Source organism: Sarcophilus harrisii, chromosome 3 (assembly GCF_902635505.1).
Source record: "Sarcophilus harrisii chromosome 3, mSarHar1.11, whole genome shotgun sequence".
Lineage (NCBI taxonomy): Eukaryota > Metazoa > Chordata > Mammalia > Dasyuromorphia > Dasyuridae > Sarcophilus > Sarcophilus harrisii.
The window spans coordinates 82,757,928-82,885,829 of record NC_045428.1 but is presented as its reverse complement, the minus strand read 5'-3'; the positions used below and the strand labels follow the sequence as shown (position 1 = coordinate 82,885,829).

The following is a 127,902-nucleotide window of genomic DNA, read 5'->3' as shown; positions in this document are numbered from 1 at the left end:
GCCATAACTGCCACACTCTTTCAATGGTGAGCACAATCAGCAACAGCACCACCCGATATTTCTTGGGTCTTCTTTGTTTCAAAGGTCTGCTCCGTCTCTCTGCGATGGACAAGGCGAATATGGCTCGTTGGCACCCATCTGATTCCTTCTCCACCTGTAGAGATACAAGCAAACCCTCTCCCCAAAGCGGTTAGCCTATCTGGTCCTTTCCATTCACCACTTTCTGGGTCTCTCCACATCACCTGGCGATTATCTAAAGATAGTGGAGCTGCTCGCACTGGACACTGACCTTCCGGTGGGTTATAAAACCTGTCAGCGGAGCCAGTGCATCTTTGTCAAAATCAAGAAGTTAATAGTATAAAGAGCTAGATTTAGAAGTTCTCTAGGGTTACCTGTGGCTCCCCCTTTCTTTTGTTTTTGGAGTAGTGTCTTAATATCTCTGTTTCTCCTCTCCACTATTGCCTGTCCTTGAGGATTAAAAGGTATGCCCGTGGTGTGTAAAATCTTATACTGTGCACAAAAGTGTGCAAAATGTTTCGAAGTATAAGCAGGACCATTGTCTGTTTTTATTGTTTGTGGCACACCCATAATGGCAAATGCTTGTATGAGGAATTCAGTGACCACTTGGGCTGTCTCTTTTGCTGCTGGCATTGCAAAAGTGAATCCTGAAAAGGTGTCTACCACAACATGGATGAAAGACAGACGACCAAAAGATTTATAATGGGTCACATCCATTTGCCAGATTTCACTGGGTCTCAAACCACGGGTTCTTCCCTGGAGGCAGTGTAGGAGCGTGGAAAGGAAGGCAAGCCGTACAGGCTTTTACTATGCTCCTAGCTTCCTCTCTTGTTATTCAAATTGTAAGCGTAAAGCTCCAGCAGCCTGATGATATTTAGAATGAGATGCCTGAGCTTCTTGGAACAAAGGGGTATTGACCAACATAGTTAGAAGGCTATCTGCCTTTGAATTGCCATCAAATATGGGACCTGGAAGTCCACTATGAGAATGGACATGTAATATATAGATCTTAGCTGGATGCTTTCTCACTTGCTCTTGAAGTTTCTTAAAGAGCTGATATATATTAGAGGCTGCAAATTTTATTTGGGCTGTGGCCATTCTTTGTACCACACCTACTGAATAGGCCGAATCAGATATTATATTTATGTCTCCTGGATAATAAGTAAGAGCTAGAATGATCGCGTACAATTCATTCTGCTGAGTGGACTGAAAAGGAGTTCTGACTACTCTCTTTATAGTTAGATCATGAGAGTACACAGCACAAATATTATGTTTGGATGCATCCGTGAAGATAGTTGGTCCTTTAAGAGGAACTTTAGAAACTTTTTCTTCAAGAATCCATCGCCAATTATGTAATAGTCTAGTTATCTTTAATGGAGACCCATGTAAAAAATTTGGAGCCATGGCTAATAAAATTTGCCACTCTGGGATGGTCTCACAACACACATTAATTTGTGTATTGGTATAAAGGTGTATATCTTATCAGGTCTTGTCCCAGATAATTGTACTGCTTGCTTAGTGGCCTTTAATAAAATTCTAGCCACAAGCACTGGGTAGGGTGTAAGGCTTTGATCTGGTTGTGCCGGGAGGTTCACCCACTCTATCACACTGTGTCCTTGATGAAGGACTGCTGTGGGTGCCTCTTGTGTGGCAAAAACTGATATCTGCAAGGGTTTTTGAGTGACTCTTTCAACCACATTGGATAAAGCCAGTTCAACTTCTCTCAAAGCCTCTTGAGCTTCTTTTGTAAGCTGGCGTGGTGAATTTAAAGCACTGTCCCCCTTAAAATGTCATATAACGGTTGTAACTGATAGGTAGTCAAACCTAACACTGGTCGCATCCATTGGATATCTCCTATCAATTTCTGAAAATCATTCAATGTGTTTAGCTTTTCTGTTCTTAAGGAGAGTTTTTGAACTGTAAGCACCTTAGGGTATACTTCATATCCTAAATATTGAAAAGGAGCATGTCTTTGAATTTTTCTGGTGCTATGTATAATTTGAATTCCTTAGTGTTTCTATGGTCTTTTGTAGACATGCCTCTAACATTTGTTCCTCAGGTGCACATCCCAAAATGTCATCCATGTAATGTAATAGCATAACTTTTGGGAATGCTTTTCTTACTGGAGCAAGAGCAGCAGCAACATACATTTGACACATAGTAGGGCTGTTTTCATTCCCTGTGGTAAAACTGTCCATTCATATCTTTTATAAGGCTCAGCTAAGTTAACGCTGGGCACTGAAAAGGCAAATCTTTTCATATCCTCCTTATCCAGAGGGATAGAATAGAAACAATCCTTAATATCTATGACCCAAAGAGGCCATTCTCTAGGCAACTGAGTAGGAGATGGAAGTCCAGGCTGAAGAGTTCCCATAGTTTCCATCTGTTCATTCACTTTTCTTAAATCCGTTAACATCCTCCATTTTCCAGATTTCTTTTTCACAACAAACACTGGGGAATTCCAAGGACTTAGAAGGTTTTAAGTGTCCTTGGTCAAGCTGTTCCTGTACTATATCTAATAAGGCCTGAATTTTATCTTTACTTAAGGGCCACTGCTCTATCCACACTGGTGTATCAGTTTTCCATTGGATAGGAACAGGTGAAAGTGTTGGCAGGCCTTCAACAGCAGCCCTGCTTAAAAAACCGAAGTACTCATTTTTAACCCTAATTGCTGTAAAACATCTCTTCCCCACAGATTGATGGGGATTTTTTCAGTTATAAAAGGAGTAAAAACTCCTGTTTTGCCTTCAAAAGTCCATCTCATAGGGGCAGCACTAACTTCAGCTGCTATTGATCCTCCTATACCAGACACGTAGGTGTCTGCTTTAATCTTTGGCCAGTGACTGGGCCAGCTGGCACCTCTAATGACCGTCCGATCTGCACCAGTGTCTACCAATCCTTCCAATGGAAGGCCATTTATATAGATTGTGAGCATAGGTCGGTCAGTTGTTACAGCTGCTGTCCAGTAAATTGCTGGATTTTGTGATCTGGAATCAGAATCTGGGTGACTATCACCAGGCTGCTTATTAGATTCTGTATGAGTAAACCTGATGCTACTATTTCTCCTGGGTGATAAGTCACATTGTCTGCCTGTATTGGTGACTGGGATATTATCTACACATTCCCAGTTTCCACATCAGTATGTGGATGGACACTGTTTTGTGCGACTTCTCAGGAGGTAAAATGGTCAAGCCTACTGTGCCTGAGGCAAGGGATCCATAGGCTGGAGAGGAACAGATTTCACCTCTCCAGGGGGTATCTCAGTTGTCTCAGCTGCATACAACTCTATTCTCCCTAATTGTAATCCCTTTCTTCCATCAGGTTGCTTCCTGGCTGATTGATTGTGTAATCCCTTTCTGCCATCATATGGCTTCCTGGCTGATTGGTCATATTGGGGTATTGGCCGTCTAGGCACTCTCTGGGTGCACCATTGGCTGCCATCATGCCCCAAGTGTTTTTTGCCTGGGGCCCTGGGGCTGATCCCCTCATCCCGTTTCCCTGAACCTGTCTACATTCTAGGCCCAATGGAAGCCTCTGTTGCATTTTGGACATGGGATACTGGGTCTTGTTCTCCCACTCTGTTTTCTCATTCTGCCTCTATACCAACATTGAGCTTTCAGATGCCCTACTTTACCACACTGAAAGCATTGACGTGTCTCTCTAGAAGTCCCTTGCTGGAAGGGACCCTGTCTACCCATGTTGGGATCTTGGGAAGTCTGCATCATAGTCTGGCTATAAAAGGCATTTGTGCCCACTGTGGCTAGGCGTCTTATGAACTCCTCTAAAGGAGCATCCTTAGGCAGTCCTAGAATAATCCTTCTGCACACCTCATTAGCATTTTCCTTAGCAAGTTGCCTTATTAAAACATCTGTTGTTGGATTTTCCCATTAGTTCTTGTGATAGCAGTCTGCAAACGTCCCATAAAGTCAGCAAAGGCTCATCTGGCCCTTGCATTATTTTATGAAGGCCTCACCTTTATCATTTTATTGTGAATCGAAGCCCACGCTTTGATAGCATTAGCAGCAATTTGCTCATATGCTGCTACTGAATAATTAACCTGTGCTGTGACGTCTGCATATGGACCTATACCTTGTAGTAGATCATAGGTGATCGCAGCATGAACAGCATTTTGACTATTTTGTTGGGCTTGTATCCTACAGAGCTCACTATATTCAGAAAGCCACATGTAATTTTGTCCAGGTTCTAGGCATACCTTGCTATAGATTTCCAGTCATCAGAGTCAAGACTTGAAAGCCAAATTCTGTAACAGCATCTTAACATAAGCTGATGTAGCCCCATAATTAGTGCAGGCCTTTTTAAGATCTTTAATGATTTCTACGTTAAAAGGAGCGTATCTTCGACTTTGTTGACCTGAGGCATTAGACTGGGAAATTACAGGAAACATAACGTTGGGCGCCAAATGTGAAGATCGTGTATTTTTAAATCAACAGGAGTCAGGAATTCAGGTTAGGGGAAAATCGTCAGTCTTTATTCTCAGTGAAGAAGGATCGGAGGTGGAAGAGAATCGGCGATAGCAATGTGTGCAGCTGAGTCAAGAAGCTAGCTCGACCAGCAGCCACACAACCAGCAGCTTGGAGTCTCGAACCCAGCCCAATCTCTCCCAGCTTGTCTTCTTCCCTCTCTTTCTGCCTCCACCCACCAAAATCATCATTTCCTATACAACACATCAGGACTTGCAGGGAGAGTGGGCAGGGACCATTCTTTATCCAATCATGTATATTAATAGAGTATAGCCCAATTACTATTTAGCCTCACGTACTTGGGACCTCAGTGCATCAGCTCAAACCTCAGCCCATTACAACTTTAAAAAAAATCTTTTTTTTTTATTTTCCTGAGGCAATTGGGATTAAGTGACTTGCCCAGGATCACACAGCTAAGAAATGTTAAGAATCAGATGAGATTTGAACTCGGATCCTCCTGACTTCAGGAATAGTGTTCTATCCACTGCACCATCTAGCTGCCCCTGAAGTGCTTATTTTAGAAATAACACCATGTTTGTTTTCATGTTGGGAAACAACTATTATGATTCCAACTTCCGGCAAATAAAAGTATCACAAAATCTGTTTCTTCCAAGTACAAATATGATTGAGTAAACAATCTATGAAGCAGCAACACTTTTACACCATTTTCTTAAGACCCCAATTTGAATTTCGGTTTTTATATCAGCATTGACCTTTGATTTTGAATTCATTAGATTTTCCTTTCCCTTATTGATCTCTGACTTTTCAAGTAATTTTTAATATTCTCTATTGTGTCATCTAAAGAACAAGAATATATCACTATTTTAATTGGCATCTTTGAAAAGAATTTAAATCACTGTAAGTTTCTTTACTATGCAATACTAAAAGAAAAAAAAAATACATATGCTGGGCCCAGAATTTTACAGAAAATATTTTTAACATTAAAAATGCCAAAAATAATGGTGCAATGGAACAATAAGTTTAGTTGATTGTTTCCTGAACTCATTCATTTCCTCCAGTTCAAAGTGGTCTGCGGTCTTATTACTAGTTTCTACCTCTGTTGAATTCGCCTTGCTTTTTATATACACTTAGTGCTTAATTAAAAAACATGTTGGAGCCATGTTTTTTTAATTGCTGATCTCTTGAACTTTCCCCCTATTTCTGAGCTCCAAATGAAAATTCACTCTGCTTCACTCTTCCAGTAAGAAAAACTTTCACTCTGTCCCCAAATACAAATTTCACCTCTATACCTGATTTTCTTTGTTCAGACTACTTAATCACAACCTAAAACAAATGAAGTTATCACCTCCCAGCTAAAAAGATTAGATAATTTGGCTAGATTACAAGATGTAGGAGGGAAATTTATGTACAGGAAGACTGAAAAGATAGATCCAAGTCAGTTTGTGAAGGCTTTAAAATCTAAACAGAACAATTTATAGTTGATACTACAGACAATAAGGAGATTTGGTTAAATAGAGGAGTAACCTGGTCAGATGTTCCCTTAAAGAAAATTGATAATAATGTGTGAGATGGACAGAAGTAGGGAGAGTCTTAAAGGCAGGATTAATAATTAAGACACTGAAGTAATCAGAATGAGGGGTGATGAAGATTTTCTCCACAATGTCTTAAATGAAACTTTTCTCCCCGACCCTACCCTTATTTCTGTTGAAAATGCCAGTTTTTTGCAGTGTCTTGGGTTATTAACCTCGAGGTTAGCTTCAATTCCTCACTCTTCATATGTATAGCCAGTGGCCAAATCTTGCCATTCCTATCTCCACATGTCTCAAATCTGATTTATCTCCACCCACTCAAATACCACCTTGCTCAGGTTTTCATCACCTCTCATTCTGATTACTTCAATGTCTTAATTATTATTAGCACATAACTTTTCAATCAGGGTTATGTGCTAAAAATCCCAACATTATTTAGAGAATGCCCAATTTTGGTTGTCATTTCAGTCATGTCTGACTCTTGATAATGCTGGTTATAATTTTCTTGACTAATTTTCTCCAGCTCATTTTATGAGGAAACTGAGGCAAACAAGATAAGGTTGCTTGCCCAAGGTCACACAGCTCGTAAGTACCTGAGACAGGATTTGAACTGAGTTTTCCTGACTCTGAGTCTGGAACTTGATCCACTGCAACATCTAGTTGCCCTAAAATACCAAATAGAAATCTTAAACAATACAATATCGGAGTAGAAAATGGAACTAGCTTTAAAGGAGCTGCCAAAATAAACAAACAAACCTCTGTCCCAGATAGATTTATAATATTAACTCAAGTTTAAAAAAAAAAAAAAAAATATTATTCTCAAAAATTGAGGCAGAAAACACTTCGCCATATATGCGAATCTATGATATTCTAAATATCTAAAACAGTTTTAACATAAAGCAAAGATAGAATATTATTAACTAATATTTATCTAGCGCTTTAAGGTTTGCAGAACACTTTACGTATGTAACCAGCAGATAGTGCTGTGGGGAAGAATTTGGATGAAAAAATACCGTCAGTCACTCCCACCACCATCACCATCACCTCTTTGGAATTTTCGAGATTGCTGCAACATATGTCTGCTCTTCTCAGACCACACTCTCCTCCTCTCACTAGACTCTCCCAGGGAAGACTTTCAAGTTTGTTTTTTTTTTGATATGTTTCTCTATTCTGTCGCTAAAGAGGCCAAAAGTTTCACTAAAATACTACCACTCTAAAACACAGGAATCTTGTGATTGGTTTAAACATGATCTCATAGGAGCAGCTAGGTGGCACAGTAGATAGAACGCCAGGAGGACCTGAATTCAAATATGATTTCAGACACTTAACACTTCCTAGCTCTGTGACCCTGAATAAGTCACTTAACCCCAATTGCTTCAGCAAAAAAACAAAATAAAAAAAAAAAAAAACCAACCATGATCTCATAGCCAAAGGATAAGGCAAAATTTTATTGTCTCATGTGTAAGGAGATAAAAGAATAACCAGTCAATGATAATTTTTTTGACCTTTAGTTTTTTGATTCTTTTATCTGTATCACAATCCATTTCCTGGTTTCCTCCATTACAGTTCTCCTTTTATACAATTAATATATAGGCATACACATTGTTGGTGGAGTTGTGAACGAATCCAACCATTTTGGAGAGTAGTTTGGAACTAAAAGTTATCAAACTGTGCACATACCCTTTGATCCAGCAGTGTTACTACTGGGATTATATCCCAAAGAGATTATAAAGAAGGGAAAGGGACCTCTATGTGCACGAATGTTTGTGGCAACCCTTTTTGTAGTGGCTAGAAACTGGAAACTGAATGGATGTCCATCAGTTGGAGAATGGCTGAATAAATTATGGTATATGAATGTATGGAATATTATTGTTCTGTAAGAAATGACCAACAAGATGATTTCAGAAAGGCCTGGAGAGACTTACACGAACTGATGCTGAGTGAAATGAGCAGGACCAGGAGATCATTATATACTTCAGCAACAATACTATATGATGACCAGTTCTGATGGACCTGGCCATCCTCAGCAACGAGAGCAACCAAATCATTTCCAATGGAGCAGTAATGAACTGAAGCAGCTATGCCCAGAGAAAGAACTCTGAGAGATGACTAAAAACCATTACATTGAATTCCCAATCCCTATATTTATGCCCACCTGCATTTTTGATTTCCTTCACAAGCTAATTGTACAATATTTCAGAGTCTGATTCTTTTTGTACAGCAAAACAACGGTTTGGTCATGTATACTTATTGTGTATCTAATTTATATTTTAATTTATTTAACATCCTGCCATCTAGGGGAGAGGGTGGGGGGTAAGAGGTGAAAAATTGGAACAAGAGGTTTGGCAATTGTTAATGCTGTAAAGTTACCCATACATATAACCTGTAAATAAAAGGCTATTAAATAAAAAATTAAAAATATATATATATATAGGCATACATCACAGAAAAGTTATGTTTTATATGAAACAAACTCAGGTTTTTCCTTCTCCAAATCTAGTACTCTGTCCACTATAGATATTAACCAATATTAATATTGATTTTAAAATTTAAATTAAAATTCTGACAAAAAAGACAATAGCAATTTATGCAAAAAAGTAATTCACTATGATTAAGTTGGATGAAATGCAAGAATGGTTCAATATTAAGAAAATAATTCATTTTATCATATTAAAATACCCCAAATCACACAATTATATCAATACAACGAGAAAAAGTCTTACTGAAATCCCTACAAAGCATAGACATAAGACCTTTTTCTTTAATATGTTAAAAACTCTCATCCTATGGAATGGAGAACTCTAGAAACTTTCCCAGTACATACAGGAGTAAACCAAGAGTGCCCTTTTCTCCAATGTTAATTTATAAATAGTCTTAGAAATATAAGCAATAGCAATAAGATAAGAAAAAGCAAGAATTTAAAGCATAAAATAGACAAAGAGAAAACAAAGTGATCTTTATTTGCTAATGACATGATAGCTTACTTAGAAAAATCCAGGGGAATATCAAAGGAAGGAATTGAAATAATAGCTTCAGTAAAGTAGCAGGATACCAAAAACTTCAAAAGAAGGCTAAAAGGGAAAAATGCCATGTGTGTTCTCCTGACATCTGTATTAGTCCTGTAGAGTCTTCAGGGGAAGCAAGGAGCTGGGAAAAAATTGTCCAGGAAAAAATCTTTTGACATAGAGAAATGACCTTATGTCTGGGATTAGCAGATAGATGATAAAAGAGTGCTATACTACATTGGAGATTATAGATGCCATTCTGATGGGTTAATCATTAACTTCCTGATCCTCTGCATCCCTACAGATAATTGTCTAAAGTGTTGTTCAATCAGGGAGCCACAAATCTGGACTTTGCCACTTACTATATAATCTTGAGCAAGTCAACGAAAACTTCTTGGAGTCTGTTTCCTCATCTATAAAATGAGGAGATTGGACTAGCTGAAATCTAATATTTCTTCTAGCTCCAAATCTATGATGTATCTGCAACTAGAAATAAATTAGCCTTTTCTTTTTGGAATGCATAGTCCCTAATTTATTTTTCTTGTCTAACTGAATTCCTACTGCTCTATCAGATAATAATGGTGGGCAGGTATCTCCTTGCTTCAGTCTATATAATGTTAGTGTTCTAAAGTGAACAATTTTGATCATATTAAGGAGATGTTTTTCCCATTCCTATAGGATTGGTTTTTGGTGGGGGGTTTTTCTGAAAGCTTTTTCTGTACCTATTAACAATCATGATTTTGTTGTTTTTGTTTCTAATGTAACTTATTACATTATTTGTTTTCCTAATATTGAATTGTTCTTGTACTCCTAATATAAATCCAGCTTGATCATAATTCATACTTTGGGGACATATTGATATATAGTCTCTTTCCTGGTACTTTATTATTTTTGTATCAATGTTCAGTAGTAATAGGGATTTGTAGTTTTCTTTCTCTATTTTATCCGCCCCCCCAGTCTTATTTTATAGAAGATGTTTGAGTGCTTTTGTTTCCAGTTTTTCAAAATGGCTAATCAGTCAATAAATATTTATTAAGTTCCCATTATGTACCAGGCACTGTGTCACTGGATCAAAGAACATGTGGTGGAAAGAGAAAGGTATCAGAAGAATAGTAAGGTAAGAAAGTGATGGAGTATGAAGAGCTTTGAATGCCAAATAAAGCATTTTGTATTTGATCCTAGAAGTAATAGGGAACGATTGGAATTTATTGAATGGGGAATGGGGAAGACAGATGGACAGATCTGTGCTTTAAGAAAAAAACATTTTGGTGGCTGAATGGAAGATGGATTAGAGGAAGGGAGGCCTGAAGCAAAATCCAGGCATAAGGTAATGAGAGCCTGGGCCAGAATGTTGGCAATATCAGAGAAGGGAACATATTTAGGAGATGCTGCAAAGGCAAAATCAATAGGCTTTGTCAATATATTGGATATGGAGGATGAGAGATAATAAGGAATCCATGATGACTCCTAGAGTGTAAGCCTGAGGGATTGGGAGGGTGATGTTTCCTTCAACAGTAATCGCAAAGGTTGGAGAAGAGGAGAGAGTAAGGGGAAAGATAAGAATTTTGGACATCTTAAGTTTAAGATGTCGATTGGATATACAGCTTGAAATATCTGAAAGATAGAGATAAGAGGTTAGATGCCAGCAGAAAGATTGGAGCAGGATAGATAGAAAACAGTATTGGATTTGTTTAATATTTTATATCTTCTATGATCACATCTAAGAGTCTTTTTTCTCTGTGGAAGTTCATTTTGTACTCCCTCATTTTCTCTTTCTAAAATCACATTATTTAGATTATCTAATTCTTGTTTTGTTAATTTGGGAATTTTTTATTTTTGTAGCTATGCATCCATTTAATTTAAATTTTCATTCTTGTTGCCATGTAACTTCACTTGGTAATAAATGCTTGTTCACTGATTATAGTAATTTCTTACAATTTTCTTTATTTCTTCTCTATTTATATCATTCCTCCATTCACTTTTTTTTTTTGATAATAAGATTTTACTTTACTTTTTTAATCAACTGTTTCCAATAGAAGAAATAACAAGCATACATAAGTAAATTCAGAAGTTTTGTAAGCACATAAGAACTAAGGGGTAAGATTGTGAAGACCCAAAATATATATAAGAGACAGAAATGAAAATGCATACCAACTGATTACACATGTGGGTTGAAGGAGCTTGAGAGTGAAGTCAGAGATTTTTTTAAAAGTAAGATTTTTTTTTTTATTGAAACCATGGAGACAGCTAAAACTCTGCTTACTGAGGACATGTTAGTTTACTTAGAAAATCCTAAGGAATCAGTAAAAACACTACATAAGACAATCAATAGCTTCAGCAAAGTTACAGACTACAAAAATTAACCCACATAAATCAATTATATAACATATTAATATAAATATATATTACAATATATAATAATCGAATAAATTTTATTTATTTATGAATATATAATATAATAAATATATAATAAAATTTAATATAATAGATATTTATATTTATATGATAAATTATATATATAATATAATAAAATTTAAGACAGTAATATAAAGAAAATTTTAATCAAAATAACTACAAAATCCATGAGATAACTGGGAATAAATCTAACAAAATACATACAATACTTGCATAACTTCAGTTACTTTACTAGATTCATATCTTTAATGAAATAAAGAACTACACAAGTAACTGGAAGAAATCAGACAGCTAGGTGGCATCATTGTGCTTACAGCATTGGATCTGGGAGACCTGAGTTCAAAATAGATCTTAGAACACTTATTAATAACTGTGTTAACTTGGGCAAATCACAACCTTTATGTACTTTAGTTGCCTCAGGTGTAAAATGGGATATAATAATACATTCCAGAGCTATTATGAAGATCAAAAGAGATATTATTTGTAAAGTACTTATCACAGTGCCTTATACTTGTTGATGTTTAACAAATGCTTATTTCCTTCCTTCAGGACTGGACTGTTCCAATATAATAAAAATGACAATACCATCAAAGCTACCCAGTCCTAATGCTACCCCAATCAGATTTTCAAAGGGAGACTTTGCATAACATGATGAAATAATCATAGAATTGATTTGGAAAAACAGAAGATCTAGAACATCAAGAGAAATAATGAAGAAAAAAAAAATACTGGTGAAAGGAAAATGAACAATTGAAGACCTCAGACTATATTATAAAACAGTAGTCATCAAAACCATCTGGTTTAAAAATAAAGTACACCAATGGAATAGAATACACAAGGGAGAATCAGGAAAAATAGAACTCAATACCCAAGGGTTCAATAAGTCAGAAAAACATAAATAACTTATGAAAGAACTCCCTATTGGATTTAAAACAAAACAAAACTGGAAAGCAGTCTTAAAGAGATTAGGTTTAATATAACACTCAACATTATGTTTACAACAAATTCAAAGTAGCAGATGGCCTTAATATTTAAAAATCATACCATAAAAAATTAGTGACTTTAATATTAAAGATCATACCATTAAAAAGTAGAATAATAGTGATCATATTCTTCTCAGAGTTATGGATAGGAGATGTATTCTTTTTTAAAATTTATTAGAGCTTTTTATTGACAGAACATATGCATGGGTAATTTTTCAACATTGACCCTTGAGAAACCTTCTGTTCCAAATTATCTCCTCCTTCCCTTCACCCTTTTCCCTAGATGGCAGACAGTTTCATACATGTTAAACATGTTAAGGTATATATTAAATACAATATATGTGTACATATTTCTGCAGTTCTCTTGTTGCATAAGGAAAATCGGATTTGGAAAGGTAAAAATAACTTGGGAAGAAAAACAAAAATGCAAGCAGTCCACACTTGTTTCCTAGTGCTCTTTCACTGGGTGTAACTGGTTCTGTTCATCACTGATCAAATGGAACTGAATTGGATCCTCTTGTTGCCGAGGAGAGCCACTTCTATCAGGACTGATCCTCATATACTATTGTTATTGAAGTGTACAATGATCTCCTGGTTCTGCTCATTTCACTTAGCATCAGTTCATATAAGTCTCTCCAAGCCTCTCTGTATTCATCCTGCTGGTCATCTCTTACAGAACAATAATATTCTATAACATACATCTACCATAATTTATCCAACCATTTTCCAATTGATGGGCATCCATTCAATTTAGGAGATGTATTGTTTGTTTGTTTGTTTGTTTTTTAATTTATAGCTTTTTATTTACGAGATAATATGCATGGGTAATTTTTCAGCATTGACAGTTGCAAAACCTTTTGTTCCAATTTTTCCCCTCCTTCCAATACATGTTAAATATGTTAAATACAATATATGTATACAGGTCCAGTTGTTTTGCTGTACAAGAAGAATGAGACTTTGAAATAATGTACAATTAGCCTGTGAAGGAAATCAAAAATGCAGGTGGACAAAAACAGAGGGATTGGAAATGCTATGTAGTGGTTCATACTCATCTCCCAGAGTTCTTTCGCTGGGTGTAGCTAATTCTATTTATTACTGCACTATTGGAACTGATTTGGTTCATCTCATTGTTGAAGAGAGCCATGTCCATCAGAATTGATCATCACATAGTATTGTTGTTGAAGTATATAATGATCTCTTGGTCCTGCTCATTTCACTCAGCATCAGTTTGTGTAAGTCTCTCAGGCCTTTCTGAAATCATCCTGCTGGTCATTTCTTATAGAACGATAATATTCCGTACTATTCATATACCACAATTTATTCAGTCATTCTCCAATTGATGGGCATCTACTCAGTTTCCAGTTTCTGTTCACTACAAAGAGGGCTGTCACAAACATTTGTGCACATACAGGTCCCTTTCCCTTCTTTAAGATTTCTTTGGGATAATAAGCCCAGAAGTAACACTGCTGGATCAAAGGGTATGCACAGTTTGATAACTTTTTGAACATAGTTCCAAATTGCTCTAGAAGATGTATTCTTAAGGATACAAGGGATAGAGACAATTACAGAAGATAAAATAGATTATTTAGATTACATGAGACTGAAAAACTTCTGCACAAACAAAATTGGAAAAATAAGAATGTGAATAAATTGAAGGAAATCATGTATCAAAATTATCAGATAACTTTTTAATGCTACAATCTTTAATATTAATCTAAACAGTTTGAATTTATTTATTTATAAATAACCCCTGAAAACCATTCCCTAATAAATAAGGGTCAAAGAACATAAATATATGCTCAAAAGAATTTCAAACTATCAATAATTGTATGAAAAATGTTCGTAATTACTAAAACTTAGAGGAATGAAAATTAAAATAACTCTATTTCACCTCACACCCAACAAATTAGCAAAGCTGACAAAAGATAAAGATAGTCAACATTGGAAAGACTGGAGGAAGATAGGTAGACTAGTACATTGTTGGTGGAGCTGTGAATTTTGGAAAGCAATTTGGAGTTATAGAAATAAAGTGTCTAAAATATCCCTTCTCTTTGATCCAAATATTCTGCTATTAGGCATATGTTTCCAAGAGGTCACTGATAAGGGGAAAGACTTTGTATATACCAAAATCTTTATAGCAGCACATTTTTATGATAGTGAAGAATTGAAAACATAGTAAATACCTACTGATTAGCAAATGGCTAAGCAAATTGTCGGATGCTTTGAATATAAGGAAAATTACTATGTTATAAGAAATGATAAAAATTATAACTATAGAGAAGCACAAGAAGACTTAGAGAAATTGATAAAGAGTGAAGAAAGAAGAACCAAGAAAATAATATATGCAATGACTATAGTAATGAAATGAAACACACACACAGAAATCAAAAGCTAATGTTTCAAAATTCCAGAAAACAAATGTAGCTCTAAAGAAGATACATGAGAAGATATCTTCCTCCCACTTCTTTGCTGATGTTTAAGGTATGGAATAATGTAAAAAAAAAAAAAAAAAAAAAAAAGGATAAAAAACTTTATCTTTAAAAAAACATGGAAAACTAGAAGAATGGAGTTGCCTTTGACAAAAATATAAGAATTTCACAGGGAGAGATTTAGAGAGAAATATAATTAATTCTATTTTGAACATGTTAAGTTACAGATAGCTCTGACATTTGAAATGTGCAATAGGTAATTAGATGATGTGGGATTGAAGCTCAGGGGAAAAAGAGACTGAGGCTAATAAAGAGATCTGAGTCATGTACCTAAAGAATCATTGAAATTCATGGGAACTGATGAGCTCACCAAAGAAGTGTGAAAAGAAGAGTAGGTAAATGTCCTAGAACCAAGCCTTGGGGAACATCCATGCTGAGGGAGCATGATCTGAATGATGAATCAACAAAGGAGACTGAGGAGAATTTCAATAGGTAGGAGAATTAGGATAGAACAGTGTTACAAAATTCAATAGAGGAGTAAATATCTAGAAGAAGGTTGTTAATTATGTCAAATATAGCAGATAGGTCAAGAATGATAAGGACTTTAAAAATGACCATGAGATTTGCAAATGAGATCATTGATAACTTTGGAAAGAACAGTTTCAAAAGTCATATATTGAAGGGCTGAGGATTGAAGGAAAAGAAATGGAATGATTGAATATAGATTATTTCTCTTGGGAATTTGCCAGACAAAGAGAGAAAAGGTTTTTTTGAGAAAACTGGTGAAAAAAAATTTTTTTTAAAGAATTGGAGATACTTAGCTCATTGGAAGGAAGTAGAGAAGAATCCATTAGGTCAACCAGAATGGTAAAGATAAATCATATGAAGAGTGACTGGAGGAATTAGAGATGTTTAACACAGAGAAGGAAAGAAAAGACTTAATGAGGAAATTTTGGATGCATATGTAATAGTGAGATGAAGAGGACTGGCTAAGCTGAGCTATACAGGGCCTTTACTTTTAAGAGAGCATCATCAGGCCAAAAATACAAAACTTGTTTTTCCTAATCATGATGTCATTTAAGGAAAATGCCTTTGGAAAAACTTTGGAACATGTTTAGACATTTTCTGTTTCTACTCTGCTAATCTGATATGATGAATGGCAGCTTTTTGACTAGCTGAAGTTGCAGTTTAGGAACTAGAAGTAGCCTTCAAAGGGATTTTTTGGCTTTATCAACTCTTTTAGTTGGAAAATATTGTAAAGGCCTTGAGCTCTTTCCCTCTGAAGCTGACCTTGATTCTTTGTTTATCTTGTTGTTTGTTCATTTATTTAGGTCAAGAAGTTAAATCTGGAGATGCTGGCCAGGTAACTTTCAAAAGGTCAGGCGTATAATAAGCCTCTGGGTATGGTTTCTGGGAGTCTACAAGTTTAGAAAGTGAGACCATGCTGAGTTTTGCAGCTAGCTTAACATCCATGTCTCCAGAAGAAAGAAGCAATCTGGAATGTAGCGGCCCATTCCACCTCATGGCTTTAGGGATACCCCTAAACGGTTGGAGTCTCTTGTGTGTCCCTATCAGCTTAAGTCATTTCCATATTTGGTGTTTCTTTTATATGTAACTTCCTGTTTTATACCTTGATTAATATTAATAACCTAAGGGAATCAATGAATAATATTAATGTATACATACAGTTCCTTAAGTCTGAAAAGTGCTCTTACATGTATTATCTTTACTTAAAAATATTTAATATTTTTATTTCCCAAAAATAATGTGTATTAATGAGGTGATCAGACCAATTCCAATGGACTTGTGATGGAGAGAGCCATCTCCATCCAGAGATGGAGGAGGAGCCATTTCCATCCAGAAAAAGGACCATGGGGAATGAGTGTGGATTACAACATAGTATTTGCACTTTTTTGGTTATTTTTTGCTTGCTTTCCCCCCCTCCCCCCCCCTGCCCTTTCTCATTTTTCCCTTATTGATCTGATTTTTCATGTGTAGCATGATAAATGTGGAAATATGCATGGAAAAATTGCACATATTTAATATATATTGGATTGCTTGTTGTCTAGGAGAGGGGGTAGGGGAAAAGGAGGGAGAAAAACTTAGAACATAGGGCTTTGCAAGGGTGAATGATGAAAACTAGCTTTGCATGTATTTTAAAAATTAAAAGCTATTATTAAAAACAAAAAATGTAAAAAAGAAAGTTGTATTTAAAAAGTTAATATATGGGTATAACCAGAAAAAAATTAAAACAATAAACAAAAAAATTCCTTTAGGGTAATTGGAAAAAATTTTAAAAAATTTTCCCTAGTTATATGTAAAACAATTTTTTACATTTGTTTTTAAAACTTTGAGGTCCCAATTCTTTTCCTTCCCATCTCTAACCCCATTAAGAAGGCACATGTGAAGTTATGCAAAACATTTCCATAAAAGTCATTGCATGTATAATCTCATAACACTATGAAGTGCCTCATTTTATCAATAGATAAATCACATTTTAGAGAGGTTAAGTATAGGATCACAAAGCTAGTACTTATCTGAGGTAGACTTCAGACCTAAGTCTTCTTTATTTTAAATCTTTACACTGTAGATGTTATATTATGTTATGTTATGTTGCCTCATTGAACAAAGTAACATCTGTAGTCTTATCTGTCATAATCTTGTATATTTCTCACATACACATAAAAGAAATGTTTCTGAGGAAAGCACTTAAAACTGTATTTCTTTCCCATTGTATCATATGCTTTCTTAAAATGAAAATAATAAACCGAGAGGGATCTTATATGTTAATTTTTTAAACCAGATATTACCCACTAAACATATCCAGTTAACTTTTTTAAATAAAATATTTCATTTTGAAGTTGACAATCATCTTTTTTATTTTTAAAATTAAATTAAATTATAAAGATATTTTTTCCAATTGCATATATAGTTTTCAACATTCATTTTTATAAGATTTTGAGTTCCAATTTTTCTTCCTCCCCACCTCCATTACTTTTCCTCCCCTCCTCTTCAAGACAACAAGCTATCTGAAGTTATACATATATAGTCATTTTTTAAGACATTTCCATATAAGTCATGTTGGGAAAGAAAAATCAGACCAAAAAAGGGGGAAAAATGAGAAAGAAAAAACAAAAACAAAACAAAAAGGTGAAAATATTATTTGCATTCAAACTCCATAATTCTTCCTCTGGATATGGATTGTATTTTCTATTCCAAATCTATTGGAATTATCTTGGATCACTTATTGCTAAGAAGAGCTAAGCCTATCATAATTGATTATCATACAATCTTTTTGTTACTGTGTACATTGCTTTTCTGGTTCTCACTTCATTCGGCATCATTTCATGTAAGTCTTTCCAGGCTTTTCTGAAATCAGCCTCTTCGTCATTTCTTATAGAATAATAATATTCCATTACATTCATTTATCATAACTTAGTCATTTCCCAGCTTATGAGCATCCACTCAATTTCCATTCCTTGCCATTACAAAAAGAGCTGCTACAAACATTTTTGCACATATGGATCCTTTTCCTTCTTTTAAGATATCTCTGGAATACAGATCCAGTAGTGAGATTGTGGGATTAAAGGATATGCAACTTTTATAGCCCTTTGGGCAAAATTTTGGGCAAAATTCCAAATTGCACTCCAGAATGACCATTTCACAACTCCACCAATAATGCATTAGTGTCCTAGGTTTCCCACATCCCCTTCAACAGTTATTATCTTTTCCTGTCATCTTAGCCAATCTGAGAGGTGTGAGGTGGTTGTTTTTATAACCTCAGAGTTGTTTTAATTTGCATTTCTCTAATTAATAATGATTTAGAGCATTTTTTTATATGAATATAAATGGCTTTACCTTCTTCATCTGAAAATTGTCTCTTCATAGAGTTTCACTCTTTATCAGTTGGGAATTGATTTATATTCTTATAATTTGACTCTATTAAATTTGCCAAATACAGTACTAAGTGCTTTACAAATATGTTATTTGATCCTCATAGCAACCCTGGGAGGTGGGTCCTATTACTATCTCCATTTGTAGAGAAAACTAAAGCAAAGAGAGGTTGTGAGTTGCCCCAAATCTCACATCCAATAAGCTAAATAAGAATCCTCTCTTCCACTGGTACCTGTTCCCAATATATAACATTTCATATTTTGAAAAATGACTATTTTGTGAGAATAAAAATCAAAAATAGAATTCATCAAGCACAATTTCATATTGAATTATCCAAGGTAAGACAAATAAATCAATAAGCAAAATTGTTATGGCTGTTTTGATTGTGGTCCAAGCCCACCTATTCTGCATTGCCCAATTAACAAGAATAAATTAAAATTAAATGGATGATGTCTAAGCAGATCATGGTATATAATTGTAATGAAATAGTATTGTACTATATATAATAAGTGCCAAAAAGGAGGGTTTTAGGGAAACCTAAGAAGACTTGTATAAACTGATTCAGAATGAAGTGATCAGAATCGGGGAAAAAAATTAAACAGCAACTTAAAATAAATCTTTGAAAGATTAAGGAACTCTGATGCACTGACCAATCATAATTTCAGAAGACTAATGATGATGAATATGTTTCCCACCAGTGACAGAGAGGTGATGAACAATAGGTATTTTTAGACATGACTTATAACACAAATTTGTTAGTTTGTTTTTTTATTTTTATTTATTGAAGTTTTTTATTTTGTTTGTTTTTTAAATCAATTATCTTTTTTTTTATTATCCTTTAATCAGGGGAAGAGGGACTTTTATGGGAGTGTGAGGAAGATGCAAAAAAAAACATAAGACTAGCAATCAAATGGCTTAATATTTGTAAAGCATTCAGCACAGTACTTGCATATTATAGTAGGCACTAAAATTTTTTTTTTCTGGTTTAAAATAAAGAAAAGACAATAGAAATTTCAAGTATTGTTCTACCTTCAGTTATTTGTTTACTTAACTTTTCACTTTTGAAAGCTGATTAAGAGGAAGGAACTTTGATATTTTCCACTGACGTCTTTCTGACCTAGTGCTGTAAAAGAACGTTGTGTTCTCTCAAAGTGAAAGTAAAAAGATTATGTATCATTTGGAAAAGTTTTATCTTTTGATTTTCAAGATTGGAGTGAAAGGGATATTTAATACTGCACAAAATCATTGAGGGTTTTAGAGCAAGTAATGGTTAAGAAAGAATAATTTTCCTTTGGATTATGCCCGTGACAATTTTCTAAAAACTATTTTTAACTAAAATCACAAGATGAGTAAGCATTTCAGTACCTCTGCCTACTTCCTCTATAATTATTCAGCTCACAAACAGGAATTTGGAGAGGAAGAAAAGCAGAATATAATTTTCCATTTCTTTATCATTTTGATTGTGAGTGGAACAGTTTGCTTCCATTTATTTTGATGTAATTAACTGAAGGCAAAAATGGCCCATTAGTGTTATGGGGTACTAAATATTACAAGTTTACTGAGCACCAATTCATCTTCAAAAATAGATGTTTTGTTTTCCATCCTTTCTTTGAAATAGTTGGGATATTGTTTCATATTTCATCTGCTACTAATTTTACATGAGAAATACTCCCTGTTTAGGGACACAATACCAAAGGGCAATTCTGCAGTTCATAGTAACCATAGCAATGACTGTTGTAAAATATAGAAAGAGAGCCTCTGCCAGCACAGATGGTATCATTTTACTGAGTAAGAATCAGGTTCATAGGCAGTGATATCACTTGGCCCCCAGAATCAGACGTGATAGTAAAGTAAGACAATAACATGAGAACTTGTTACAAAAGCAAGTGCTTAAAAATAGACTTGATATTTAGACTAACTTCCTACTGGCACATACTAAAGAACCTAATCTGTGCAGATATGGAACCCTTCTCCTTATGAAAGACTCATAATTCACTTATTTGATAATATTTGGACTTCACTAAAAATATTCCCTAAAGTCTATTGATGTTTGTTTCTGCATTGCATAATCCAGCTAATTGGACTGTAATTCCAATATATCAATAACTATTTATTTCTTTATATGTTATTTTCACTGGGCCAGAAAGGTAGCACAACTCAGTGGTGCTGCAATGGCCTTATCATTGCAGTTGCATATTTAAAAAAAACATTTTAATTCTCCTGAAAATATTCAGAAATAATATTTTCTCTGGCTGAAAAATCCTTTCCAGACTTTTCCCTTTAGGAAAGTGAGCAGAACAAAAAGGCTTTTTTAGAGAGTCAAGTTGGATCAACTCAACAAATACTCATTAAGGACTTAACTTGTGCCAGGCATTGTGTGAAGTCAAGAAAGTTAAAAACAATTCCTGACAATGAATAAGAGTGGAAACAAAATCATGAACAAAAAGTGCCTTAAAAAAAAAGTTCACAAAAGGTGCCTTTGTTCCTGTAACTCCTCCCCAAAAGACACTGGGTTGTGTTGTTATTTAGTTGTTTCAGTTTTGGCTTTTCATGACCTCATTTAGGGTTTTCTTGGCAAAGATACTAAAGTGCTTTGCCATTGACTTCTCCAGCTCATTTTACAGATGAGAAAACTGAGGCAAGCAGGATGAAGGGACTTGTTCAGGGTCACACAACTAGTCAGTGTGGAAGGCCTCATTTGAACTCAGGTCTTCTTGACCCCAGGCCCAGCTTCTAGCTGCTCCTTATTGGGATATGAGGAGATACTTAAAGGAAGTGCCCTCTTTTCATTAAAAAAGGAAATATTCTCTGATATTATTCAGAAAAGACTGAAGTATTGATGATGTTGACCTAAGGTGGAGGACAAAGAAAGAATTGAGTAGATACGAAGTGCCTTGTTCTATTTGTGGAGTAAAATATTAATCCTAATCTGCATTTTAACATACTATAACATTTTCCTCGTACAAAATTCCTATAAATACAATGTTAACACATGTAATTATACATATGCTCATTAACTTAATTATAATTACAGAATGTTTTGAACATATTTTTACTTTATTCTTTTCAATGTTTATTTTTTTCTGTGTTCATGCCATGTTTATAATTTTAATACTTTTGTCTGTTTTGTTGCATATGAAGTTTTATTTGCATTTATGCTGATTTTCTTTTTTCATTAAAGCTTTTTATTTTCCATACATATGCCTAGATAATTTTCAACATTCACCCTTGCAAAACCTAGTGTTCCAAATTTTTCTCCCTCCCTTCTCCCCATCCCCTCCCCTAGACAGCAAGTATGTAATTTCTTCTATATATACTTCCACAATTTTCATGCTTCATGAGAAAAATCAGGTCAAAAAGGAAAAAAAAGGAGAAAGAAAACAAAATGTAAGCAAACAACAATAACAGTGAACATACTATGTTGGGATCCACACTCAGGCCTTACAGTCCTCTCGCTGGGTGCAAATGGCTCTCTCCATTACAAGACCATTGGAATTGTATGCTGACTTTTTTATCTGTAGACCTACTGATGTTGTTATTGATTTGCTATCATTCAATCAATCAATCAGTAAACATTTAACACATTATATAGTAGGCATGGGGGAATACAAAAAGAAGCAAAAAGTCCAAATCTTTAAGGAGTTTGTGTTCTATCAGGGGCTTAAATAGAAGGGTTGGTCTTGATAAAGTCCCCTTATCCTCGGAGAATGGAGCAAAGGAAGAGAAGACAGACAAAGGTTTAAAGGGTATTTTGGGGAGCTCACACAAGTTGGCCTCCATTTTTTCAGGATAATAAGAGGAAAGGTCATTTACTACAAGAATGGGCATAGAACAGAATAGGGAGTCTGGGGAGAGAAGGGAAAATCTGCAGAATTGTAGTAAAGAGGAGAGACCTGTTAGTCTATTAAGGAATATTAAAAGAATTGCAGTGCAATTGGGAAGGCCCACTTTGCATTAGATAGCATAATTTGTAGTTGACTCAAATGAAAGATGGTGAGAATAATTTAGAGGCTAGGGTTGCTTGGCAAAGCATGAATAGAGGTAAGACAAGAGGATAATGAATTCAAGGAGGAAGGACAGTGCATAGTTTGGTCACATAACTGCTAAAATTTATGTGTTTTTACTATGTCAGTGCTTTTACAATAATTATCTCATTTAATCCTCACAACAACCCTGGAAGATAGATAGGTATTATTATTATCCTCATTTTACAGATGAGGAAATTGAGGTAGACAAAATTAATTGACTTGCTTAGGGTCATTCATCAAGCAGGATTGGAATTCACCTGACTTTAGACTCACCATTCTGTTCACGAAAGTAAAGACTGAGAGTCTCTCTATCCCCTTATTCTCACCATAGATTAGGAGAACAGAAAAGGATGGAGGAATTAGTGATCAAGGTTAGAATGAAAAATGGGAGGGAGAAGAGGAAAAAAAAAGAAGGGAGGATAGGAGATGATGATGATCAGAAAGGATCACAGAGTTCAAGGTCATAGAAATGAAATATTAGGTATGATCACTCATTCCTGTGATTAATGAGGTAGAAAAAAAAATCTAAGTCATAAGTGTTGAGGTATTAATAGAGAAGTCATGACAGTGGCAAAGTCCCATTCTTCCTTATTTATTCAAACTCTTTATCCCTGTCCCTTGCATAACATAGATGAGGATATTTTCCACATGATAGTCACAAGCATGATTGCATGCAACTATGGAGGTTGCTTCTCTAGCAAAACCAAGTTTGAGAGTTCCAGGACCTCCAGAGAGGAATTCCAGAGCAGCATCATACTCTTGCCAAAAAAAAAAAAAAAAAAAAAAAGAGGATTATACATAAGGAATCCTTTTCAGCAAGGGAGTAAAGCAATAATATTAATGTTGAATTGTTGTCTGAGGCTTCATGATCCCCTTTTGGGATTTTCTTGACAGAGGTGATTTTTACCATTTCCTTCTCTAGTTTATTTTTAACAGATGAGGAAACTGAGGCAAACAGGATTAAATGATTTGCCCAGGTTCACACAGCTAGGAAGCATGAGGTCAAATTTGAACTCAGCAAGATGAATCTTCCTGATTCCAAACACTGTACTCCAAACAAATAGCTGAAGAAAGCTATTATAATGGGGGATTAAAAGACTTGGACTTGTTGCTATTATGGATCTGGAAGACCCGAATCAATATCTGGCCTCATAATGAAATATGTGATTGTGGAGAAGCCACTTAACCTCTTTGAAACATAATGTCTTCATTTGTAAAATGGAGATAATAGCATCTACCTCTTAATGTCTGTATGAGGATAAAGTGATGTTATATTTCTAAAGCACTTTTGCAAACCTTAAAGCATTATCTAAATGCTAGCTATACATCCATTATGAAGACAGTGTAGATTCAATGGGAAGGATGAAGCTTATCCTTTTCAGGGAAGTCTAATTCCTTAGAGACTTGAGCCTTTAGCAATAGAGACTTGAGCCTTTAGCAACTGCCTCCAGGAGGTAGTCCAAATCAGTACCTAGGCCCTGAGGGTGATGGTGGGGGTGGAACTCACTGGAAGAAAAAAAAACAGAAAATAAATCAACTGTTTATAGCTATTATAAATTCTTTATTTTTTTTTCCTTTTTGCTTATTTTGTTAGGTGAAATAAAGGCTATGCTTCTAAGGGATCTGGAAATCTTTTTACTCATATCTGTGTAAACTTGAAAATAAGTTATTTGATCTATATGACTTATTATAATTATTATAACTTATAATAATAAGTTAACATTTATATAAGTGTTTGCTTCCTATGCCCATTTTATAACCAAGGAATAGGTCAAATTGTACTGGTTAAATGAAATAATATCCTATTTTGACAGCCTTTCTTACCACTACACTCATGAGCACATTTCCCCAAAATGCCTTTCTTTGATTTTATTGCACCTCTATTTTAATAATTACGTTTGGGAAGGGGTGTATGTGCACACTAAATTTTGGCAAACATTTTGGTAAATGTAAGAAAAATCAATATGGAATTTTGAATTACTCAAACTAGTGATTTCAGGATCATAATATTTATAATATAATATAATAATAATAATGCTCATTATAATAGCATACATTTATTTAGTGTTTTATGTATGTTCCTCATTGGAACTGATGAGATCCTTAGGCAGATAGGTGTTGGCAGGTAAGGGAAGAGTATGGTATAGGAAGAGTACTCAGAATTGTTGAGGTTATGGGGTGCAGTCAGACTCACCGCATACCAGACCACCAGAATACTGAGGTTTAGCCATCAAAATGATGTGGTGTGGGTGAGACCCTAAAAGTGTATGGGGTTACAGGCTGCTTTTGGTAATCCCAAAAGAATTTATAGGCATAGATTGATGTAATAGAACTGTGTCCTCTTGATCTTTGGTGGACCTGGATTAGAAAAACCCTGAATCTCAACTCCTCCAGGCCTCTGGGAGCATCCCCACCCTCCTAGTTGATTCTCAGGAGAAACTCCCACAATAATCCTCACCTACAATTCATTTGGAGATCTTGGCCTGGAGCATAATCATCACCCATTATTGACCTGGAAATTAGTCCCTCAATTCATCTAGGGATCATCTCTATTCCCCAGCCATAGAAACCTAAATATAATCAAGACTCTTATCCCTCAACCTTTGCTATCTTCCTAATCAGGAACTAGCCCACTCAGCTGCTCAGTGAAAATAAGCCCATTTTGGTCAAAAACCTGCCTTGGAGATTGGGACTGTGAATTCTTTCGCAAAACCGGGGACACCAGTCTGGGGACCCCCTCACTGTTAGGGTCCTCACCCCACAAGATCTCAAAATCAATGGCCGAAGAAGAAAGATGTCATTAAGAATTATATCATTGACTGGCAGGTTAAATTCCAAGAGAAGTTAAGGAGCTAATGAGGTACAATTAAGTCTTTTAATAGGGGAAATTGTAATGCTGGAGAAACTGAGCAAGACAGAGGTTAGAGATCAATTTAATAGTTTATTAACTGGAGAGATATACTGGGACCAAAAAGGATCTTGGTATCAGACAGCAAGCTTTTTTATAGGATAACAAGAACAATGACATAATGGGGGAGGTACCTGCATGGGGATAACCTAATGGGAGGAGGCATCTATAATGACACAATGGAGGGAGGTACTGGAGAGGTTACTGATATTCTAATGATGTCTAAAATGGATAAACCTTTATCCTGTCAAACATTAAGAAGGAATGATTATAACCTAAAGATATGAAACCTTTATCTCATCAATCATTTAAGAGAGAATGATTATTGCCTGGGGTTTTGGGGCAGAGCAATTGAGCTAGACCTTTATCTCATCAAACATTAAGAGGGAAAGGTTATAACCTGAGGCAGATTGGACAATGGGAAAACTAGGTCAGGACATCAAAAGGGAACTGTGGCACAACAAAATAAAACCTTGGGAGTTTGACATTATAACTTGGCTTTCTGATTGGATACAAAAATCATGAAGTTATGATGGCTTTGTCAAAGCAAATAATTCAGCTAAGAATTTTACCAGAGACCTCCACCTGTTGTGGGACTTTAATAGTCCACTTAAAGAACAAAAGCCTTCCACTTAAGATCCTATCAGTATGCTCTTCCTTGTTTGCCTCAGGGAGTAAACTAGGCTTCTAGATTGTATTCAGTAATTCTGGCTCTCTCTGTCACCATCCATCTAGTTACCTAGGACCTCACAGAACCTCTTCATAACTTCTGTGAAGGAGATTTATCCTCATTTTTCAGGTGAGCATATTAAGGCTCAAAGCTGTTAACTGACTTGTTTAGGATTACACAGTTAGTAAGGCTCCGAGTTAGGAAAAAGTCAAACCTGCGTGTTACTGGAAGTCCTAACTCAAAATGACTATTCAGAGATTTCTCAAAGTGAAGAACTTTATTAGAATCTTCTGATAAGAAAGGCCTGGAGAGACTTACACGAACTGATGCTGAGTGAAATGAGCAGGACCAGGAGATCATTATATACTTCAACAACAATACTAGATGATGACCAATTCTGATGGATCAGGCCATCCTCAGCAACGAGATCAACCAAATCATTTCTAATGGAGCAGTAATGAACTGAACTAGCTATACCCAGAAAAAGAACTCTGGGAGATGACTAAAAACCATTACATTGAACTCCCAATCCCTATATTTATGCACACATGCATTTTTGATTTCCCTCACAAGCTAATTGTACAATAATTCAGAGTCTGATTCTTTTTGTACAGCAAAATAATGTTTTGGTCATGTATACTTATTGTGTATCTAAGTTATATTTTAATATATTTAACATCTACTGGTCATCCTGCCATCTAGGGGAGGGGGGGGGGGGGTTACAGGTGAAAAATTGGAACAAGAGGTTTGGCAATTGTTAATGCTGTAAAGTTACCCATGTATATATCCTGTAAATAAAAGGCTATTAAATAAAAAAAAAAAAAAAAAAAAAAAAAAAAGAATCTTCTGATAAGCAGGTAATCCACTCACTGAGTTCTCCAGAGAGAGGAGGCTGATTTCACAAAGTTAAGGGCAATTGTATAGTCATAAACCACAAGAATCCATGACCCCCTCTTCTTATCCAGTTAATTTTCACTACCTTGCTCAATGCTTGCTCAAGTGGAAATAGCTTGGGTTTCCTAAATTCTAGTCAGGCAGATATAGTTGACTTATAGCAGATATGTTTACCTAAGTTTATGGTTTACAACTTTGAACTAGCTACTGTATTAAAACCTAATCACGAGAGACCTTTTACAAGGTTTACAAATGCTTACTTGAGCTAGTATGAACATTCTATTATAAGGTTTGTACAAAGAATTTAATTTTCCCAAACCCATCAGACCTTCATAAACTAAATTTAGGTTATAGGTTCAATGTACCTTAGTTAATAATTTTATAAGAAAAAACATAATCCTTCACAATTAGGAGATTTATTTAGAGGTAAGTAATCCATTAAACTAGAGGAGTTAGAAGGTTTCTAGAATAATCAAGGAGACTTAGTTTACCTCAGCTTCCTCAATCAACAAATAGAGATAGTTTGGAGATTTTTTGATATCTCCAGGCCATTAAATAATTAGTCATGATTTTCTCTAAGCAGTTAAATAAAGGTCCAGGAGGTTATTTTAGGTATTCCTGCTAGAAGAGCAAGTTTTATGCTCTTCTTCCCAGGACCCCACCAGCTCCCAGGACTGTTTAAATGGAAACTGCAAAGTTTTAGATATCTACGCACTAGTCATAAATTTCACTGTTAAACAAAAGAAAGGCTTAAACTTTAGAGTACTAGCCCATATTTCAGTGGGGCTAAAAGGAAAGCAAAGACCAGGGCCAGAAATAAACTTCCTCTTTCTATCAGGACAAGAAATCATTGGGATCTCACGAGCATAGGATGTCTCAATTCTGTTCTTGTCTTTTCTCCCTTCCAGGTCCAGCCAGAAGCTGGGTCCAGGACCCTCTCAGAAAAAGGCCCAACAAAATAAAGATTTGATTAATAGATCCTTGGTGCTGAGTTTTGAATTTCCTACAGTTATTCTGATAAGTCATCAGTTTCCCATTTCACTCAAACCTAACTCTTAGATCATGGATTGGAAAGGATCTCAAGAACCATCTAATCCAGCCCTGACATTTTATAAATGAGGAAAGGAAAGTCCAGAGGAGTGACTTACCCAAAGTCAAACAAACAAGAAAAACAGTAATGGAAATCAATTCATCTGAGACTTCAAATAAAGATAAATCCACATTTCCATAATATATGCATTGTTGTGGCTCAACACAAAATGGCTTTAACACTACCAAAAAGAAAAAAAAAAAGAAAAGAAAAATTCTATTTTGATGAATCTGAGGAAAAAAATTTTTTAAATGGGGGAAATTTTTGACCTTTCATAGTAAAATGTTCCCCAGCTTTTCATTAGAAAACCGTATTGAAGCTAGACCTGGGAGGGAGAAGAACCGGAACGGGGTTGAGTGGGTGGGGTATTACAGTGATGTATGAATAATGAAACAGCTCCACAGGCTTTGTTCCTGCAAGAATCTTAAGAGTGAGAACAGGAAGGGACTGCAGATTGCTTCATTTTATAGAAGAGAAGCAGTTAAGTGAGTCACTTATTACTCAGAAGTCAGAAGGGAGTTGGAGCAAAAGTCTTGTGATTCTACTTTTCCAAGCCACCTTCCATTACTGCACACATCTAGTCCCAACTGTCCCCTCTGCCCCAAAGTCCACTCTTGTCTCTTTAACTGGAATAAAGATAGCTAGTAATATTTATAACACGTAGGGCTTTGTGTTATTCCTTTGTAAAAGGATCGAAAATTTATAAGATGGCATGTTCAGAGGACCCCAGATTTAGAACTGGAAGGAACCTTAAAGATCAGCGAGTTCAATCTCTTCTTTTTTCAGATGAGGAAACTGAGACCCGTGACTTACCTACGGTCACACAGGGAGTAAGCAACACAGAACCTTTAGGGACTTTTCCAGCTCGAAATCCCCATGGCTTTTTTTTTTTTTATTAATAACTTTTATTGATTTCTTTTGTGTTAACATCAATACTTACAACTTTGAACTAGCTACTGTATTAAAGCCTTCTAATCACAAGAGACCTCCAAGTTGACACCAACAACGGGAACACTAGTTCTGGGCCTGAACAAAATCTCTGATCGGCGACTGAATCTGCAAGTTTTGGATTGGTCCTGCTCAGCAATTGCAGCTCTGGGATAGACGTTTTTACCACCAGGATCCGGGAAGGCACTTTGGGAGGCAAATTGTGTAAAATTCTAGTAAAATGTCGCTGTCCAAGTTCCGAGGAGTGGGCGCAGGAGGCACCCTCTTGGACTCAGCGTGGATCAAATAGCCCACTGATCGGAACCTTGATTCTCCTTTAGGACTCTGGAGCCTCAGCTTTGAGGGTGAGTTACTTACTTCTACATTCTTCCCCCTTTTTCTTTAAGTTCTCTTTCCCTAATGTTGTAAACACGCCCCGTTCTCGTGTGTCCTTGAGAGACAGGAGGGCGAACTCCTCAGATGGATCTCAATTGACTCATAGGTGAGTTGTTATATGTTTAAATCTTTATTTTTTGTTGGGCCTTTTTCTGACAGGGGCTGTCAGAATCTGACAGAGTCCCGGACCCTGCTTCTGGCTGGACCTGGAAGGGAGAAGAGACAGGAACAGGATTGAGACATCGTACGCTTGGAAAGTCCCAATGACTTTTTGTCTTCATAGAAAGAGGAAGTTTATTTCCGGCCCTGGTCTTTGTTTTCCTTTTAGCCCCACTAGTACTCTAGTTTAGTACTCTAAAGTTTAAGCTAGTATTCTAAAGTTTAAGCCTTTCTTTTGTTTAACAATGAAATTCATGACTAATGCGCAGATATCTAAAACTTTGCATTTTCCATTTAAATAGTCCTAGGAGCTGGTGTGTTTATGTGGTTTCATTTTCAAAGGATTGGTTGTTGAAGAAAAATAATTCTGTGCAGAGAGAGGAGAGAGACCAAAGATTATTCTTTATTATTTTATAACTGGGTTTCTGATGATGGGCTTTTTATCAAGAGTGAGTTGGGTCACATTCATGTTTCTTGAGCTTTCTAAGTTGATCAGTTTTCTCTTCAGAGAAAAATATCTCAAAGTTGCTACTTCCAAATAGTTTTTATAGGGCTGATAGCTGGAAGGGACCTTAAAAATCCTTCTAGCTTATTCAACACTCCTTAATTCGTCTTTTTTACAGATGAAATTGAGTCATAGTCACCTTGGGCCTCTTTTTTTTTTTCTTCTGTAAAGTGGGGACAATACCAACATTAACATCTATCTTGAAGAATTGTGAGGAATATGCATTTTGTTTGTTTTTTAAAATTAAAAAATATTTATATCATTTTTTTTTTTTTGCACTACCTACTTTTACAACCCGATCTTTGTATACCTTTGTCCCCACACATTCACCTCTCAGAAAACCATCCCATATAATAAGGAGGATGGGCAGAAGTTAAACAAAACTAAATGACATGGAAAAAATCTGATGTTATTATAAAGCGTACAGTAGTAACAAGGGTCTTCCTCCTCTGCTAAGAAGGGAGGAAAGTGCATCTTTTAGTCTCTTCTACAGCTAAGCTTGGTTATTGTAATTACAAGTTTTATTTCAGGAGAAAATATATATTTTTAATTAAAGCTTTTTATTTTCAAAATGTATGTATGGATAATTTTCAACATTTACTCCTGCAAAAACTTGTGTTCCAACTTTTTTCCTTCCCTTCCTCCCATCCCAAAAATTATTTTAATAAAAAAAATGAATTTTTTTCTATTTCTCATATCTTGATAATCTTTCCCTGAGAGCCATCCCATGAGACAATAACATTTTTAATAGAGGAAAAAAAATCAGCAAAACTGTTGTTCATTCATATCTGACTCTTCGTGACCTCATTTGGAATTTCTTTGTCAGATATTGCAGTTCATTTTACAGAAGAAAAAACTGAGGCAAATCTGTCCAACGCTAAGTGTCTGGGGCTAGATGTGAATCCAGCAAGATGCAATTTTCTAATTTCAGGCCTGGCAATGTGACACCTAGCTGCTCTAGCAAAACTGATAGATACATTTAAAAAGTCTGAAGAAAAGATGTGCAATGTATACATTTCCCATCTCCTCAAAAGGATAAATTGGAGGTGTCATATCTCTTCATTTGAGTCCTATTTGTTTATTTTTGGTAAGGCAATCTAGGTTAAGTGACTTGGCAGGGGTCACACAGATAGGGAGTGTCAAGAGTTTGAGGTCAAATTTGAACTCATGTTCTCCTGATTCCAGGATCAATGCTCTATTTGATCTTTTTAAGTTTGTTATACATACGTTGATTTTCAGGTATGTCATCGTTCTTTCAGTTTGTGTGTTGTAGCTATTGTGTGTATTGTTTCCTTAGTTCTGTCTTCTTCACTCTACATCCTTTCATATAGATCTTTCCATGCTGCTATATATTAATAATTCATATAATTTCTTATGGAACATTAATCTTACATTATATTCGTATACCATAAATTGACTACTTTACAATTGATAGGGATCCACTTTGATTTTAATTCTTAGTTATCCTAAAAAATATTGCTATAAATATATAGAACACAGATTCTCTCTCTTTCGGTAAATGACAGTTTTTACATAATATAAAATTTCCCCCTCTTCACATGGGGAAGTGAGTGAAACAGGAAGTGGGGCTAGCACAAGGGTTTGTGAGAAGTCAGCATGTCTCTATTGGGTCTGTATCCCAAAAATTGATAATTAAAGGGAAAAAGACTTACATGTACAAAAATGTTTGTAGCAGCCCTTTTTGTAGTGACAAGGAACTGGAAACTGAGTGGATGCCCATCAGCTGGAGAATTGTTGAATAAGTTATGGTATATGAATATAATGGAATATTATTGTTATATATAAGAAATGATCAACAGGAGGATTTCAGAAAGGCCTGGAGAGACTTACATGAATTGATGCTAAGTGAAGTGAATAGAACCAAAAGAACATTTATATACAGCAACAAGATTATGTGATGATCAATTCTGAGGTGATTCAGGCCAATTCCAATAGATTTGTGATGGAGAGATCCATCTGCATCCAGAAAAAGGACTATAGGGACTGAATGTGGATCACAACATAATATTTTCAGCTTTTTTGTTTGCTTGTTTTTTTTTTTTTTTCATTTTTTCCTTTTTGACTTTTCTTGTACAATATGATAAATGTGGAAATATGTTTAGAAGAATTGTACATGTTTAATCTATATTAGTTTACTCACTCTCTAGGGAAAGGGGTCAGGGAAAGGGAGGGAGAAAACTTTAAAACACAAAGTTTTGCAAGGGTGAATGCTGAAAACTATCTTTGCATGTGTTTTGAAAATAAAAAGCTATTATTGAAAATTTAAAAAAAGAAGTGAGAGCAAGAGGAAAAGCAGGTAGAAAAAGCTACTGGGGACTATACATGTTTTACAGACAGGAGAGTGCATAGGGACAGAGCCACACAGGTTGGGACAGATGGGGCACTCCAGCCAGACTGATGGAAAATAGAAAAATAGCAGGGCAAAGGTTTCCTTTCTGGCCATCTGCTAATGGTTGTGTTCTCCATGTGCGTGTGTTCCTCTATTCTCACTTGGAGGTTTTGGAGTTTTTTTCTATTGGGGAAGGAACTGCAAAATGCAGAATTGAGAGGCAAATGAGGAGAGCACAGTATTTACTGTACAATAAAGTACAGGTATTTTTGAAAAATGTGGATTTCTTTCAGAATTCTTTACCTAAGCAAGAATGCTTGTATATGAGACTTTTTTCTTATTGACTTCCTTGGGATATGAACCCAATATTAGAGTCTCTGGTTCAAAGAGTATAAACATTTTAGGAACTTCATTTACATAATTCCAAGCTACTTTCCAAAAGGGATATACTTTTCATAGTTCTATCAACAATGTATTTGTGTTGCCAATCTTTTCACTATTTCTTTTAATATTGGTCATTGACATTTTTGGTCATTTTTAAAGGTGTGACCTCAGGGTTATTTTGACATGCATTTTTTCATTATTAGTGATTTACAGCTTTTTTTTTTTTTAATGTGTCTGTGAATATTTTGCAATTCTTTTGAGAACTATCCATATTCTTTAGTCATTTATCTGTTGGGAAATGGCTAATAGTCTTGTATATATTTACTAATTACTTATATATCTTGGATACCAAATCCTTATCAGAGAAATTGATGCAAATAATTTTTTTCTTAATTGACTACTCCCCTTCTTATCACACCTCATTACTATTGTTTGTACAGAATTTAATTTGATTTTATTGATATATTTTATTTTATATTTTCATTCCTGGATCTACCTCAGTCATGACCACTGTCCATGACTCCTCTTTTCTTTTCTTTTTTAAAAATAGTATTTAAATTTTCCAAATACTTTAAAGATAGGTTTTTTTTCCTTCAGCAAACTTTTACTTGAGGAGGGAGATACTCAATGTACAAAATTACAATATTATGTTTAATCTTTCTCTGTAAACATAATAGTTTTATCTATCTTATTTCTATCTTTTTTTTTAGCTTTTTACCATAAAGATAGTTTTTAACATTCATTTTTGTAAAATTTTGTGTTCCAAATTTTTCTCCCTATTTTATTTACTTCACTTCTCCCCAAGATAGCAAGCACTTTGATATAGATTAAATATGTGCAATCCTTTTAAACATATTTCCATATTTGTCATGTTGTGTAAGAAAAATAAGACCAAAAAGGGAAAAAAATGAGAAAGAAAAAAACCCCAAAAGGTGAAAATATTATTCTTCAATCTATATTCAGTTTCCATAGTTCTCTTTCTGATTGGGATTGGCATTTGCCATCCCATGTCTACTGGAATTGCCTTGAATTACCACATTGTTGAAAAGATCCAAATCCACGGCTGATCATCACAATCATCATACAATCTTGTTGTTACTGGGTACAATATTTTCCTGGTTCTGCTCACTTTAGTCAGCATCAGTTCATGTATGTCTTGCCAGCCTTCTCTGAAATCAGCCTGTTCATCACTTTTTTTAGAACAATAGTATTCCATTACATTCATATAGCATAATTTATTTAGCCATTCCCCACTGATGGGCAGCCTCTCAGTCTCCAGTTCCTTGTTACTACAAAGAGAGCTGCCACAAAATTTTTGCACATATAAGTCCTTTTCCCTCTTCTATGATCTTTTTGGAATATAGACCCAGTAGTGACAGTGCTGGAGCAAAGGATATGCACAGTCTTATAGCCTTTTGGGCATAATTTCAAATTGCTGTACAGAATAGTTAAATGATTTCACAATTTTGCCAACAATGCATGTAGAACTTTTCAGTTTCAAGTAATCAATTTATTTTATCTTTTGTAATTAATTGTCTCTATCTCTTGTTTGGCTAGGGATCCATTCCTATTTATACTTGTGAGAAACCTATGATCTGTTTCTCTTCTAATTTTTTAAAATAGTTTGATCTTTAATATTAAGATTGCATATCTATTTAGAATATATTGTAGAATTTGGTGTGAGAGAAAAATATTCTTTTTAAAATTCAATTTTATTTTATTCATAATATATTTGAAAAAAGCATTCTTTTTAATGAAATTTTATTTGGAACCTGTTCTTTGGATTGTTTTCTGGCTCTAGGACAAAAGGGCAGAAAGATTTCCTAGGTTATGTGCCTGGAACAAGATAAGACTGTATAAAAAATTTTGTTGAAGGATAGAGTTAGGATGGCAAAATGCAAGGTCAGCAACATTGCCTCAGCTTCCCTTAAACCTTTTCCATAATTACCTAGAAAATGTACCAAATTGAATTCTGTACAGAAAAGCCAGGAAAAAAGTCACAGTAAGTCATTTTTTTGTTCCAGAATAGCTTTGGAAGATCTTCTGTCTGCAGACATTGAGAGTGTGGGACAGCCAGAATGGACAGAAGCCCAGCAGAACACAGCAATAGTGGGTGGCTACTTAGTGTTCAGGGACAATGAGACAATATCTGGGCAGAAAGAAATTCTGAGGGACCCCTGTACTGCTTTTGGAAGCAGGAATGGGTACTATCTGGCATCTCTGTTGCCCAGCTCTGTTGTCTAGTTTCAGGTTGTAGTTCCAGGTAAGAGAGGAATACTTGTAATTAAAAGGGAGCAGGGATCAGAGTAGGCAGAGAGCAAAGTGCAGATGAAGAGGGCAATGAACAAACCTTTTTTCCAGATTACACTAAATTGGAAGCATAGAGAATTTAGTCTCTTAGACTGAGTTGTGAAAGCAAAGATAAGTCATCCCTCCCAGAAATGAGTAGAGCCCAACTCTAACATAAAGTTCAAACTCAAAAAGTAGGCTTGAATAATGAGCAAACAAACAAAAAGAACCTGATCATAAAAAGCTACTATGGTAATGGCCAAACTCAAGAGACAAACTCAGAAGACAATGACATGAAAACATCTATAAGCAAAGCCTCAGAGTAAATTGAAGATTGGATACCCAAAAAGCAACAACAGAAAAACCAACAAGAATTATTTATAAGAGTTGAAAAGGTTTTTAAAAGTAAAAAAATATATATTTTTAAGGTCAAATACGCGGCAGCTAGGTAGTACAATTGATAGATTACCAGCTCTGAAGTCAAGAGGACCTGAGTTCAAATTTGACCTCAGGCACTTAACACTTCCTAGCTGTGTGATCCTGGGCACTCACCTGACCATAATTGCCTCAGGGGGAAAAAAGCCAAATAAGAGTAGTAGAAGAAAAATTAGGAAAAGAAATGAGAGAGAGGAAATAGTGAGAGTATATAAGTTTAGGATATCAATTTATCCCTTTTAGATCTAGATAAAAGTTAATCAAAACATAAACAAGAAAGAACTTAACAAGATGAATAAAATTTCAGAAAAGTTAGATAGACCTTTAGAGAATATTGAATGGGAATAGAATGGAATATACCTTTTTTTTTTCAGCTGGCACTTTTATAAAAATTGGCCATGTTTTAAGGTGTTAAAAATCTCACAAACAAATGCAGAAAAGCAGAAATATTAAATACATCTTCTTCTGACCCTAATGCAATACAAATTACATTCAACAAAAATTTTTGAAGCATAGAAATTGTCATTGTGGCTGTTTGTCCTTCATTCTCAAAAAGGAGCACAACACGGGGGAGATGATGCTATGACATGCAAATAATTGGATTTAAATGAGGAAGAGCTTTGCAAAGTCACCAGCCCCACTTTCTCTTCTTATGCCATTTGGGTCCAGTGGCCAGATATAGATCAGGATGACAGGAGATGACCTTGCAAGCAGTGGGATATCTTGGCCTTTCTAAGAAAGAAAGACAAAGGAAGAGAGGGAGGAAAGAGGGGAAGAGGAAGGTGGGAAAAGAAGGCAAGGAAGGAAGGAAAAAAGAAAGAAACAAAGAAAAGAAGAAAGAAAAAAGAAAGATAAATACATAACTAGCTAGCTGTGTGTCCCAACTGGCCACTTCCACTTAGGTCTCCAACTTCTCCTCCTACTCATAAAGGTTGAGGTCAAATTTCCTTTGTTTTTAAAGAGGACTATGATATTATGGACCATAATTGAGTATCTGATTGGATTGCCACACTCAAAGTTCAATGTTAATCTGGCCTGAATTTGTCATTGATATATTCTCAAAGTACAAAGATAATATTACTAAGGACTATATATATATATATATAAAAGATGAATATTCATCCAATTTGCAGGTGATACAAAGCTGGAATGGATACATAATATACTGAGTGACATTTGGGATGTAAAAGAATTTTGACAGGCTAAAGGATTGGACTGAATTAATAAAATGAAGTTATAGTAAGGATAAAGTTAAAGTCTTATATTTGGATAAATAAAAAAATCCACTCACACCTACAAAATGGAGGAGTTATGTATAGATAAATGTTCTTAAAGATTTAAATGGAACAAAAGCTCAATGACTTAATTGAGCAGGATGATAGGATAGCCAAAAATACTAATTTGATGCACTGAGAGTCATGATTTTTAAGAATAAGGAGTTGATATTCCCCCTGTATCTGACCTTATGGAAACTAAATAATCTACCTATTCCTAAAGAATGAATGGTTCCAAGAACAAATAATAGAAACAGTCATTTTAATTTCAAGTAATGACAACAATGAGACCAGACAAAATTTGTGGAATATAGCCAAAGTAGTACTTAAGAGAAAATTTATATCTCTAAAAGCTTCATCAATAAAAGAGGAGTGACATATCAATGAATAAGACATACAACTTTAGAAAAATGAAAAAGAACTAGAAAAACGAGTTTAAATCTACCAATTAAACACCAAGAGAGAAATCCTGAAAATAAAAGATGAGATTAATAAAACCAAAAGAAAAAATTAATGAGCTAATAAGTAAAATTAGGAGCTAGTTTTAAAGAAAACAATAATAACAATGAAGGAGATAATTAGATTTTTAAAAAGAATGAAAAAAACAAACCAGGATAAAAAATGTAAAGGGAAATATAAAGTCAATAAACATGAAATAAGAGCAATATTAGTATCACTATGTCTATAAAATGGATAATTTAAAAGAAAAGGATGAATAACTTAAAAAATATAAATTGCTCAGATTAACAGAAGGTGAAATAGAATAATTTAAAAAACCCTATCTTAGAAAATGTAAGGGAGGGCAGAGCCAAGATAGTAGGGAGTAGACACATCTCTAAGTGACCTCCTCCAAATTTCCCTTAAATCAACAGCAGATTAAGCCTCTGAACTGTTTTTGGAGTAACAACCCACAAATATTTGGAGTACAACAAATTTTCAGAGATGATATTTTGGAAAAACTTTCAAAAAAATCTGTTTCAATCAGGTAGGGGGAGAGGCTGCTGAGCCCAGATCACAGAGCAGGAAGTCCAGGACAAGGAGCTGGGACAGGAAGCCAGAACTTAGCATCAGTGCACTGGGGACTCTATTGTGAGGCTCTTTGGCTATTCTGTTCTAGTTGCAAGTTGGTGGTTCAGCAAATTTGCTGTAAGACACCCAAAATAAGCAAATGCAAAAGGCAAACTGTGAGCCACTGAACCCCAAAGAATTCAGGACCTGACCATGTCCACTCAGCATCAGAAGTCAGTCAGCAGCATCATCCCACGGCAAACTAAAGCAGCAGTCACCTCTTTGCTTTAAGAGCAGATCTCAACCTTTATTTAAAAATGAGCAAAAAGAACTCTTGACAGCTTTTATGGAGAAAAAGAATAGACCTCAAATCCTAAAGGCAAATCAGCTCCAAATAAAACCCGAAAGGGATATGAATTGGCCCTCTTTCATAAGGCTGTCTTGGGAGAATTCAAAAAAAGATCTTTAAAGAGAATTAGAAGAAAAATGGGGAAAGGAAATGAGATCTTTGCAGGAGGGTATAGAAAAGGAAAACCAGAAATTATCTGAAGAAAATGCCTTAAAAAATAGACTTGATGAAATGGAAAAATCATATAACTCCTTACAAAATAGATATTAAAAAAGAAAATGCAAGTAAACAAGTCATAAAGGATCTCTTTAAGAAAAAAAATCCTAGGGGCAGTTAGATGGTATGGTAGATAAGAGCACTGGCCAGAAGAACCTGAATTCAAATTCAGGCCTCAGACTTAACATTTCCTAACTGTGTGATCCTGGGCAACTCACTTTACTCCAATTGTCTCAAACACACAAAAATCCTAGGACCAGGTGGATTTACAGGTGAATTCTAAAACATTCATTGAACAAATAATTCTAATAGCATATAAACTGGACAAAATAGGTAAAGAAGGAGTCTTATATTTCCTTTTATGATTAAAAATATGGTTTTGATGCCTAAAACAGGAAGAGTCAGAACAGAGAAAGAAAGCTTTCTATAATGAATAGTGATACAAAAAATAATAATTAAATATTAATAGGGAAATTAGAGCAAGATATCATAAATATATATATATATATATATATATATATATATATATACTATGACCAGACTGTATATTTATGCCAGAAATGAAGGACTGGTTCAATATTAGAAAAATGTAATATTAATTTACTATATCAACAACAAAAACAAAAAAATTGTGATTATTTCAATAAATTCAGAAAAAAAGATATTGAAAAAAATACAACACTTATTCTTATTAAATACATACTGGAAAGTAAATGGAACTTTTCTTAAAATTATAAGTAGTATTTACCTAAAACCAAGAGCAAGTATTATCTGTAAGGGGGGGATAAACAAGAATGTTTCCAGTAAGTTCAAGGATGTCACAAGAGTGTTCTTTATTACTATTACTCTTTAATATTGTACTAGAAGTGTTATCTATAACAATAAGTGAAGAAGAAAAATTGAAAGAATAAGCATAGACAATGAGGAAACAAAACTATCACTTTGCAGAAGTTATGTTTACTTAACCAACTAAAAAACTAGTTGAAACACCAACATCAGCAAAGTTGCAGGATATAAAATACACCCACAAAAATGATTAGCATTTTTATATATGTTCAACAAAAACAAACAGGAAGAGAAAGAAATTCCATTTAAAAGGCTCAAAAGCAGACTATATAAAATACTTGGAAGTCTACGTGCCAAAATACACACAGGAATCATGTGTGAACACCATTACAAAACAACCTGTATGCAAATAAAGACAGATTTAAGTAAGTGGAGAAACATTAATTACTCAGGGGTAGGAAAAGCCAATATAATACTACCCAAATTAATTTGTATTTTTGGGTAATATCACTCAAACTGCCAAAGAATTATTTTATAGAGCTAGAAAAACATAACAAAATTGATCTGGAGGAACAAAAAGTTCTAATACAATATTAAATAGTAACGGTGATAGTGGGCAACCTTGTTTCACTCCTGATCTTATTGGGAATGATTGCAGTTTGTCCCCATTACATATGATGCTTACTGCTGGTTTTAAATAGATGCTACTGATTATTTTAAGGAAAAGTCCATTTATTCCTATACTCTCGAGTGTTTTTAACAGGAATGGATGTTGGATTTTATCAAATGCTTTTTCTGCATCTATTGAGATGATCATATGGTTTTTGTTAATTTGGTTATTAATATGGCCAATTATGCTGATAGTTTTCCTAATATTGAACCAGCCCTGCATTCCTGGTATAAATCCTACTTGATCATGGTGAATTATCCTGGGGATGATTTTCTGTAGTCTTTTTGCTAATATTTTATTTAAGATTTTAGCATCAATATTCATTAGGGAGATTGGTCTATAATTTTCTTTCTCTGTTTTCAACCTACCTGGTTTAGGTATCAGTACCATGTCTGTGTCATAAAAGGAATTTGGTAGGACTCCTTCATTCCCTATTTTTTCAAATAGTTTATAAAGCATTGGGACTAATTGTTCTTTGAATGTTTGGTAGAATTCACATGTAAATCCATCTGGTCCTGGGGATTTTTTTTAGGGAGTTGATTAATAGCTTGTTCTATTTCTTTTTCTGAAATGGGAGTATTTAAGCAATTTACTTCCTCCTCTGATAATCTGGGAAGCCTATATTTTTGGAGGTAGTCATCCATTTCACTTAGGTTATCAAATTTATTGGCATAAAGTTGGGCAAAGTAACCCCTTATTATTTCTTTAATTTCCTCTTCATTGGTGGAAAGTTCTCCCTTTTCATTTTTAAGACTACTAATTTGATTTTCCTCTCTCCTTTTTCTAATCAGATTTACCAAAGGTTTATCAATTTTATTGGTTTTTTCATAAAACCAACTCTTAGTTTTATTTATTAGTTCAATAGTTTTTTTACTTTCAATATTATTAATTTCTCCTTTTAATTTTAGAATTTCAAGTTTAGTAATTGATTGGGGGTTTTTAATTTGGTCTTTTTCTAGCTTTTTAAGTTGCAAGCCTAATTCATTGACCTTCTCTTTCTCTATTTTGTTCAAGTAAGCCTCTAAGGATATAAAATTTCCCCTTATTACCGCTTTGGCTGCATCCCACAAATTTTGGTATGATGTCTCACCTTTGTCATTATCTTGAGTGAAGTTACTAATTGTGTCTATAATTTGCTGTTTCACCCAATCATTCTTTGAGATGAGATTATTTAGTTTCCAATTACTTTTTGATTTATTTACACCAAAATTTGATTTATTTACATCTAAGTTTTTTTTGAATGTAGTTTTTATTGCATTGTGATCTGAAAAGAAAGCATTTACTATTTCTGCCTTCCTGCATTTAATTTTGAGGTCTTTATGTCCTAATATATGGTCAATTTTTGTGTAGGTTCCATGAGCTGCTGAGAAGAAAGTATACTTCTTTCTGTCACCATTCAGTTTTCTCCAGAGATCTATCATCCCTAATTTTTCTAATATTCTATTTACCTCTTTAATTTCTTTCTTATTTGTTTTGTGATTTGATTTATCTAAATCTGAGAGTGCAAGATTGAGATCTCCCGCTATTATAGTTTTACTGTCTATTTCTTCTCGTAACTCTCTTAATTTCTCCTTTAGGAAGTTAGATGCTATACCACTTGGTGCATATATGTTTAATACTGATATTGCTTCATTGTCTATAGTACCTTTTAGCAAGATATAGTTTCCTTCCTTATCTCTTTTAATTAGATCAATTTTTGCTTTTGCTTGATCTGAGATCAGGATGGCTACCCCTGCTTTTTTGACTTTACCTGAAGCATAATAGATTCTGCTCCAGCCTTTTATCTTTACTCTGTATGTATCTCCCTGTTTTAAATGTGTTTCCTGTAAACAACATATTGTAGGGTTCTGACTTTTCATCCAGTCTGCTATCCACCTCCTCTTTATGGGGGAGTTCATCCCATTCACATTTACAGTTAAATTCTGTATTTCCTGCCATCCTAATATCCCCAGATTATGCTTTTCTTTTTCTTGCCCTCCTTCCCCCCTTTCTTAGTATTAAACTTATTGGTCCCACTTGTGTCACCCAGCTCTCCCTCTTTAGTATCCCTTCCTCCTCCCTTTGAATCCCTTCCCCTTTCTTGTACCCTAACCCTTATTACTCTTTTTCCTTTTCCCTTTTCTTCTCCCACTTTTTAATGAGGTGAGAGAAGATTCTCTGTAAAACAAATGTGTCAATTATTTCCTCTTTGAGCCAACTCTGATGAGAGTAAGATTTGCATAATGTGAGGAACAAAAAGTTAAAAGGGAATCAATGAAATAAAAATGTGAAGGGGGCCTAGCAGTACTATATTTATATTATACTACAAAGCTGTAATCAAAGCAGTCTGATAATGGTTAAAAAAGAGTGGTTGATCAGTGGAAAAAATTAGATACACAATATCCAGAAGTAAATAAGTATGGTAGTCCATGTTTGATAAACAAAAGGATGCCAGCTATTGGGGCAAGAACTCACTCTTTAACAAAAATTCCTAGGAAGTGGAAAGTAACCTGGAAGAAACTAGACATAAATAAACTTCTTACATTGTATAACAAGATAAGATGTGTAAAAAATTTAGAAATAAAAAGTGGTATAAATGGGATAGTGGATTATGTAAGAAATTACCTGTCAAATCTATAGTTGGGGGAGAGATCATGACCAAACAAAACATAAAATGCTTTTATTTACATAAAATTTAAAAAAGGTTTTACAAAACAAAACCAGTGCAGCCAAAATTGGAAGAACAGCAGGAAACTAGGAGAAAAAGAAACTTTGCAACAAGTTGCTCTGATAAAGATCTCATGTCTAAAATATATAGGAAACAGAGCTAAGTATGCATAGAATGAAAGCTATTTCTCAAATGACAAAAAGTCAAGGGATATGAGTAGGAAGTTTTCAGAGGAAGAATTCCAATTTATCAAGTCATATGAAAAAATTCTCTAAATCACCAATAATTAGAAAGATTTAAATTAAAACTGTTGTGCCAAAGTTCCATTTTGATGTCCTGACCTAATTTCCCCATTGTCCTATTCATTTATTCTGCCTCAGGTTATAACCTTTCCCTCTTAATGTTTTATGAGATAAAGGTTTTATATTTTTAGGTTATAGATATTCCTTCTTAATGTTTGACAAGATAAATGTTTATCCATTTTAGATGTCATTAAAATATCAGCAACCTCCCTCCATTGTGTCATCCTAGGGGTCTCCCCCACCATTAGGTTATCCCCACCTAGGTACCTCCCCCACTATGTCATTGTTCTTGTTATCCTATAAAAAAGTTGCTACCCTGATACTCGGGACTGGACTCTTTGAGATGATAGTCTCATCCAGCCCTGGGATCAAACATGGATCCATTGGTCCCAATATTTCTCTCTATTTAATAAACTATTGAATTGGTCTCTAATCTCTGTCTTGTTCAGTTCCTTTGGCATTACAAAACAAATTCTGAAGTATTACGTTATGCCTATCAGATTGGCTAAGATGACAGAAAAGGAAAATACAAATGCTAGAGGGGGTGTGGGAAAATAGGTATAATATATACTGTGAACTGGTACAACTAATTCTGGTAAAATGTGAGACTGGGCCCAAAGAGTATAAAATTAGGCATACTCTTTGACCCATAAATAGCGCTTCTAGGTATTTAAAGACAAAAAAAAACAGGAAAAGGGACTATATGTACAAAAATATTAATAATAGATTTTTTGCAGTGGCAAAGTATTGGAAATGGGATGCTCAGATTAGGGAATGGCTTGACAATTTGTGAATATGATGGACTATTATTGTACTGTAGGAAATGACAGGGATGATTTTAGAAAAAATATAGTAAAACTTATATGAACTAATCTAAAGTAAAATTAGCAGAATTAGAGGAACAATGTATATAGTAGCAGCAATATGGTAAAGATAATCTTTTATGAAAGACTTAGTAACTGTGAAGGGCAAAATGGTATCTACCTTCAGACAGAGAACTGATGAAATGAGAGTGCAGACTTAAGCATTTTTTTTTCTCTTTTTTTATTTCTTGCCTTTTTTGGGGGAGGGAAAGCAGAGCTAATATGAATTCATATGTAACGTATTTCTTCCCTTTTTAATGGATGAGGAGGGTAAATAGAAAAAAATCTATTAACTATGAAATGTAATAGAAAAAATTTTAATTTAGTTAAACAGGTTAAAAGCTAAGAAGTTCAAGAAAGCTGAAACCTTGAGGAAAAAATATATAAAATACATGTTTCCTTCCTCAAGTCTTTCCCCACTACAAGCCATTCTCTACTCAGCTGTTTAGCTGATCTTGTTAAAATTCATGTTTTACCATGCTTCTCTATTCCCAATCAATAACCTCCAGGGGCTTCCTATTGATTCAAGGATCAAATAAAATTCTCTAATTGGCTTTTTAAAGTTCTTTATTACCTGACCTTCTACCTTTCTAGTTTTATATTTTACTCCACTTCTCTCATAACCACCACATATCCTGTAATCCAGTGACAATAGTTTCCTTTCTGTTACTTAAACAACACACCTATTTCCTGACTATGAATTTTCACTGACTGTCCCTCATACCTGGAATTCTCTTCCTCTTTGTCACTATTTCCTGGCTTTTTTCAAGTTTCAACTAAAACTTCCACCTTTTGTAAAACAAAACAAAAGAAGACAAAAACTGAAAACCAAAAAAAAGTCCACATTTTCCTGCTCTCCCTAAATGCTATTGCTTCCCTTCTGAGATTACCTTCAAATTGTCTTTTAGATATCTTGTTTGCATATAGCTATTTGTATGTTGTCTCCTCCATTAGATTGTGAGTTCATTGGAGGCAAACTTTTTTGTCTTTCTTTATATGTTCAGCTAGCCTTTAGCCAGTGCCTTACAGATAGTAGATGCTTAATCAGTGTTTATTAATAATAGCTTTTTATTTTCAAAATACATGTAAATCTAGTTTTCAGCATTCACCCTTGCAAAACTTTGCTTCCAAATTTTTCTCCCTCCCTTTTCCTCTCTCCCTCTCCTACAGTAAGTAATCCATTATATGTTAAACTTGTGCAATTTTTTAATATGTATTTCCACAATTATCATGCTGCACAAGAAAAATCAAATCAAAAAGAAAAAAAATGAAAAAAAAAAAGCAAGAGAACAACAAAAAAAGGTGAAAATCTATGTTGTGATTCACATTCAATTCCCAGATCCTCTTTTTGAATGCAGATAGTTCTCTCCATCACAAGTCTATTGGAATTGGTCCGAATCACCTCACTGCTGAAAAAGGCCAAATCCATCAGAATTAATCATCGCATAAACTTGTTGCTATGTACAATGCTCTCCTGGTTCTACCCACTTCACTTAGCATCAGTTCATGCACGTTTCTCCAGGACTTTCTGGAATCATTCTGCTGATCATTTCTTATAGAAAAATAATATTTCTTAACATTCATATACTATAATTTATTTAGCCATTCCCCAACTAATAGGCATCCATTCAGTTTCCAGTTTCTTGCCACTACAAAAAGGGCTGCTCCAAACATTTCTGCACATGTGGTTCTTTTCCCTTTTTTATTATCTTTGGGATGTAGATCCAGTAGAGAAACTGCTGTATTAAAGGGTATGTACAGTTTGATAGTCCTTGCAGGGGTCCTCGAACTTTTTAAATAGGGGGCCAGTTCACAAAAACTTTGTTTTGTGGGCCTTTAAATAAAGAAACTTCATAGCCCTGGGATAGGGGGATAATCGTCCTCAGGTGCTGCATCTGACCCGCAGGCCATAATTTGAGGACTCCTGCTTGGGCATAGTTCTAAATTGCTTTCCAGAATGGTTGTATCCTAATTCCATCAACAAGGTATTAGTGTCCCAGTTTTCCCACATCTCCACCAACATTTATCATGAACGTTTCCTGTCATCTTAGCCAATCTGAGAGATGTGTAGAAATACCTCAGAGTTGTCTTAATTTGCATTTCTCTAAGCAATACTATTAATCAGTATTTATTGAAATCAACTTAATTGATTCCAGGTCTCCTTTAAAGTCCTCTACAGTTTCATTTTAGTGTGTAGGCACCAAGGCACGTAGGCTTTCACAAGATACAATTTCTGGTAGAGATGACCAAAACTGAAAGTCAGATGATGAAGATGAGATTAGATATGTTCTCTGCATCCAGAGAACAGAAAAAGCATGTAACAAAGAGACACATTTAAGCTTGGCATCAGGAAACATTTTTTAACAATTAAAGCTGTTCATCATTACTCCTGGGTTTATATCCCAAAGAGATCAAAAATTTGCATTTCTCTGATCAATAGTGATTTGGAACAGTCTTTCATATGAGTGGTAATAGTTTCAATTTCATCATCTGAAAATTGTCTGTTCATATCCTTTGACCATTTATCAATTGGAGAATGGCTTAATTTCTTATAAATTAGAGTCAATTCTCTATATATTTTGGAAGTGAGTCCTTTATCAGAACCTTTGACTGTAAAAATGTTTTCCCCGTTTATTGTTTCTCTTCTAATCTTGCCTGCATTAGTTTTGTTTGTACAAAAACTTTTCAATTTGATATAATCAAAATTTTCTATTTTGTAGTCAATAGTGATCTCTAGTTCTTCTTTGGTCATAAATTCCTTCCTCTTCTACAGATCTGAGAGGTAAACTTCCTATGCTCCAAAGAGATCATAAAAAAGGGAAAAGCACCCACATGTGCAAAAAAATGCTTGTAGCAAGCAATTCTTTTTGTAGTGGCAATGAATTGGAAATTGAGTGAATACCCATCAGTTGGAGAATGGTTGAAGAAATTGTGGTATTTGAATGTAATGGACTATAAGAAATGATGAGCAGGCTGATTTCAGAAAAGCCTGGAAGAATTTACATGAACTGATGATGACTGAAGTGAGTAAACCAAAAGAACTTTGTACATGAAACAAGATTATATGATGATCAACTCTGATGGACTTGGCTCTTCAACAATGAGATGATTCAGGCCATTTCCAATAGATTTGTGATGGAGAGAGCCATCTGCATCCACTGTATTTCAGGATTATGGGGACTGAATATGGATCACAACATAGTATTTTCATCTTTTTTAATTATTATTTGCTTGTTTTTTTTTTTCCTTTCTCATTGTTTTTTCCTTTTTTGATCTGATTTTTCTTGTGCAGCATGATAAATGTGGAAATATGTTTAAAAGAATTGCACATATTTAACCTATATTGGATCACTTGCTGTCTAAGGGAGGGAAATGAGGAGAAGGGAGAGAGAAAAATTTGAAACACAAGGTTTTGCAAGAATTAATTTTGAAAACTATCTTTGCATGTATTTTGAAAAGAAAAAGTTTTATTAATAAATAAATAAGGCAGGAAAAAAAATTTGCACATGTTTAACCTACATCAGATTGCTCCCTTCCTGTCTTGGGGAGGGGGAGGTAAGAGAGACAGGAAAAAAATTTTTGAACACAAGGTCTTACAAAAATGAATGTTGAAAACCATGTATTTGGAAAAATAAGAAACCATTGAAAATTTAAAAATACAATACAATAAAATCACATGCTACTACTGATAAAAAAAAGAATAATTAAAAAAAAAACAACAGTTAAAACTGTCCAAAAGTGAAATGGACTGCCTTGAGAGATGGCTCTTTCTCGGGAGGTTTCAAGTAAAAATTGGACAATCACTATTTCAGGATTTCATTTCATGTATGGAATGATCCTAGATGGCTCCTAGGGTCCCTTTCAAGTGTCACACTTTATGATTTTGTGACAAATACAGACAGACCTATAAAAGATATATTATTAGGCCTCCAGTCTAGGTGTTAAGGAGACTCCTTAATTCAACAAATATTCAACAAACAGTGAATTCTATTCACTGAGGATACAAAGACAAACTGATGTAGGTCTTGTGAATTTACATTTTACTGGAGAGAATGCAACATACTTTTTGATAGATAAATGTAATATAAATTAGGTTTTTTTAAGTATTTGTTTTTCCAAATATATGTAAAGATAGTTTTCAACATTCACCTGCAAAACCTTGTGTTCCAAATTTTTTTTTTTTTTTTTTTTTTTTTAATTTAATAGCCTTTAATTTACAGGATATATACATGGGTAACTTTACAGCATTAACAATTGCCAAACCTCTTGTTCCAATTTTTCACCTCTTACCCCCACCCCCACCCCCTCCCCTAAATGGCAGGATGACCAGTAGATGTTAAATATATTAAAATATAACTTAGATACACAATAAGTATACATGACCAAAACATTATTTTGCTGTACAAAAAGAATCAGACTCTGAATTATTGTACAATTAGCTTGTGAAGGAAATCAAAGATGCAGGTGTGCATAAATATAGGGACTGGGAATTCAATGTAATGGTTTTTAGTCATCTCCCAGAGTTCTTTTTCTGGGTATAGCTAGTTCAGTTCATTACTGCTCCATTAGAAATGATTTGGTTGATCTCGTTGCTGAGGATGGCCTGATCCATCAGGACTGGTCATCATCTAGTATTGTTGTTGAAGTATATAATGATCTCCTGGTCCTGCTCATTTCACTTAGCATCAGTTGGTGTAAGTCTCTCCAGGCCTTTCTGAAATCATCCTGTTGGTCATTTCTTACAGAACAGTAATATTCCATAATTTTCATATACCACAATTTATTCAGCCATTCTCCAACTGATGGACATCCATTCAGTTTCCAGTTTCTAGCCACTACAAAAAGGGCTGCCACAAACATTCGTGCACATACAGGTCCCTTTCCCTTCTTTATAATCTCTTTGGGATATAATCCCAGTAGTAACACTGCTGGATCAAAGGGTATGCACAGTTTGATAACTTTTTGAGCATAGTTCCAGTGTTCCAAATTTTTCTTCCTCTTCCCCCTCCCCCCAAGGTCCCCTTCTCTTCAAGACAATACACAATCTGAAATAGGTTAAACATGTGCAATTCTTCTAAACATGTTTCTATATTTGTCATATGTACAAGAAAAATAAGATCAAAAGGGAAAATCATGAGAAAGAAAAAAAAAAGCAAACCAATAAAATGGTGAAAATATTATGCTTTGATCCACATTCAGTCTCCATAGTTACCTCTCTAGATGCAGATGGCACTTTCTAAAACTTGTCTTTTGCCTTAAGTTACTATGGTTGAAATGAACCAAGTCCAACACAGTTGATTATCACATAATCTTGTTACTGTGCACAATGTTCTTTTGGTTCTACTCACTTCACTTAGCAGCAGTTCAGATAAATCTTTCCAGGCTTTTCTGAAATTAATCTGCTCATCATTTCTTATGGAACAATGATATTCCATTATATTAATATATCATAACTTATTCAACTATTTCCCAACAGATGGGCATTCATTCAATTTCCAGTTCCTTGCCACTATAAAAAGGGCTGCTACAAACATTTGCACAATAAAAATTGATTTGAAAAGGGAAAGGCACTAATAACTTGGGGTACAAGGGGAGATTTCTTTTTTTTTTTTATTTTTATTTTTTTATTTAATAGCCTTTTATTTACAGGATATATACATGGGTAACTTTACAGCATTAACAATTGCCAAACCTCTTGTTCCAATTTTTCACCTCTTACCCCCACCCCTCCCTAGATGGCAGGATGACCAGTAGATGTTAAATATATTAAAATATAAATTAGATACACAATAAGTATACCTGACCAAAACGTTATTTTGCTGTAGAAAAAGAATCAGACTCTGAAATACTGTAGAATTAGCTTGTGAAGGAAATCAAAAATGCAGGTGTGCATAAATATAGGGATTGGGAATTCAATGTAATGGTTTTTAGTCATCTCCCAGAGTTCTTTTTCTGGGCATAGCTAGTTCAGTTCATTACTGCTCCATTAGAAATGATTTGGTTGATCTCGTTGCTGAGGATGGCCTGATCCATCAGAACTGGGCATCATATAGTATTGTTGTTGAAGTATATAATGATCTCCTGGTCCTGCTCATTTCACTCAGCATCAGTTCATGTAAGTCTCTCCAGGCCTTTCTGAAATTATCCTGTTGGTCATTTCTTACAGAACAGTAATATTCCATAATTTTCATATACCACAATTTATTCAACCATTCTCCAACTGATGGACATCCATTCAGTTTCCAGTTTTTAGCCACTACAAAAAGGATTTTGTTAGTGATATATAAGAATGCTGATGACTTATGTGGGTTTATTTTATAACCAGCAACTTTGCTAAAGTTGTGGATTATTTCTAATAACTTTTTAGCAGAATCTCTGGGGTTCTCTAAGTATACCATCATGTCATCGGCAAAGAGTGATAATTTGGCTACCTCATTGCCTATTCTTATTCCTTTAATCTCTTTCTCAGCTCTTATTGCTATAGCTAGCGTTTCTAATACAATATTAAATAGTAACGGTGATAGTGGGCAACCTTGTTTCACTCCAGATTTTATTGGGAATGGTTGCAGTTTGTCTCCATTACATATGATGCTTATTGATGGTTTTAAATAGATGCTACTGATTATTTTAAGGAAAAGTCCATTTATTCCTATACTCTCAAGTGTTTTTAATAGGAATGGATGTTGGATTTTGTCAAATGCTTTTTCTGCATCTATTGAGATGATCATATGGTTTTTGTTAATTTGGTTATTAACATGGCCAATTATATTGATAGTTTTTCCTAATATTGAACCAGCCCTGCATTCCTGGTATAAATCCTACTTGATCATAGTGTATTATCTTGGAGATGATTTTCTGTAGTCTTTTTGCTAATATCTTATTTAAGATTTTAGCATCAATATTCATTAGGGAGATTGGTCTATAATTTTCTTTCTCTGTTTTCAGCCTACCTGGTTTAGGTATCAGTACCATGTCTGTGTCATAGAAGGAATTTGGTAGGACTCCTTCATTCCCTATTTTATCAAATAATTTATATAGCATTGGGGCCAATTGTTCTTTAAATGTTTGGTAAAATTACATGTAAATCCATCTGGTCCTGGGGATTTTTTTCTTAGGGAGTTGTTTAATTGCCTGTTCAATTTCTTTTTCTGAAATGGGACTATTCAAGCAATTTACTTCCTCCTCTGTTAGTCTGGGAAGTCTGTATTTTTGGAGGTAGTCATCCATTTCACTTAGGTTATCAAATTTATTGGCATAAAGTTGAGCAAAATAACTCCTTATTATTTCTCTAATTTCCTCTTCATTGGTGGAAAGTTCTCCCTTTTCATTTTTAAGACTACTAATTTCATTTTCCTCCCTCCTTTTTCTAATCAGATTTACAAAAGGCTTATCTATTTTATTGGCTTTTTCATAGAACCAACTCTTAGTTTTATTAATTAGTTCAATAGTTTTTTACTTTCAATATTTTTAATTTCTCCTTTTAATTTTAGAATTTCCAATTTAGTATTTGATTGGGGGTTTTTAATTTGGTCTTTTTTTAGTTTTTTTAGTTGCAAGCCCAATTCATTAATCTTTTCTTTCTCTGTTTTATTCAAGTAAGCCTCTAAGGATATAAAATTCCCTCTTATTACCGCTTTGGCTGCATCCCACAAATTTTGGTATGATGTCTCATCATTGTCATTATCTTGAGTGAAATTATTAATTGTATCTATAATTTGCTGCTTCACCCAATCATTCTTTAAGATGAGATTGTTTAGTTTCCAATTACTTTTTGGTCTATTTCCCCACAAGGGGAGATTTCTTAAAGGAGGGAACACCTGAGCTGAAACTTGAAAGATTCTGATTGGCCAGAAGATTAGTTTCTATACCAGTCTTTTTTATGATACCAATTGTCAAAGAAAAATATTAATATTGTACTCTGGGCTTTAGGTATAAATTTAAACACTTTTTGTTAATTTAACTTTTTTGAGGCAGCTAGGTGATGTAGTGGATAAAATACTAGGCCTAGATTTAGGAAGAATTGAATTTAAATCAGAAGTTAGGCAAACTGCTTGATTTCAGGCAAATCTCTTAACCTCTACCTGCCTCAGTTTCCTCAACTGTAAATTTGGGGTTTATACAAGTACCTGTCTCCCAGGAGTTGTTTTGTAGAAATGAAATAGGGTTGTGTAGTTATTAACCTCACTTTTCCTTCCAGAACCATGTGGGTCCAGTGGCCAGTTACAAATCAGGAAGGCCCCAGATATAGTGGAGACATTGGTCTTTTTAAGCTAGGTCTTTTTCAAGCCTCAGTTTGTCTGAGGCAACTCCCATTCAATAATTAAGTCTAGGTAAGAAATGAGGCAAAGAATGACTTATTTTACTTTGTTAAAAAAACAACAATTTGGGAGGGCGAGACTCCAAGGGTTTCTGGTCAAAACAGAAACTGTTATTTACATTCACTCTGAGGTTTGAGCTGAGACCTATTGTTGACTAATTATTGAGAGAACCAGATATAAGTGACTTGTGCAGGTGTCTGAGATCTGAGGTCAGATTTTCCGGATTCCAGGCCCAACACTCTATCTACTATACCACCTAGCTGCCTCAATAATATTAAATTAATAAAAATGTTTAGATTTGTGCCTGAAAGACGGTCACAGAGCTAATAACTATCTGAGGCCAGATTTGAATTCAGGAAAGTGAGTCTTCCTGATTCTTTGCTATCTAGCTGTCTGTCTGGTAGTATAAGAGAAATTCTAAGCCCATTGTCCTTCATTTATATACTGAAATGTTTTTATTAACTCTATTGTAGTTTTTTTTAAAATTTATTTCGAAACTGTATGGCCCACTGAAATAGGTAGAAAGTTTACCTTTCCCTGGGATGGAAAGAAAAGTTAAGGCTTTTTAATCTTGGGTTCAGGTAATTAACTTCACAAGTGCAGTATTACAGAGGTAGGAAGACAAAGATTTTGTGTGTTCAAAAGTTTTAGTGGACTTTAAATTAAGGTCAAGATGAATTAACAGTGACACAATAGCCAAAAAAGAAAAAAAGGTAATTCTATTCTAAGCTTCATTAAGAGTGGCTTATTGCCCAGAACAACAAAAAAAGTATTTTGTTCATTTCTGAGTTCCACATTACTGAGCAGGTCTAGAGGAGAGGTATAGTGCAGCAGATCTTGGAAACATTTTACATCTCTCTCTGTCCTCCTGCAGGACAGCAATGTGAAACAACCAAGCCCAAATAACCATCTTCAAATATTTGGAAGGCTAGCATGTGGAAAAGGAGTTGGATTTGTCTTGTTTGGCTTGGTGGAATGATTCAGAGAAAAGAAAATCTTTCTAACAAGTGGAGCTGTCCAAAAGAGGAATGAATGTCTTGCTTTGGAGGAAACTAGGGCTCCTCCTCAATGGAAGGTGTCAATCTGGAATCAGATAATGGATTCATCAAATGATTGTGGAAAAACTAAGTATATCATCATATCATCTGCAAAGAATGATAATTTGATTTCCTCATTACCCACTCTAATTCCTTTAATCTCTTTTTCATCACTTATTGCCAAGGCTAGCATTTCTAATATAATATTGAATAGTAATGGTGATAGTGAGCAACATTCTTTGTCTCTTGATTTTACTGGGGAGAGTTCCAGTTTATCCCCATTACATATGATGCTTAAACCATTGCATTTAAAGGGAAAAAATCTAGGTTCTGATTCAGGGTCTGTTAAATAGTTTTGTGTCTTGAGTTGATTTCACATTCTCTGGATCTGTTTCATTATCTCTAAAACGAAAAGATTGGAATAGATGATCCTGAACATCCTTTCTTTCTTTTAAAATTTTTTAAATTTTCCCCCAATTACATTTGACATTAGTTATTTTTTTTGAATTCCAAATTCTTTCTCTGTCCCTCTCTTTCCCTCCCCTTCATAAAGGATAAAAAAAGCAATTTGATGTATATTATACATATGCAGCTGGACATCCTTTCTAGCACTGAATTTATCATTGCTTGTCAGAAATGTTTTAGAAGGGATTCTCACTGTTTTGATTTAGACTTCAGAGATCCTTTCTGATTCTATGATTTTTGGGAGAATCTGGTCAGGAAATAGAAATAGCAACACCTCTCTTTCCAATGAAGAATTTGAACTTCTCTTCCAGCTCAGCAAGGTGCTAAATATGTGAAAACACACGCCCATATTAAGTGGTTTCTGCCCACATGGAGATATACACAGAGTCACACAAATAATTACAATACAATATATTATGTAATAAGTTAATGCTATTTTTGTTCAAGGCTGGAAAGAAAGCAGTTTGGATGAATGTGAAGCAGATAGAGAAGAGAAGAGAAGTTTTCCTTCTGGAGGCTTTCCTTGAAAATGATCACAGCTCCTCAAATTTTCTTGAAGAATTTTGCCTGGATCTTTTCTTTTAATCTACTCAATTTTATATTAATTTGTATCTCTCTCCTCTACCTTCCCCCCCCCCTCCCCCCCGGCCCAGGAGATCATAATCTTATTCCTTTAATCTCTTTCTCAGCTCTTATTGCCAAAGCTAGCATTTCTTATACAATATTAAATAATAATGGTGGGCAACCTTGTTTCACTCCTGATCTTATTGGGAATGGTTGCAATTTGTCCCCATTACATATGATGCTTACTGCTGGTTTTAAATAAATGCTACTGATTATTTTAAGGAAAAATCCATTTATTCCTATACTCTCAAGTGTTTTTAAGAGGAATGAATGTTGGATTTTATCAAATGCTTTTTCTGCATCTATTGAGATGGTCATATGGTTTTTGTTAATTGGTTATTAATATGGCCAATTGTGCTGATAGTTTTCCTAATATTGAACCAGCCCTGCATTCCTGGTATAAATCCTACTTGATCATGGTGAATTATCATGGGGATGATTTTCTGTAGTCTTTTTGCTAATATTTTATTTAAGATTTTAGCATCAATATTCATTAGGGAGATTGATCTATAATTTTCTTTCTCTGTTTTCAACCTACCTGGTTTAGGTATCAGTACCATGTCTGTGTCATAAAAGGAATTTGGTAGGACTCCTTCATTCCCTATTTTTTCAAATAGTTTATAAAGCATTGGGACTAATTGTTCTTTGAATGTTTGGTAGAATTCACATGTAAATCCATCTGGTCCTGGGGATTTTTTTTTAGGGAGTTGATTAATAGCTTGTTCTATTTCTTTTTCTGAAATGGGAGTATTTAAGCAATTTACTTCCTCCTCTGATAATCTGGGAAGCCTATATTTTTGGAGGTAGTCATCCATTTCACTTAGGTTATCAAATTTATTGGCATAAAGTTGGGCAAAGTAACCCCTTATTATTTCTTTAATTTCCTCTTCATTGGTGGAAAGTTCTCCCTTTTCATTTTTAAGACTACTAATTTGATTTTCCTCTCTCCTTTTTCTAATCAGATTTACCAAAGGTTTATCAATTTTATTGGTTTTTTTCATAAAACCAACTCTTAGTTTTATTTATTAGTTGAATAGTTTTTTTTTTAACTTTCAATATTATTAATTTCTCCTTTTAATTTTAGAATTTCAAGTTTAGTAATTGATTGAGGGTTTTTAATTTGGTCTTTTTCTAGCTTTTTAAGTTGCAAGCCCAATTCATTGATCTTCTCTTTCTCTATTTTATTCAAGTAAGCCTCTAAGGATATAAAATTTCCCCTTATTACCGCTTTGGCTGCATCCCACAAATTTTGGTATGATGTCTCATCATTGTCATTATCTTGAGTGAAATTATTAATTGTATCTATAATTTGCTGTTTCACCCAATCATTCTTTAAGATGAGATTATTTAGTTTCCAATTACTTTTTGATTTATTTCCCCCTAAGTTTTTGTTGAATATAGTTTTTATTGCACTGTGATCTGAAAAGAAAGCATTTACTATTTCTGCCTTCCTGCATTTAATTTTGAGGTCTTTATGTCCTAATATATGGTCAATTTTTGATTTTGAATAGGTTCCATGAACTGCTGAAAAGAAAGTATATTCCCTTCTATCTCCATTCAATTTTCTCCAGAGATCCAACATACCTAATTTTTCTAATATTCTATTTACCTCTTTAATTTCTTTCTCATTTGTTTTGTGATTTGATTTATCTAAATCTGAGAGTGCAAGATTGACCTCTCCCACTATTATAGTTTTGCTGTCTATTCCTTCTTGTAACTCTCTTAACTTCTCCTTTAGGAAGTTAGATGCTATACCAGTTGGTGCATATATGTTTAATACTGATATTGCTTCATTGTCTATAATACCTTTTAGCAAGATATAGTTTCCTTCCTTATCTCTTTTAATTAGATCAATTTTTGCTTTTACTTGATCTGAGATAAGGAAGAGAGATCATAATCTTAAGAAAAAAAGGGGTTTGTATACCTAGGCTTAGATTATGACTGTCCTTGTTGGATACTTGATATACATTGGTTAAATTAAAGGAAGGAAGTGACTTTTGAATTGAGTAAGAGTGCATTGAAAAACAAAGGGCAGGATTGTTAGTCTGAGCACTCAGTTTCTGAAGGAACTATTGGGAGATAAGGCTGAGAAAATACAAATTTGAAGTAAAATAAGAAGACCTAGAACTCCATGCAAAAAGTTTGGACTTTGCCACTCCTTATTCCGTTCCCCCTAACTACTGTCCCAGAATATGTGTGTGTGTGTGTATAATTGTATCTCTGTGTATTTAAAAAAGGGGGCGGGGGAATGGATAGGAGGGTGACCAGATAGGGATCTTTTTGAAATTCCAAATCAAAATTATTCCGGGATCTACTCTCTTTTCCTGGGTCCCCACGGGAAAAAGTTTTGGGCTTGCTTCATTCCCACCCACCTAATTCTCTTAATGAGGGTGTATTTTGTGACTGAGTCATTTTCAAGGCGTGGGAGTCAGAAACTGGGCACGGAGGGGCTTTTACGATAAACTGTAGGGGCGCGGGGGAGAGGGGGTTCTGGAGGGGAAATTTCCATTTCTCCGCTTCAGTCTCGAGAATTAAGGCTTTACGTTAGAAATTCGAACCGGACACTTTGCTCTGGAGAGCAAGCAGTCAGCCCCAGGATACTGAGTTGGCTTCTGGGTGCGTTTATATTGTGGTTTCTCCCACCCTTTTATATCCTCCCCAAAACCGGAATGATGAGGAATAAGCTGTCACAACCAATTCCAGTACGGAATCAAATTCTAGAAACTAAAACAAACCACTCGGGTTGTGCCTCGCAAACTTTTGGATCCACCTAAAATTTCCTGCTTCCTGTTTTGTCCGCTTAGCTTGTAGCACAAGCTGTCTCCAGGGCGTAGCTGTAGCAACTGTTGCTTCAGAAAGTTACAAACTGGTGTTTCTACGTCTCCCCTGTGGTTCTGCTCCGCGACCGATATCAGAGCGCTTGATGTCCGAGCCTCATGCTCCGTGAGTACGAGGGAGCATTCGTCCCTTCTCCCTGTCTCAGTGCAGTTAAACTTAGCTGGTGGGCAGTGAGCCATTTACCTGCGTACCAGCGGGCCTAGACTTCCGCCATTGTACTAGTCCGAATTGAAGTTGAGAACTATTTACTTTAGTCTTGGAGCTTGCGGATTAAACAAAGCCTTTTTTTGTTTTGTGAGAAAACTGTTAATGGAATGAAATTCTTGTCAGAGTTTAATAAATGCTTTTCGTTCATTTGTTAGACATTACTGATTATATTTTAGATCAACAAAAAAGGGAAAGAATGAGAATAATTCACATTTGTATAAATTTGTGTAGATTGATAGCAGGGATTCTTAATTTGTTTTATTTGTCATGGACGACCCTCACCCTCCCCCCCTTTTATTTTTTATTTTGCAATGTGGAGCCCTTCTTAGAGTGGTTTTATTTTTTTTTTATTTATTTTTTTTATTTAATAGCCTTTTATTTACAGGATATATACATGGGTAACTTTACAGCATTAACATTTGCCAAACCTCTTGTTCCAATTTTTCAACTCTTACCCCCCCACCCCACCCCTCCCCTAGATGGCAGGATGACCAGTAGATGTTAAATATATTAAAATATAAATTAGATACACAATAAGTATACCTGACCAAAACGTTATTTTGCTGTAGAAAAAGAATCAGACTCTGAAATATTGTACAATTAGCTTGTGAAGGAAATCAAAAATGCAGGTGGGCATAAATATAGGGATTGGGAATTCAATGTAATGGTTTTTAGTCATCTCCCAGAGTTCTTTTTCTGGGCATAGCTAGTTCAGTTCATTACTGCTCCATTAGAAATGATTTGGTTGATCTCATTGCTGAGGATGGCCTGATCCATCAGAACTGGTCATCATATAGTACTGTTGTTGAAGTATATAATGATCTCCTGGTCCTGCTCATTTCACTCAGCATCAGTTCATGTAAGTCTCTCCAGGCCTTTCTGAAATCATCCTGTTGGTCATTTCTTACAGAACAGTAATATTCCATAATTTTCATATACCACAATTTATTCAACCATTCTCCAACTGATGGACATCCATTCAGTTTCCAGTTTTTAGCCACTACAAAAAGGGCTGCCACAAACATTTATGCACATACAGGTCCCTTTCCCTTCTTTATAATCTCTATGGGATATAATCCCAGTAGTAACACTGCTGGATCAAAGGGTATGCACAGCTTGATAACTTTTTGAGCATAGTTCCAAACTACTCTCCAAAATGGTTGGATTCATTCACAACTCCACCAACAATGCATCAGTGTCCCAGTTTTCCCGCATCCCCTCCAACAATCATCATTATTTTTTCCTGTCATCTTAGCCAATCTGACAGGTGTGTAGTGGTATCTTAGAGTTGTCTTAATTTGCATTTCTCTGATTAATAATGACTTGGAGCACTTAGAGTGGTTTTAAATGCACAGAGTAAAATACATAGGATTACAAAGAAAAACAATGATATTGAAATACAGATATGAAAACCGGGGTCATGGCCCCCATTCCTATGGATAGATTTAGTATATATTTCCCAGGGTGCTCCTGGAATGTTCTCAGTTACCTAAATGCCCTAAAAAAGAGTCAAGCAAAGGAAATCTTTCGTTTATACTTGTATTTGTGTTCATCCTAGGCCAAGTGTCTGGTCCTTTTCTTTAAGCATTAGTCATTTTTAAGAGGAAAAAAAGTATCCCTAAGGAAACATTCTAGACTAATTACAAATCACTGAAAAACATGAGCTAATACAGACTTATTTTGGTCATGATATTAGACATAAGAAAAATTATCAATATAAGGCTTTAGTAAAAATAAAAAAGGATGATTTGGATTTTCTTCCTCTGGATAGGAAAAAATGTTTCTGTTTTATTTTTTATCATTTTATCACCTGTGTCTGACAAATTTCCTAAAACTTAGGAGACACTTAATAATTATTTCTTGGCTGTTTGCTTCCTTTCCTCCAAAAAAAATTCTTTTGAAAAAGGAAATCATTGTGTAATATAAGTAATATAAGATAATGATACTTGTGCTGCCTTCTTCACAGGGTTATTTGACAAACTTTAAAGTTCTCTATAAATGTGAGCCCAAGGCTTCAAGTCAATAAGACCTGAGTTCAAATCCTGCCTCAGATACTTACTAGTTCTGTGATCTTGGGCAAGTCACTTTCTGAGCCTCAAATGGGATAAAAATATATATCCCCATAAATATAAATATATAAATGGGAATAATAATAGCTCTTAATATCCAGGTTGTTGAAAATCAAATGAGGTAACATGTGTAAAGCCCATTGCAAAAAACTTCATGCTAGTTGTTGTTAGCAGCTGTTTTTTTTTAATTTGTCACAATAAATGAATAAATGAAAAAGCATTTTAACTCTTATTATGCAATATTCAGCACTGGGTTACTACCAGGGTAAAAACATTCCTAGTCCTAGAGGAGAAGCCACTGGGAGCTGGAATGGATTGTCTTAGAGTTTGGAAGACCTGAGGGTGGATTCTGCCTCATTTCCTTACTATCTGTTTGATGTTAGATAAGTCACTTAATCTCTCTCTGATTCATGTTCTTGAGAGATAAAAATTACAACTAACTTTCCAGGAATGGGTAAGTCATTTCAATCTCTGTTGTAAAATAGTGCAGTTCTATTGCATTCACATTGAGAGCTGTCCAAAAATGGAATAGATTTCTCCTTAAGGTAATGAAGTGAAGATTTTTAAAGCAACCACAGGAATGTCATGGGGTGTTGTAGAGGTCATACTTGCTTCAGGTAGGCTAAATGACTTCTAAGTTCCATTCTCACTCTGAGATCTTCTGATTCTTTGAGGGGAGAACTCTAATTTACTCTTAGTTTTTCAGAGAGGGAATGGAAGAGGAAGGGAAAGGAAAGAATGGGTATTTACTATATGTGCTTTAAAACTATTATTCATCACTAGAGTTTTTTTTTCCTTTCCATTAGTCAACAAATGACTACTTACACATACTAGCAATCTTAAGACATACTAAGTATAATAAGATAGTATTTTGTATGTAGTTACAAAATGTCTGTGTTTGTGTGTCCCAAAGAGGTGGGAAAGGTCAGATCATTATTTATTAAAGGAATGAAGCATTTCTTCTGTCAATGACATTATTTCCTTCATGGGAGAGTGAATTCCAAATTCTTATATTCCATAAGCTACATTCAGGGAATAGGCTTTTAAATAGTATGTATCTGTTTCATAGATAAAAGACTCAAATTGTGTTAGTTTATGATTGATTGAACTCTTGTGCATCTGGTGCTACTTGGTTGGCTGTGAGGTAAAACTAGAGAGTTTTATAATTTGAATTTTTCTTCTTTGATATGACTATTAATAGAATGAAATTCTTTTTTTGAGAACTGTGTGTTTTCATGTTTCTGATTATTTATCATTTGGGAAATGGCTTTTAGTCTTTTTTTTTTTTATTAAGTTCCTAAAAAGCTTGGATATCAAGACCCTTGTCAGAAAAATTTGATGCAAAGATTTTTTTTTCAAATACCTTCTTATTCTTTTTATATCAAAAGTTTCTCAATCTTGTTTCTAATAAAAGTTACTTATCTTATCTTTTGTGATTTCCTCTTTGGTTAAGAGTTGCCTCCTTAGCAATAGCTGTGAAAAATATCTGATATAGTTCTTTTCAGTTTGTTCTTTTTTGGAGTATGGCCTTTAGTATTTAGGCCACATATTTGTTTTTAGTTTATTTTGCTCTATAGAGGTACAATGTATTCTGAATCTAATTTCTTCTAAGTTTTTCTTGTCAAATAGGAAGTTTTTCCCTTATTAATTTATGTTCTCAAGTTTATTAAATTCTGGGTTATTAAGGTCAATTTCTTAGGAAATGATTCTACGTTTTTATGTTTTTGCAGCTGCTATGATTGAGGTTGAAAAAGGGGGACCCAAAAGTTTGGGGTCACAGATCAATGTCATGAGGTATCTCAAAAGAATTTGCAGGTTTGAACCCATATCCAAGTCAATGGGACAAAGTTTATTGTAATTATAACAACTGGAGCGGGCTAAGTTCCAGAAGACATTAACAGAGAGCCAGGAGCAACAAGATAAATTTATAGAAAAAAGAGAGACCAAGATATTCATGTTACTAATTTGCTAATTTTCTGGTTTACAAGTGGTTTTGAGGAGTGGTCTTATTCACTGTTGTCTCAGGAACTTGGTTATTACTCACCAACAGATTATCTAGCTGACAGGCAATAATGTTTGCAGGACTATTCTAAGGCCAGAAGACTTTGAAATCAGTAGTGGAAAGAGTTATCAAAAAATCTAGATTTTGGTCTTTGCTTTGACATTTATTCTATGACTACAGAACAAGACATTTCAGTTTGGAGGAATTAGTTTTCTTATCTCTAACATGAGGATAAAACATACATTAAAAATTAAAAATATTAGGCACTTAGTACATGCTACATGCCCTGCTTGATACTGGGAAAAAAATACAAATAAACAAGATAGGATCTAGTCTCAAGGAGTATCCATTCTTTTTTTTTTTTTTAATTTAATAGCCTTTTATTTACAGGATATATACATGGGTAACTTTACAGCATTAACAATTGCCAAACCTCTTGTTCCAATTTTTCACCTCTTACCCCCACCCCCTCCCCTAGATGGCAGGATGACCAGTAGATGTTAAATATATTAAGATATAAATTAGATACACAATAAGTATACCTGACCAAAACGTTATTTTGCTGTAGAAAAAGAATCAGACTCTGAAATACTGTAGAATTAGCTTGTGAAGGAAATCAAAGATGCAGGTGTGCATAAATATAGGGATTGGGAATTCAATGTAATGGTTTTTAGTCATCTCCCAGAGTTCTTTTTCTGGGCATAGCTAGTTCAGTTCATTACTGCTCCATTGGAAATGATTTGGTTGATCTCGTTGCTGAGGATGGCCTGATCCATCAGAACTGGTCATCATATAGTATTGTTGTTGAAGTATATAATGATCTCCTGGTCCTGCTCATTTCACTCAGCATCAGTTCATGTAAGTCTCTCCAGGCCTTTCTGAAATTATCCTGTTGGTCATTTCTTACAGAACAGTAATATTCCATAATTTTCATATACCACAATTTATTCAACCATTCTCCAACTGATGGACATCCATTCAGTTTCCAGTTTTTAGCCACTACAAAAAGGGCTGCCACAAACATTCGTGCACATACAGGTCCCTTTCCCTACTTTATAATCTCTTTGGGATATAATCCCAGTAGTAACACTGCTGGATCAAAGGGTATGCACAGTTTGATAACTTTTTGAGCATAGTTCCAAACTACTCTCCAAAATGGTTGGATTCGTTCACAACTCCACCAACAATGCATCAATGTCCCAGTTTTCCGCATCCCCTCCAACAATCATCATTATTTTTTCCTGTCATCTTAGCCAATCTGACAGGTGTGTAGTGGTATCTTAGAGTTGTCTTAATTTGCATTTCTCTGATTAATAATGACTTGGAGCATCTTTTCATATGACTAGAAATAGTTTCAATTTCTTCATCTGAGAATTGTCTGTTCATATCCTTTGACCATTTTTCAATTGAGAATGGCTTGATTTTTTATAAATTAGAGTTAATTCTCTATATATTTTGGAAATGAGGCCTTTATCAGAACCTTTGACTGTAAAAATATTTTCCCAGTTTATTGCTTCCTTCTAATCTTGTCTGCATTAGTTTTGTTTGTACAAAAACTTTTCAGTTTGGTATAATCGAAATTTTCTATTTTGTGATCAGTAATGATCTCTAGTTCTGCTTTGGTCATAAAGACCTTCCCCTTCCACAGGTCTGAGAGGTAAACTATCCTATGTTCCTCTAATTTATTAATAATTTCATTCTTTATGCCTAGGTCATGAACCCATTTTGACCTTATCTTGGTGTACGGCGTTAAGTATGGATCAATGCCTAGTTTCTGCCATATTAGTTTCCAATTAAGGAGTATCCATTCTAATAAGGGAAGACAACCCCCTTCATGAAGGGGAATTGGAAAGTGAAGGTTGGGCGAAGATGATGGGGAAGTGACTTGGAGGACTCAATCCAGGAGGCAAAAGTTTACCTGTGAGAACCCATTTTTTTCAGAGTCCAAGATTCTGTTGTGAAGGGAATGAGGTTATGGTTAAAGTGTCACTTTTCCATTGGACCTCTGTGAGGAAAATATATTATATAAAGCTTGAAGTATTATGTAAATGAAGGATGACATAATCTTAATTGATAATATAATGCCAGAGAAACTGAGGCAAGATAGAGATTGATTTTTAATTTTTTAATTGTGGAGAGTTTAGGCTAGCTGACTCATGTCCAAAAATCATTCCAGCCCTGAGTGACTGAAGCAGGGAACTTTTATAGCTAACTAGGGTTTGCAAACAGAATAACCTGAGTATACAATCTTATAGGGAAAACAAAGGCATATAAGGGGGGCAAGGAGACTGGATGAGCGGATAAGCCATAATTCCAGGAAAGGATCATAACTTAGTCCTGACAGGATAAGGATCAAGAAGGGTAGGAGACACAGAAGCAAGGGACAATTCTCAAAAGGAGGGGGAATTATCCCAGCAAGGATTGACATAAAGTACCTGGAGTTTTATGACACAATGGTATTTCAAGGCTTCTTTTGTCACTTCTTGCCATCCTAATGGCAAGGGGGGGAATATAATGATTTTATTCAGGGCATAACAATAAGATCCTTAGTGGATTTTTCATGGGCAAGGATAAAAGGAGAAAGAAGAGAAATTTTGAAAGTGTAGTCAAGCCAGAATTTTTTCGTTCCCAAGCCTGGCCAATCACTACTCCTTATCATTTCTCTTTTGGCCATTTAATGCTCTCCAGAGATGTACTTTCTTTTGTCCCTCCTCTTTCCATTTCCATTAGAAAACTAAATGTAACTGATTTCAAAATTTTGGCTCCATTTGGCTCGATGAATCACTATGACAAATTATTTCTACCCCATTGGTTTCTAGGTTGTTTGAAGGTTGAGGGTTACTATTTAATCTCCAAAGAATGCCCATACTTTGGGTGAAATAACTTGGGGGAGTTGAAGTTAAAAGGGTCAGTATTTTCTTTAAATTAGCACATGCTTTTCCTGGATGCATTGTGAAGGTCTGAGTTATCAACTTATCATAGTGGGAGTTACAGGGAATTTCTATAAAACTAGAATGTCAGTTGAGCTGGCAAAAGAAGATAAAGAACTAAAAACAATGGAAATGACCTTGTAAGTTGAACCAGTTGTTGGAAAATCAAAGGAAATCAGATATTTTCATATAGTTTATATAGTAATGGTGAAGAGAGCTGGATGACTCCCTTCCTCTTCTGCCTAAACTAGACTAAGAGAAGGCGAGGAGCAGCAGCTGATATTGGGGAAGAGGTAAGTGAATAGTTTTGAATTAGGGAGGGAGAGAAAGAAGCATGTGCACTTTATTTTATTTCCATTTATGTAAAAGGTGGGAGCATGATGGGCACAGCTTATGAGTGGGAATAAAATTGTCTTTTACTTTGCATAGATCTCTTCTTCTGACTGTAGATAAACAAAGTTGTAAAATTGAAACAGAGTTTGATTTCAGGTTTTTTTTTGGGGGGGTGGGGGGTGGGAGGTATCCTCAGCACCTAGCATAGTGTCTTAAACATAGAAAACAAATAAATTATAAAGTGTTTTTTGAATTTTATTAAGTCTATATTAGGCATCCTACAAGGACTTATTGCTGAAATCCTAAAAGCATCAGGTTTTTGTTTTTTTTTTTTTTTTTTTTTTTTTTTTTTTTGCAGACACCCTAAAAGTGTCCAAATTATAGCATGAAAGTATTTAATAATTACACCAAATTATTTAGGGTTCATCCACAATGATAGATTTAAAACCAGAAGGAATCAAAGAGGCTCCAAATTTTATAGACATAGAAACTCAAGGCCAGGAAGGTTATGTGATTTACAGAAAGTGGACTTACACCAAGTAGTAAGTAAATATCACAAGAGGAATTTGAGCTCAGAGCCAATTTTATTTCCACTGTGCCATGTTGCCTCCTGATATATGATAAATATTTTAAAAACAGATTTTAGCAAAAATGTTTTTATTAGATTATTTTCTTGATTTTAAGCATGTAGCTAGTTCAGTGAAAAGTGTTGCAACTGGAGGCAAAAAAATCTTGAGTTCAAATCCTTCCTAAGAGAATATTTCTGTGAGCCTGCATAAATCACTTAATCTCCTTCTACATCAATTTACTCATCGGTAACATTTTAACACATGTAAAACAATTTGCAAATTATAAGGCACTGTTAATAGGAGCTATTCTTATTGTTTCTGTTGCCCCAGAGTTGTGTTCTATCCTTCAAAACTAAATCATTTTCTTTTGTATTTAGGTTCTTAGAATTTGGGAACTGGAAGAGATCTTAGAAATCATTTAATATAAAAATCTCATTTTGCAAATGACCCTAACTTACTCAAGGTCATGTGCCTGGAACATTTTGGACACTTTATAAATACTTGTTGACATCATTTAACATGTGACTAAATATGATTCAACATGTAATCTTTATTTTTCCTTGTACAATCTCTACATATAACAGGGCTCTCACTAAGATTTAGATCCCATGATCTAATCTAGCCAGCTACTTCATCACATGTATATGTATGTGTGTATTTGTATATATATTTTTCTCACCTCTATATTAGTGTGTGTGTGTTAAACCTGCCATCTTATTTTGTTAATTGACTCGTTAATTTCTAGAATAGAGATTCTTTTTTTTTTTTAAGTATAAGTTAAATACAATATATGTATACATGTCCATGCAGTTATTTTGTTACACAAGAAGAATCGGACTTTGAAATAATGTACAATTAGCCTGTGAAGGAAATAAAAAATGCAGGCAGACAAAAGTAGAGGGATTGGGAATTCCATGCAGTGGTTCACACTCATTTCCCAGAGTTCCCTCACTGGGTGTAGCTGGTTCAATTCATTACTGTTCTTTTGGAACTGATTTGGTTAATCTCATTGCTGAAGAGAATCACGTCCATCAGAATTGATAATCGTGTAGTATTGTTGTTGACGTGTATAATGATCTCCTGGTTCTGCTCATTTCACTTAGCATCAGTTCATGTAAGTCTCTCCAAGCCTCTCTGTATTCATCCTATTGGTCATTTCTTACAGAACAATAATATTCCATAACATTCATATACCACAATTTATTCAGCCATTCTCCAGTTGATGGGCATCCACTTTGTTTCCAGTTTCTGGCCACTACAAACAGGGCTGCCACAAACATTCTTGCACATACAGGTCCCTTTCCATTCTTTAAAATCTCTTTGGGATATAAGCCCAGTAGTGACACTGCTGGATCAAAGGGTGTGCACAATTTGATAACTATTTGAGTATAGTTCCAAATTGCTCTCCAGAATGGCTGGATGTGTTCACAATTCCACCAACAGCGTATCAGTGTCCCTGTTTTCCCACATCCCCTCCAACATTCCGCATCATCTTTTCCTGTCAGTCTAGCCAATCTGGCAGGTGTGTAGTAGTAGCTCAGAGTTGTCTTAATTTTCATTTCTCTGATTAATAATGACTTGGAACATCTTTTCATATGACTAGAAATAGTTAGAATAGGGATTTGTAATCCTGTGTGTGTGTGAGTGAGTATGTGTGTGAGAGAGAGAGAGCACAGAATATGAAAGCGTGAATGAATGTAAAACTCTCTTGTCAGTAGAGTAAAGCATTTATGGGCCTCTTCTCTAAATAAGTTTGCTGCTTACATTCAAAATTGAAATATTCACAAGGGGTTTTAACTTCTTTTCTATTTGTTTCCAGTATGACCATTTTATTTATAAAGAGATCATGTAAATGGATGAGACTTTCATTGTAGTAAAGAATTTAGATGAGATTTCCAATAACTTAACTGGTTAGGGATAAGAGAGTTTTTGACTTAGTTTTATAGCCATTAGCTAGTTATAAATTTCAAAAAACTTCTCAGTGTCCATTGAAAATTTATAACTTGTTTGGAAATATTTTACATGACTACTTATGTTTAATTGATTTCAAATTATTTTTGTTCTCAGGGAGGGAGGAGAAGAGAAAGGAAGAAAGAATTCAGAACTCAAATTTAAAAAAAAAATGATTGTTAAAATTTTTTGTTTACAGGGTAATGAAAAAAAGATAAAAATTAAATGTTGATAAAAATTTATAGCTTGCCCTAATCCTTCCTATTTTTGTCATATAAACCACTTTCCTCTGTTAGCTTTCTATAACTTTTACAAGTTTATTTTTGAAGTTTAACTTTTACAAGTCTATCTTTGAAATGTAAATCTCCCCTTTCCCCTTTTGGCAGCCATTAGAATCCAAAGGTATTTTTTTCTTGATAAAACCAAAATTTACATAAGTCTTGTGAAAATTCTATCTAGTATTTATTAGCCATTTTTAGATAACTTGGGCTGCATTTTGAGCAGGTTTTTATTTTTATTATTATTATTTTTATTATAGTAACTTTTTATTGACAGAATTCATGCTAGGATAATTTTTTTTTTACAACATTATCCCTTGCACTCACTTCTGTTCCGATTTTTCCCTCCCCCCTCCCCCCCCTCCCCTAGATGGCAAGCAGTTCTATATATGTTGAATATGTCCTAGTATATCCTAGATACAATGTATGTGTGCAGATCCAAACAGTTTTCTTGTTGCTCAGGGAGAATTGGATTCAGAAGGTAGAAATAACCCGGGAAGAAAAACAAAGATGCAAACAGTTTACATTCATTTCCCAGTGTTTTTTTTCTTTGGGTGTAGCTGCTTCTGTCCATCATTGATCAACTGAAACTGAATTAGGTCTCTTTGTCAAAGAAATCCACTTCCATCAGATTACATCTTCATACAGTATCGTTGTTGACGTATATAATGATCTCCTGGCTCTGCTCATTTCACTTAGCATCAATTCATGTAATTCTCTTCAAGCTTCTCTGTATTCATCTTGCTGGTCATTTCTTACAGAACAATAATATTCCATAACATTCATATACCACAATTTACCCAACCATTCTCCAATTGATGGGCATCCACTCAGTTTCCAGCTTCTGGCCACTACAAACAGGGCTGCCACAAACATTTTGGCACATACTGGTCCCTTTCCCTTCTTTAGTATCTCCTTGGGGTATAAGCCCAGTAGTAGCACTGCTGGATCAAAGGGTATGCACAGTTTGATAACTTTTTGGGCATAATTCCAGATTTTGAGTAGGTTTTTAAAATGTCTCTGAAGTCAAGTATAATTGGCAACAGTTTTAACTCAAACAAGTCCTTGCATTTTTCCACTTTGAAGAAAATAATAAATTTCAGTTAAAGATTGGTGAAAAAAATGTCTTTTCCCCTCCCCCATTCTACTTCTTAGACCCTTTGAAGTTTATTTATGGATCCTTTGTGATTCTGTGACTCCCAGTTGAAGAATGGCTGCTCTAGGTTACCTTTGGGAAAAGCAACCTTACCTAGCTTCAGTAGCCACATTACCAAGTTTTAAATCTAGCATCTGTTATGATCCCGTTGTTGCCTGCTCATCTTTGAAAACTTCCATAGGAATGGAGAAAACCCAAAATTTGATTTTTAATAAAAAATAATAATGGAAAACCATGGCTTCTGTTGTAAAAACTGGTATTTTCTCTTAAGTTCTAACTTACTATATAAGTACCAGTGTTGACTTGGGACTTTACTGGGCAAACTTAAAAAATTAGGTCATCTTTTAGAAAATTTCATATAATAAAAGAAAAAAATACCCAGGAAATCAAACTTTTCACTTTTAGTGAAGCTTCTCACAAAGACTTTATTTCCTTGGAAATTCAGATAAGTAGCTCTTATGGATTTTTTTCATGAGTTAGACATATGGATAATAACAATAGTACAATTTTAGTAAATCCTCATCAGTTTAGCTTGATTGTCGGAAATGCTGCTTTAACTTACTGAAAAGTCTTTTTTTAGTGTAGATGAAGAAATTTATTTAAAGTATTTAAGTAATGCATGGTTGACAAAGTATTTCACAGATGACTGCTAATATATTAAATAGACAGGAATCATTTATAAAGAGAAATCATTTACAAAGAGAAAATTGTAAAAAGAAAAGATAGTTTTAAAAAAAGTAGCTTTATCCTCACTACCCCTTGCAGCCTCATTTTCTCTAATTCACTTGTTTAACAGCAAGCAGATCACTTTTTTAAAAACTCTTGTATTCAGAAAACATTTTCTCTGAATTTCTCAAACTAAAATATTGCGATTGTGATACTTATCTCATTTATTGTTTGTGAACCAGTATGCAAGGCATGGTATGGTGTCATATCTCAGTATTTTCCTTGTAACAATTATAAAAAGTATAGGTGTTGCAATATATAGTAGGTATTTGTGGATGCTTCTCTCTCTCTCTCTCTCATGCATACACACACACTCAGAGTCAGCCTTGAATTAATGAATAGGATGTGTTCCAAAAGTTCTTTTGTTAAATTGCTTAGTGAGAATCCAAAATTCATTTTTTCCCCTAGAAGCACTGTTATCAAAAGGATGACTAACATCTCAGTCCAAAGAAAGAAGCCTTTTAATCTATAATAGAGAGTGATTATGGGATTTCTTAAGAGTGGAATAGACCTTAGAATCTACATAGCCCAATTTCATCATTTTACAAATTAGGAAGTTCAGAGAGCTGGACTTCCTAGTCTGAGAAAAAAGTGATTTGCCCAGATTACATAGCAACAGAGTTGGGATTCAAACCCATGTCCTTAGGTGGCAACCAAATATATTGTTCTTTCCCTTTATTATGTCACTCTTTCCATTGATGTCCCAGTCTTGTCCCTTATGCTGATATGGAAGTAACCTTGAATTCCTGAAAACAATGCTAACTGCAAACTATGGCAGATCCCACCAAGATGGATAGGCTTTGAGTATAAGACAAGGGAATAAATGGTCTGAAGATGAACCAAGTATTCAGTACTTCCTAATTCATCTATAAAATGAGAGGGTTGAATTAGATCAATAATTTCCAATTTTTATCAGTTTCTATTTTGCTTGACGAAAAAAATTACTAGGGTTTTACTTTCTGTTCTCCTCTTGCTTCCACTGCTGGAAAAAGGGAAAGAAAATGTACAAGCAAACACTTTCACATTGGTTGTGTCTAAACATGTATGTCTCATTGGGGAGGAGAAGGAAAATGAACTTGGAGGATCTGTCACCTTCCAGGATGTTCTGACAAGGAACTGAGGTCAAATTTCTCTAGGGAATAACATCAGTGAGAACGCTGATGGTGACCATTCCCCATATATGATTTTCTTAAAGCCAGGGACTGCCTGTCTAAAACAATAAACCATATTTTGTCATTTGTTATAAAATTTAAGAGGGTCCATTTTGCCAAGCCTCATGAAAAATGAATGATTTACTGAAGCAAGTTAGTGGGAAAAGTTTGAACGAATATTGACAGCTTTTATTTCTTCATTCCTATAACTTAGTGATTGAATTGTCTTTCTATCTCAGCCTCCTGTGTTGGGTTGCCTCCCAACCTAAATGACAATTCCCATTTGTGTAATATTTTAGGTATATAGAACGCTTTCCTTACTATAATCTTGAGATACATAATCCAAATATAAGTAACTGTATTTTACAGGTGAGGAAATTGAGATACAGTGAGGTTCAATGACTTCCACCCAGTGGAATGGTCTTATATCTAGTAATTGGTAGATCAGAGATTTAATCAGGCTCATGTAACTTAACATGGTATAGTGAACAGAGTGCTGGGTTTAAGATCAGGAAAACCTGGTTCAAATTCCATTTTTGATATATAATAGCTATATTCCTGTGGGCAAATAATTTAACTTGCTAAGCCCTCACCTTCCTAATTTGTAAAATGAAGGAGTTGGACAAGGGCCCTGGATGCCACAATTTTTGAATCATGTACCCCCATCAATAAAATTTTTGAGTGCTCCTATATATGTATATTTACTTGTAAATATATATTTAAAAAAGAATGAGTTAAAGATGAAATATTTGATCCTAGAATTAATATAACATCATTAGGTTTTATTGAGTGAATCCCATTGTCAGACTTGTACTATGGATCACATATTAGAGAGGAAAGAAACTTGAAACAGGGAGACCAGTTAGGAAGCTATTTTAGGCTAGACTTAAGTTAATGAAGGTTCCAATTAAAGTGTGAAATGTTTATAACTATGTTATGGAAACAGAAACAAAAAGGTCTGGCAATTGATGGGAAATGTGGTTTTACAAAGATTGAGGAGCTGAGGATGATAGCATGGTTTTTGAACTTGGGTGACTCTAAAAATATATAACAAAATAGGGAAGTTTGGGAAAGGGATTTAGATTGAGAGGAAGAAGATAATAATAAAAAAGGTCTGCTATGATTTCAGTGTAATCCATCACCTGTCAAATTAACCTGTGAGACTCACTCTGTTCTATAAGAAATAAAAAAGGAAGGGTGTATTTTCAAACCAGGAGGTAATCTAGAGGGCAGGCTGTGAGTACATTTGGAGGTGGGGGAAGGGTATAATGAATAAAAAGTTCAAGAGAGAGAGTTTTTGGATAATTAATCATTTATTAATTATGCTAACAGATAACTAATAAAAGGGTCACAGCACTCTTGAATGCCAAAGACTCTTCCTGGAACCCATTCCATTTAAGATTATATATTACTCCTAGAAGAGTAAGTGTTCCTGAGAGTGGAATCAACTCTGGTGTGTTAACAATGAATAAGAATAATGAATATTATAATAAGAGGTGGACCTATTCTAGTGAAGGGATAGGGGAGGGGTGTACAATGTGACTCTTGACCACTCACTCCCAGATCACCTCCAGCCTCAGGCAATTTAAACCAAGGATCTAAACCACACAACCCTTCCCCAAGCCTGAATAGAACTCAGTGGGCTTCCCCACATTGGTGGGCTCTGAATAAGATTGAGGAGAACGTTAATTCAGTCTCATCTGAAATGTCCTTCTGGTGCTGACTAGCCCCAGTAGAGAATGAGGAGATAGGAAGGGAGAAAACCATGGATCTTCTCAATAATTTAATAATCATTTTTCTAGAAGGAGAGGGAATTTTACCTATGTAGTTGCTTGATGCTCACCTGGTATAGGTTAGGTTAGGACCATCTTAAGATATTAATGAGAGAAGGGAAGAGATTGGGATTCCCAGGGAGGGATTAGAGTGGGAGGTCATAATAGGTGAAGGGAGTAGTGTGGTTGTGTTGGAGACAAGCTCTAGTATGGGGGGAGGGGAGTACGTTCCATTTCCTACTCTCCCATTGGTTGATCATATACCATTGGGGTTATTTCATTCCTCCTTCTTAGGGGTCAGTGTTTCCATTTTGAGGATCATGGACTAGATAACTTTTAAGGGCCTTTCAGCTCAAAATCCAGGGTCGGGGATCCATCTTTCTTTTCCTGATTCCTTTTCTCCCATTTACAGAAAACTCATATCTATTTTTGTTACCTGTCATTTCCCTGGTACTTTCCCTTAAAACTGTATGATGGATTAACCTTTGGTAATTTTTAAAAAGTTTAGAAAGCTCATTAATGCAGCTTATGTTTAGTTTCACATCCTTTGGAAACTTAGAATGGGCTTGAGTTTCTGTATTTAAACAGATTAGTGTATGTTTTGATTTTCATTTTTTTTGCTTTTTTGTAAGCAGAGGGAGCATTTAATTTGCTGTCTTCATAGAAAAAAGAAAGAGCTAATATTGATTTTAGGCAATAGTTCTCTGAGGATCAAAAGTTCAATGGATTCCAGAGTTGGTAGGGACCTTTTAATTCAAACCTCTTGATATGAGATTTTTCTTTCCTTCTCTCCTTTAAAAGAGACTTAAAAAACAACCCAAGCCCTACAGAAACGTCATTGTTGGAAAGAAATTCGCAAGACTGAAAGATGCAATTAAAGGTGATCTTTAAAGTACCTCAGTTTCTTCTTGAAAAGAGTTAAGTCCATATACCCCAAATACAGAGGTGCCTTGGAATGACTTTGTATATGACATCGGCTCAAGTCATTCATCAGATTGAAGAGGAATTAGATGAAGATGAAAAGGATGTGATTCTCTTCCTGTGTCGTGATCTTGCCCCAGACTTGGTCACAAAGTTGGACTTGCGGGATCTCCTGTGCACCTTGAATGAGAAGGGCAAGTTATCTTCTGCTGGTTTGGCAGAGTTGCTGTACAGAGTAAGGAGGTTTGACTTGCTAAAGAAGATAATGAAAACGGACAAAGCCTCGGTGGAAGCCAGCCTGGTCAAATACCCGCAACTGGTTTCTGACTATAGGTAATTCATCCCTGACTAATTCTTAGGGAGTTAATTTGGGGATGGGGGTGGATGAAAGGGAAGGTGGTTGTTACCAAATGGGAGAAATGGGGGTCAGAGTCATAATAAAGGGAAAACATTATTGATGATAATGCCTCAGAGGATAAGATTCATAAAGTACTAAAAAAACTTATTGTGAAAATATTATTCTCATTTAACAAATGAGGAAATTAAAGTTAATGACTTCCCCAGTCACAGAGTCAGTAAATGTCAGAACTAGAATTTGACTCTAGATCTCTTCTCTAGTTCAATATGTTTACACACATAAATATATAGATCTACCAACAAAAGGATCATTTTATTTTTGTATTTGTGTTCACAGTTCCTGGTATGTAATATATTCCTGCTTCTTTTATAAATCCTAATAATAATAATAATGATAACAAATATTATAATGTATAATAATAAATACTATCCTTTTTTATGTATCTTCTCCCCAGTCTTCCATTCCAAACAAAAGGGGAATATAGGTTTCAACTGCTACACAGTATTTTAGAAGTTATTTACTTAGTTGTAAACACTTGCAGTTAAATTAAAAGGACAGATGGTTTCTGCATGAATGATGAGATGAAAGGAGACAAGGGTGAATAACAGTTGGTAATTACTGCCAAATTCATGAGAGATTTCACTGGAGAATTAAAGGATCCGTCAATAAGATTTTCTATGTCAGTTAGGCCCAGCAATTTTGAGATCCCAGAATAATTTCTAAAATGTACTCTAATTCTCTGAACAATAATTTTTCTAACCTTTTCTTTTTCCTCCTTAGTTATTGAATATCCTTTGAATTTTAGTCCAGCCCTAATCAGGAAGCTAATTTCCTCTCATTTTAGTTCAGTGACCAATCAACAAATATTTTAAAAGCAGCTATTATTTGTCAGGCTCTAGTTTAGGGGCTAGGGATTTCCAGATAAAAGTGAAAATAGCATATGTTCTGAAGGAGCTTATGAGGGGGAGGGGAGAAATGCAAAATGTTCACTGGATAAATTAAATACAAACTGGCAGGAAATAAATAGAAAGTGATGATGGTGGGAGTATCAACATAAAGTAACTAGGAATAATTGGGAAAAGCCTTTGGAAGGAGATGACCATTTGGTTAATCTTGGAGGGAAGTAGGTATTCCAAGCTCAGAATGCTAGGAGGAAGCATATTCTAGACATTTGAGAGCAAATCTATGGAGGAAGGAGGTAGAATATCATATATGAGCAAGAGCAAATGCAAGTAGATCAATATAGAGTTCATGAGGAGGAATAATCTGTAATATGCATTGTTGTGAAAAATCAAATGAGACATTTGTAAAGCATTTAGCACAGTACTTGATATATAATAGGTGCTTAATAAATGCTTGTTCTCTATAAGCTTAGAAAAATAAACTGAGATCAGATTGTTAAAGGCCAAAAAGAGAAATGTTTATTTGATTTAGTGGAGAGCCACCAAAACTCTTGATCAGGAGAAGGACATGGTCAGAATTATGCTTTAGGAATATCCATTTGACAGTTGCGTGAAAGATAGAATAGAGAAAAAACTGAAGGCGCATAAGTCAATTTGGCAGGGTACCATGGTAGTCTAACCAAGAGGTGATGAGAGCCTGTCATGTCATGTGAGTGGAAAGAGAATGATGCACAGGGTGAGAAAAGTTGATGAGAAGAGTTGATGAAGTCCAGAAGACCACTTACTTGTCAAAGATGTGGAAGAGAGAATTTCTGTACTGGATGGAATGTTTGGACTAGACCTTTAAGGCCCCCTTTTAATCGAGTATCCTAAAGTTTCATGATATATTGGGCCTGTCTTTGTGTACTTGGTATGTCCTATGAAGGACCACCATGGATAAATTGTAGAGTCATTGAGAAAAAGTAGAATACAGTTTGCCTTTAAGAGGCAAGATCCTCTTGGATTAGGTAGTTATTTTAATTGAAATTTTTTTCTTATGTTGTCCTACATCTTTTCCAAACCACTCAATTGACTTTATTAGGTAGAATGGAGTTGAAGCTTCTATGAATCCCTATAGAACTTTGCTTTAGATAGCAGATCCTCAACACAAGATTCTAATGGATAGATTAGGGCATCCATCTCTGTTTCCCATGTTTCACCACCATGGTAAATGGAGAAGAAATTCTATCCAAATTAGAGAAAAACCAACGCAGGGCAAGCTGAGTCTCTGAGGTGGGACAGAGTGATTGGTACAAATACCCAAGGTGTGCTGGTGTTCTTCATGGAAACAGGAATTGATTATATTTCTGTCATGAATATGATTCTGCTAGACTGTTGCTAAATCATGCCATGATCATGTTGAATTTTCTTTGTAACATTCAAAGTTTTAGTATGAGTCCTTGACTAATAATTTTACTGCCACCTTTAAAGAGAAAAGATGGGGATTCTTTGGGGGAAGTTTTTCTCTTTCTCCTTATGGAAATTAGCTGTGCTATATTAATAAGCAAAAGAAGGGGAAAACCAAGAAGAAAGAAACTCTTCTGAGTCTCATTAAGGCAGGGATTTTTTGAATCTTGGATCCCTTTTGGCAGTCTGCTGTAGCCTATGGACTTTTTTTCGGAATAATATTTTTCAATAACTGAAGGATATGCTACCTTTCAGAGACTCATGAAAATAAGGATGTAATTTTTCCCCTTTCAAATTCATAGATCCCTTAATTTTTATTTGCTAACCCCTTAGAGTTAGGAGTCAGTGGATCCCATGTTAAGAATCTCTTCCTTAAAGCTTTTCTTAGGAGTCACGTAGGCTTTTTCTGCTAGCAAGTGTGCTTGTGGGGTAAGAATTACTGACTGTTAGAACCAGGCAGGTGTACCTAGGACTTTAGTTTGATCAGGCTAGGACTGGCTCAGTTGTTTGGACTGGTAGTTTTTTATTTCCTTTTTTCAGGACTACAGGGATCTTCTGATTTCACTAAAGAAAATTCTCTCTCTGGTTTTCAGGGTGCTGATGACGCAACTTAGTGAAGATATGGACAAATCGGAAGTGACTTCTTTCAGTTTTCTCCTAAGAGATTATATGGGAGGAGGGAAATCACACAAAAACAAGGTGACTTTCTACAAACACACACACACACACAGTCTCACTAATTCTCTCCCTCTGTCTCTCTCTCTGTCTCTCTCTCTGTCTCTCTCTCTCTCTCTCTCTAGTAAAGACCATTCCCATGGCAATTCCTATATGGCAGGTGTAGAACTTGAAAAAAATAGGATTGGAGGAGACATAGTTTGAGTATATGTAAGAGAATGAGAATGAAAAGGTGAAGGAAAGAATGAGATGACAAAGGGGATGTGGGAGGGAAGGAGATGAAAACCAAGAAAAGCAAAAAGAGACAGAAAGAGAGAAAGAAACTCACCTGTCACCATGATCATTACCATGGTTGCCTGAGAGACCTCCCCTAAATCTTGGTAGCATTTGTGAGAAGTCAACTATGAAGTTAAGAGGATAAATAGGAAAGGTAAAGAGAGTTGTCCAAGTTTGTACCTAGGGGATTCAGTCATAGACACTTTTGGACAGATTACATAAAATAAAATTGAGACTATTTATTGAGAAAAATGCATATGAAAGGAAGATGGGTATGAGCAGAAGAAAACGAGGAAAAGAGGAAAGATTTAGAATGTAGTAGGATCCATATGGAACACTTGGTGCTTCTTCAAGTTTGTTATTTCAGAGAATTTTATAGCTCTCTTTTCCCTTTTTATTCAAAAAATTTTCTAACTCATCACATCAGAGAGAAGGGGAAGTTTGTTTGGCTCTTCCCAAGTATAGAAAGAAGCAAAAAGCAGTAATGTTTCCTTTTTGTATTTTTGTCAGCTTCTCTTTTCATTTCTTTACTGGTACAAGGACTTTGGGGAAATATTTTAGGAAGGGACAAGATGTGACTTTAGAGAGAAAGAAGGGATGAAATTCTGTGAGTACTAGTAATAAGGTACTAATAATGAGTACTTTTATACAGGGCTTCTAAGTTTATAAAACACTTTCCTTATGAAAGGTCTTGATGGGTGGTCCCAAGTATTATTATTCACTTTATACCAAAGAGGAAACTGAGACTTCCCCCATTATCTTTCCTTCTATTGAAGCATTTTTCTAGTAAACCACAGTTTCATGTCCTGATTTTTCACTGTTGTCCTCATCTCTAAAACCAACAGGTGCCAACTCTTGTCCATTCTATTCCCACCACATTTCTCATTCCATTTTGAAGACTTTAACTTAGTTTAGACCTGCATTACCTTATATTACTGAAGAGCTTTCTAATCAGTCAATTTAGAAACATTCTCTTTAATACAAATTTAAAGTCTACTGTAATCTGGTTCCAATGTACCTTTTTTGATTTATTTCACATTACTTCTCATGTACTCTACTTTTTAGCCAAACTGTATTACCAGCTGTTCACCACACATAATAGTCCATCATCTGTCTCTGTGCCTGATATTACCCAGGCAATATGCCATGCCTGATATGGTCTTCCTTATCATTTCCATCTCTTGTAGGCCCTTGTTCCATTCAAACTTAGTTTCTTCAAGTGATACCTTCTTCAAGAAACCTTTTCTTGTTTCTTCCTCCTTAGTTATTAGGGTCTCCTTTCTCAAAATTTCTTTGTATTTACTCATTATATAATTTTATAATTTACTTATCTATATTCATGTTGCATTTAACTGGATTTTAATTGTTCTGCATCTAGCTTTTTATCTGATGATACAGATGTAATAAGTCTTGTTTTAGACCATAGACCTTAGTTAGCTTTCTAGGATGCTATCGTCTCCTTGGAAGCTAGCCAAAGAATCTTTGCTTTTGGCTCTGGGATTTTCATTTTTTACTTTATTTAAACTTCTCTGTTGAAATCCAAACCAAGCCTGATTAGTTCTAAAATGGAGAAATCTATTCCTATCCTTCTTTCTATTGGCACTGTGCCTGAAGATGCCTTTCTGGCATCTGATGGCTTAATTCTACTTCCTGTCACTATAGAGTCACAGATTTAGAAAGTGCTTTGTAATTTACATCAGAGAAAAATTAGCAATAAAAAAAATGATACTCTTGGAAAAGGTATTTAGAAATAAAACTAAAGGAAAATGATACAGTCTTAAACCAGGAGATATTTAAGTTTCTTAATCTTATTTTGAACTAAAATGATCCATTCTCAGTTTGGACATCCTTCTGCTCTCTAGGCCAGAAGTCTGTAGAATTAGTCATCTTAGTTTCATACCAAAACAGTCAGATTCTCCCTCTTTTCTTACTTAGTCAATAACTAACTTTTTTCCAACCCTCATGAAAAAAACAAGTCAATCCATGTTCCATGAGAATATATCTCGGACCCCAAAATATACAAAGACAATGCCATTAAGGCAAGGAAAAGATTTAAGATTTAGAGCATGATGCTAGGTTTACTGTTAAAATGGATCTATCAATCAAAAAATAAGTATTAATTAAACATGTATTATGTCCCAGGCATGGTGTTAAGCACTGGAAATACAAAAAGATAGGTACTGCCCTTAGAAAGCTTACAATGGAAGAGACTTACACTTTTCTTTTAATTAAAGCTTTTTAATTTTCAAAACACATGCATGGATAATTTTTCAACATTAATCCTTATAAAACCTTGTGTTCCAATTTTTCCTCCTTTAGCAAATAATCCAATATATGTTAAGCATGATAAAAATACATGTTAAATCCAATATATGCATACATATTTATGCAATTACCTTGCTGCATAAGAAAAATTAAATCAAAAAGGAAAAAATGGGGAAAGAAAATACAAGCAAACAAAAACATAAAAAAGTGAGAATGCTATGTTGTAATCCACACTCTGTTCCCACAGTCCACTTTCTGGGTGTAGATGGCTCTCTTCATCACAAGACCATTGGAACTGGCCTGAATAATCTCATCGTTGAAAAAAGCCACCTCTATTAGACTTGCTAGTCTAATAGATAGTCTTGTTGTTGCCATGTATAATGATCTCCTGGTCCTGCTCGCTTCACTTAGCATCAGTTCATGCAAATCTCTCCAAGTCTCTCTGAAATCATCCTGCTGATCATTTCTTATAGAACAATTATATTTCATAACATTCATATACAAAACTTATTCAGCCATTTTCCAACTGATGGGCATCCACTCAGTTTCCAGTTTCTGGCCACTACAAAGAGGGCTGCCACAAACATTTTTGCACATGTGGGTCCCTTTCCCACCTTTAGGGTCTCTTTGGGATACAAGCCCAGTAGAAACACTGCTGAACCAAAGGGCAAAAAAACATTTTGATAGCCCTTTGGGCATAGTTCCCAATTGCTCTCCAGAATGCTTGGATCAGTTCATAATTCCACCAACAAAATATTAGTGTCTCAGTTTTCCCACATTCCCTTCAACATTTGTCATTGTCTTTTCCTGTCATCTTAGCCAATCTGAGAGATGTGTACTGGTACCTCAGAGTTGTCTAAATTTGCATTTCTCTGATCAACAGTGATTTAGAGTATCTTTTCACATGATTAGAGATGGTTTTAATTTCTTCATGTGAAAATTGTCTGTTCATATCGTTTGACCATTTATCAATTGGAGAATGGCTTGAATTCTTATAAATTTGAGTCAGTTGAGAGAGAGAACACTTAAGAAAATATATGCAAGCATAATATATAGGATATATAGGAAGTAATTAAGGGAATAAAGAGATTAGTATTAAGAGGGTTTGAAGAAGGCTTCCAGTATGGGATTTTAGTTGGGATTTAAAGGAGCCAAGGAGGTTAGTAGGTGGAGTGTAGGAGGATGAGTGTTCCAGGGATGGGAGACAGTCAGAGAAAATGCCTGGAGCTCAGAGGGGCATGTCTTATTCATGGAATAGGCTGGAAGCCAGTATCAGTAGTTTAAAATGTATATATTTAGGAGTAAAAGAAGACTTGAAAAGTAGAAAAGGGTTAGGGTATGAAGAGCTTTAAATGCCAAATAGAGCATTTTTTATTTGGTCTTGGAGGTAGTAAGAGCCATTGGAATTTATTGAGGGATAACATGGTTAGACCTGTATTTAGAAAAATCACTTTAGGGACTGAATGGAGAATAGCTTGGAATAAAGAAGAGATTTGAGGCAGACAGATTTACCAATAGACCAGTAATTAAAGTGATGAGGACCCACATGTGTGTAACATACATTTGTAATGGATTCAGAAGGATTGTATGATAAGGAACTAGGGATTCAAGAGAAAACATTGTCTAGTTGAATTGCTTCACTAAAGGATCTGCACGGGGAGAAGAGATGAGAATGACTACTGCAGGGAAAATGATCTTGGAGAGAGTGAAGGATGATGAGAATATTTGATCATGGTGAGGTTGAAGTGGAGGGTTTTATAAAGGAAGGCAGAAGGAATGGTGGGAATTCTAGACTAAAAAGGTCATTTTAGGATATTTACCTCCATCCAAAATGATTTAAAGACATTTATTCTGTTCTCAGCTTGTTTTTAGCTCCTTGTGCCCTCTAGGTTATTGAAGGAATATTGAATAAGTTATGTGAAGGCAGAAATTCTTATAGTTTGGTCTTTTTTATCCTAATACTTGGAAATTGGTAAACCCTTTCCAGATTTGTGTATGTTTTTTTAACTAGGTGAAAGAGGCCATTTTTTTTTTTTTTGCCTCAATTCCTATCTAAGTTTAATCACTGAATGGGTTACATACAAAGTTAAACTGAGACCTGTAGAAGACCTTAGCTTGGAAGGGCTGGAGTCTTCCCCTTCATCTAGGGCCATCTCCAGTCGAACAGATCTATATCTGGTCATTAGACCCAGATGGCTCTGGAGGGGAAAGTGAGGCAGATGACCTTGTATAGCGTCCCTCACTTGAATCCAATTCATTTTCATATCACGGTATCACCTCCCTGATGTCATGGTTGTCCCCTTTGAAAACACAGGACAAAGAACTAATTCCTTCTGTCATTCTCAGTAACTCAGTGGCGGTCAGGGTTAATATAACATAAAGTAATTAACTGGAAAGTGAAACTAGAAACTATCTATACTTAGGATGTGGCTTTAAATAACATCTCTCCTCTCAGTGGGAAACTCCCTGTAGGAGGATCTGAGTTTTGCTGGTGGTACTAATATTCAGCTTTGTAGATAGAGCCAGGTAGCCAGGTATACTAGTGGATAGTCTGGAAGAGTGAGTTTAAATTCTGTCCAACACTGGGTGGCTATAACTGAAGGTAATTAACTTCTCTAAGCCTGTTTTCTTTCCTCATCTGACAAATGATTACATTAATGGTACCTACTATCCAGGATTTTTGGAAGATCGAAAGAGATAATATATGGAAACAGTTTGTAAACTACTATACAAATGCTGACTGTTGCCTTGGCTGTATATTGTAATTTCATTTTTTTTTGGCCTGGTTTGGAACCCTGAAACTTTTGGGGTATGTTGATGATGACTGTTAATGAATCAATAGGTGTTAGAGACATGCTATGTCCTTGTTGGGCAGAGAGTTATTTTTTATTTTATTATTTTTTTTATTATAGCTTTTTATTTACAAGACATATGCATGGGTAGTTTTTCAGCATTGACCCTTGTAAAACCTTCTGTTTCCAACTTTTCCCCTCCTTCCCTCCACCCCTTCCCTTAGATGGCAGGTAGTCCCATACATGTTAAATACATTAAAGCATATTTTCAATGCAATATATGTATACATATTTATTCAGTTATCTTGCTGCACAAGAAAAATCGGATTTAGAAAGAAGGTAAAAATAACCTGAGAAGCAAAATAAAAATGCAAGTGGACAATAATAGAAGGAGTGGAAATGCTATATTGTAGTCCATACTCATTTTCCATAGTTCTTTCGCTGGGTGTACCTGACTCTCTTCATTATTGAATAATTGGAACTGATTTGGTTCATCTCATTGTTGAAGAGGGCCGCATCCATCAGAGTTGATCCTTATATAGTATTGTTGTTGAAGTATATAATGATCTCCTGGTCCTGCTCATTTCACTCAGCATCAGTTCATGTAAGTCTCTCCAGGCCTTTCTGAAATCATCTGGGCAGAGAATTATTATGGATGCTTTTTTTTTTTTTTTTGAAAAATTGTCACAAATATTGTTTTGCTTGTTAAAAGTTGTTTCTCCATTACCATTTCCCCTCACTTTTAGGGGTAGTTTCTAGAGCTTTCAAGTACAGATCTAATCATATTTGTCAGTAAAAGGTAGAAACTGCAAATGAAGTTTCTCAGACTGCTGCTAATGCAGATTTTATGGGTTACCCACCAGCAGTTCTGGTGTTAGCAACCCAAGGGAGTAGATTGATCTTATAAAGCCTCGCTGTGTACAGAGGAGAAAACTGTGCTTCTGATTCAGAGGAATTTTGCGTTAAAAACTATGTCAGGCTAGTCTGTGATTGTGATATGACCTTTGTACTGTCTTCTTTTTCTTGAAGCTACTAAAGGGAGTAAACATAGATCCTTTAATTTAACTGAGAGTAAATCATCTACCCTGTGGTTAATTCTTTTTTTAATTATAGCTTTTTATTGTCAAAATATATGCAAAGATAGTTTTCAATATTCACCCTTGCAAAACTTTGTGTTCCAGATTTTTCTCCCTCCTTTTCCCTTACCCCTTCCCCAGACAGCAAGTAATCCAATATATGTTAAATATATGCAATTTTACTATACATATTTCCACACTTATCATGCTACTCAAGAAAAATCAGATCAAAAAAGGGGAAAAAAAAACAAGAAAGAGAAAAAAGTAAGCAAATAAAAACAAAAATGGTGAAAATACTATATTGTGATCCCTGTGGTTTACTCTTGTAGATTAATAGTCAATTCTCTCTTTTGCCTCTATGGGTTGTCATCGTTATTATTGTTAATAATATTTTTTCTTCTTCTTCTGTTAAAGAGTTTCTTAGATGTTGTCATCAACTTAGAGAAAGTAAATTTGATTGCTCCTGACAAGTTAGATTTACTGGAAAAATGTCTGAAGAACATTCACAGGATAGACCTGAAGAAAAAAATTCAGAAATATAAGCAGTCAGGTAAGAAGAATTTTGACCTCTCACCTCAAGGATGATTCAGTCCAAAGAAATGCTTGTACTCAGTAGATATTCAATGAATATTTGTCAAGTCCATAGGCAGCTTTGTCCTTTTGTTCTTGCTCAACCTTTAGCTCATTTATCATATGTACAGCTCTCTCTTTTCATTTGATAGATTACTCATTTGACTTAGTGTTTGAGTTTAGTTAGGTGGAGAGATTTATTTGTGGTTTTAAAAATTGTTAACTAGTGTGCTATTTTCCTTAAGTGATTTTTCCCTAAGACTTAAGACTTAAGAATTTTGATTAGTGCATTGTGATTGACCACACTTCCAAAGGGTAGGGAATGAAGCATGTGACTTACCCCTGATGTAGAAGTGATAAATTTGGGGTTTAGAATAGGACCTTTTTTTTGGATAAAGCCAACATAAGAAGTTGTTTTGCTTGAATACACATATTTGTGGCAAGAGTTTTGTTTTTCTTTTATTTGTATGTTTCTTTTCTACTGAGAGGAAAAAGAGGAGAAAATATATTTATATTGAAAAAAAGTGGTTTTCCTTGGACAAAACCATCAGTTGTTCTTTAGTGGTCTAAAGTTACACCTTTTTCTCTTACAAGAGGCAACAAAAATGATCTATGATATCATACTCTCATATTGTGTGGGCCCCCATTTCTTTTTTATTTTGGGTTTTTGTCACTTGTTAATATAGTATAGGACAGGTATCTCGAGTTTGATAGCAACTTGCAAATGAATCTTAGAATCCCTTTCTTTTTCCAGCTTTGGGAGCAAATTATGTGAGTGGAATCCAGACTCCCCTGTTAAGTGCAGGCCTGATGGACAAGTTGGGGGTAAGTCTGTAGCGAACTCATAATTCTTTTTTTTTTTTTGCTAAGGCATTTGGGGTTAAGTGACTTGCCAGGGTCACACAGCTAGGAAGTGTTAAGTGTCTGAGGATAGATTTGAACTCGGGTCCTCCTGACTTCAAGGCTATGTTCTATCCACTGTGCCAACTACCTCTCCCAAACTCAAATCTTAATAATAATTTGTATTATTGAGCCTAACTCAGCTCAGTGATTCAGGTTTGGGGTTGAAATGTAACAACTCATAAATTATAAAATGCAATTCAAAAAATTTCGACTTAGAATGATTAAAAAGAATACAATTCTTTTTAAAAGTGTAATGATTTCAATGAACAAAAATTCTATTTTCCCTCTCTACCAGCTCCACTTCATTGAGGGAGAAAAAAAAAAAGAAAAACAAAACCCTTGTAATAAAAATAAAGCTATTATCAACTTATGTGGAATTAAGAGAGACAGTATCTCTTTAGATAATATCTACCACTGTACTACTCTGCCTTGATCAAAAAATCAATCAACAAGCTTTATTAAACACCTACTACATGTTAAGCACCGTGGTCAGACCACATCTGAAGTTTATGGTACCATATTTTAGGAAAAACATGGATAATCTGATATTATCCAGAGTGGGAAGGGTCCCCAGAATGGTGAAGGGGCCTTAAGTTCATGCCATAAGAGGATCAGTTGAAAGAAATGGAGATAAATTTAGCAGGAATATTTAGAAAGGACAGGATATCTATCTTCAAGCAAGGAAGGGTTGTAGTGTAGAAACCCTAGACTTGTCTTGCTTGGTTCTAGACTTAGAAGTTGTAAGAGGCAAATTTATATTTGAGGCCACAAGGATAAACTTTTTACCCATGAATTCTTCACAAAATGGAATGGGCTCTCTTGGAGGTAGAGACCTTCAAGCAATAGCTCAATGAGTCACTTCTCAAGGCTGTTTTGAAGAAGAGATTCCCAATTAACCAGCCAATAAGTGTTTATTAAGCTCTAACTCATCATTATTAACAGTGAGCATTTATTAAGGACTTAACAGGTACTAGGCAGTATTCTAAACTCTGGGGATACAAAGAAAGCAGAGTCTCTGCCCATAAGGAGCTCACATTCTTACAGAGCACACAGTATACAAAAATATATACATATATATATATATATATATAGTAAAAATGGAAGGATATCTCAAAAAGTAGGCCTGGAAAGGCTGCCTATAGACGTTGGTATTTTAGCTATCTTTTGAAGGAGGGAAATGGCTGAGGTGAGAGAGAACATTACAAGTATGAGGGATATCCATGAAAAGGCAGAATTGAGAGATGGAGCATTGTTTACAAGAAATAACGATGAGTCTAGTGTCACTGAATTGGAGTATATAGAGAAAGAAGTTAAGTATAAAGAGACCAGAAAGTTAAGAAGGGGCTAGGTATGAAGGACTTTAGCAGCTAGAAAATTTTATATTTTATTCTGGAAGTAATAGGGAACCACTGGAATTTATTGAGGAGGAGGGTGATATGATTTCAGTGATTTCCTTTCTTCCCTCTCTCCTTTCCTCATTACCTCTATTCTTCCTTCCTCCCTCCTTCCCTTCCTTTCTCTTTCCCTCCTTCCCTCCCTCCTTCCTTCTTTCCTTCCTCTCTTCCTTCCTTCCTCCTCCTCTTTGTGCCTCTCTTCCTACCTCCCTCCCTCCTTCCTTCCTTCCTTCCTTCCTTCCTTCCTTCCTTCCTTCCTTCCTTCCTTCCTTCCTTCCTTCCCCTTCTTTCCTTCCTGTGTTTCTGCCTTTCTGCTCCCCCTCTCACTTCCCCCCCTTTTAAAAACCTCCAAATAACAAAAGGCTTTTCTTTTCATTGTGGAGAAATCAAAAGAATAGCCTTTTGTTAATTAGCTAATACTAAGAATGTTTCTAAGTATTATATAATTAACAAAGGGCTTTTCTTCTGATTTTTTTTAAATTAGCAGTGAGAATTTTAAGCTGGCAGATAGTTTAAATCAAAATCCACCTTCTCTAGTTAATGTTTTGCCCTAAGAAGTTACTTTTTAATTTATACAGAAATCTGGTCTTACAACATTCTTTGGTTCAGAGGGAGAATTTGGAACAAAGTGCAGTTTTGTGATTCAATAATAAACTCTTTTGTAAAAACAAAACAAAACAAATCAACCAACCTCAAAATGGAAACATTAACTACTCTAATTAACATAACTGGTCATAGGATTAGCTGTCTCTGCTCTTACTCCTACCATTCCCAGTCCATTGAACAGTATCTGGTCTATAGGTGCTTAATAAATGCTTGTTTTTTGACTTATTGACAATTCTTGCCTAGGCTTTCAGGTTCACACCTAAATTATTAGGATAGCTACTATCTGGTCTTTCTACTTCCAGTCTACAACTTTTTAATCCATCTTTCCCCCTGCTGCCCAGTAATCTTCCTAATACATAAATTGGACCATATTTTCCTGCTCAAGAATCTTTAGTGACTCCCTATTTTCTAATGTGCAAAGTGTAAATTGCTTATCCTAGTATTTAAGGGCACTCACAGTTTGAATCTAACTTTGTTTTACTTTTCTTATCTTAATATTATCTTATATATTCTAAACAAATGGAATAATTTTCCATCTCTAGTTCTCATTCTGTCCTTTCCTAAGAAGCCTTCCTTTATACTGTAGCTTATGCCTATGATTCATTGCCCTCAGATTTCTGCCTGTTAAAAGCCTTTCTCTTCAAGGTCTACCTAAAAACAATGTCTTCCTCATCAAGTATCTCCTCTCTCTCAGTTTGACCTCTCATATTTACAGTATTCTCTTCTATCATGATTATTTATTTTCCATCCATTAAACCTCTTCACCACTATCCCATTTTAATGTATTAGTCTCTGTTTTTTCATTTTTGTGCCACAATGCCTAGCTAGGTGCTTAATAAAGGTCTCTTTCATCAAATTGGTATTTCCCTCCATGTACTTTCTTCCCTAGGGTAGTAGTCTTGTTGAAATGTGTTGACATGTGATAGGGCAACTGGGAAGGAAAATAAAATGTAATATGACCTTGTTCTTTCTTTTAAGCTCAAGAATGGGATGATTAAAGAAGAAAGACCTATCTTTGGACAGAATGGAATTTCAAGTAAGGCCCTCTTTCTTTTACTTTCACTTCCCCTCCCCCCAATAGTATTTTTTCTTCCAAATACTCATATTGTTTTCAACATTCCTTTTTTTTTAATTAAAGCTTTTTATTTTTCAAAACATATACATAGATAATTCTTTGACATTAATTCTTGCAAAATCTTGTGTTCCAATTTTCCTACCCTTCCCTACCCCCTTCCCTAGATGACAAGTAGTCCAGTATATGTTAAATATGGTAGAAATATATGTTAAATCCAATATATGCATACCTATTTATATCATTATCTTGTTGCATGAGAAAAATCAAATCAAACCAGAAAAAAAAATGAGAAAAATAAAATGCAAGCAAACAACAACAAAAAGATTGAAAATGCTATGTTATGAACCATACTCAGTTCCCACAGTCCTCTCTCTGGTGTAGATGGCTCTCTTCATCAAAAGACCATTGGAACTTGTCTGAATCATTTCATTTCAACATTCCTTTTAATAAGATTTGTGTTCCAAATTTTTCTCCCTCTCATCTTTCCTTACCTTCCCCCTCCAAAGACAGCAAGCAATTGGATATAGGTTAAACATGTACAATTCTATTAAGCATATTTCCATACTTGTCATATTGGGTAGGGAAAATCAGACCAGTGTAATGTTGGTCAAGTCATATAACTTCTGGGGGCTTCAGTTTCTTCATCTCTAAAATGAGGGACAGACACAGGATATGATCTCTGAGATCCCTTCCAACTATTAAACACTAATATTCTATAAACTTGCCTCCCTCTCCAAAGAAACAAACAAACAAACCTTCTTTTCTTTACTTCTCTAGAAGCCTCCATTCTTTTAAAATGTTTTAGAGAAAGGAGGCATGATTTATAGAATGATACATGTGCCTCAAGTGTCATACATACATATGTATATAGTCACACATGTATCCCTACATAAGCATGTACACACTGTAGGTTCCTGATGACACAATCTACAAAAGGGGTATGACCCTTTCCCCTTTTCCACCATTATTAAAATTTATAAAGGGGTTTTACTCTAACAAATATTATGTGAATCACAAAATATGATTCAAGAAATTTAGCAGTTTCACTATCTTGTATATGTCATTTAATTTTCATGTCTAAAATAGGTATAATTCAATTATTAAATAGCCATTGTGGTATATTATAGAAAGAGGCACTGAGTTTGGAATAAAGATTCTGCTTCCTATTCTGATTCTATCATTGATAAATGTGTTATTATTATGGGCAAGACATTTAATCTGAGGAAGCAAGGGAAGTACAAAGGGGAACATAACACATAGGGCAATTTTCTCACTATCTTGTTGAATTAAGAAGGAAAGAGAGGAACCTCTCTGGGACTTTTTTTTTAATTATCTTTAAAATAAAAGACATGCAGTAGATTTCATCTCCTCATATGACATTTCATGATTCCATTGATATTTCTAATCCTTCTCAACAGTGCTGTGATCCAAGAGTTCCTCATCAGCTATGAAGGAAAAAATATGGCCATCAGACATGGAAGTTGTAGAGAAGAAAGGGAAAGATATTTAATAAATTTGCCTTGCTTTATTTAGCTGTGGGATTGGCATTTCTACTTAGACTCTCTTACAAGCGGGCCATCTGTTGATATTTTCTTCCAAGATTTTTGTTTTTTAACATAGAAATATACAACCTGAGCTCTCTGGCTACAGAGTAAACGGAACATCCTATTACATTCAGTGAGCATTTATGAAGTGCCTACTGTGTGTAAGACACAGCTGGGGATAAAAACACAGAAATGGAAAAAAGTGCCTGCCTTCAAAGAGCTGATCTTTACTGGAGAGGCAAAGAGCAAAGAAGCATTGAAGTAGATAGAGAGAAAACCAGAATGTAGAGAATCATGGGAATAGGCTTCAGATTCCTAGAGCTTTAATAGTAAATATTAATATTTCTGTAGCATTTTAAGGTTTATCAAACACACTTTCCTCTCACAGTCCTGTTAGATGAGTAGCTAGATAAAGGATTGTTATCCCCTTTTTAATGAAAGCTATTAGATAACCCTTGTCTAATAATACATCACTATCATCATCCTATTTACTAAGCTAAGGAAATGGAAGCTCAGAAAGATAAAGTTACTTCACACAACTTGTCAGAGTTAGAAGTCAGATTGGAATTCAGTCTCTCCCAGCTCCAGGATCAATAGTCTTTCTTCTTCACACATTAGCTTCTCACATTAGCTTTTGAAAAACAACAACAACAACATTTTTTTCCCCAATTTTTTCTTCCAATTACATGGAAAACCAATTTTAATATATTTTTTCAAATTTTGACTTCCAAATTCTCTCCCTCCCCTTCTCTCTCCCCTCTTCCCACCCTACCTCCCAATTGAGAAAGCAAGCAAGCAGTTTAACATAGGTTAGACATCACATTAATATTTTAACACCTTTCTTTTCTCCCTGCAGAACCGATTAAAACATCCATTCAGGAATCTGAAAAATCCTTGCCTCAGGTACAGAATCAATGATTTGATTTGATGTTCTTGTGTTCTCCTCAAGATAATTTCTTCCCTTTTAAGAAAAATACAGAATTCTTTTTTTTTTTTTTTTTTTTTTTTTTTTTATTTAATAGCCTTTTATTTACAGGATATATACATAGGTAACTTTACAGCATTAACAATTGCCAAACCTCTTGTTCCAATTTTTCACCTCTTACCCCCCCCACCCCCTCCCCTAAATGTCAGGATGACCAGTAGATGTTAAAATATATTAAAATATAACTTAGATACACAATAAGTATACATGACCAAAACATTATTTTGCTGTACAAAAAGAATCAGACTCTGAATTAAAATACAGAATTCTTGACCAATGAGTCTGGATTAATTTATTTTTTGTTACAAGATTGCAGTAGCAGGAAGGGTACTTACTGGCCTAATAGTGTTATTTTGGCCAATACTCCTCTTGGAAGAAGGAAATTTGATAGCCAGAGGAAAGAGAAGAATTTCTGGAAGAAATTAAAATGGATTGAGTTAATAGCTTGGATGATAGGGAAAAGTCAAAGAGACCCATTATCCCTTTTCAACTCTGGTACTGCATTGCTACAGAGGAGAACAGAGTAGGGGTGGGGCTTGTTGCTGTCAGTGGTCAGCCCCATTTCTTTGTGAAATACTGTCCTAAGAGGAAGCCAGAGAACTTCCTTTTCCTTGATTTGGAGAAGGAACTTACATAAGCTCTGAAAGAATGGCTTATTGTGTGGCTGGTCAGGAAATCTCTGGTTCAAAAAATGTCTAGGGATTAAAAAAATAAACCAGTATGGAGTATACTTAAAAATCAAAAGAAAACTGAAAGGAGAAGTAGATTCCATGTCTTATAGTCACTTCTCTTAACAGAAATTTGCTATCAATTGAAAGAAAATATCAAGAGATGAGTCCAACCTCAGTCTTGAGTGGCTAGTCTGTATCAAAATCTACAGAGAGATTAGAATTAGCTGAGAAGGGGATTTAAGGAAAAGCAAATAAGGCATGGCATACAGTGGGGCTTAAAAGAGACAGAGTAATATTCTTTATTAAGAATACATTTACATGTTTATGAATCTTTCTTAATTCATTTTCCCCCTTTCTAACAGATGGCTTGTGACATATACAAGCTACAGAGTCAACCAGTGGGGCTCTGCTTAATAATTGATTGCGTCGGCAATGATGCAGGTATGTAGTGTCCTTTTGGGATTAATTGGTGTCCTCCAATTAAATGGGATTCCTCAAACTTTTATTCAATGTTGTTTATCCCTTTTCATTTGTATTAGAGATAAAGAAAGCTGTGGCATGGGCCACAGCATTTGAGGAGAGTGTTGAACTTTTAAAAAATTTCTTCTTTAGTGAATATGAAAGAAGTAGATATGATTTCTATTCCAATAGAAGAAATTTCTAAAATATGATTTTATGGTGGCAAGGAGCTGTGAGATACTAAATTGTTACTCAGTGAAATATTTTCTGGAGATATTCCAACCGTAGAATAAAAGAGATCTATTTAGGATCTATTGGATACAATCTAGCTAAGGATGATAAGTCTTTTTGCTCCTTCAACTCTAACTTTGTGATTAATATGATTTTTGAGTTCTTACATAGTTGTAATCTCACATCAGACAACCGTATTTGGGTCTAGATTGGTTTTTCAGTTAGAATTCTGTTAGACTTAAATAGTCTCATTGCTGAGGAAACCAAAGAAAGTAAAGAAGCTAATCTATAAGGGAAACAAGAATATGTATTTTATTAAAAAATATATTTAGAGAGAGAGGAACTGGGTTATTCATTTAGTTCTCTAATCCTTGGACATAATTTTTGGGTGTTTGAGAACCATTTTTTAGAACCACTTTAAAATTTGTCCTGGGGAGTTTCCAGAAAAGGCAGTCTTAAAAAGAGGTTAAAAATGAGCACACACCAGGCAGTCTTAGCTTAAATGCTTCCCCTTTTTCTTCCCCCCTACCCCAGGCATTCTATTTTTTCTTTTGGCTCAGGGAAATGTCACTGTACAAAGCAAAGCCTCTCTCTCTCTCTGTACCTTTGTGCCTGTCTCTCTGTCTCTTTGTCTCTCTCTCTGACTCTATTTCTGTCTCTTTCTTTGTGTATCTGTGTGTGTATGTGTCTCCCTCTCTCGTCTCTTCTCTTTTTCCTTTTTTTCCTCTCTTATTTTCTCTTTTCTCCCCTGTCTGTTTCTCCCAAATCTTTTTCTCACCTTTCTTCTTTCTCCCCTTCTTTCTCTGACCATGGAAACCCCAATAATAACTGTAAGATACTTAAATGAATTTCCCAAGAGAGGTGAAAGAGATATGGCCACTGTTGTCCTACAGCTGATCCAGAGTTGCCAAGACTTTTTTTTCCTAAACATAGTTCTCTTGTTTCATTCATTCATAATCAAGAGAACTGATGAAACATTGATGAAACTTTCATTGCATATAGTGGTTTGCTGGGCATTTCCCTTAGAAAATGCCACAGATTCAATGCCTTTGTGGTTACACAATAGTCCAAGATTCTCAATGACAGAACATCCTGTTCTTTGTTGATATCTGAATTTTTCTTATTCATGGCTTATCTGATTTGAATTCCAGAGTCATTACTTAATGACTTTCCATATCTGTTTGGCAAATAGTATCTGTATACAAAAGATCTCTCATAATTTGGAGATATATATGTATATGTATATATATACACACATATATGTATGTAAACAACCTGAAATAGATATGAAATGATGGGTAAGGAGAGTACTTTAGAACTTTATAGAAAAGATTTGAGAATAGGAAGTAATGCTTAGGTTCTGCTCCCTGCCTCTTTTATAGATGATCTTTTTTCCTCCATTCATTCCTGCTTTCATTTTTTCTCCACCTATTTATTTGGTGTCTTTTTGTGTTTACGATTGTGCTAGGGATTTGTGGAGGATTCAGAGGAAAGAAAAAGTGATCTTTGTCCCCAGTGAGCCTGTAATCTAGTAGGGAAGATGATATGTACAGAAATGAGTATAACATAGCATGTGGTAAATGTCAAAAGTGAATAGATCAATAGGGACTTGTGGGAATGTAGATGAGGGAAGAATTATTGGCCAGGGTGAAGTGGGGATGTTTGTGATTAGGAATGACTTGATGAATGAAAGTAACATTTGAGTTAGACTTTACAGGATCTTAGTAGCACTTTGATAGGTGAACCTTGTGGGGTTGGATATTTACTGAAGAAGGAACAGCATGAATAATAAGCTTGTGTTTAAGGAATAATGTCTAGTTCAGTTTATTTGTAGTATTGGATAAGTAGGGAAGGTAGTGGTAGATGAGGATGGAAAGGCAGCTTAGGACTAGATCTCAGGGAGTTTATCTGCTACATTAAAAGGTTGGGGGGTAACTGGGTGGCACAGTGGAGTCAGGAGCCCTGAAGTCAGGAGTCAAATTTGACCTCAGACACTTAACACTTCCTAGCTGTGTGACTCTGGGCAAGTCACTTAACCCCAATTGCCTCAGCCAAAAAAAAAGGTTGGATTTTGTTCAGTAGGAAGCTGCTGACAAGGAGAAATAGTCAATCATTGTGATTAATTGCATTTGTGTTAATTTGATAGTTGGGCACATGCATACATAATTACCTTGGTAAGCCCTTCACTTTTGTGTGACTTGTTTTCAGGGCAGCCTGGTGTTGCAGTTCATAGAGTGCTAGGTCTGCATTGGGGAGACCTGAATTCAAATCTGGCCTCAGATACTTACTAGTTGTGTGACCTTGGGCAAATCACTTAACCCCATTTGTCTTAGTTTCCTCAGGTGTAAAATTTGAGCTGGAGAAGAAAATGGCAAACCCACTCTAGTATCTTTCCCAATAAACCCCCAAATGGGGTCACAAAGATTTGGAAATGACTGAACAGCAACAACATGTCAAAGAACCAGATATTTGGGTTGAGATGGTAGGTAATACAATGTGTCACAAGTGATTGTCTCTGGAGTTTTGGTATGAGGCACAAATTCTTTTTTAGTCTCCTGAGTAAAAGATGATCCCTTCAGGTTTAGAAGAATGACTCTCCATTTCTCTCTAGTCTTTTCTTAAAACTTGCAAAATAAAAATTTCAAGTATGCTTTTTACCTGGAGTAGGGTTCACTTGGTTTTCCAGATCAGAGACACTTGCATAAGCAGAGCCTTCTCCCCCAATAACCCATTAGAACTCACGAGAAACTAAAAATAGACAGTGGAAAAGTCTTGTGAGCAGAGCCCACAGTTGCTTGAGCCCAGTTGCTACATCCTTCGTTTTATTTCTTATCTCCCTTAATAGCGTGGAGAGACAGGCTGAATCAGTAATATTTACCTGGTCTCCCACTGGGAGATGCAGACTCAGCACAAGGACATTCAGCACGCTTGGCCTCTGCTCATTGGTGTAGGCTGACAAGCTGCAAATGAAATTTGGGATGATAGATATGAGTCCCTGAGATGGAACAATAACCATATGCTTTTTATTGGCTCAGATGGCAAATCACTGGGTTGGGCTTTCTTGTTTTCTAGTCTTGGAAACTCCTCCAAAAAAGATGTGTTTTGCAATGTAATAGAAAGAGCATTGACTTTAGAGTTTAAGTCTGTTGGTGGAATCTTGAGCAAGTTCCTTGGATCCACAGGATTTAGAGATAAAAGGGATTTTCAAGTCCCTACTTTTCTCATTTTCCCTTTGAGGAAAACAGAGTCAGAGAGGTAAATAACTGGTCAAGGTCGATAGAGCTAACTTTAAACCCACACTCTATCTTGCTGCCTTATCTGCAACGCTGAGATAGTAATAGTTATCCTATCAATTTCCCAGGTTTGTTGTATGAGTTAAATAAGGCAATATATGTAAAACATCATACCCTGCTCAACTTATTTCAACCTGACATAATTGGAGAAGAACCGTGAGTTTTTTTGTCTTCTCCCTATTTTCTGCTCAATATAATTGAACATTAATTAAGCACCAACTATACGCAAGGTATTAAGATATAAAATAGACAAACAAAATTGCCGCTGTCAGTGAGCTTCTGTTCTTTTGTGGAGAGACAACAACATATAAATATGCAAGGAAAATTGAAGCGGAATAGAGAGATCTGATAACTGGGGGAGTCAGGGAAAGACTTTGCAGAGGGAGGTGGTCCCTAAAATGATACCTTGGTAGTATAGCGGGTAAAGCCTGAGGCTTCATTCTGAAAGATAGGAGTTTAAATTCTCTGCCAGACACTTACTGCCTGGGTGACCTTCAACAATTACCTTAATTTCTCTCCAGTTTCCTTAACTGTGTAAAAATTAAGGGGAATGGTCTTAAAGGTCTTGAAAAGTCCCTCCTAATTCTAAATCTGTGGTAAAGACAGGGATTCTGAGGTGTGGATAGGAAGAGAGAATCTATTCCACACATGACAGATGACTTGTATGAATATATAGAAGCAGTGAATAATCTGTGACTATCCAATGTTTCAGAGAACAGCTAATAACCTAGTTTGGCTTGAGTGAAGTATAAGTAAGCCTGCACAGGTAAGTTAGAAGCATTCTGTGGAGAGTTATTGTTCAGTCAGTCTATTGTGACATTTGTTTGTCTGACTTTCCATGACCCCATTTGGGGTTTTCTTAGCAATGATATTGGAGTGGTTTGCCATTTCCTCCTCCAGCTTACTTTACATATGAGGAAACTGGGGCAAATAGTTAATTGATTTGCTCAGGGTCACACAGCTAATAAATGTCTGAGACCAGGTTACAGCTTCATAAAGATGAGTCTTCCTGTTTCCATACCCAGTACTATATTCACTGTGTCATTTCATTGCTCCATGTGAGGCTAAGGAAGTATTCTTATCTTTTTTTCTGAAAGTGATGAGGAGCTATTAAAGATTTTTGATCAGATGAAGTGACACAGTCAGACTTGGACCTTAGGAAAGCTATTTTTGTTTTTTGTTTTTTGTTTTGTTTTGTTTTGTTTTTTTAATTTAATAGCCTTTTATTTACAGGATATATACATGGGTAACTTTACAGCATTAACAATTGCCAAACCTCTTGTTCCAATTTTTCACCTCTTACCCCCACCCCCACCCCCTCCCCTAGATGGCAGGATGACCAGTAGATGTTAAATATATTAAAATATAAATTAGATACACAATAAGTACACCTGACCAAAACGTTATTTTGCTGTAGAAAAAGAATCAGACTCTGAAATATTGTACAATTAGCTTGTGAAGGAAATCAAAAATGCAGGTGTGCATAAATATAGGGATTGGGAATTCAATGTAATGGTTTTTAGTCATCTCCCAGAGTTCTTTTTCTGGGCATAGCTAGTTCAGTTCATTACTGCTCCATTAGAAATGATTTGGTTGATCTCGTTGCTGAGGATGGCCAGGTCCATCAGAACTGGTCATCATATAGTATTGTTGTTGAAGTATATAATGATCTCCTGGTCCTGCTCATTTCACTCAGCATCAGTTCATGTAAGTCTCTCCAGGCCTTTCTGAAATCATCCTGTTGGTCATTTCTTACAGAACAGTAATATTCCCATAGTATTCATATACCACAATTTATTCAGCCATTCTCCAACTGATGGACATCCATTCAGTTTCCAGTTTCTAGCCACTACAAAAAGGGCTGCCACAAACATTCGTGCACATACAGGTCCCTTTCCCTTCTTTATAATCTCTTTGGGATATAATCCCAGTAGTAACACTGCTGGATCAAAGGGTATGCACAGTTTGATAACTTTTTGAGCATAGAGGAAAGCTATTTTGACAGCTTGTGGATTGGAAAGGGAAGAAATTTGGGACAGGAAGACCAAGTAAGAGGCAAAATTAGTAAGGAGTGGTGGCTGAGTGAAAAACCAGTTATAATAAATGTTATGGAGGCAGGATAAGTAGTACATGACAAATAACTGAATAAATATATCTATATATCTAAAACATTTACATATATCATATTTATATAGTTTTCTAATATTATATATTATAAATTTTATAGATGATAAACATATGAATGTCTCCATATACTTGGAGGAGAGGAGAGAGTCAAGTTTGGGGAAGATGATGAGTTTGAGTTTGTTTGTTGTTTATTCAGCAAGATCTAAATTTAAACCCTGTTTCAAATACTTATTAGTTATGTGAGACTAGATAGATCAGTCTGCCTCACCTGTAATAAGGGGTTAGTAACAGCATCTACCTCATAGGGTTGTTGTGCCAAACAAATGAGATAATGTATTTGAAATGCTTTGCAAACCTTAAAGTTTGTAAATAAATGTTAGCCATTATCATCACCTCCCTTGTTAGTGATGATAATGTCTACAGGACATCCAGGAGATGGTTGATGGTATATTGTTTTTGGTATCATTTAAAAGAGAGATTAGAATTAGATATTATAGTTCAAGGAGTTATCTTTGTAAAAGTGATATTTGAACTCATAGAAGCTAAAAGAGAGGGTATGGAAAGAGAAGACCTAGACCTAATCCTGTGAAGTATTAATACTTAAGGGCCAGGAAATGCAAAATATTACAATTCAGGTGTGGAAGAAAGAAGGGTCAGCAGGAAGAAAGAACATCAGGCAGAAATTAGGGAGCAGAGTGTGCCTCATTGAGTGGTTAATAATCTAAAAAGCTGCAATCAGCTCAAGAAGAATGGGGACTAAGAACATATATTTAGATGTTTGGAGATTTCTGTTGGCTGAGAATGTACATTGATAAACAAAATCTCTTTAAAAAGCCTCTTTAATTTGACATTCAGTTTTGTAAGATTTTGTAAGATCCAGGTCTTTCTCCTTTCCTGTTTTCCTTTCCCCCTCCAAAGCACAGCAAGCAATCTGATAAGAGTTTAAACATGAACAATCATGTTAAAAATATTTCCATATTAATCATGTTGTGAAAGAAGCGTCAGAACAAAAGGGAAAAACCATGAGAAAGAAAAAATCACAGCAACAACAAAAATGAAAATAGTAAGCTTCGATCTGCATTCAGATGCCATAGGTCTTTCTTTAGTTGTGGGTAAACCTCATTAATTTAGACTCTAACTTATAAACAACTATTGGAGTAGATGTAAGTGAATCTACATTTAAGAAACACTTGGTGTTTCCTATACATACAGTCCTATTCCAATGCCTCCTTGTGGTACGGAGGTGACTGAATTCTAGTTGAGCCCAAGTTTGGGAAACTTACCAAGCTGGGAAGGTTTGAAGTGTAGCTTCTCTGTTTTATGAAGAAAGTCTAGATTCCAGAAGATTTAGAATCAGGTTGATCTTAATATTTAGTGTTTTGGCCACAATAAGATTTTGTAATTAAAAGATCGAGGAATAGGGTCCTTATGGGAGTCTGCATGGATGATAGTGGGACACACACCAGTGAAGTCAGAGGTCTATGAAATTTTGAAATATCGTGAACATGTGTTATAAACACTAATTATCCAATCCACCTACTGCCAAGTTGAAACCATTTGCATTTCAGAAAGAAAAATAATATGTAAATAAAATTTAAAAAAAATGAACAGTTTCTTCTGTATCCCCTTCTGTTTTGTTTATAAAAACTCCTCAAAATCAAGGAGACTTGTTCTTTCTCTGCATATGCTTTTTTTTTTTGTATTTCTTATATTATTTTTTTATTATAGCCTTTTATTGACAGAACATATGCATGGGTAGTTTTTCAACATTGTCCCTTGGAATCACTTCTGTTCCAACTTTTCCCTTCCTTCCCTCCAACCTCTCCCCTAAATGGCAGGCAGTCCCATACATGCTAAACATCTCAAAGTATATCTTAAATACAATATATGTGTACATATTGTACAGTTCTCTTGTTGCACAAGAAAAATCAGATTTAGAAATAAGGTAAAAATAACCTGGGAAGAAAAACAAAAATGCAAGCAGTCCACATTCATTTCCCAGTGTTCTTTCTCTGGGTGTAGCTGATTCTGTTCATCATTAATCAAGGAACTAAATTGGATCTTCTCATTGGTGAAGATAGCTACTTCCATCCGAATTTATCCTCATACAATATTGTTGTTGAAGTATATAATGATCTCCTGCTTCTGCTCATTTCACTCAGCATCAGTTCATGTAAGTCTCTCCAAGTCTCTCTGTATTCATTCTACTGGTCATTTCTTACTGAACAGTAATATTCATAACATTCAGATACCATAATTTAATCAACTATTCTCCAATTGATGGGCATCCTTTCAATTTCCAGTTTCTGGCCACTACAAATAGGGCTCCCACAAACATTCTTGCAGATCTTAATTAAGATCCCTTTCCCTTCTTTACTATCTCTTTGGGATATAAGCCCAGTAGAAACATTGCTGGATCAAAGGGTATGCACAGTTTGATAACTTTTTGAGCATAATTCCAGATTGCTCTCCAGAATGGTTGGATCCGTTCACAATTCCACCAACATGCATATACTTTTGAATCAATTACCCAGGCATCTTTTTAGGACTAGAAATTTCAGAGAAGAAGTCCTCCAGTAGAAGTTCCTCTAGAGGAAGAGCACAGAACAGAGGCCTTCCAAGAAAATGAAAAAAAAACAACAGTTGATTTTATTGAAATGTGTGCCAGGTTCTGAGGAGGCACTCAGTAAACATTTGTCAGTTAAGTATGTTCCTTTACACTATTGATTTGTTTAGGAATGTTTTTCTTTATAGATAATATGGGTTGAATGACCAGACATTCCAAACTGATGAAGCCCAAGTGAACAAGGATTTGGTATGCTTATTCTTCTGGGAATGGTTTTTAGCAAAGCCAAGCCTTTATAATACATTTGCAATTGGTTCTTTTTCAGAAGTTCAGTGCTAAGGGGATAAGAGAAAAATTATTGATAAAAGAAAAAGCTTATGAGATAAGAGAGCTGGACATATTCAATCTGGGATTTTTCAGGGTTTAAAAAATAAAAGGACTTTTTCCAGTTTATTAAATTCCAGTTTTAAAAGTTCATTAAATTCTAGTTTTAAAAGGTTTTATTGAAGACTTTGGGGTTTTAAAAAATTCTTAAAGGGTTAAATGGGGTATTTATTGTATGCAAAATGCTATTAGCACTTGTCTTTTTATTTTTTTACTTTCAATAGTATTTTTTTTCCCAAACCAAGGAACAAAGTTTATCAAAATTGTATGAAGCAGGCTAAGTTTCAATAGAATTTAGCAAAGAACCAGGGTAAATGTATAGGAAAAAGATAGAAAGATCAAATGCTTCATGTCACTTGATGGCTTAGGGGGTAGAACTGAGGAATGGTCTTAGAGGTGTTGAGGAGTATTGAATTCTATGGCCTAGAGGTGAAGTCATACCCCATTACTTTCAATAGTATTTTATTTTTCCAAATATCTGTGAAGATATTTTAACATACTTTTTTTATTATAGCTTTTTATTTACAAAACATATGTGTGGGTAATTTTTCAACACTGATGCTTGCAAAACCTTCTGTTCCAAATTTTCCCCTCCTTTCCCCCTTCCCTAGATGGCAGGCAATACATGTTAAAATATATGTTAAAGCAAATATATGTATACATATCCATACAGTTATTTTGCTGCACAAGAAAAATTGAATTAAAAAAAAAAACTTGAGAAGGAAAATAAAAATGCAAGCAAACAACATCAGAGTGAAAATGCTATGTTATGGTCCACACTCAGTTCCCATGGTCTTCTCCCTGGATGTAGATGGCTCTCTTCATTACTGAACAATTGGAACTGGTCTGAATCAATTCACTGTTGAAGAGACCCACGTCTATCAGAATTGATCATTGTATATAGTCTTGTTAACATTAACATACATTTTGGTAAAACTTTGTGTTTTTAATTTTCCCTCTATTCCCTGAGACAATAAGCAATCTGACATAGATTAAATATGTGCAATCCTTTTAAAGATATTTCCATATTTGTCATGTTACCATTTGAGTGTCTTGTCCTGGGGCCTACTTCCTTACAACCTAGTTATCATACCTCTTATTACTAGGATTTAAGATTGTTAGGACTTCCTTTAGAATGGTTCTGTGGCTCTGTGGATGGAGTATCTCAGTTTAAATCTGACCTCAAATACTAGCTGTGTGAAATTGTAATTTTGTGGTCTCAGTTTCTTATAAAATAAGAAGGAAATGGCGAACTCCTCTAATATCTTTGTGAAGAAAACCCCAGTGAGTCAGATGGGACTGAATCATAGCAACAACAGTGCTGTCTTTTTGCACATGATTAAAATGAAAATCACTGGCATGATTGCTTTTTCAGTTTTTTTCATTGAAGTATTTCTTGACAGATGGTTCTCACTGTTCTTGGTTTTGAAAAAGTCCAGATATATTCTCCCCCTTACTCATGAACCCCACCTCGTATCAAAGAAAAACCCAACTGATGTGAAATGAATCTGCTATCATAAAGTATTTCATATATGTAGTTCCCCACCTCTCTGCCAAGAGTAAAAAATGTGTTATGTTATAATATTTAGTGATGAAAGGGATCTTAGAGTCCCACTTAATCCAACCCTTTCATTTTATAGGTAAGGAAAATTGAAATCTCCAGTGACTTAAAGCCTTGACCATAGTTTCCCAGGTAGTAGAAAGTTGGAATTTAAACTAAATCTTTTAAATGTAAGTCCATTCTCTTTAATTGACTCATGGTACTTTTCATCAGTCCTTTGGGACCAGCTCTTGAGTTTTCCTTCTCCATTGTCCCCAGGTGGAAGGAGTGGGGTGTGCTATGTGTGGTCCATCTGATTCTTGTCTTCTCTTTTGGTGTTTGCCTTTGAAAACACATCCTGAATAGATGAATTACCTAAAAGAGACATATCAGTAATTTCAGGTGGTTTGTCCTTCTAGAATTATCTGGAACAGCTTAGTTTATTTCTAATAAGAAAACCACGAATTGAATAATTTCTACAGCTTTCAATATATTGAAATTCATCCATGTCCAGTGGTTCCAGAATCATCGAGGAATTCATGTAGAAGGGGAAAAAGCCAAAAGTGAGTGAAAGCTTCTCTGTGCCACTAGTGGCAGGACAGGTGGAATTACTGTTGCATTGGTCAAGGTAGACAAATAGCAAATTTTTAGGTGCTGTCCTTATACTTCCCCCCAACTCATTTGATTCCTTCCTTCCTTCCTTCCTTCTTTCCTCCCTCCCTCCCTTCCTTCCTCTCTCCTTCCCTTCCTTCCTTCCTTCCTTCCTTCCTTCCTTCCTTCCTTCCTTCCTTCCTTCCTTCCTCCCTCCTTCCTTCCTTCCTTGCTTCCTTCCTTCCTTCCTTCCTTCCTTCCTTCCTTCCTTTATTTATTTTTAAAACACATTGCTTTATGGATCATATTGGGAGAGAAAAATTAGAGCAAAGGGGGAAAAACCATGTGAGATTAAAAAAAAAAAACCCCAGAAAAAAAAAGTGAACATAGCATGTGTTGATTTACATTCAGTTTCCTTAGATCTTTTTCTGGATGCAGGTGGCATTTTCAGTCCAAACTCTATTGGGACTGCTTTGAATCACTGAACCACTGAGAAAAAACAATCTTTCATAGTTGATCATTGAACATTCTTGCTATTAATGTGTACAATGTACTCCTGGTTCTGCTTGTTTCACTCAGCATTAGTTTATGTAAATCTTTTCAGGCTTTTCTAAAACCAGCTTATTCATCATTTTTTATAGAACAACAATATTCCATTACCACAATTTGTTCAGCCATTCCCCAATTGATGTGTATCTACTCACTTTCCTCTTTGCTACCATAAAAAGAACATTTTTGCACGTGTGGGTCCTTTCCCCTCCTTTATGGTTTCCTTGGGATACAGACCCAGTAATGGCACTGCTGAATCAAAGGATATGCACAGCTTTATAGATTTTGGGGCACAGGTCCAGATTCTTCTCCAGAATGGTTTGATTATTTCACAATTCCACAAATAATTCATTAGTATCCTAGTTTTCCCACACCCCCTCCAGCATTTACCATTATCTTTTCTTGTCATCTTAGCCAATCTGAGAGGTGTACCTCAAAGTTGTTTTAATTTCTTTAATTAACAGTGATTTAGAGCATTTTTTTTCAAATAACTATAGATGATTTTAATGTCATCATCTGAAAATTGTCTGTTCATATCCTTGGACCATTTATCAATTGGGGAATGACTTGCATTCTTGTAAATTTGACACAGTTCTTTATATATTTTAGAAATGATACCTTTATCAGAAATACTGGCTGTAAGGATTTTTTCCTAGCTTTGTACTTCCTTTTTAATCTTGTTTCTGTTGATTTTGTTTGTTCAAAACCTTTTTAATTTAATGTAATCAAAGTTGTCCATTTTACCTTTCATAATGTTCTCTTTGGTCATAAATTCTTCCTTTCTCCAAAGATATGCTAGGTAAATTATCCCTTGTTCTCCTAATTTGTTTATGATATTATCCTTTACATCCAAATCATGTATCCATTTTGACTTTATTCTGGTATGGGTTGTGAGATGTAGGTCTATGCTGAGTTTTTGACTTAATTATTTTCCAGTTTTCTGAGCAATTTTTGTCAAATACCGAGTTCTTATTTTAGAAGCTGAAGTTCTGCCAATCCATTTGTAAACAAGAGAGTATGGCATTAGGTTTCTTTCCTTTTGTAATTACATGTTGTTAGGGCTCTTCAGGAAGCAGATTTGCTGTCTTTTCCACGAAGGAAATTAGGCACTCTACCTTTGCTTATAGAAACTGGACTGATAGACCAATCAATCCTTTGTATGTTTCATTGATACTTTTTAAAAAATAGCATTTTGCTTCCCAGTGACTCTTTTCTCTCATCCCTAAAATCTAGGGATCCCTAAAACCCTAGGGACAACTAGATAGTTAATTGGATGGAGTGTTAAACCTGGAGTCAGAAAGACTCATTTTTAGTGAATTCAATATGGTCTCAGACACTTACTAACCATATGACCTTGGGCAAGTCACTAAACTCATTTTGCCTCAGTTTTCCATCTGTCAAATGAGTTGGAGGAGGAAATGGTAAACCATTGCATTGTTTTTGCCAAAAAAACTTTAAATAGGATCATGAAGAGTTGGATACAACTGAAAATGACTGAACAACATTGGCTAATTCTCCTGAAAGAAAAAAGTTAAGGAAAACAAATGAATCTATTGGTTATGTATGCCATGTCATTTCTGAAGTCACAATTGGTCACCGTTTTCATTAGAGTTTTGATATCTTGTCTTCCCATTTATTATTGTGTGGCTTGTTGTTTTGATTCTGCTTACCTTTTCTATTCAGATCTTTCCGTGTTTCTCTGAATTCTAATAGTTCAACAAAATTTGATTATTTTTATAGCACAATTTATTTGACCATTAGCATTAGTTTTCTTACATGGAATTAAATAAAATGGAAAACTCAAAGTATAGTCAGGTCACTGACCTCTAATAGTTTTCTTATTTGTAAAAAGAATTCCTTTGTTAATGAAAGCAAACCAAATTATGGGTGTATGTCTTTACTCAGTGATGCCCATGTCTACCGTCTGTATATAATGAGCAGTTTTATTTCGATTATAAAAATTAACAAGATAAAATTGAGTCATCTTATTGACTCACTGCATGTTCATGACATGTCCAAGGACATAGATAAGATAAGATGTTGGGAGGAGAGAAATTAGTCAATAACTTTTTTTTAAAGGCTACAATCCAGGCTGGAGTAAATTGTTCTCATAATTCCATTTGCAAAGATTGGAAGAGAATAACTTGTTTCAGTGTGAGCTTCTGCCCTCTGTTAGATAATAACTGACATTTATGAACATACATATAATTAGCCAAATTTTATTCTTTTTTAAAAAAATAATTAATAACTTTTTATTGACAGAACCCATGCCTGGGTAATTTTTTACAACATTATCCCTTGCATTCACTTCTGTTCCTACTTTCCCCTCCCTCCCTCCACCCCCTTGCACCAGTTGGCAAGCAGTCCTATACATGTTAAATATGTCACAGTATATCCTAGATACAATATATGTGTGCAGAACCAAACATTTCTCTTGTTGCACAGGAAGAATTGGATTCCGAAGGTAAAAATAACCCAGGAAGAAAAACAAAAATGCAAACAGTTTACATTCATTTCCCAGTGTTCTTTCTTTGGGTGTAGCTGCTTCTGTCCATCCTTGATCAATTGAAACTGAGTTAGATCTTCTCTCTGTGGATTTTCAAATTGTATTCTGATTCGGCTATAATTTGATAGTATTATGATTTGTTCATGGTTGTACAACTAGTAAGTCAGAGGTAGGACATTTTTGGCCTTTCTTCTTTTTATTATATTATATATTACTATATATAACTATATTTATTATTATACTGTATATAATATATTATTTCTTTCCAAATGACATATATGATAACCAACATTTATGTAGTGTTTCCTATCACTGTGCTTTGTGTTTTACAATTATTATCTCATTTGATCCTTACAACAACCATAAGAAGTAAATGCTATCATTATTCTCATTTTATAAATAAATAAACTGAGACAAACAGGGGAAGTGATTTGCCCAGGATCCCAAAGCTGCTAAGTGTCTGTGGCTGGATATGACGTTAGGTGTTTCTGACTGTGGTATCCCCTAGCTGCCCCATGGTGACACATCTAACCAGTTGTTGACGAGGAAATACTTGACAGTAATGTAAAAAAGTTTCCATTCCAGCCATTTCTATTTTGAACAGAACAGACCAGTTACTGATTCTAATTTTCCCTTTTGTAAAATGGCAGCAGAACTTTTAGGTACTTTCTTAACTCTCTTGTCAAGGTCAAGAGGATTATTTATTATAATCAAAATTCTATCAGTACCTTAAGTGTCATGTTCCAGGGCCAACTTCCTTCCAACTTAGTTTTGCCCCCTCATCACTAGGTTTTAAGATAGTTAGGGCTTTCTTTATGTCCCTGATTAAAATTAAGCCCACTGATTTAATTATTTTTTCAAATTTTAGGCTTTTTTTTACAGTACATCTTGACAGATGGTGTCCTCCCCCACCCCTCACCCTTTTGATCTTGATAAAGTCCAGCCAAAGAACAATGGTCTTTGAACCACTTGAGGGGAGCTACCATTGGTTCAGATTTAATTGAATTACCATTTCCTTAGAATTTACTGCACCTTAAGTACCTTGCCAACTGTTGAGATTGCCAAGAGAGATAAGGAAAGCCCTGTTCTCCGAGAGCTTGCAATCTAAGTGGGGGAGTTGAGAGTTACTGAGAGTATCCTAGGAGAAAAATGGCCCCACTTGATAATGTATGATACTGATGATGAACTAGGTAGAGAGAGAGTAATTATTAAAATAAAGCAAAACAAAACAACACAACACACTTAACATTTATATACTGCTTACTGTGTGCCAGGCACTTTGCTAAATGCTTTTTAATGATTATCTCATTTGATCCTCACAACAACCCTGGGTGATTAAATGCAATTATTATCCCCATTTTTCAGATGAGAAAACTGAGGAAAACAGAAGTTAAATGTCTTGCCTAGGTCAAACAGCTAGTAAGTTTCTGAGGTTGCATTTGAACTTGAGTCTTCCTATTTCCAGACTTGGTGCTCTAGTTACTGTGCCACTTGAATACCTCTTTTTTATCTGTCCTGACTCAGTTGATTTCACATATGCAAATTCAGTTGTCACTTAATCCAGCGATTGGTTTTCCAGATTGTGGTTTGGCATATTTTTCAGGATCTGCCTCTATTTTAGTGCTTTCTTATTTTCTGTACAATAAACTAGGAAAAGATGGGAACCCAGATGGGTTAGTCTTACTATTAAGATCTGGTAGAAAATTTAGTTATGGAAAAGGTTGAAAGCATTGCCTGAAATGAGTGTGAATCTTTGGTTTATTCTCCATCTTTCTTTTCTCTTAGTTTTTTATTTAGAACCATTCTGGATAAACAACTCAATGACTTTGGGCTCATTTCAGCTAATATAAACATTTTCAAATATTTTCCTGAACTAACTTTCTGCTGTTTGCCAATCCACATTGAAATGACCATTTTTTAGCAGGAAGAGTCGAACTAGTTTTATCCAAATATCTCTTCTTCTATTCCTCTCATCCCATTTTTTATGATGTCTAAATTTGATTGAGATTGCCTTTAGAGAGAATGATTTTTCTTTGGTGAAAATTGGCTCCGGTGCAAACAGTCTGTGCTTTAGGGCATCTAGGTGGTGCCATAGTACATCGAGTGCCAGACCTGGAATCAGGAAGACTCATCTTCTGTCTCAGTTTCCTCATCTGTAAAATGAGTTGGAGAGGGAAATGGTAAAACCACCCTAGTGTCTTTGCCAAGAAAACCCGAAAAATGACTCAATGAGGACATTAAGTTTTGTTTGCAAAACATTTGGCGAATATTATTTCATTTGATCCTCACAGTTGGAACCCGTACTACTCAATGGCTTGTCCAGAGTCACACAGCTAGTTACTATTTATGGCGGGATTTAAACTCAGCTCTTCCTGACTATAGGACTGGCACTCACTCTATTGAGCCACTTAATGACTTCTCAGCCATTGCCTCCTTTCTACTTTATCTGTCACCACCCTGGTTCTGAGGTTTTCATTACTCCAGTGGTTCTCAAACTTTGATTATCAGTATCTTTATATTATTAAAAATGACTGAGGATCTATCCAAAAAGTTTTTGTTTATGTAGATTATATTTACCATATTAGAAATAAAAACTAATTTTGAATTTGTAGATTCTCCAAAAGGATTTCAGAGATTCCCATAATTCTTTGAACCACATTTTGAGAACCACTGCATTAGTCCTTCCCTGGGTTTCTGCAGTAGTCTGCTCATTTATCTCTCAGTGTCTTCTTCATTCAGTCTATTCTTCACACTTTGTCAAAGTCGCCTTACTGAGGCTCAAGTCTAAGGACATAACTCTAATCAAAAGCCTGGAGTCAGGAGGCGGGAGGTTGAATCCCACTTCAACACTTACTAACATGATGGGGAGCAAATTTTATATTTAACATCTGGCCCCTCATTTTACTTTTCTGTAAAATGGAGACAATGAGATTCGTACCATCATAAGTCACCATATCATTATTTTTGATGGAAACTCTTTGTGAATTGTAAAGGATTAAATAAATATAAGTTGTTATTCTTGTTTTTTTTTTATTATTTTGGAATTGTAAAACATTTGGAATAATAAAATTCTAGATTACTTTCCTTGTAGGATCAGATTATTATATTAATAAATAATAATCAAAATGAAGACAGGAAAGTGAGTAGAAGTAATAATTTAAAGGTGTGTATGGGGTCAACTCTGAATGCATCTAAATTTTGAAATATTATATGATATATGCTTAAATAGGTTGATAGATAAAATTCTAGGCCTGGAATTAAAAAGATTTGAATTTGAATCCTAGACTCATACTACTAGTTGTATGATATTGGGCAAGTCACTTAATCCTGTTTGCCTCACTTTTCCTCGGCTATAAAATGGAATTATTATAGCACCCACCTTTTGGGGTTTTGGGGAGGATCAGATCAAATATTTGTGAAGCACAGTGCCTGGCACATAGTAAATACTATGTAAACATTAGCTATTATATAATAACATATTTAGGTGTGAAGAATAGACTGGGTGAAGAAGATACTGGAAAATAAATTAGGAGACTATTACAAAAGACCAAGGAAGGACTAATGAATAATAATAATATTGAACTCAACTTTTACTGATCCCAGGCTCAACACTCTGTTTACTGTACCACCTCCTTGCTTCTTATAGTATATAAAATATATACATTTTCTTCTTTCTTCTTAGAAGGAACTGAAAACTAGAGGGATTCTCCAAAAAGAAAATAGGAACTTAGTGGGCAACTGAAATAGTAACATGTGCTTTGAAAGGTAGTGAAACTGGAAGTCTCCTTCTGCTATCAGGAATGGATAATAATGCAGGGCATTGCCTCAAAGGGCAGGTGTACATGGCATGAGGGCCACGTGGATCATGAAGTTGAAAGTCCAGTCTTGAAAATGAGATGAGGATCCTTTATTTCACCAAAGGCCAGAGCCACCCTTAACAGTTAGAAGTGGAAGATGTGTTTCAGTTCAGTCCATATCATTAGGCTCCAGAAAAAGGGGAAAGAAACAGGAGATAAAGCTTGAAAGGTAGTTGCAAAATTAGTGGAGGATGGACTTGGGTCAAGAGAAATAAATAACCTTTGGGAGTCAGGTGCTTCTTTCATTTGGGTACCTGGGTCCATGGCTGGGAACAGGCTAGAAATATAGCCATTTCAATTTTCTCAGGAAAATGACGCAAGGTTCTTTGCTGAAGAGGGAGGGAGTAATATAGTTTAAGAAGTTGCAATTGGACCTTCAGTGGTGTTTGGAAATCCTTTTATTCTCTCTTCATTGTTTCTATGGTACTCTTCACAATTGCATTAGAGACAGAAATGATCACCAGTTGGGGTAGGAAGGAGGAGACAAGGAGAGCAATTATGAGTTTATTATTATTTAGTTCAGATGAGAGTTAATGAAGGTTTGAACTAGGAGATAACTGTGTGAATATTATTAAGAAAATGAACCCAAGAGAAATTGTGGACTTAATACTTGACAAAAGATTATTGCATCCTATATTTAAATTCAGATTTTTTCTCTTTGGTGAGGACTATACTAGAAATTTAATATGTATTGCCCTATTTGTGAGAATGTTTATATTTCAAATAACTGACATATAGATGGTGTTTTGATATATGACAACTATATAGGTCAAGAACTGTCTGAAATACTTTAGTATTTATTTTTCTCATCATTGGAATTTTCCAGTTCTGACAAAATTTTCCCCTGATAAACTCTTTGGTTCCTAATATAATACAGTTTTCTGGTTCTGACAAAAATTTCCCCAATAAACTCTTTGATTCCTAATATAATACAGTTTTCTAGTTCTGACAAAATTTTCCCTTGATATAAACTCTTTGATTCCTAATATAATATCTCTTCCTTTAAAGTACTAAATATTAAATTAGTATGTATTTAATATGCTACATTTAATAACAATGTATATATTCTTAGAAATGGTTGTGAGTTCCAAAGCCCTTAAGGTAAAAATGTTGCCACCTTGAGAGAGAATTAATAAACTCTGAGTGCAGATTGGGGGGAAAAAAAGAAATATAGCCAGAAATCAGAGATAATCTCAGATGGAGGATGAGAGAGGGAATATGAGAGGTGGGTCTTGGGAAGGGTTAAAGGAGCTATTAGATATAGAAGCAGCATCAACCATTGCTTGAAAGTTTAGCTGATTCCAACTGGAATGGACTTAATTTAAATAAAATAAGAGTTCTTATTTTGTTCATTGAGCATTGAGAGAGGATTCTGTCTCCCTCTACTGGTCAATTTTAGTAGCACCAGGGCTTGACCAGCTTGTGAAGCTAGGAAAGGAGACTTAGACCTGACCAGCTGTGTCCAGTCCAGTCTTCTTGCTGGCCCAGTCCCCCACAACCTCTTATTGTACAAAGGCTGCCTTTGACATTCTTATTCTAAAAAATCAAAATAAATGGAATTGAATGTAGAAAATATGAAACCTTCTTTCCAATTTTTCTTTGAAATATTCTCAAATTAATAAAAAAAATGAATTTTTTTTTCCCCTCCAGATCCACTTAAAGAGACATTTACTTCCCTGGGCTTCGAAGTTCAGTGTTTCAATCACTTGAGCATGCAACAAATAGACAACGTTCTCCATCAAACTGCACGCCTTTCCAAGCACCAAGACTATGACATCTTTGTGTGTATTGTGATCAGCCGTGGGGACTCGGAGAGCATCTTTGGAATCAGTCAGCCTAATTTCAGACTCCCTCTGCATCAGATAAAGAAGTTTTTCACGGGGGATGCTTGTCCTTTGCTCTTGGGGAAACCCAAACTCTTTTTTATTCAGAACTATGTGGTACCCAAAGACCACAGGGAGGCAAATAGTCTCTTAGAGGTGGATGGTGGAGATGGCAAAGTGTCTTATCATGCATGGGGACCCAGAAGCTCCAGTCTTCATCAAGAAGCCGACATCTTTTGGAGTATGTGCAAGGTGAATGTTTCTGTGCTGGAGGAGGCTCCCGGTTCACCATCCTTCTACCTGCATTGCCTGTCACAGCTCCTATGTCAACCTAAGGAGAAGTAAGTGTCACTGTGTCCCTTAACAGGTTCCTCATGGGTAATTGGGTTGTGGTATAGATGCAGAGATATTCAGGAAGAAAAGATACTTAGTTTTCTTTATACATTAACCTTAACAGCAGCTCCTAATTTTGGTGGGATTGTATTTCACTAGTTTTCTTTCTCTGGTGGTTATTGGGAACTCAGAACACATATTACACTATATTATAATAAGTGGGTCATTGGGTTCCCAAAGCCCTTCCCAAAAGCCTATTTAACTCACAATGTATATGAAGAATGGTAGTAATAATACAGTTTTATTTTCATCTGAATTCTTGCTATGTCTATGGGAAGAGGTCCCTGGATACATTTTCTCCCACTGCCAATTTAGTTAGTAAAAGCTATCCATTAGTCTGAAGTTCCTAAGTTAGGAACTGCCTATATACCTATGAATTCTTATAATAGTTTTTTTTTTTCACTTCTTAACTTTTTTTTTTAAAACCTTTTTATAACTTCTTAAAAGTTAATAATATATATTTATATATAAAGATATATAAGAAATATATCTTTCATATATTTTATCTCGTCTTCAGAATGTGAAATAGGCATTTATATTATTCCCATTTTATAGATGAAGAAACTGAGGACCAGAGGGATGAATCTGTAAAATGGAAATAAATATATTTAAGTATCTCATCTCCCAGCCCTGCAGTTCTGAGAACTCCCTCCACATTGCGAAGGCTGTCTCAGTTGCTTAGCACTGACTTTAGAATCTACCCTTCTTGGCACTCATTTTTATTTCTTCCCCTTTCTTCAGAAGATCCTCCCTCTTGACTCTCCACATCGATCTCAACAACAAAATCTATGACTGGAACAGCAGAGTGGCTCCTGAACAGCAGTACTCCATTGTGATAGAGCATACTCTGAGGAAGAAAATTATTTTTTCCTTTAGAAGAAAGAAAGAAAAAAAGGACTCGCATGAACAGTTTTGAGATGGGACCTCATTTCTCTTGAATAATTTTCTTCAGTGGCAAATGTATGTGTGTATGTTGGTGTGGTTGCTGTGGGATGAGTAAGTGCTTGGGGAAGTGCTATGTTGAAATAATGGAAATGGGGTCTTTGAAGACTGAGTGGTATTTTATCATATGAGACCAGATGGAAGAACCAAAGAATAAGTAATAGGGTCTCTTTTAGTGTTTTTTTCCCTGTTCGGTTCCTTAGGTGCTTTATTTTCTTGAGAGGTGTAACAGGAGAAAACTCACATTTCATACATCAGTCTTCAGAGCTGGAGGGGTTTCTAGTTAGCATTCAGGTCCATTAAACAAATTTGGTCTATAAATGACAGGTCTGGTTTCTCAGACAGAGCTAGATTCAAATAATGGAGTAAAGTTTTCTCACAGTACCAAATTTGGATTTAATGGAAGGGGGGCGGGGAATTCTGTAACAATTATCATTACTTCCAAATAGAAAGTGGGAAAGAATGCATTCCCCCTCACAGATGGTCTTCGAGTAATGGCTTGGGTATATTGTGGAGGGATTCATTTTCATTTGTGAGTTGTACTAATGGCCTCTAAAGTCCCTTTGTCAACTGACATTCTGTGACACTCTATGATAGCTTCCAAACTTGGTTCACCCTTTTTATACAAGGTATATATATGCTAAGTGACATTACATTAATGAATCTTGGATACAGAAAATTCATTTATTATCTTTTTTAAAAAAATGTATTTTATGTTCTAGGATGAACAGCTGTAAATGACTTTGCTATTCTCAGTAGTACAATCATTTACAACTTCTCTGAAGGACTTATAATGAAAAATCCTATTCATATCCAGAGAAAGAACTGATTGTGCCTGAATGCAGATTTTGAATCATTCTCTTTTCTCTTTCTTTTTATTTTTATTAGGATGGGAAATCTATGTTTTCACAACTTGATTTTTATGGAAATGTTTTGCATCATTTCACATGTGATTTCTGAATTGTGAATGGGGATAAAGGAGAGAAACTAGAACTCAAAAAATTTAAAAACAAATGTAAAAAAATTTTTGTTTTGAATGTAACTGGGGAAAATATTAAATTAAAAAATTTAAAATAAAAAATATATTTTATTTGTATTTTATTTTTTCCCAGTTACTTTTATATGTAACTGAGGGAAAAAATACTAATAAAATATATTTTTTATTTTAAATTAAATTAAAACAAATTAACATTAGTTTTTAAAAGTTTGAATTCCAGATTCTCTCCCTCAAGGTTGTCTATTCTTAGTTTTTAGTTTTTTTTTTTTTTTTTTATTATAGTAACTTTTTATTGACAGAATCCATGCCAGGGTAATTTTTTTTTACAACATTATCCCTTGCACTCACTTCTGTTCCGATTTTTCCCTCCCACCCTCCACCCCTTCCCCTAGATGGCAAGCAGTCCTACATATGTTGAATATGTCCTAGTATATCCTAGATACAATGTATGTGTGCAGATCCAAACAGTTTTCTTGTTGCACAGGGAGAATTGGATTCAGAAGGTAGAAGTAACCCGGGAAGAAAAACAAAAATGCAAACAGTTTACATTCATTTCCCAGTGTTTTTTTTCTTTGGGTGTAGCTGCTTCTGTCCATCATTGATCAATTGAAACTGAATTAGGTCTCTTTGTCAAAGAAATCCACTTCCATCAGATTACATCTTCATACAGTATCGTTGTTGACGTATATAATGATCTCTTGGTTCTGCTCATTTCACTTAGCATCAGTTCATGTAATTCTCTCCAAGCTTCTCTGTATTCCTCTTGCTGGTCATTTCTTACAGAACAATAATATTCCATAACATTCATATACCACAATTTGCCCAACCATTCTCCAATTGATGGGCATCAATTCATTTTCCAATTTCTAGCCACTACAAACAGGGCTGCCACAAACATTTTGGTACATACAGGTCTCTTTCCCTTCTTTAGTATCTCCTTGGGGTATAAGCCCAGTAGAAACACTGCTGGATCAAAGGGTATGCACAGTTTGATAACTTTTTGAGCATAATTCCAGATTGTTCTCCAGAATGGTTGGATTCGTTCACAGTTCCACCAACAATGTATCAGTGTCCCAGTTTTCCCACATCCCCTCCAACACTCATTATTATTTTTTCCTGTCATCTTAGCCAATCTGACAGGTGTGTAGTGGTATCTCAGAGTTGTCTTAATTTGCATTTCTCTGATTAATAATGATTTGGAACACTCTTTCATATGAGTGGTAATGATTTCAATTTCATCATCTGAAAATTGTCTGTTCATATCCTTTGACCATTTATCAATTGGAGAATGGCTTGGTTTCTTATAAATTAGAGTCAGTTCTCTATATATTTTGGAAGTGAGGCCTTTATCAGAACCTTTGACTGTGAAGATGTTTTCCCAGTTTGTTGCTTCCCTTCTAATCTTGTTTACATTAGTTTTGTTTGTACAGAAGCTTTTTAATTTGATGTGATCAAAATTTTCTATTTTGTGATCAATAATGGTCTCTAGTTCGTCTTTAGCCACAAATTTCTTCCTCCTCCACAAGTCTGAGAGATAAACTATCCTATATTCCTCCAATTTGTTTATAATCTCGTTCTTTATGTCTAAATCATGGACACATTTTGATCTTATCTTGGTATACGGTGTTAAGTGTGGGTCCATGCCTAATTTCTGCCATACTAATTTCCAGTTATCCCAGCAGTTTTTGTCAAATAATGAATTCTTATCCCGAAACTGAGGATCTTTGGGTTTGTCAAACACTAAATTGCTATAGTTGACTATTCTGTGTTGTGAACCTAACCTGTTCCACTGATCAATTAATCTATTTCTTAGCCAATACCAAATGGTTTTGGTGACTGCTGCTTTATAATATAGTTTTAGATCAGGTACAGCTAGGCCACCTTCATTTGATTTTTTTTTTCATTAATTCTTTTGAGATTCTTGACCTTTTATTATTCCATATGAATTTTGTTGTTATTTTTTCTAGATCATTAAAATATTTTCTTGGAAGTCTGATTGGTATAGCACTAAATAAATAGATTAGTTTAGAGAGTATTGTCATCTTTATTATATTTGCTCAACCTATCCAGGAGCACTTGATATTTTTCCAATTGTTTAAGTCTGACTTTATTTGTGTGGAAAGTTTTTTGTAATTTAGCTCATATAATTCCTGACTTTCCTTTGGTAGATAGATTCCCAAATATTTTATGCTGTTGACAGTCATTCTGAGTGGAATTTCTCTTTATATCTCTTGCAGTTAGATTTTGTTGGTGATGTATAAAAATGCTGAGGATTTATGGGGATTTATTTTATAACCTGCAACTTTGCTAAAGTTATGAATTATTTCTAATAGCTTTTTCGTAGAATCTCTAGGGTACTTAGAGAACCCATCATATCATCTGCAAAGATATTCTTAGTTTTTAACAGGGACCAGTGATGTAACAGATATAGCAAATGATATGGTTTGTAGGCACCAAATGTTGGGGTTCAGTCATGTGAAGAATTCACAATGGCCATTTTTTTTTTTTTTTTTTTTTTTTGGCAAAAGCCAGGTTTAAATATTTAGGACAAGAGGTTACAGACAAAATGAAGGGATACAATAGACACCAGGAATGGTAAATAGAGGTGGGAGAGCACATGGTAAGGAAAGGTATTTTAATAATTAATGGGTGATAAATGTGGAAATATGTTTAGAAGGAATTACTTATGTCTAAAGGAATAGGAGATGGGGGAAGGGGGAGAGAAAGGTTTAGGACACAAGGTTTTGCAAGGGTAAATGTTGAAAAGTATTTTTGCATGTATTTTGAAAATTAAAAAGCTGTCAAAAAATGAATGATGAAAAAGACCTAGTGTAACTTGCAATTAGCTAGGAGAAAGGCAACAAGTCATGAGGTTGGAGCATGCCTTTGAGATTTAGCCACCTAGAAGGGTTAGTTAAGTATAAGGAGGAGAAGTGGGGTCTGAGAGGAGAGACATAAGAGATTTGATATAACTTGGATTTCTGACTGGAAGACTTCCACTGAGGATGGGACCAGGGAGTTAACTGATCTCTATCAGAGCCTTTTCTCTGCCTGCCACAGGGAACAATTTCATCAGGACTCCATTTTCTACCTGTCAGCCATACCTAGCTATCCGTAATCCCATCACTAGGACCCAGGTACACTGACTCCCAGCTAATTTTGTTGTCTCTCCAAGTCATAACGTAGAGTGTTAGTGGAATTCAGAGTAGAAATCTGAAAATGTTATAGTGGGTTCAAAACCATCAGGCCTGATCTTATAACAGGGGTTTCCATGCATAGATTCTATAAGGTATAACCTACCTTAAGGGGAAATTGTCATGATGGTTTATCTTATAATGAAGGTCTAGAAGTAGGGTTGCAAGTGGAGAAACTACCACTGAGAGTAGTCTGTAGTTTCTTGGGAACCATTCCCTTCTTCTGCTATCACTTTGTATCCTTTTCGGACCTATTCTTGCTGTGAAACATGATTTTTACAACTTCTGCTCATTCATTACAAGTAAGGGGAACCATGATTAGCTAACCCTTTTGGTACTTATGAACCAATTTCTAGCTTCTATGGTCAAATTGAGAATTTTGGAAATGCATAGAGATTAGTGGTCTTAGGGTAGACTTATTTTCCACAAAGCCAATAGAATATTTCTTTTTCTAATTTATCTGTTATTAAATTATTTAACCTTAGTAGGACTCAGTTTCCTAATCTGTAAAATGAGGCACCTGGATTAAATGACTGTTAATGGTTTTTCTTCGTTTTCAATCTATGACTATAATTTTCAGAATTCTAAGGATGCCTCTAAGTTAGTCAGCAAGCATTTATTTAAGTACCTATTATATGCAGGTACTATGGTAACTGCTAAGGATGCAAAGGCAGGCAAAAATGTGCTTATTCTGGAGAAATTCACATTCTAATCAAAATGATATACAGAATAATATCAGAGAGAAAAGCACAAACAGTGGGAATGGGGAGAAGTTCGGGAATGAGAAGACTGTAAAGCAAGGAAAAAGTCAGCTTGTGAAGGGTTTTAAATGCCAAGCAGAACATTTTGTGTTTGATCCTGGTGATAACAGTGAGTCACTAGAACTTAAGGGATGGTTGAGTGACAGACATAGTCAGACTTGAAAGTCACTTTGTTAGAAGAATGGGGGATGGCAGTCTACTAAGTTTTGTGATCATAAGAGATCATAAAAGAGGGAAAGGGACCCATATGTGTGAAAATGTTTGTGGGATCCTTTTTTTAGTGGCCAGGAACTGGAAACTGAGTGAATGCCCATCAATTGGAGAATGGCTGAATAAAATATGGTATATAAGTGTTATGAAATATTATTGTTCTGTAAGAAACAGTCATCAGGATCATTTCAGAGAGGCCTGAGGAGACTTGCATGAACTGATGAAAAGAGCAGAAACAGGAGAACATTGGACACAGAAACAAGATTATGTGATAATCAACTCTGATGGACTTGGCTCTTCTCTGCATTGTGGTGATTCAAGGCAATTCCAGCAGACTTGGGATAGAAAATGCCACCTGCATCCAAAGAGAGAATTATAGAGACTAAATATGGATTACAGCATATTATTTTCACATTTGTTTTTTTCTTTCATGTTTTTTTTCTTTTGATTTGATTTTTCTTGCACAACATGACAAATGAGGAAATATGTTTAAAACCTTTATTTAACTTTCATCATATTGCTTCCTGTCTTGGGGAGGGGATAGTAAGGGAGGGAGGGAGAAAAAGTTAGAACACAAAGTTATACAAAAATGAATGTGGAAAACTATTTTGACATGTTTTTGGAAAAGTAAAATACTATTGAGAAAACTTAAAAAAGAAAAAGCATCTAGCTCAGTTGCAACATCTGAAAAAAAAGTTTATTCACTTGAAATTTTTGTAAAGCTGATGTGTCAAACTGTTGAATACAAGTGTTTTTATCATCGTATCTTTTAATTTCCACAGTTGAACTCTTTAATGGAAGTTCAAGGATAATGTACATGTTTCAAATGCAATGCATAATTAGCTACATTCTTTACAAGCATATATATATATATATTTATGTTATACATTTACATGTATATGTTATACATTTACATATTTATATATATATATATATATGCATATATATGTATTGTGTATGTGTGAGCATCCCTTATCAATATCACCAATATATTGGAAAAGAATCTGGATATACTTTATATATTTGACTGCTTTGGTTTAGTCATTCCAATTGCATTTTGAATTCTTTGAAGTCTGGAGCAGCTCTGTTTTTTAATTTGTTTTGCATACGGTTTTATGATAATCTATTGATGTGTAATACTTAATGCAAGATAGTCTGATTTCAGAGAAAGCAATGTATTTTGTCTTTATTCAAGAACCAAAAGTGTAACCATGTTATCTCATTAACTTTTAAAAAATAATCTCTTTATTTTTTACATTGCCTGAATTTTCCCCTGTATCTCTTCCTCTGCCCTTTTCAGAGAATTTTTCCTTATTACAAAAAAAAAAAAAAAAAAAAAAAAAGAGAGAGAGAGAGAGAAAATCAATAAAATCACTTAGGACCTTGAAAATATTTGAAAATATGTGCAGTGTTACATATAGATTTCTTGGCTACATGGAAAAAATTGGGTGAAGATATTTTCTCATATCTTCTTTGGGAACATATGAATTAATGTTTTATGGATGTGGACAATGAATCCTTTGTTATTTATTGTATTTTGTAATATGCATTATCTGTATACATAAAAGAGCTATTTTTTCATAAATCAATGAAAATGACTTAGTTGTTAAAAAATTTAAATGTGCAGATCACATATGGTCCAAATACAGACAATACAAATATAATAAAAATATAAACCATATTGGAATCACTTTTTAAAAAGAGTTTTAAACACTACAAAATGCACTTAAACATTTCTTTGCATCTCTTTCTCACTTAATTTACTTTCCATTGTATCTTGATTGTTTGGGTACTGGTCTCCCCATCTGTTCCGTTGGATTATAAATTCTTTGAGAAAAACACCAATGTCTTTCTTTGCATTCTCAGCACTAGTGGAAGAAGCCCTGTATAGAAGATCCCTTAGATGGCTTTGCAAGCTTTGAGACAGTAGTAACCCATGAGAGTTTTATAAAATGATTGTTGTTTATAAAATGATTGTTGGGTCTTTTCAGCAAGGTAATGATCCAAGATGGTTCCAGTAGATTTGGGATAGAAAATGCCATCCGCAAACAAAAAGAGAAAGAGAATTATGGAAACTGAATGAATATTGAAGCATCCTATTTTCACCCCCCTTTTTTTTGGTTTTATTTTTTCTTTCTCATGGTATTTATCTTTTGGTCTGATGTTTCTTTCCCAATATGACCAACATGGACATGTTTAAAAAAATTATTGGACATGTATTAAAAAAAAAAGAAGATCCCTTAGAAAATTTTTGTTGAATTAAAACATAGCCATACAACATATATTCTACTCATTTTGGAATTTCCCATGGGTTGTTGAGTTCAGAAGGGTAATACTTGGCTTAAGCTCTTTTTTTTTTTTTTTTAATAGCCTTTTATTTACAGGTTATATGCATGGGTAACTTTACAGCATTAACAATTGCCAAACCTCTTGTTCCAATTTTTCACCTCTTACTCCCCATCCCCTCCCCCAGATGGCAGGATGACCAGTAGATGTTAAATATATTAAAATATAAATTAGATACACAATAAGTATACATGACCAAACCGTTATTTTGCTGTACAAAAAGAATCAGACTCTGAAATATTGTACAATTAGCTTGTGAAGGAAATCAAAAATGCAGGTGTGCATAAATATAGGGATTGGGAATTCAATGTAATGGTTTTTAGTCATCTCCCAGAGTTCTTTTTCTGGGTATAGCTAGTTCAGTTCATTACTGCTCCATTAGAAATGATTTGGTTGATCTCGTTGCTGAAGATGGCCAGGTCCATCAGAACTGGTCATCATATAGTATTGTAGTTGAAGTATATAATGATCTCCTGGTCCTGCTCATTTCACTCAGCATCAGTTCGTGTAAGTCTCTCCAGGCCTTTCTGAAATCATCCTGTTGGTCATTTCTTACAGAACAATAATATTCCATAATATTCATATACCACAATTTATTCAGCCATTCTCCAACTGATGGGCATCCATTCAGTTTCCAGTTTCTAGCCACTACAAAGAGGGCTTGGCTTAAGCTCTTATTGAGAACCTGTTTGTCACAATTTGTAAGTGGAGTTTTAAAGCAATAAATTTTTATTATGGCCAGAGCTATCATAATTTTGGTGCCTGGGACTAGTCACACCAAAAAACCTGTTGTATTTTGGGATGTGAAAATTAAGAATCAGCTGAACAGGAGCAGGAATTAATTACTATAGCTAACTATTTTAACTTTTATTTTTTCTAGCTAAGCTCAGTAAGCTATTGAAAGAGTAAATGTATTTAACTTTATGTACTATAAATTTTAGTGCCTGGGCAGAGAACTGATTTCTCTCGTCATGTATCCTAGATGCAACAAGGAAGTTCACTTAGGCATATAAGGGACGGGTATTGTAGAGGAAAAATTATCCTGACTTTGGTACATTTGATTGGCTTCCCTGCTTTGAGTTCATAGATGGGGAGATGCCAGGATTTGGCTTTCACCAGCTATTCAGCTATTCAGTCATAAGATTTGGAGATTTTAGATAAAAGGAGAAGTATATTTAGAACAGTGTTTCTTAAACTTTTCCCACTTGGAATCCCTTTTTGCTTCAGAAATAGGTATAAAGATATATAAAATAAAAAAAATATAAAATATATAAAAAGATATATATATATATATATAAATATATAAAATAGGTATAAAGATATATAAAATAAAAAAATATATAAAATATATAAAAAGATATATATATATATATATAAATATATAAAATAGGTATAAAGATATATAAAATAAAATATAAAATACAAATTAAACATTTGCTGGTGCTAAGTCATAAATTTCATTTATTTGTTTTGCTGAGGCAATTGGGGTTAAGATTTGTTCAGGGTCACACACTTAGGACATGAGATCAGATTAGAACTCAGGTTCTTCTGACTTCAGGGCTGGTGCTCTATCCACTGGCCACCTAGCTGCCCCAGTAAATTTATTTTAAAACAATTCTTTGGTATATAATGCTACCATTTATTAAAGATGGAAGCAAATTTGCATATTAATGAGATGGATATGTTTGTTTATTTTTACCTAAAGAATTAAATCTTGGTGGATTATTTGATATCGTTAACTTTTTTTGTTTTATTTTTAAAAAATAAACATTTCTTTATGATTTATGTTGGGAGAGAAAAATATGACCAAAAGGGAAAAACCATAGAAGAAGAAGAACAAAGAAGTGAACACAGCATTTATTAATTTACATTTAATTTCCATAGTTCTTTTTCTGGATGTAGATGTTTTCTACCAGTTTATTGGGATTGCCCAGATGATATTTTTACTACTTACTATTGCCAATTTTTTAGTGAAATTATGATAAATATCAGTAAATATTTGGTTTGTATCCAAGTTTCTAGAGTGAAAAAGGGTCAGGGGTAAGAAAAGTTTTAAGAAAGTCTAATCTAGAACATAGGCATCCTGCCTTATATGAATAGATGTCCTATAATGGGGAAAGTGTTTTTTGATTTTGTTTTACTATTCACACAATCCTATTAATAGGCAACATGAACAGCAAATAACTATTTGCAAAGTAGAATATCAAAGTATTAAATACTTTGCTTAGAACATTGGCCCTAAAGTCAAGAAGGTTCATTTTCCTGAGTTCAAATTTTGCTCAACCATGGACGAGTCACATTATCTGTTTGCCTCAGTTTTCTCATGTGTCAAATAAGTTGGCAAAGAAAATGGCAAACCTTTCCAGGATCTTTGCCAAGAAAATCAGCCAAAGTATTAGACGTGACTGAAGCAATTGAATAACTGAAAAAGAGTATAGAATTTGGAAAGCAAATAGGGAAAATCTTGTGGACGACTCATTTTTAGCACTCAATGAATACAGTTTCCCAATAAATTCATTTTACTCACGGCTTTCCCATATGATTAGGGACTTTATCCTTCTATTGTCTTCTGCTCTCCATTTTTCTTAACTTCTCTTGACCAAAGTTCATTGTGAAGGCAGCAGCACTGTTGCTTTTTTTTCCTTTAGAGTGAGATCACCCTGGTTTATTAATATACTTTTAGCTCTGTCAGGCAGTCAGCTTCCTGTTCTACCTGGTATCCAAAAAGGTCACAAGTAAGGAATGATACTTGCATACTTATTCTTTTCAATAAAAGGTCCACAACCCTTACTCCTAGGTGAATTAGGGTTGGTGATGGTGAGTCCCCTCTTCCCTGCCTGAAGTTACAGGACATTTTCTACAGAGTCTTTTTTTTGGATGGGAGTAGAGAGGGGAATAAATAATTGCCTTTCCAATTCCTAGAATGACCTTGGACCATGACTGGACCATGAAAATTGTCTTGAAGCTCTGAAAAAGCTTTAAGAAACAAGGGGAGAGGGTAAAAGCTTGTGGTCTATACCAGTTTTTTTGCTGTCGTGGTGAAGTCCCATGTCCTCAACTTCCATTAATATATAGTTCACAATAAACTTAGCCCTCCTAGCCTGATCCTGTGGGAATTGGGAAAAAATTTTGCATTTGGGAAGACCAATGTTCAAATACTGCCTCAAATATATGGATTAACTGTGTGAGGCAGGATAAGTCATTTAACCTCTTTGTAACTCATTTTCCTCATCTGGAAAGTTACCTTAAATTAGCTTAAAAAGGTCAAAATCTCCCATTTTATCCAGGACCATCTCCAGTCATCCTGATCTATCTCTGGCCACTGGACCCAGATGGCTCTGGAGGGGAAAGTGAGGCAGGTGACCTTGCACAGCCCTCCCTCACTGAAATCCAATGCACTTGCATGTCATGGAGTCACCTCCTTGATGTCATGGTCCACTTCGAGAACAAAGGACAAATAGCAATCTCTTTCCTAGCTCTAAATCCATGATCCTATACAATCTGGCCCAGGACCCTTTGCTTAACATTTTCTTTGCCTCTTATTTTAATGGGATGATAATTGTTAATTTCTTTCCCCATCCTCATTCATACAATATTCAAGTGGTTAATTTCTTCTGCCAGACAGGTGATGTCCACTTTAAGGTCTCTGGAGATCCTAGAACAGAGTGTATTAGTCCAGAAACCAAGTGAAGACTCTTAGGGACTCATTTTGGGGCTGAAAGGATGTTACCTGACTATATCCACATTGGAACATAGTTATTTTATACCAGCAAAGATGTAAATGCTCTGGGGCTGAGGCCAGTCCTCTCTTTGTAGCACTAGCTTTGCCAGCCTTAGCAAAACATTGCAAAAGTTTAAGATTTATATACAGAAAGAGGAAACATTTTGATGGGTGATTTTCTTCTGGTACCCCCTTCTCTTAACTCCTATAAAATATACATATCTCTTTCAAGAGAGACAGTATGACAAAGCTTATAAAAATCAGCTCAACCTAGCCTACAACATTTTCCTTCTCAAGTCATGAACAAAGTGGACTGCTCTTCCAGCTTCTGTCTCCCATAAATCACCAAAACCAAGTTCAAATACAAATAATTGATTTTTTTGATCTAACACTTGCCTGAATTTTCTGTCTTCCTAGCACTGCTCCTAGCCCAGGTGTTAAGTTCAGTAAACCTGACCTTGGAATCCCATCTCTGACACATGTAAGCTGTGATTCTGGATCCCTTCTTACTCCAATGCTACTGTCTATATGAATTGCAGAGCAATGGCAGCTAGGTGGCGCCATAGTGCATAGAGTGCTTCAGCTGGAATTGGGAAGACATCCTCCTGAGTGCAAATGTGATCTCAGACACTAGCTATGTGATCCTGGGCAAATCACTTAATCCTGCCTCAATTTCCTCACCTGTATATGACAGTTCTAGTATCTTTGCCAAGAAGTCGCGAAGAGCCAGCCACTACTGAACAATAATAATAAACCTCTTTATTTTTTTCTGGGCTTTTAAAATTTTAATAGTATTTTTTCCAATGATAAGAATTTTCAGCATTCATTTTTGTAAAATTCTGAGTTTCAAATTTTTTCTTCCTCCCTTGATTCCTTCCTCCTCAAGACAGCAAGCAATCTGATATAGGTTATACACATATAATCATTTTAAACATATTTCTATATTATTCATATTGGGAAGGAAAAATCAGAACAAGAGGGAAAAACCATGAGAAAGAAAAAAGAAAATGAAACAAAAAAGGTGAAAATAGGAAAATAGACAACAGTCTTTGTTGTGCCTTCTTAGCATGAAACAGAACTCTTCAATTAACCAGTTTATTTGTTCAGTGGGGACTCCAGGTTGAAGAAGTCAAATCCTTAAATGCATATTCAGAAACCTGATCTAGTTGGTTTGACTGTTGCAGATTCAATTGATCCAGGTGATATCAAAATTTGATTTCCTTTTGTCTTGGGTAGGCATTTTCCAGTTTGCAAACCAGAATATTGGAACATATATTCCTTTTTCACTGATAGTCTGTTCTCCATTCAATTCTTCCTCTAAAGCCTCACTTGGTGCAAAGGTGATTTTAGGCTCTTAATCAGTCAATAAGAATTTATTAAGCACAAGTTTGGCAGCTAGGTGGCTCAGGAAAAGTCATCTTCCTGAGTTCAAATATGGCCTTACATCCTTATTTGCTATGTGATCCTGAGCAAATCACTCAACCCTATTTGCCTCAGTTTCCTCATATGTAAAATGAATTGGACAAGGAGATAATAAATTACTCCAGTATCTTTGTCAAGAAAACCTCAAATGTGGTCTCAAAGAGTTGGATACAACTAAAAAGACTAAACAAGCACAGATTATGCTCTAAAAACTGTACTACATAAATAAAACTAATGCAAACAAGATTAGAAGGGAAGCAATAAACTGGGAAAACATTTTTATATTTAAAGGTTCTGATAAAGGCCTCGTTTCTAAAATATATAGAGAACTGACTCAAACTGATAATAGTTCAAGCCATTCTCCAATTGATAAATGGTCAAAGAATATGAACAGACAATTTTTAGGTGAAGAAATTGAACTATATACTCATATGAAAAGGTGCTCCAAATCACAATTGATCATAGCAATGCAAATTAAGACAACTCTGAGATACCACTACCCACCTGTTAGATTGGCTAAGATGACAGGAATAAATTAGTGAAGAATGTTGGAGGGGATACGGGAAAACTGTGACACTGATGCATTGTTGGTGAATCCCATTTTCTGGAGAGCAATTTGGATCTATGCTCAAAAAGTTATCAAATTGTGCATACCCTTTAATCCAGCAGTGTTACCACTGGGCTTATATCCCAAAGAGATCTTAAAGAAGAAAAAGGGACTCGTATGTGCAAAAATGTTTGTGGCAGCCCTTTTTGTAATGGCTAGAAACTGGAAATTGAATAGATGCCATCAATTGGAGAATGGCTGAGTAAATTGTGGTATATGAATGTTATGGAATATTATTATTCTGTAAGAAATGACCAGCAGGATAAAAATACAGAGAGGCTTGGCGAGACTTACATAAACTGATGCTAAGTGAAATGAGCAGAACCAGGAGACTGTATACATTTCAACAGCAATACTATATGAGGATCAATTCTGATGGAAGTGGTTATCTTCGGCAATGAGAAGATCCAATTCAGTTCCAATTGATCAGTGATGAACAGAACCAGCTATACCCAGAGAAATGAATGTGGACTGCTTGCATTTTTGTTTTTCTTCCCAGGTTATTTTTACCTTTCTAAATCTGATTTTTCTTGTGCAACAAGAGAACTGCATAAATATGTACACATATGTTGTATTTAATATATACTTTAACAAGTTTAAAGTATATGAGATTATGCCATCTAGGGGAGGGAGTGGAGGGAAGGAGGGGACAAGTTGGAACTGAAGTGACAAAATTGACAAAGGTCAATGTTGAAAAATTACCCATGCATATGTTCTGTCAATAAAAACCTATAAAAAAATCAAAGAAACTGTACCACATGCTGGGGCTTCAAACACAAAAGCAAAACAATGATTTGCTACAATCTCAGCCAATTCTGATGGAACCTATCAAATTGGAAAGCATTTAAATACAGGGCCAGACTGTGTATGGATGCTTGTGTGTGATCAGACTAGCCACGAGTCTAATCTAATGAGATTAGATCCCATGTGAGGGGTATAAAGACACTCAGAAATACATGAAAACCTAGCTATTAAATAGGTTGTGGCTGAGGCTATCCTATTTGTAGATCCATGCTGTGGAAATGTCCTTACCCTCATGAAGTCTTTTGAAATATTGTTGAAAATATACAGAGCTTGGACTATATTTTTTGCCTGCTTTCATTCAACCATGTGAGAAGTCTGTATGTATATGAATCAGAAGCTTGCAATGGGAGAATTGACTGCTATATGGGAAAACCTTATGACTCAAGGTTTTGCAGGTCAAGATAATGGTAAAAGCAGGGAAATGTGAGTTAATCCCCAGATTCACATAACATCAGACTGGACTTTTATAAAGAAAAATGTTATGGTATAATCTCTCAGATTGACTAAGATAACAGGAAAATATAATGATAAATGTTTGAGGGGATGTAGGAAAACTGGGACACTACTACATTTTTGGTGGAGTTGTGAACTGATCCATCATTCGGTAGAGCAATATGGAACTATGCCCAAAGGGCTCTCAAACTGTGCATATCCTTTGATCCAGCAGAGTTTCTACTGGGCCTGTATCCCAAAGAATTCATAGAAAAGGGAAAAGGACCCACATGTACAAAAATCTTTGCAGCAGCCCTTTTTGTAGTGGCAAGAAACTGGAAAATGAATAGATGCCCATCAGTTGGAGAATGGCTGAATAAACTGAGGTATGTGAATATTATGGAATATTATTGTTCTGAAAGAAATGATCAGCAGGATGATTTCAGAGACCTGGAGAGATTTACATGAACTGATGCTAAGTGAAGTGAGTAGAACCAAGAGAACATTTTATACAGCAACAACAAGCTTATCATCATCAATGCTGATGATGTAGTTCTTTTCAGCAATGAGTCAGGTGATTCAGGTCAGTTCCAATAGTCTTGTGAGGGAGAGAGAGTCATCTGTGCCCAGAGGGAGGACTGTGGGGACTTAGTGTGGTTCACAATATAGTGTTTTCTTTTGTTGATGCTTGCTTGCATTTTGTTTTTTCTCATTTTTTCCCCTTTTGATTTGACTTTTCTTGGCAGCATCATAATCATGGAAATATGTATAGAAGAAATGCACATGTTTAACATATATTGCATTATTTGCCACCTAGGGGAGGGTGGAGGGAAGGGAGGGAGAAAAAATTGAAACAAAAAGTTTTGCAAGAGTGAATGCTGAAAACTATTTATGCATATATTTTGAAAATAAAAAGCTTTTTTTTTTTTTTTTAATGTTATGGTATAGATCTGGGCATTTGGAGTTAACATTTCCTGTAGATGGAATGAACTGGGACACAAATGTGGGTCAAGAAAAATATAAATGCAGTTCAAATTTTAGGAAAAAGCACATTAAATCCCAGGGAACCTAATTGCCAATTGTTTTTCTTCTTGTCAGTGGTTTTCATCTGCTGATTTGTGTTTTAGCTGTCTTGGGAACTGCTTCCCCCTGAGAATATTGGAATATGATTTTAGTAGAATGATCGGTTGTTTGCACTCTTTTATTCTGAATGGTCCTTTATACTGGTTACAGAATAGTGACCTTGACACGAGGATATACAAAATTGGGCTACTGATCTTTCTGCTTCTCTATTCCTTTCTGGCTACAAAGTGTGAAGGATATTTTGAACTATGACTCAAGAATTGGATGGGGCAAGATTCAGTTTCCTGTTCACTTTGATAACTGCATTTTAATATA

General features: G+C 35.1%; 1 protein-coding gene across 3 annotated transcripts; it reads left to right on the top strand.

Annotated features, from left to right (window-relative positions):
- Window positions 1-28,759: 28,759 nt before the first annotated feature.
- Window positions 28,760-112,756, top strand: CFLAR (CASP8 and FADD like apoptosis regulator). 3 transcript variants are annotated; one of them, XM_031958349.1, is made up of 10 exons: window positions 28,760-29,597; window positions 73,092-73,544; window positions 76,511-76,616; window positions 83,416-83,551; window positions 84,326-84,396; window positions 87,453-87,510; window positions 89,950-89,996; window positions 91,112-91,190; window positions 110,503-111,016; window positions 111,810-112,756. In XM_031958349.1, exons 2-10 carry the CDS (start codon window positions 73,246-73,248, stop codon window positions 111,982-111,984), a joined length of 1,485 nt encoding a protein of 494 aa, XP_031814209.1. In that variant the 5' UTR covers window positions 28,760-29,597; window positions 73,092-73,245; the 3' UTR covers window positions 111,985-112,756. The 3 variants fall into 3 exon arrangements, with proteins under 3 accessions (XP_031814209.1, XP_031814210.1, XP_031814208.1); XM_031958350.1 differs by lacking the exon at window positions 28,760-29,597 and adding an exon at window positions 29,643-29,734; XM_031958348.1 differs by lacking the exon at window positions 28,760-29,597 and adding an exon at window positions 56,979-57,252.
- The last annotated feature ends 15,146 nt before the right edge of the window (window positions 112,757-127,902 follow it).

What these genes read in the sequence shown, in the direction of transcription:
- CFLAR (XM_031958349.1), top strand. Translation starts at nt 73,246, where the DNA reads ATGACTTTGTATATGACATCGGCTCAAGTCATTCATCAGATTGAAGAG. An exon ending in GCCTGATGGACAAGTTGGGG is followed by an intron (nt 84,397 to 87,452) that starts GTAAGTCTGTAG and finishes CTTTCTTTTAAG; the next exon opens with CTCAAGAATGGGATGATTAA. An exon ending in TTGCGTCGGCAATGATGCAG is followed by an intron (nt 91,191 to 110,502) that starts GTATGTAGTGTC and finishes TTTCCCCTCCAG; the next exon opens with ATCCACTTAAAGAGACATTT.